This window comes from Labrus bergylta, chromosome 10 (genome assembly GCF_963930695.1).
Source record: "Labrus bergylta chromosome 10, fLabBer1.1, whole genome shotgun sequence".
In the NCBI taxonomy this organism is placed as follows: domain Eukaryota; kingdom Metazoa; phylum Chordata; class Actinopteri; order Labriformes; family Labridae; genus Labrus; species Labrus bergylta.
The window spans coordinates 23,837,590-23,964,126 of record NC_089204.1 but is presented as its reverse complement, the minus strand read 5'-3'; the positions used below and the strand labels follow the sequence as shown (position 1 = coordinate 23,964,126).

The 126,537-nt window shown below is 39.8% G+C and overlaps 6 protein-coding genes across 10 annotated transcripts; 5 read left to right on the top strand and 1 right to left on the bottom strand.

Moving 5' to 3' along the window:
- Nucleotides 1-68,268: 68,268 nt before the first annotated feature.
- avpi1 (arginine vasopressin induced 1) lies at nt 68,269-73,878 on the bottom strand. The gene is made up of 4 exons (XM_020648120.2): nt 73,738-73,878; nt 72,429-72,801; nt 70,011-70,366; nt 68,269-69,901 (listed from the first exon to the last, which is right to left on the bottom strand). The coding sequence occupies exons 3-4, from the start codon at nt 70,361-70,363 to the stop codon at nt 69,670-69,672; spliced, it is 585 nt and encodes a 194-aa protein (XP_020503776.2). The 5' UTR covers nt 70,364-70,366; nt 72,429-72,801; nt 73,738-73,878; the 3' UTR covers nt 68,269-69,669.
- marveld1 (MARVEL domain containing 1) lies at nt 73,466-75,676 on the top strand. The gene has a single exon (XM_020648121.3). The coding sequence runs from the start codon at nt 73,753-73,755 to the stop codon at nt 74,251-74,253; it is 501 nt and encodes a 166-aa protein (XP_020503777.1). The 5' UTR covers nt 73,466-73,752; the 3' UTR covers nt 74,254-75,676.
- A 6,419-nt stretch (nt 75,677-82,095) lies between these two features.
- LOC109994669 (phosphoglycerate mutase 1) lies at nt 82,096-86,201 on the top strand. The gene is made up of 4 exons (XM_020648116.3): nt 82,096-82,369; nt 83,282-83,556; nt 84,544-84,724; nt 84,814-86,201. The coding sequence occupies exons 1-4, from the start codon at nt 82,231-82,233 to the stop codon at nt 84,981-84,983; spliced, it is 765 nt and encodes a 254-aa protein (XP_020503772.1). The 5' UTR covers nt 82,096-82,230; the 3' UTR covers nt 84,984-86,201.
- A 1,097-nt stretch (nt 86,202-87,298) lies between these two features.
- slf2 (SMC5-SMC6 complex localization factor 2) lies at nt 87,299-98,539 on the top strand. Of its 2 annotated transcripts, none has more exons than XM_065959579.1 (20): nt 87,299-87,633; nt 88,317-88,351; nt 89,551-89,714; nt 90,008-90,053; nt 90,747-92,734; nt 92,878-92,960; nt 93,054-93,167; nt 93,281-93,448; nt 93,896-94,001; nt 94,101-94,188; nt 94,275-94,416; nt 94,532-94,619; nt 94,760-94,936; nt 96,018-96,112; nt 96,195-96,282; nt 96,382-96,489; nt 96,680-96,757; nt 96,899-96,985; nt 97,207-97,275; nt 97,390-98,539. In XM_065959579.1, the coding sequence occupies exons 1-20, from the start codon at nt 87,599-87,601 to the stop codon at nt 97,774-97,776; spliced, it is 4,146 nt and encodes a 1,381-aa protein (XP_065815651.1). In that variant the 5' UTR covers nt 87,299-87,598; the 3' UTR covers nt 97,777-98,539. The 2 variants fall into 2 exon arrangements, with proteins under 2 accessions (XP_065815651.1, XP_065815652.1); XM_065959580.1 differs by having other exon boundaries at nt 87,303-87,633; nt 88,015-88,351.
- A 498-nt stretch (nt 98,540-99,037) lies between these two features.
- On the top strand, nt 99,038-111,662 carry washc2c (WASH complex subunit 2C). Of its 3 annotated transcripts, XM_020648101.3 has the most exons (31): nt 99,038-99,196; nt 101,119-101,262; nt 101,447-101,611; nt 101,773-101,841; nt 102,013-102,186; nt 102,312-102,405; nt 102,491-102,552; nt 102,660-102,716; nt 102,808-102,909; nt 102,996-103,080; nt 103,232-103,291; nt 103,403-103,524; nt 103,987-104,077; nt 104,194-104,247; nt 104,336-104,518; nt 104,608-104,762; nt 104,869-104,979; nt 105,546-105,638; nt 105,733-105,834; nt 105,932-106,039; nt 106,134-106,303; nt 106,438-106,555; nt 106,849-107,286; nt 107,828-107,956; nt 108,104-108,205; nt 108,331-108,405; nt 108,679-108,738; nt 109,216-109,434; nt 109,936-110,625; nt 110,713-110,884; nt 110,970-111,662. In XM_020648101.3, exons 2-31 carry the CDS (start codon nt 101,119-101,121, stop codon nt 111,113-111,115), a joined length of 4,350 nt encoding a protein of 1,449 aa, XP_020503757.2. In that variant the 5' UTR covers nt 99,038-99,196; the 3' UTR covers nt 111,116-111,662. The 3 variants fall into 3 exon arrangements, with proteins under 3 accessions (XP_020503757.2, XP_065815663.1, XP_020503758.2); XM_065959591.1 differs by lacking the exon at nt 103,232-103,291; XM_020648102.3 differs by lacking the exon at nt 108,679-108,738.
- A 1,209-nt stretch (nt 111,663-112,871) lies between these two features.
- Nucleotides 112,872-126,335, top strand: zfand4 (zinc finger, AN1-type domain 4). 2 transcript variants are annotated; one of them, XM_020648109.3, is made up of 10 exons: nt 112,872-113,199; nt 115,038-115,352; nt 116,990-117,065; nt 118,138-118,205; nt 118,338-118,524; nt 118,833-118,983; nt 119,190-120,422; nt 121,165-121,219; nt 124,342-124,459; nt 125,241-126,335. In XM_020648109.3, the coding sequence occupies exons 2-10, from the start codon at nt 115,169-115,171 to the stop codon at nt 125,374-125,376; spliced, it is 2,208 nt and encodes a 735-aa protein (XP_020503765.2). In that variant the 5' UTR covers nt 112,872-113,199; nt 115,038-115,168; the 3' UTR covers nt 125,377-126,335. The 2 variants fall into 2 exon arrangements, with proteins under 2 accessions (XP_020503765.2, XP_020503764.2); XM_020648108.3 differs by having other exon boundaries at nt 112,872-113,205.
- The last annotated feature ends 202 nt before the right edge of the window (nt 126,336-126,537 follow it).

Here is a 126,537-nt window from a genome sequence, read left to right as displayed (position 1 = left end):
GGCTATTCTTTTGTACACAAAATAAACACAAGATACTTATCAGCATAGCAACGTTTTTTTTTTATTTATTTCATTTTTAACATTGACCTTACTTAGAAAAATTATTAAAAAGAACATTTAACATCCATTAAACTTGGTTTCTGTTCACAGTATTATTGTTACCTGAATTATCTTTTGACAACTCAAGTCAGATCACAATTAATAGTGTTGAAAATTGGGGAAAATAAATACAGTACAACTGACTGTTATATGAAAAGCTGCATCATTTCAATAACAGTATTTGTTACCAAACCAATGGTGTTACAAAAGGGCTACGCACAAACTCAGAACTGCAGTTTCCTCCAGTTACTGAACACAGCATTTAAGTGTGCAACTACAGACCACAGCAGGTACTTAAGTTACAAACGATAAATGATTGTTTCTGTTTGCTGTCACCTGTAACCACCAGCTGACACCTGCATGACACTGATACGGCTAGATCAAACAGAAAAGTTGCATTTCCACAGACCACATGTGGGCCAAACGATGGCCTGAATGGAGCCTCAACAGCATCCGGAGCTGCTGTCGGATCTCACATAGAGATCTTTTTTTTTTTTTAAATACTACAGTAGTAGAATGAAATTTATCGAATTTCCCTCTGGGATTAATAAAGTATTTCTGATTCTGAAAGTTCTGATAGTTAAGACAGAGTTGTTACGGTGGCCGCCTTAATGCTGCAGGAAACACTTCATAAGGCCCTTACACACTGCCATTTGAAGGCAGGATACTTACACCACGTTATGCTTGCATGCAATGTATAACACGCGGTTGCAGAATGGTGGGGTGAATTCATTACGCCCATGATCAGCCAATGGAGGTGTTTACAGAGGAGTCATGGAACCGGCGAAGGGGAATAGCACTGCGTCTGTGTAACACGGGTCTGAGTGTGTATGAATGTGAAGCTCTCGCTCTGCCTCTCGTGCTACCCTAAAGCGGTTATGCAATTTGAATATACACAGGGGGACACCAATATAATGCCATGACAGATGCAAATGAAAAGTTAAAGGCGTATGACGGCAGGACTTTGTTAAGGTGCTATTGCAAAGCCAAAATCTGTTAAGAGCCATAGACAACACAGTTGAATCAAACAATAAAAAAGGTGCTACGAATAACAAATAGCTTTTTTTTTTCCTATTTCTACATTTTTTAACAATTCTGTTGCAAGACAGAGCTACATCTGCCATAAGTTTATCAGTCGGACTCGATGGGATATCAATAAATAGCTTTAAATCTAGCCAACAAATTATGACTGACAGAAAGAAAATGGGAAAACTTCATGCAGCCAAACAGACAATATCTTAATCTACAATGGTATTTGAGTTAAAAAAAAAAATACACTTACTAATAGTTACGTCACCATTTTTCTTTAGCATATAAAAATATAGGTGCATTGCAACGTCAGAAGACATTATTGCGTTTAAATCTAATTTAATGTAAAGCATTAATGAAGTTAAGCAGGCAGAAAATAACTGCATCAGGATCATCTTGAAGCAGCTCAGCAGGTGACAATGATTGATTGTCACATCATCCATTTGCTTCACAGTAATTAATCAGAGAAGCCAATTACAATATTAGAAAGTAAAAAAAACACCTTTATAGTTGTTGCAAGGAGGAAAGAGGTAAAATATGATCTGGTTATACTATAATAATTCATATTTTATTAACAATTTTATTGGACTTCTGTGCAGACACTTTAACTGTCAGTGCTTTTGGCAGAAAATATAATGCGGACGCCATTTTCAAATTACCTTGCACATATCTTTTGAATGACAATAAGACAAAAAAAACACAATAACCTGACCATGTTGAGTAGCTATAATGTATAGCCGACATAAAAATATAATCTCTGTTTTTATGGCAACTGCTGCTGGCTTTCCTCGCCATCATAAACCTACAGCACAGGTTCAATTCTCATTTAGTCTAAGCAGGAGATAGATATTCTTGTTCTTGTCGGAAGTGTCTCTCACACACAGACTCACACATCCACTTACTCACTTAATGATATAGACATTCACCATGGTGACAACTCATCATTAATTCATACAGAGAAGCAGTCATCACATGGAAAGTGAATAAGGTAGAGGTGTGATCTGAATTGCGTGTGTGGGTGTGTTTCTGGGAACCTTGGATGTGATGATTGCAGATTTAAAAAAAAAAAAAAGAAGAAACACAGAGCATTTGTTCGGATCCAGCAATTAGCTTCAAAGCTTAGTTTTCTCCACATAAATTTCCATGGTAGCATTGCAGTTCCCGGCTAGATGAGTAAAGAGAGAGGTGGAAAGTTTAGGATGCGCTCAGAGCACCAAAACATAAACACACATATGAATTCCTAAGAATCTTGTTGAAATAAATGAGCAAAACAACCTGCCAACTCCCAACATGAGCACAGCTAGACTGAACTGCAAGAAATACCTACAATGGAGTAAAATGTTTAGCATTTCTCGTTCCTCAAACCAAGCTTGTTATCTACAAAGACCAGTACAGTAGATTTGTAAGAGAGATAAAAGAGAGAGAGAAAAGAGAGAGAGAAAAGAGAAAACGACAGGAGGGAGAGGAAATCAGTACAATGGGAGATGCTATGCACTGCTAATAGCCTTCTATAGCCAACAGGAGATGAGTTTAATAAAACATTACAGCTGCTATTATGTCATTTCCACTGTGCTATCCAACCTCTATGTACCATAAGTCAGTGAGTGTGAGAATACTATGCCACCACTCCTTTTTCGCCCACAGTGGGGTGTGTTATCTTGGCTCATCTATATTCATGACCCCTATCACTGTAACCCTGTGTTCTTCTGGGATGTTTCTGCAAAGTTCATCTCTCCACTGAAGCTGCAGACCACAGCTCGGCTCCTTGAACTTCTTCATTTGAAATGTTAGCATGGCTCTGCATCGCTGAGGAGTTCACATTGAATTAGCGGTCGTATTTGATTGTGTAATCGTTGCACGCCACTTGAAGAAGTATCAGTGACTCACAGTAATGATACCCAGAAAACCAGTAGATTGGATGTTATAGTTTCCTCTAGGTGACCCTGTACAGCTGAATCTGTATGACAAGCATTTGTCGAAATGTCAAGATGGAGATACGTCTTCAGCTGACATTTAAAGGACATGTTGGGCCAAGGGGTCACACAGGGCTCAACAGAAGGCAGTGGAGAGTTGTTTTCACTACTGTACAGCACTGTTTCTGTATGAGAGCAAATCAGTTGTAAACAATGACTCACCCCCTATGAAAAGCAGGATGAGCTTTCAGGGGAGCAACAACATTAGCTGTTGAAAATTCTGAACTTCTCATTGATTCAATTGTACTTTCATTTACAATAACACTGCCTGCCTGATGGAAAAGGTTACACAGATAGTGGAGGTGTAGAGAGGGGGATGTTCATTTATGAAAACCTCTTACAATAATCACAAAGAACGAGGACTTGTTGTTTGGTTAAATATTTAAAAAAGCAATTCAACTTGCACATTTGAAAAAAAAAAAAAAAAAAACACCATTCCCCGGCCTCCCTCACCTCACCTGTCACATGTTGTGTGCGCATGCTCCTAACTGGCTGTTGCCGTCACCAGTGGAGATGTGACCCCGGACAGCCCGGCAGTTACAGATTTCCACTCCGTCGCTCTGCTCCGTGCAGCAGGCTGTTCATTGTCAGAGCCTGTCAGAGCCTCCCTGTCAAAAAACATTGTCGCCATCACAATCCTCAGCCCCACAGCCCGTGCTGGCATTTTAGACAGTGGATCATAGGCTGGTGGATGACACTAGCAGCCAGATACAGCACGCAGCCCCAAATGCAACAGCATCAACACCAAAGTAAGCACTGCTGGGATAATTTTTGAAGATGAGATTTTTGATAGCAGTAATGTAACATCTCCAGGGACATACCTCACCTAATTGATGTGGTCTTGCAGGCTGACCTTAGACCTTACATACATTAACTGACCTTTTAAAGGTCAGGGCAGCTGAACCAGGTGAGCTAACCAATCCATGCAGAAGATGAAAAGGACAGTTCTGGATCACTTCTGACACAGATTGGATATTGTGAAATAATCCAAGTTTGCACATTCATTGGGTTGAGTAAAATATTTGGCTGACAGTTTTTTAAAATTGCAGTTCAAAGTTACTTTTGAATTTAATGGAAGCCTTTTCTATATATAGAAAAACAAGCTGTATTGACCACAGCACCAGTTTGAGTTTAATGCTTATATCCGCATGTTAACTTGATGTAAAGTGCCGGTACATATAATATTTATAATGATGACCATATCTGTTTAGCATGCCGAGGGCCTGTGTTCACAGGCAGCACCCACAACCTCAGTTTCAAAACGCTTCTCACCAGAGGTCATTGTTGTTCTGATTCCCTCAGTAATGAACGTTAGGTGTGTTTTAGACAGCTCCATGCTCTTAAGATTTTGTTTATTCAAGGAAATATCACCAAGAAAACATAAAGTGTCCAATACAGCAGGCACACACACTGACTGCCCAGTGTGAGCTGGTTAGACCATCGACAAACCAACAACATCTTTAAATTTACTATCTGAAGATGAACTGAACTCTCCTGATCATAATATTCTAACAAAATCGGGTCCCCAAGATCTAAATCCCTTCATATCCAGACACATTACATCCACAGAACTGTTCAAAAAACTCGTTAGAACAACAATGTTTTGTTTTTTTTCAGGGGATTATCCTCATAAGTAATCCACTGGGCGTCAATTGTTTTAACATTTCACAGCAAGCATTTCAATAGTTCAGTTATCTATGTCTGGACCAAAGTGGTGGAGCAACAGTCCAATAAATATTACAAGGAGGTTACGTTATTCCTTTGTTTCTCTATATCTTTAGCATTACAGTAAAACACTGGATGTTATTTACAATTAATTTCCACTTTGTTTAAATTGTAGTTTCAACATAGACAGGTTTATCGAAAAGCAGGAAAATTCAAGATTTGTTTTTTAAGCAAACAAAAAGAACAATTTAATCCTTATTGGTAAAATTCTTTGAAAAATTTTACTTGGAATGGTTGTTTACTTCAAAGAGTATTTCAAATGCACAACAAATGTCTCATTTTGGGCTGTTGATTACAAAAATTGCACATTAACTTCCTAACATGACCCTATATACGTATACCAAATGTAAATTACAAAATAGGTCAACAAATAACGTACTTTGATAACAATATCCATTTTAACAAAAAATCTTGAAATAAAATGTCTGAGTGAACACATTTAAATAGCAAATAGGCCTTCAGGTGTAAATGATAACAGTAACACTAATACTAGGGCAAACAATGATATATAGGTTTGTGAGTTTGGCTAACAAACTCCTCGCAGGCTAGCATCCTGTGCTGCACGTCGTATAGCACGTGGCCCTGTTTGAATTATTATATGAAAGTTTATTCTTACTCAGGCGAAGAACAACCTTACAGTAGTTTAATTTCAAACTGTACTACATAGAAGAGAAGTCACCTTTGTCCCATTTTCCAACTCACTGGTTTACATTCTGGGCATCAGGGCATGGCTGCCGGGTTTACAGCTCTTACTAGTTGCAGTTTGCAGCTGTGTTAGTTTGAATTTCTATATTAATACTATCCAATAGTGATTTTATCAGAAGACTAAGTTTTCTGGTGCATGCTAGCATGGATAGCACCTTTTAATCATATAATCAACTTTTTGTGAATACATCTCCCCCATTAAAAATACTGATTAATTCTTCATGAAACGTAGTGGAAGTGTGTAGCAGGCATACATTTATAGAGGCTGCACTTGCACATTTGCATATCATAGAAGACCAGTATGCAAATCTGAGCGCACTAAAAGTTAACCTTGTTTTAAGATAAAGAAAACAAGGCTGTAGCTCCAGTGAAGCAGACTTATTGTTTTGGCTTCTGCTATAATCCAAATCTGTCCCTTTTTGTTTTTTAAAGAAGAAAGCTTTGCCAAGTGCTAAACACTCCTCCTGTAAAAAGCTTTTCCCTGTTTCTGCTCCCCAGCTAGCCAGAGAGGCTTTAATTAAAACTCTGATACGACACATTCACTCTTTAAGCCCCTGAATGCACCAGCGTACACTAAGAGGGGAGTGCTTGTGTGTGTGCATATGTGTGTGTGTCTGAATACTTTAGTGCACATACAGGTGTTTTATTGCATATCCAAGTATTATGTAAATTTTGAATCTGCGTGTACATTTGCCAGAGTGTGCGTTTGTGCAGAGATTTATGTGAGTATCGTGGCAAACAGCACTTGCAATTTGCTTGCTCCCTAAAAAATTCATTACTTGATGCATGCTCCATCTAAAATCTATTTCACCATCTGGAGACTTTCATGACAAATCAATCTTGTTCTTTCTTAGGAAAGGTCATTCAATTTCAATAAAAACAGGAAGTCGCAAACTGCAAGTTACAAAACGAGTAATGAAATCTCCTGTCAACCAAAAATCTATTAACCTGATGTAGCGGCTGCTTTGCTGCATGTTGTGGCTGCCACATCCTGGCTTACACTATTCAAAATGGTTTGAATGTAGGTATGCTACAGGGATGTCCCACAATACCTACAATCCTCTAAACTAGGCTATATATAAACTGGGGCAGTGAGGCAGCTTTTGGCCTCATACTGTATGTATCTGGGCCTCCACTCAGGAGGACAGACAGAGTAATAATTCTGTCTCTAGGCTGACGGCTACATCTGATGGTTCCCCCCAGTGACTGCTGTCATTTTAGCATCTTGCTTCCAGCCTGCAGAGTGCAGCCCAAAGCTGGAAAGTTAATCTGTAAGCCACCATGCACACGCACACACACATATGCATGCTTGCATGAACACACTGTCTAATGCTGAAATTAGGTTGTCAAAGCTAACAGGCTGCTAGTCAGGTGTCCTGTCTCACTGTCAACTCGCTATCCCTCCATGTAATGAATGAAGAATCAATAAGCAGCATTCCTGAAGCCACATGTGTCAGGTAAAGTCTAACCTGTCTCATAAAATTCAAAGTCAGGCTAGAAAAGAGCAGCTTCTGGGTGTTTCTACTTTGATTGACAGGTGTTTGTTTACTCTACACTCTTCAGCTCCATTAAGTTTATACGTCGCTGTCTAAATTTAGATCTCCTTCACATTAACTGACAAGATGGCAGAAAGACTGTGTAACTAATCCAGATAACAGTACACAATATTGTTTAGAATTTGCAGCGTTAGGCCATTAATGTCCATCCGTCCAATCATCAATTCATTTTGTATGCCGCTTTCCTCATTTGAGGTCGCATGAGGCTAGGGCCGATCTGAGCTGTCATTGGGTGAGAGGCGTGGTAAACAGACATACAAAAATGACACAAAAAAAACAGCACCACGAAGGTTATGTAGGGCAGACCTATCCGAGTGAGTCTATCCATATCGATGGACTTTACATCTTACATCTAAAATGTATAAATTCAGGAATGGAGAAGTCTTTATCCGGTGTTTGCATTGTACTGTAATAGAATATAATAATAATAATAATAATAATAATAATATCAACACGCACATCAACAATGCTGCAGACGTATTACTTGTCAAAATCTACATTTTTATCCATGAGTTATATGCCACAGTAAATTCATTGTCAAGATGACAAAAATGCATATACTTTATATTTCTGCTGATGTATAGCCACAGACTGATTTTACCTGTTGAGGGGACAGGCTGTGTAGGTCATCATATTTCAACTTGGTCCTGCAAGCTCATATGTCAGCAAGTATTTGTTCCCTTCCTTCTACTCCTGCACACATGAGCTCTCTGTTCAGGTTGCTCTATTTCTTCAAAACACTAGTCTAGGGGCTAATACTTTCTCTCTCTCTGTAGAACATGACTTTGGCCACATAAACAAGTGGGAGCAAGAGACGAAGAGTGCTTCAAAAAAATATATATATATACTTACTCATTGTTATGTTACAAAAAGTAGGTAAAAGACCTTACTTATTGCTATGTTACAAAGATCCGTATATATATCTGTATTTTAAATAATATAAAACTTGTGAAAAATAATATAATAATATAAAACTTGTGAAAAACAAAAACAAAGACATTAAAAAAATATGAGTTTGCATGACAGTAACTTGTTTTGAGGTAGTGAACGGAATTTTGTAGCAGCACGCATATATCTTTTTAAAAAAGTACACACTAAGTGCTAGGCAGAAACGAATGAGAATTTTCCACAAAGTAGAAAATGCTCCTGTGAATGTTTATTACCTACACATGACGTGTTGGGCCAAACCCTTCTTAACACAACATGTCACATGTGGAGGAAAGAAACATTACCGGGAGATCAACAGGTTACTGGTGCAGTTTACTTAACGGCCAGCAGTATCACTAACAAAACAGTATTTCCAAAAGTTTCATAGCCCTTTTAAAGTGAATACGTGCAATAAATGTAAGTATGTTTTTCCACAGACACAATGTTTGAGGCTTTAATTCAGTCTGATCTCTCTGGAGCTTTCTAGCCACTAAATGCAAATTTGTCTTAATCTTTTCGCTGTAAGCAGCCGCTCTATTTCCACCCTTAATTGCATCGTGGGAGAATAGTGTCAATCAACACCACAGTCAAGAGTCAATCAAAAGTGAGTATGCATACGTACATCTTTAAGAACTCTTTAATTAATTGAGTATTCGGTCTCAGTAAATACTTGTTATGTGTATGAAACTGTGACACAGCTCCAACTTTAAAACGTCTCTTATGAAACATATGGGTGATGGCAATGATGCCGTGCCAACTGTTCTATATCTAATGCGAGTGGCTCCATGGTTCAACTTAGAAACCCATACTCTAAAACAATCGTCGCGGAATTTTGAAAGAATATGGCGCTCGACCAGAACGGTAAAAACTCGTTTATTCTGGCAGGATAGTCATAGAAGATATATGAAGGCTCTACGTCACGCTCGATCTGCCTACTACTCCTCTCTAATCGAGGAAAACAAAGGCAATCCTAGATACCTTTTCAGCACTGTAGCCAGGCTGACAGAGAGTCATGGCTCCATTGAGCCTTGTATTCCTTTAGCCCTCAGCAGTAATGATTTCCTGAGCTTTTTCAACAACAAAATTCTAGATATCAGAGACAAAATTAGTAACCTCCTGCCCTTACCTGGTGCAGATACGTCTGATACGGCAGAGACAGTTCCAGGACCAGATATTAGTCTCGACTGTTTTTCTCCAATCAACCTTTCAGAGCTATATTCCATTTTTTCTGCGTCGAAACCGTCAACCTGTCTTTTAGACCCAATCCCAACCAAGATGTTTAAGGAAGTCCTTCCCTTAGTTAGCAACTCTATATTAGATATGATCAATTCGTCTTTACTGGCAGGCTATGTACCACAGGCATTTAAAGTAGCCGTAATCAAACCTCTACTTAAAAAGCCTACTCTAGATTCAGGAACTCTAGCTAACTATAGGCCTATATCCAACCTTCCTTTTATCTCGAAGATCCTGGAGAAAGTGGTAGCTAATCAGCTATGTGACTTTCTCCATGACAACAGTTTATTTGAGGAGTTTCAGTCAGGATTTAGAGTCCACCATAGCACTGAGACTGCAGTAGTTAAAGTTACAAACAATCTACTTCTAGCTTCAGACAGGGGACTTCTCTCTGTGCTCGTCTTGTTTGATCTTAGTGCTGCTTTTGACACCATTGACCATCAGATCCTGTTGTACAGACTGGAGCATTTACTTGGAATTACAGGGACTGCTTTAAGTTGGTTTGAATCCTACTTATCAGACCGATCTCAGCTTGAACATGTTAATGATGATTCCTCTATGCACACCAAAGTTTGCCATGGAGTCCCACAAGGTTCAGTGCTTGGACCAATTCTCTTTACATTATATAGGCTTCCTCTGGGAAATATTATGAGGAAACACTCCATACAGTTTCATTGTTATGCAGATGATACTCAGCTTTATGTATCAATGAAGCCCGATGGCACCAGTCAGTTATGTCAGCTAGAAACGTGCCTTAAGGACGTTAGGACCTGAATGACCAGAAATGTTTTTGCTACTTAACTCAGACAAGACTGAAGTTATTGTGCTAGGCCCTAAAAACCTCAGAGAGACTTTTTCTAGTGATTTGACTGTCCTTAGTGACATCAGCCTGGCATCTAGCACCACTGTTAGGAATCTAGGAGTTCTATTTGATCAAGATATGTCTTTTAGCTCTCACATCAGGCAAGTTTCAAGAACAGCCTATTTTCACCTTTGTAATATATCCAAGATCAGGAATATCCTGTCGCAAAATGATGCAGAAAAACTAGTTCATGCATTTGTTACCTCCAGATTGGATTATTGTAACTCTCTTTTGTCAGGGTGCTCTGGCAAGTCTCTAAAGACTCTTCAACTAGTCCAGAACGCTGCAGCTCGTGTACTGACCAGAACTAGGAAAAGGGACCACATTACTCCTGTCTTGGCTTCTCTGCACTGGCTCCCTATACAGTCTAGAATAGAATTCAAGATCCTTCTTCTCACTTACAAAGCTCTAAATGGCCAGGCACCATCTTATCTTAAGGAGCTACTAGTGCCGTACTGTCCCACGAGAACATTATGGTCCCGGAGTGCAGGCCCGCTGGTGGTACCTACAGTCTCTAAGTGTACTATGGGGGGTAAAGCCTTCAGTTATCGGGCTCCTCTCCTCTGGAATCGTCTTCCAGCCGGGGTCCAGGAGGCAGACACAGTCTGTATTTTTAAGAATAGACTTAAAACTTTCCTTTTTGATAAATCTTATAGTTAGGGCCGGTACTGGTGTAGACCAGCTCTTAGTTATGCTGCTATAGGCTTAGACTACCGGGGGAACTGGCACCTTGAGCTCCTCTCTCTCTCTCTCTCTCTCTCTCTCTCTCTGTGCACATACAGTACATCATATTACTGCATGTATCTATCTGTAAATTTCAGTCACTAACCACCTACTTTCCTGGGAGCTCTTGAGCTCTCTTAGGCTCCTCAAGATTGTTGGTTGACGGCCTGTGAAGGCTGTTTCGTCATGAGCCGGGGATCCGGCCGAAGATTTTTGCCTTTTAATAAGGCAGTTTTTTTTTTACCACTGTAACTTTTGTTGCTTTGCTAAAGTGCTCATGATGGATAGGCCGGATCTTTGTAACATAGCAATAAGTAAGGTCTTTTACCTACTTTTTGTAACATAACAATGAGTATGGTCTTTTACCTACTTTTTGTAACATAACAATGAGTAAGGTCTTTTACCTGCTCTTTTGTAACATAACAATGAGTATGGTCTTTTACCTACTTTTTGTAACATAACAATGAGTAAGGTCTTTTACCTGCTCTTTTGTAACATAACAATGAGTAAGGTCTTTTACCTGCTCTTTTGTAACATAACAATGAGTAAGGTCTTCTACCTGCTCTTTTGTAATGTTAACAGACAAAGAGTAAGGTATTTTACCTGCTTTTTGTAAAGTGTCTTGAGATAACACTTGTTGTGAGTTGACGCTATTCAAATAAAATTGAATTGAATTGAAATTGAATTGAATTGAATTAATGCAAATGATGCAGATGTTACATCTACCTCATGTACTTAATGAAGGCTACATCTGCTCAGCTCACACCTGTCTGGATGTGGTGGCTTTGCTCTAAATTGTGCAAGATGTCAGACAAATCGGACAAAAACTGTGTCTCGAGCTGAAACACCACTAAAATCGCACTTTCAATTAGGGGTTGCAGCTGAGCAGAAAATTACCTTACAGTCATGATCACAGAGCAAATAAAAGGTGTGCACAGCTACATTCACAGGGCACCAGCTTAATAAGCAGTATGTGTACATGAGAAACAGAGAGAGCAGGGGTATGGTGGATAGAGAATGAGGAGTTTTATATAGCTTAACTTCTGTGTATTAAATATTTTTAATAGTGTGTATTAAAAAAGGGCCACAAAGGTAAACATTGTTGAGAGAGAGATATATATATATATATATATATATATATATATATATATATATAACGGCTATGATTGTCATTCAATACATCTGACTTAACCAATAGGTTTTTCATCAATGACTCCATCAGTTAAAAGTGTGGGAGATGAAATATTAACATTTCAGTGAAAGTGTGGGTGTCACAACACCCACGGGTGCGCGTCTGTCCTTTGTGCTAACATCTTGTACTCTTACTCAACGCCAGCAGCAACAATGAAAGCATTCTCTGGAGCACACTGTAATGGGTTCATAACAAATTACGTTAATTAAATCATTTGTGACACCCTCTACTATATGGTTCATGTATTTAAAGGTCTTAAAAGTTGCATGAAATGAATAATTCATCATTGAAATGGATGAACACAACTCATCCTTTAATGTTACACGGCCCTTTTCCTCTCTTAAGCAAAATATCGACGTGAATTGGCCTTAATCAGCTAATGTTGTAAGTGAACTGGATGAGATGGGTATTATGCAGAGCCGTTTGAACACTATAACGCACTTAGCCTTCATTAGAGGAGGAAAAGGTGGAGAAGTGACTGCACAGCAAGCAGGCTCATCTTTGGTGCTTATAAATGTAAAAGGGCCCAGAGAGTTAACTGGGCTGAGCTCCCCACAAGAAGAGATGTATAATCTTTTAGGTCACAAAGCAGAGGGTGGCTGTCATCACGATCACTGTGGGATGAAAAAACACTGCAAGGGTTTGAAGAGACTGCTAATATATCTCAGATCCCAGGGCTGGATGATGTCATTTCGAAAAATCTGCTAGCTGTTGGGACGTCCATGTGAAAGCTGCTGACAGTTTGCACATGCGAGTCCAAAGCATCACTTTGTGTCAAACCAACAAATACAAATTTAAAGTGCTAATTCAGTATATTTAAATGTTTTCCTTGCCTTAAAAAGTCAAGAAGAACACACTGTACATAAACACCCCCCCTTGACAGATGCCCTGTTCCTTAGTAGGGCAGTCGCGGTGTAAGAATTCTGACACATAGATCCAAGTTGGTTCAATAGCGTGGTATGTGGTATTATTGCACCACCACTTTTTTAATATCTGGCCACAATATTTAGCACAATTCATTTATCAGATCCGTTAAGTCGTCAAGGACACATCAATCATGGGATTGAACCCCTCACCTTCTGGTTAGTAGACGACCGACTCTACCAACTGAGCCACTTCCGTCCCAGATGAGTAAGGCACTTTCGGTTGGTGCCTATTTGCTGAGTGTGTCTGTAGCCTCATCTGTAGAGTGCCTTTTTTTGTAGCCATGAATGACAGAGATTTGGCCTCTCCTGTTGATGCTCAGAGACTGAAATTTAAGAACTCAGCCCAAACAAAGCCTGACAACGACCCACTATCAATCTCTACTCAAAGCGAGTTTTACTTCCTTCACCTAAGCTGACCTGAACCTTCCTAGTTTTCCCGATCAGAGCTTGTTTTGCTGGCCGTTTCAGATTCAGACTCTATAAAGCTTAGCTTATAGTGCAAATCCCAGCCCTGATTGATTTTCAGCTTGCAAGCAACAGAGAGAGCGAGGGACCCGCGTCAGCTGACCTCTCCTGTTGATGCTCAGAGAAAGAAGTGTGTTCAAAGTGTTCTGTGCCAGTTTAGGCAATTTTCACATTAAGTAAGTACTAAGCTTGTTGATATGTATTCTGGAGCCAAATTGTACTTTAGAGGTTGTTTTATGAACTGTCGTAGTGATAACTGTTACTGCCTTGATGGTGCTTTATTTCAGCACTAGGCGCTGTGAAGTGTCTGCTGCTGCTCACACACTGTTCTGTCACTGATCATCATGGCGTTGCTGATAAGAAAATATATAAATATATATTTTAAAAACACAATTAAAATAATCTTGCGGCCACTATTCGCTGGGTAAGACCTCAAATTAGATGCGTTTCCTTGTTTCACAGGGATCTTTTTGGAGCAGATTTGACAAATTGGATATAAATTTGCTGGTTCTCCTTTTTCCCACAAGGCTGATGGCAGAAATCTTCCCAAATAGGGTAAAGTTACATTCGATTAAGGTACCACTGCAGTTGCCATTGTTTACATCTGAACATGAGGTGGGCTGAGGTGACTTCATGTGCAATTGTGGCGGTTGCCTCCATGCTCCGCGGTTGGCTTGATTATACTGCAGTTATTTATTTTTGCAGTAAGTGCAACAGCCTTATTTCTGAGCACAAAGATGCTTAGAGAATTAATGTGAAAACATCAGCTTATCCAGTCATCTTGGCTCCCTCACTGTACAAAGCTGTAACAAGGTCAATCTGACCTTCAACAGCAGCTGCAGTAACATCAAAGTTGAACTGAATCTCATGTGTGGCTGATTTTTAAATCCTCTTGTAAGACAATAAAGTATTAATGCAATTTCTCATTATCATTAGTATTATTACAGTAGTAAAACAGCTCATTAACGACAGCATGTTTATGTGATTACATCCTCTTTCCAGAGCACAAAGGACTAATTGCGAGCATCTTTTGCCAATCAGGCCTTTCATTTAAAGATAACGGTTTGCCAACAAGCAGTAAACAGATGCATTCATCTGAAAAATAAATGAGAGGCTTGTTACCCTGGTTTTTGAATGTGGCTCAATCTAAAAATCTGCATTTAACAACTCAATCACAAACACAGCCTCAGTCAACTTCCAAGTCACCGATTGCTTAAGATTCTGAGCACGCTGTTGTGGGAAATTGCATCACAACCGCATTTATAAGACAGGTGACAGTGAGGCAGACGGATGGACGGGGACGGCAGAGGAACTGTTACTGATTGGACTGGTTACCCTGTGGGTGCAAACAGCAGCAGAGAGTGAGCATGAGAAGGGAGAGTATGTTTTTGCATTTCGGTTTCAGCCACACACAGGTTTTCTATTAGATGACAGATGACACGCTTCACACCCTGCACGCCGCAGATATCACTCAGCACAGCTTTTACCTTCCTTTCCCTCCCTTCTCCTTTCTGCTTCCTCTACCTCTCCTCTCCATCTGGATACTGCCTGTCCCAATTTCACTCCCTGCACACCACAGGCACCTCCCCTCTGAATAAATCCATACATTGTCCATTTCTGTATCGGTCGTCTTCTTTCCTTTCAAGCACTGACGTATGTTAATGAAGTCAATCCGATTGTTTCCATCAGGGAAGCAGTATTACTTTCGCAAAGCTAATTTTACCTTCAGTCACACAGCAGATGCCTGTCTTCTTGCATTTTGTGTGTAGGCTTGTGTAAGTAAAGACACGGACAGGGAGTGTGTGTGTTTGGATGCGTTTCTCCTCCCTGCGACGCATTACCAGCAGTTTGGCAAAAATTAGCCATAATCATATTAGCCGCTCTCCCCCCCTCGCCTGCCGCGGGCATAAATGTGGGACAGAATTTGCAATGATCTCTTCCTCAGTTATCTAACGTCTGTGATCAACTCTCCTGACAATGACAGCAGCTTAAGTGTCGACAAAGAACACTCTTTCAGGATGTGAATGTGCTGATAAAGACACTAACAGCACTGCCAGCATCTGAAATCTCAGACGTGATGACCTTGTGGCGGCTCGTGTCACTGTCACTAGCCGCAGAGTAATGACATGAACCAGGTGTCAGAGGTTAGCAGTGAGACAGCGGCTTTAGCTCACAATGCTGCCATGCAACGCTAAGACTGAAGCCCCCCCAGGGATAATGTGGCCCCGAGAAAGAGGGTGTTACATATTTCCCCCTCGCTCAAAAGTCACTAACACATCCACATTGCATACCACTGTCTCACCATGGTCCTTCATCCAGTGGCCTTGGCGTGTTTAGACATGACTAAAGCCATTCACTATGTGCTACAGATTTTAAAAGCACTAACACTCTCCATATTTATCTCCCCCTGACAATGACCTTGCTGCGCTGTCTCCAAACTGTCTCCACCCTTTACATCTGAATGCCAGCACTGTCAATCAAACAGCCTTCTCAACTCCCTGCGGCGCTACCTCAGGGACTTTTCTAATGAGGTGCATGATGGTATTATGGGACAAAAGTCTGCCGGTGAGGCTGTTTCATATAGGGGAAGTCATGACCATGACAAAATACAGACAGTTAAATTCGTTTTAGTTAAGCTGTTCAGTATACAACAACAAAAACTTATAAATCAAAATAGCATTATGTTGAAAGGGATGCAACCTGAGCATTTTCCTGTAGGCTACATTTAAGCATCAAGACAATGCATGCCTCAATCAATATCTTATGAAACAGTAACATGTTTATTTTTCTGCAAAAGACATTTTTTATTCAACAAAAGGTTGTCAGGTGTTTAAAGTTGGAAAAATGGAAGAAGCTGTATCAGAAATTGGCCTAAATAAGATACAGTGTAAAATCCCAGTCTGCTTTAAAATCAGCTCTACAGTCACGTTTCGGTCATTCATCAATATCCAGCCCTGCACACTGTAGGTAAACACTTACTTGGCTGTACTATACAAAGTTTAATTTGTATTCACTTTGTCTCTTTTAAGAGTGTATTTCCGCTGCCAAAATTGTTTGGAGAACTTGGCAAAAGTGAGTGCTTTTGGATTTGCAGCAAAAAAAACAGTGAGACAGTTGTGCCAGCTGTTTTCTGTCCAGGCAAACAGAAGAACAAGCTTCCCCGGGAATTACTGGTCACACTGGTATTATCACACACACGTACACAAACACACAAACACACACACACACACACACACACACACACACACACACACACACACACACACACACACACACACACACACACACACACACACACACACACACACACACACACACACACACACACACACACACACACACACACACACACACACACACACACACACACACACACACACACACACACACACACACCTTTCCCTCACAGCAAAGTCTGAGACAATCAAAGAGGATTTACCGTTCCCCTGTCAAACCTGCTTCCAATTCTTTGGATGTTTTTTCACACAAACACACACAAGGCTCACACACACATGCATGCACACACCAGGTTCTCTCTCACACACATACACGAGGTTCAAACACACACACCTTATATACGCAGAATGCTGCAACTTCTTACTTGGACAAAACTGCAGTTAGTTGGTCCTGTAAATGGATCATTTATCCATGTTTCTTATAGACTGCTATATAATGAGGATTTTTTTTTGTCAACCAGCTTATTCACCCCCTGCTGGGCATAAGAAAATGTTTTGGTTGAAGGAACTTTCACATTGCACTTACTTTCCAAACCCTGGGGCTACATCCTGTTCTCATTAATAGTCTACTTTGTTTTTTTTTTTTCAGTATAAATATTAATTTAAAAAAAAAACAAGCTAAAAGGAATACATTAAAGGATGTATACATCTTAAATTTTGCACCGCAAACAAATTGTAAACAATCTAGTTAGAATAGACAGAGTACAAAAAAGTCCAGTAATTGCAAGCAATAAGATTGGTTGTAAACAATAATCCTTGAAATACTTCAAATTAGGTTATCACAGCCTTGTTATCTGGTACACAGTCCGCAGTCCATCTTCAAAACATAAAACCCTTTCTTTCTAAACCTGAATGCTTCCGTTGCTGGTGCTCTCTACCATTGTACGGCAGTATACTCTGCAGGTGGTCGATCAAACATTTAATTTTCCACCAGTGCTGACAAAGGCCTCTCACCAAGACAAGCCACTTTTATCGACTGGCGTCCAGTGGGCCTCTGCAGCTATTATAGCAGCAATGAGTGACTGGCCCAGTCAATAGACTTTCTATTAGTGGACTGCTCCCACAGTCCCATGAATGCACACACAGTGAGAGTGAGAGAGAAGGGAAGAGAGACCTGGGATCTGTATTAAGGTCAGGGAAGGAGCAGCAAACCCCCTTAGGGAAATATCTTGTGTGGGCGCGGGTGTGTTAGAGGGAGGACCAGGAGTAGATCAATAAGAGGAATAAATAGACAAAGACACAAGGCTTAGATATCAAAGATGTACAGATGAAAACTCCTTAATACAAAGACATATCTCTGCTGATCACACAAACATTGAGTAAAGGGTACATTTTTTTAATACTGGAGATTTCCAACATGGTAACAACTAACGTTGGCTTTTATATATAGCTCACAGCATGTGAATGTGATGGCAAAGCTTCAGTGACCTTGATCCCACCTGCCCGAGGCAAATTTAGACGGATCTCGATGAGCAGTGAGGTGCTCATGCTGCTCCGCTCTAACAGAGGGAGTAATAGCCAAGGCAAACACCGTCATTCATCTTTTAGTATCTCACATAACACCGACTATCATTAATGATGCTACACCGCTTAAACAGAGGAAAATTAATCTGACAGAGCGTGAGCTGCAGGGAGAGAGAGAGAGAGAGAGAGAGAGAGAGAGAGAGAGAGAGAGAGAAAAACTTTGACTCAAGATGTTCCAAGTTTTCTTTCTACAATTAGGCAGCATGTTGAGATGTTGGTAAACTCAAATTGAGTGTTCTTTAGAATCAATTTGATACAAAAGGTACTTGAGTACATTACTTGAGTATTTCCTTTCAGGTTTTTTATACTTCCACCTGTCTAAATGTACATGTTAATGGTTTCACTTCTATACGCCAGTAGCATTTACAATGCCAGACTTAAACCTGTACTGGAGTCATGTTTTTAATAAAGAAAAGGATCTCATAATATTCCAATTTGCAGAAGGCAAAGTCAGTGGAAAGGACTATTTAAATTATGTCATGCCTTACTTTATTAGTTTGAATATTTGTAAAGACACTGTGTAAATCCTTGTTTTCTACGGTGAGATCACTTATTTTTCTGAGTCCAGTATACCTTTTCTAGCAGCATACTGTAGATAATTCAACTTGGCTGTCAAATGATGAAACCACAGGTGTTACTGATAACATTACACATGGGTCTGTTGTTCTACTCAGTGAGTCATGCGTGACGGTACAGCAGGGACACCACCACATCCAAAAAGCTAAAGCAGCAGCATGAAATTCAGCCATTGTTTTTATCATTACATTTAACTGTTTTTCCTACTGTGACATGCAAGACTGTTACTGACTGTATAGGGCTTACTGTTTTTAAACAACAACAATCAAGCTGAACAGTCTTTATTGTATGTTAATCTCTGTTATTTTGTAAATTATTTCTGCTGTGACTTTTTGTTAAAATAAAATATGAGCAGTTTTTACTGAAAAACAATGTACAGTTCATATTATATTGGACTCAATTCACATGCTCCTTTGGGCTTCTCTACCAGAAATGTTGACTATGTGAGTATTTTGTTTGTAAGATCACATAAAGGGTATAAAGAATAAAAAGTCCACTGGATGACCACACTAAACGGGGAGGCAGTGTAGCCAAATCTTTTGATAAATATATGTGAATAATATTCTCTAAAAGAGCCTTGAATAGTAATATGCAATCTGAGCTGAGACTTAAAATAGATAGCTAAATGATTAATTGGAAAAGCAGTAACTCGTGACTAAAAACTGGCAACACCCAGGGAAACAAACTAGACGAGAGCATCTGCAGACACACAAATAGGCTGAATCACTGTGAAGCTGCCGTGTCTTTAAAGCCTTTTGATCTTTCCGTATTCAAGACAGATGACCACAGTCTGACCAACGCTTTCAGTCAGTAGATAAAAAATCCCATAAGCCTAAAATACAAACACGAAGAAACAGACTGTTGCATTTCAGCCTCTCTTTGCTCCTTCTGTGCCTCTGATGTAATGCTTACAGAGAAATGAGGACAGGGAGATGTGTCACGAAAACAATTTGACAAAAAAAGCCCATTTCCTATTTTTCTATACTTAGAATCTGCTCTTTAGTGTGCGCAAAATTCACCCTATTACTAAAAATGGAAGCGACGCAACATCCTTGTTGTTGATGTAATTACAATGAATATGCATTTACATTCAGAGGCCATGTATGTCATTTCTACATAATCGGAGGGGGCAGCAGCGTGGCAAAGCACAGGGACAAAATAAACAGGAGAAAAATTAGGAAAGACGCAACGGAAAAAAGCTTTCACTTTCAATCGAATAAGTTGTGACAGTCACAGAGAGCTACACGGAGATAGTAGAGCTGCACACAGGACTATTATCAAATGAAGAAGTCTCCCAAAAAACAATCTAGCCCTCTCATGAAAAGCATGTCTAGACGCCTTTTGTATAAATATTTTTTTTGTAAAATATGAAACATTTGAAGAAATGTAATGGATAGTTCCCACTTAGGAAAAGACTGAAATTTGAGAAAGTAGAACAAAATGGGTGTGGAGTCTTGAAAGTCCTCTGCTTTTGGTTTCAAAAGACACATTTTGAAGGGTTAAGTTTGTGTTTTTGCTTTTAAGTCTTTGTCAAAAAGAGACAGATAATCCACATTTGTGCAGTTCTGTAGAAAAGTGGAGCTTTGATATTTAACAAAAATAGACTCACGCTACTGTCAGTCAAAGCAAACAAAACCTATTTTTTTCTAAGCATTTTTAATAGGTACCCCCTAAGAACTCATACAAAAGGAATGTATGAAATATGAAGTTCACTACTTAAGTCTTTTTCAGTGGAAAAGGTGTTTTATTTACTGTGCATCTTGACAGACCCAACCAATGATCCTTTCTAATGAAAGGTGTCAGTTGAGATGGTTTGGGGATCTGATGAGGACATCTATCAGATAACTCCATCTGGAGGGGAATCCCTGGGATAAGTCTCCGTAGTTGACCCAGGAAAAACATGAGGTATCAAAATGTCTTCTTTTTTTAACCCTGGGAACACCTTGGGATCCTCCACAAAGAATTAGAGGTCTGAAATGGCGAGAGAGACATCTGGCTCAGCCCTCTTAACCTGCTATCACCATGACCTGGACTGTCATGACTGATAATTAGCTGCATATGTGCAAGCCTATAGTCATGCTCTAGTTCAAATCAGTGAATGAATTGGTAAACCTGTTTAAGGCAAAACCAGACATCACAAAAAGCCTGGTCAAAAAGTTTGGACCCCTGACTGGTTAGATATGAAGCACAGACTGTATACAAGAAGATGACTAAATACATTTGGCATATCCCAGTGGTTTGTGGACTACCATTTCAGCTTTGAGTTGACATTTCGGCAGTAGCCATTTTGGGGTTTTGTAGTCAGTGGGGGGACCATCACAATGAGTGGCTGGTAGATTTTTTGAATCCACCAGTCCCGAGTGGCAGGCAGGAAGGCGAGAAAGTTAATTTCCAAACCTGTGTAGGTTTGAAAATGCCCTCAGTAGTCTTTGTGCCCAGCATCTAGTGGGTTTTAGTGCAACAGGATTTGGCTTAATCATGAGGCTGAGGGTAAAGTTACCAGCTGGCTAACACCGCCACGCTTAGGATGATAAACGAGTGCTTCTATTGCAAATTCATACATGACATGAAACTGCTCCAGATCAAAGGTTAAACCTGTCGTTGTTGGTTGTGCACATCAAGGGAGAATATTTATTTTTTTTATGTTTTTTTTTTTCCAATGTGAACCTCGACACAAATCTCTTTAAATATTTTCCATAAGAGCCTGGATTAACTCTGGTCTCAGAGGGGTAAATACAGCATTGGTAATCTACTGAGGAGTTTAGTATTTATTCAGCTAATCACAATAGTGCCAGTTGGCCCGCTAATGCTCAGAGATTTAGAGGGAGAAAGCTACATGGAAATGAGAACACAGCTGGATACCTCGCCACCTAACACTGTAGACGAGTTATTGTGAGAGGGGAAGGATGAAGATGACTGATGAATACAATTTTGTCCTCAAGGCTTTGTTCATTCAAGTTGAATTACTCAAACACTGACTGGTGTTATGACAGGGAAACACATACCCAAATGGTGATGGCAGGTACACACTAGAATGAAAACAATACTTGTCTAAATGATGTGATTGAAGACATAAAACATTAAAATTTAGATGGATTTCAAGCACTCATTCGCAAGAATAATTCACAAACACAATGAAGCTATAGATGCAGGACTAAAAGAGGATTATTGTGTTGTCACTGTATGCACCAGCATCCTATAGATAAAAAAAGTGGCCAAATTCCCAATCTCTTTCTCCCTTTGTTACTCACTGCACAACACTTTCATTCCCCAGTCTCTGACTTACTAACAGTAGTATTTCTTTTCAAGTTCCTGCAGGCAAAATGCATTAGCAGCCAGCAACCTTGTGACAGCTTAATCATGCGTATAAAGCTGTGACAGATTCAAATTAGAGGGACAAGTCCGATACATTGACATCACAGGCCTTTCAACATGTCAGTTCTTTGTGCTTCATTAACACGGGCACCTTAACACATAAACATTATAGGTGTGCACCCCTCAGTTATTCTCTGTGTGCACAAGGTTTTCTGAGATTCCAAGGACATTTAACCCTCGTCCTTTCATTGCTATCTGGTTTGGATCATTTGGCATTAAGGTTGGCGTGGAAAGTACAGGTTATTATGAAATTAATGGATTGGATCAGGGTTTTCTGACCAGTGTGCTATGGCAGAGTTATGTTAACTCAAACACACTGAGGAAAAATTAGAACAAAAAAAAGGTGAAAATTGACTTTAAATAAGATGAAGTTTCATCAGTATTTCTTGTCAGTGCCCCTTGGGCTGCTAAGTTTCCAATTCTCTTGCTAGCGCAATGTCATCTCATGGCACACCTCATCACTTTCTCCTTTAAGCTTAATGCAAGGTAGAACAAGTCTTTTAGATTTTTTTTTTGCAGCGTCATCATTTCATGTGCAAAGTCAGCGTGTGGAAATAATGCAGAGTAGGATGGTTTTTAGAATCAAATGATATGATCTAATTTTGGACCATTTTTGGTTATGCGGTAAAATAATGCCCAGCCATTGCAGACAGTGAAATTCAGCATCACTGCAACATGCTTCATCATAAACTTTGAGCAATAGTTTCTGAACAAAGGCAGAACGTGCTTGTTTTTACAGGACAAAAAAAAAAAAAAACTGAGTGCACTACAGTGCAAATTGTAGCAGGGCAGCAGAACTTGACCATATGCTTAAAAATCTGTTTTCTCTGCAAGTAAGTATTGTCCAGTATCTGCAGGATAAACATTAAAGCATTATCTTTTGATTTGGCACAACTCTAAACGGCAATGACAGGCTGCCTAAAAGCTGTGGGGAGAAGGACTCGCCCTCCAGTCTGTTTCTGTCTGTCTCAGCTTATCCTCACACTCTGATGATGCCTTCTTAACGGCATGTTTGATGTGTTTCCACACACATATATGACATCAGTTCAACGTTGCAGTTTAACATTTTAGCACTAATAATTTTAGTTTTTTCTGCTATTTACAGGGAAACTAAAATGCTCCAGTAGTGTTAATCAAAATATTTTCTGGGTTCTCATAGAAATGTCCTGATGCAATATGTCCTGATTATGAAATGCATTCTTTAACTTGAGTATTTGCAGATCAAAGTACCTCTTTGATACCAGAGCGAAAACACCCCTTGCTGACAAATATCTAGCTTTGCCTATACACTACTCTCGACACTAGCAATGTACAGTTGTTGTTTGTTATCAAATGAGGCGTTTCCTGAAAAATATTTATCTGAGTATTTCTGTCATCTATACATATAAATGGAAATCACATTGAATTGTGAGGTTCTTGACAATACCCAGCCCTATAGCATAAGCATACCATATAAAAACTCTGTGTTACATGGTGCAGGACAAATATAAGCTTGAGTGCACATTGAAGAACCAGAAAGCTCTTTTCTGAGCAAAGCTGTGTTCATGGCACAATTTACAACAGTGACAGCAGTTTCCTGTACTGCTATTTATTATAAAACCCAACTCAGCAGCTAAGATTCTCTCTCATTATTGCACACAGAGGCTGTTGTGCCCTGTTCAGGGAAGGTTGAGGGTAATTGTTGTGGGTGTGGGGGTAATCCTTGTGCTTTTCCGGCAATTTCCAAAACCTGATTGGTTTGGCAAAGAGATAGAGACACAGTGAGGGACTGTGTGCAAGTCTGTAAGTGCAGACGAGAAAGAGAGACGGGGAGAAGGAGACAGAAGGATGGGAGAAGGATGAAGCATAGGCTGCAGAAGAAAGAGAGAGAGATTCTAAGGCTGGGATAATGGAAGGGTTAGCCATCAGCCAGATGGAAAGGGGAGAGAAGAAAAAGAAAGATATGAACAGGAAGAGTGAGCATGTGCTATACATGCACATGCAGTGCATGTGAAGTGTGTATCTGTGCTCGCTTGCCCGCACTAGTGTGTGTGCAGCAGACTGAGTAAGCCTCCCTTTATTTGCTGTAAGGATTAAGAGGACAGCTTCAACACATGCACATTCTCAGGCTTAGCGCAGTGCCAGACTCCAAGGCTCACACAACTGGGGGGTGGTGGAAAATATGCATACAGGCACACGGTTACAAACTTGATGAGCACATTCAACAACTCTTGTTGAAGGCTCCACTACAGGATTGCAGGTATAGACAAAGACAGTTTAATTTACATAACGGAACGCTTTGAAGGCCAAGACATACTGTTGACACATCAAGAAGGCTGTGATGTGATTTGCCTTTGTGTCCTGCAGACTTTTCTTATCTCCAATTTTTAAATTGGGAGCTATTAAAGTTACTCACATCATTTCTGATAGTCTCAGTGTTTGCCTGAGGTAGAGCTCCTGCAAGAGAAAGCTGATCCCAGTTTGGTCACACAGGTCAAACACTATCATACCAATTCCCCAGGTTTGAGTAGCTGCTAATCTCAGCTGGCTTGGGACTGGATTAACCAATTAAAAAACCCTGACCCCTGAAATGACCCACTCAGCACCCAACACAGAGGCACATACGACAGCTACCGAGAGAGATAAAAAGACCAGGATGGGTTTTTTGTGAAACAGGTAGATATTGGAGAGGTTTCCAGTAATTACTTTAAGCACAGTGTTGGTGATGAACTTGGCGATATTTCACCTAAATGTATTTCATTTCTTTTTCATTTCATTTGTCGTAATTTCTTTATCAGTCATTACTTTAGACTCTCTCTGGTTAAAGTACAGCATATTGGCCCAAACTTCATTTTCAATTTTTCCATCGCTGCCATTGCCTGCAGCACGGTTAACAATCCACCAGATCTCCTTGCTTGTCCCTGCAGATGGTAGGCCCAAAAGGTTGAGCTCGGCCAGGCCAATGGATAAGAGTCTGGCTGAGATCAACGTCAATTACCCCCCCCCTCCCAGATTCCAGGGTGGTGTCACTGGGGTTTAGATTATTAGTAAATAACGGTAAATAAAAAAAGCATCTGCAACAATGGGCAGATTCAATTTGTAGGCAATAATGTTGGGGGAAAAAAAATTGGTATTGGACTGATGGACAAAGTTATAGGCTACAGAAAATCCTAACAGATTGTATAACTCTTTGCAAATGTTTATAATCAAGGGAATACTTAATTGATACGGGAAGTCATAATGGAATAATCAAGAAGAACGGTGTACATTTTGGTGCAAAACTTTTTTTTTTTGCTTACAGAATATGGAAAGACAAGAAAAGAAAATACATTAACAACATCCAGGCTGATTGTGGCTATCATCTGATACTTGAACTTGGATATGAAAGGCAAATATTTCTATGTTCATACCTTGTGAATACATGCTTTAAAAAACTGATCACAGGTGAAAGCTGCTCATGTCAAGTTTCTTAAAGCCTGTACTTTGTTTTAACACTAACATTGCAGACATCAGCCGATAAAGAAACACTGTATACCATATGATCACTTCCAGGGTGTACATGAAAGTATTTAAACATCTAGAAACTTGTGTTTTATTAAAGAGTATTCGTTCAACTTATTCATCAGCACAATTTCCAAGTTCCATCTCTTCTTGTTCATTATTTCCCATTGCGTAAGTAGGCAGCGTCAGTCATCCGTCCCCTCGCTGATTTGATCAGAGGAAATTGTTTTCATTTTAATAATCAAAAACCAATTTCAGAAGGCTTCCAGCAGATTCACTGCGATGCTGCTTCATGCCTTCACACTGCACTGATGTTTGTTTACTGCACTCACTTCACAGTGCAGAGACTCACCCCAGAAAACTCTGTCAGTCAGTCAGTAAGAGAGAGAGATACTCATCCTCCTCACAGAAACAAACTCATGCCCCTGACCTACATATGACTAATTTGGCATTGCAGCAACTTGTTTACCTAAAATAAAACACAGATTGGGCCTTTAGGCTCGTACATATAAACAATATCACTGTTTGTTTAAACCTTTTTGAATACAACTGCTTTATACTTGTGTATCTCTGTATACAGAGTTATACTATTTCACTTGTATTGCCGAATGCTTATTCTACCAGGTAGTAGTAGAGTCCTGTATCATTGATGGAAAGGTAGAGATGTGTACTGCTTAGTCTGCCAACAGATCAGGAATAATTGTGTGTATTTGTAAAAAAAAATATGTGCAAAATGTGGATAGAGTAGTATCTTTCAAATTATAATATATTCTGATTCTTATTTCCATTTTACTCCTCACACATGCAAAGTTCAACGCCCACACATTGTACACTCAGCCCACGTATTCAAATACAAATTAGAAGTCACTAGGTAGAGCGCTGCCAACGCTGAACAATTCTCCAACACAGCATCCAAAACAACTCCTGTGTGCTCATTGTTTGACTTTCTGACTTAACACTGGACTTATTAGAAATTTGCTCGAAAAGCAGCACCATATTTAGTAATGTCTGTGAAAATGATAACCGTGTAATAGCAGACATTGCAGAAATCTGTGTTACAAATAAAACAATGGGGTGAAAATGTATGCATTGCATTTGTGAGTATGAAAAGAAACTGAACTATGAGAGTGTATGCAGTGTATACATTTCTTTAAGACTAGGGCCAGAGTGATGCAAGCAGAGTGTAAGTTTCCTTCACCTCAAAGGATCATGCTGGCTTCTGGTCCCACACCTTCTTGCATCAAAGACGAGTCAAGGAGAATAGACGCATGAAAGGATATGGCCTGGAGCCAGGCAGAAAGAAGACACCTAAAAACAGACACCTTTTCTCCGGTGGATAGTTTTACCTCAATGTTGTGAAAAATGCTAATTTTAGAAACAGCGAGTACCTACAGTTTCATTTTATTGGTAAAATCGTACAAATGTGGATGCCCTGTGCACAGCACTGTCAGTATTTATATCTTGTGATGGCAGGGAACATCATCTTGAAAATGAGGAGACGCACCACACACAAGAAAAAGAAATTACTTCTTCTTTTTATTCAATTATATTCTCAAAAAAACAACGCGTCAAAAAAAAACAACGCGTTCATCAGGTTTGTAAAATACAAGACAATGCCCAGGTGTTTTTTTTACAGGGTGCATCTGCACTCAATCCAATCAACAGCATTTCGGTTTCATTTTATTGTCAAATCAACGTAATCCCAGTTTGATAATCCTTGAAGATAAAGATTTTCCTCAACTGTTTTTTGAAGAGCAGCTTAAGTATGAGAATAAAAAGGTGAAACAAACAGAATATTTGATTCAAGAGCAGACAAATAAAGAGAATTCTTCTCAAGTTTTTCCTGATAGGATTTTGCACCTTTTTTATTTGTAGTACTGCAGTGAACAAAGCTGCAGGATTTATTTTTTTTCAACCCCTGGTCACGACCGGATTATTCCTTCCAAAAATACTTGTGCCATTTCTCCCTGACTTTCACTGAAGGTCAAACTGCTAAGAAATGCGTTTCGGTCACCTTAAAAGCCCAAAATACAGACCAGAGTTATTGTGTCTCTATTTTTAGGGTCAGTGCTTTTATGAGCACAGGTTTTTGGCCCGGAGATAAAGAGAAGCAGTTGGTGGATGGTGAACAAAGGAACAGGAGAACAAATGAATGGAGAAGCTGAATAATTTAATTTGGAGAGGAGAAAATGTCATCTCAATTAGACCGTGAGATGAACCAGGAACCTCACACACACTGAATGGTATGTTCTGAGAAACAGAGGTGACCTGAGTCTGAGGGATGGATGAAGCATAAAGAGAGAAGAGAAGAGAGACAGAAAAAGCCATCTGCCTCTTGCATTATAGTGCATTAGGAAGCGCAGACTGGCTCCAGGAGAGGAGTGCTGTAGATAAAACAAATCTCACACACTCATCACTCTCTGCAGAGCCCCTTGTCCAATATGACAAAGACACACGCAAAACCACACAAATGTACACAGACACACACCTTGAGAGACTGATAAAAGCATGTCTAGCCCTCCAGCAGTAAGCCCCTATTTGACAGCTCGGAAAACCACATTTACACCATCACAGCCTCTCTCCACCTCTCTCTTTTCCTTCCTGGCTTGCAGAGCTCTGTGCAGTATATTTAGTTAGAGGGATGAGAGGAGCAGCAGAGGACGAATTCTCTGATTAATGCAACTTTCATCCCTACTCTAATCCCTGATTCGCGCACCTGTCAAAACAGGAGCTTTAACATGCATTTTCTGAGGGCCTCCACTTGAATCACAAACGGGAGGCGCATAAAGGCCACAGCATACTTTTTGACCACGATGAGGGGTTGAACACCAGAAGACATAAGCCTGATATTAGAGGCTTTGTAAAATGGAGAAGCGGATAGCATATATACATATTCTGGGTTCAATCCAGATGTTCCCACAAGCCGTTTCCCCCTCTGATCTTTTTAACCTGTGGCATCATCACAACACATGGGGCAATTCTCACTTTGTGCATAAGTATTGATGCCTTTATTTCAAGGAGTTCTCGCTTCATACATTAACCCCAGGGGGTTTAGTGTGCAGAACCCTATGTAAGCATGGGGCAAATCCTTGGCTTGGGGGCAGATTAGTGGCAGGTGACGTTGTCAGCCTGGCACAATAAATCTTAGGTGTTCACGACCCAGCTGGCATATGTCTGTAAGTCATATCAGCTTCAGCCTAGCACCAGATTTAGTCTGTCAGCCATGAGTGAATCATTGCCTGGCACCGCAACAAGCAACAGTGACGACCGATCTGCTTTGCTGCCCTCCCCCCCCCCCCCCCCCCCCCATGAACCCTCATGTTTGACAGAGCACAAGGGAAGAACGCCAACACACAGAGGAGGTAGACTAAATAAACTACATATTTTCTGTAAATACAGTTATTTTGAGATTTCTACAGGTAATGAATATCTCAAAAGGTCAGGTGAATGAAAATGCAAACGCTTTCTTAGCAGTACCTTAAGCACCCTAATATCTGGAAGATGTATACTAATGTTAAAAAGCTTAATTTATGGTGCCATGGTGAATAAGTGGTCTGATACACACAGGGCTATAACCACAACCTTTCATTTATCATCAGTCTGCCCTTGGTGTTAAGAGTTCATTTTTGTTCTTACAAATATGACTTGCCCAGAAATATAACATCTTCTAACTAAATGAACAGTCCAGAGTGGCAACTTTTTTTATTGAAAAAACCCCAGATGTTTTCTGCTGTGTGTTTTGTGTACGTACTGTTTTTTGGTGGGTATCGTCTGTTGGGTGGCTTCTAGTAGTGAAACCAATCACACTTCATCCATGGTCCATTCGGATCAGCGCCCAAGATTCAGGCCACACCTGATCTGCGGATCAATGGAAAATTTATCAACACGCCCATAATACAAACTCCAGCTAAATCCCTGAGTCTTTTTTTAATTTATCTGGGACATTTACACAGAAACAGCTTTGTCCTATCTCCGGTCACTCTCACATCGTCAGCCATCATGCAGGGATCTGCTGATTTCAAAAGTCTTTATACTCAGATTGAAAAGCACCTTCTACATAAAGATGACGTTCAGGTTTATCTAACTTTTAGTTCAATCTGTATCCACTAGTGGATACGGTGCTGTGAAAAGGAATTTCCCCATGGGGACAATAAAGTCTAAATGAAAATGAGGGTCGGCCAATTTAGCCACAACAATCTGCAAATCTGGGGCAGAGAGATCACTGTGAAAGAGGGCTCATACAGCCAACGATCATCCAACTGCCAAAGTGCAAGCACCCCTTCTAACAATGAGCCACAGAGAAACCTCAACGGTGTGCAGCCAACAGAATGAAACGGTGGAAGTCTTTGCACAAATAATCAAATACAGCCGTGAAAGTAAGTGGCACAAATGCCCTACAGCTGCTGTTACGCAATATCTGGATGACAAGATGGTTCCATTAAGCTTATTTATAAAACAGGATAAATCAAGTAATCACTGCAGGAGATTTATTTTTTTTACTGCAGCAGCTCTAGATAGATACCACATAGCAACATCCCAGGGCCTGCTTTACAAAAGTTGCAGCCAATGATTGAACTGACAGACCGACAGATACGACCCCGAAGAGAGCGATGCAGCTTAAGGATGGATTAAAAGTGCAGAGATTTATTTTTTTTGCACTTCCCGTTAAACATTTCTGCAGTTATAAAATAAAAGCCAATAGACAATAGCTAATAGAGCTGCAACTGTTGTTCGAGTACCGCGCCAAGATGTGAGACAAAAACTCATTCATTATTCGTAAAAAGCCAGAAGTGATATTCATATTGCATGCGAGGGATAATTAACAGAATGGTCTCATTTCAAGAAGGATTAGAAAAAAAGTTAAACACCAACTTTATAAAACTTGTGTTCTTTTTTTCTCCCCTGATTATGAGCTACAGAGTTTCTAAAGTGGGTGTCTTAAAACGTGTGAGGTGTTTCTCATGGAGGGGTGCAAAGGAGAGAGGGGGGTTGATTTCACGACTAAAAACAAGCCCCCGGGCCTCTCCAGATGCATCATCTGAATAAATCAGTCCTTTTAATCAATAAGTCATCCACCCTCTGTGAAGAGTACTGCAGCTTCACAATCATCCAAATAAATACACAACACATCCACATACATGCTGCTTGCAAATAAACATATTCAAACTCGTGAGAGAGAGAGAGAAACAGAGAACTGCAAGCTGTTTTTGTTTTGTTTCTTTTTCTACATCCTCCGAGATGAAACAAGCTTCTATTCACGTGAGGGAAACTGTGGATATGGAGGTGTTTTGTCATTGGTACTGATTTTCTCAAGAGGATTTTAGTTCTTACCAAGGTTTGCAGGTAGATAAATAATCTTCTCTGTTAATCCAGGCTTGAAATAGAAATGTTCAGACTCAGTCAAAAATGGCTGTTACTATTCATGTACAGCCTTTACACATTTTTCCATGAGCTGATTAAAAGCTCTTTACACTAAAGGGAGAAGGTGAAAACAGTGGTGTTTTCATTTATTTAAGATGATTAAAACTCTGAGATTTTACCTGAAATGAGTCCCAAGTGTTCTCAGTCAATATCCACAATAAGTGAATAGAGGTTCATTACACAGCACTAACTGAATGTTTTAAATGCAGAACATTTCATTAAGGGATTGTTAGCAGAAAGAAATGTATGCATCATGCATTTATGCACTTTAGGAATACATATTGATTAAAAAAAACCACAATTAAAAGACCTATACATTAAAGCAGGGATGCACAATATTGGTTAAAGTGATAACCACAAATATTTCCATCAATATTAGGAACACTATTATTCATTCATTTTATACACCATTTTTTGAGGTTTATTTTAAAAATCATATACACCTTGCCACTCACTCGTTGCCAGGGCTGGACTGGGACAAAAAAAAAATCTACACCGGCCCCTAACTCTCCAAACATGACCCAGCTCCACTGTTAAACAATATCCATACTTAAGCAAAAAACTATGTTAGAATGATTAAGAAAAAAAGGATGTACTGTTCAGTCCTCATCAATCCTCATCTGAGAATGAATTACTTCATATTTTAGCACAGCTTTTGTAAGTACCCTATAATGTTAACAATTAAGCTGAGTTTCTCTCATCAAACTGTTTTTTCTGTGCTTGTATTTTGTATTGTATACTGATTAACATAAAGGGTACTTTATTTCCTGTTTAGTTTCAAAAAATCCTTTTATTTTGAAAGGGAAATATTGACTTAGACTAAATATAATACCCAAATAATCAATTACAGTACCTTCTAGTATTTGTTAAATAATAATATGTGCATTATTTGTAGTGGTGTTATGGATCTCAAATCCCACAGTTCTTAAACGCTGCCTTCTTTTCACTGAGACTCTGCACAGGGATATGGCGGTAGTATTCATTATAGGCCTTTCTAGTTTTTCCGATCAGAGCTGGTTCTGCTGGCAGGATTCAGACTCTCTTAAAGCTTGGATTTTAGTTAAAAAAAAAAAAAAAATCCCAAGTCAGTTGACCTCTCCTACTGATTTGGTTGATTTCACACTAGGAACCCGGGCCCGCATCTGAGTACACTTGACCCCGAGGTCTGGTTTATTTGATCTGTGTGAACACAAACGTACCATACTCACACCGTATTTGAGTACTGGGCCCGAGTCCTCCTTGGTCTCAGGCACATTTGTGGAGAAGTGAACGCAACTGTGCTCAAACAAGGCAGTGGAAGCGCTGACGTAATTCTAAACAGCGCGGTGAGCTAAAATGGGTTAACTAACTCAGATCAGCTGTTCTGAAACCCAAAACTTTCTCACTCCAACTGTCCTAATAAGTACTGACAGTTTTACTGTGACCCAGCATGCTCAATGGCTGAACACTGAAACTGGAGCTAAAGGGAATTCAGCAATCATCAATTTTTATGTTGACACCTGTGCTCTTCCTGCTGTGGGATGTCAAAAAGGTCTTCTAAAGAAGCCTGTTTGACTGACAGTTGCCACAGCCGCAGGCAGGATTTCCAAATTAACACCAAAATAAACCAGACCAAGCTGTAAACATGCCAAGAGTTATAAAATTATAAGTTATTCAGCTTTGGTACAAATATATTTATGGCTGTTTTATATTTATATTCAATATTAGATTTTCTGAGTATTTGGTTATTCTGTTTATAATCCAATTATTTAAAGCAGCACAGGTCTTTTTTTTTTTTTTTGCAAATTATTCATTAGCAGAGAAGCAGAGCGGGGTTTCTGGCACAACTTAACCAACTACCAAGGTGAATGAAAGTTGAATGCCTTCGTAGGACAAAAGACAAAATTGATCTAAATACAATATATGACCGCCTCGTTTTGGCTTGTGGTTTTTAACAGGTTCAATTAGTTATAACCTCCTTTTACACTGTTCATATGTTTTTTAAGGTCTTCTCTCTCAAATCCAGTACATCATACAGCAAATGTGTTTTTTCACTACACTGTCTTAGACAACATTTACTTCCTCTTCCCTCCGTCCTCAGCCATTGTGATAGCTAACCCTGAAGTCAACACCAATAAATCTAAATGAATACATGGCGGTTGTAGTGAGTCTAAATCATTGTTTACATACTGATGTGAGTGAATGGTGTGTAAAGCCTTCATTCATTGTCTTTTGAGCAGTCTTTTGCAGTGTTTGTTTCACATGTTCATTTCACAAAGATCTGAATATGATTTATTGGCCAGTAAAAATGACCAGTCTATAATTCCTGGAGCTATGGTATCCCAATCAATTCAATAATAAAAGCAGTTTTAAGACATCATGAAGTATAGGATCAATGCAGCTGTTGTCCTTGATATAAACTAGGGCTGTCATTTTTCCAATAAAACTACTCCGAACAAATGTAGAACATAACATGGTAATGTCTACAAACCCACTGGAACCCATTAAAATCTGAAAGACAGTCCATTTTGAATATCGAACAGTTCACAGTTCAAATGTGAAATTTCTCCCAAACTTTGCATAAATGTTTGAATTTAGATTAAGAATTGACAGCCCTAATGGTCACTGACATGGTACCGTAATGCAGTTTCATTGACTATCTTAACTACTACTACTACCGTTTTTTAAATCAAATTTAGCAGCAGCTTACATTAGTAATTGTAAATGGTTTCCCAGCCCTCTTATCATCTGTGACTTATCATCTGGTGTTTTTGTGTTTCCCAGGAACACAAGAGGCAAAATGTAACCCAACTTTAAACTGAATCAAATCATATATGACTTTGAGAAATGTATTTTTTTTTTTTATGAAAGTACATTGCTCAAAAACGGTCAAAATCAATCTTCCCCTCTTTGTGTATGAAAGCTTCTTTTCAGCTGATATTTCTCCCTGAAACTGTTCGTCACTGATCCACCGGTTGAACCACTTGAAAAGCACTTATAGTCCCTCATGTAGCATCACCCTATAATGCAGCAGCTCAGTGACTTCAAAGCGTTTTTTTTTTTTTTTTTTTGCATTTCATTCACCTTGAGTTTGTCAGCTGGGACGTTGCCAGTCTTTTCTGCTTTCTGCCATAGAGATATTTCCAGCCGTGCTGAAGTGACAGCTGCCGGAGGAGCACCGGAATGAAAAGAACAGAGGGAGAGTGAAACGACAAAAGACCGACAGTTTCAAAGAAGGGGAGGAAGAAGATGAGCTTTTTTGCCGACTGCTTTTTAGGTTCAAAGAGTCAACAGGTGCAACGAGAGAACAGTGATCTTGAATAAGGGCGCAGACACCACAGAAATGTGAATGCAGACTTGGTCAAGATGACAACTATATTATTTTCCCATATTCATCTCTCTCTCTCTCTCTAGTGCTGAAAAATAGCATTCTATAGTCATGAATATTTCATTTTCAGACTTCTGAGAAAGAGAAGTGTGCCGTTTGTACTTCTGCTGCTCTGCATACTAACGAGGAGCTTTTCCCTTTTTCTGGAAAAAAAAAAAAAAAAAAAAAACGCTCTTGTGAAGTAAATGGATGTGATGAGGAATGAGGATTAGGGATGGAGTAATGGAGAGGAGGCAGGGGAGCCTCATCAGTGAAATCAAATTTGCGCTCCGTACCGCTGATTGAACAACTTTGCAGCATTAATCTCACTTTATTGTAAAGGTAGCCCTGAGTAAAGGCCCAAGCTGGTTTGTAGGAAAGAGTGCTTTTAGATGGAAACTCACACCTCGTAAATCTCTGCAGCTAGGAACAGTCTTTAGGCTTCGATTGGGGTCATGCCCTCTCTCTGTTGTGCACAAGGACACGGCTCTCACTGTTCCTTCTTTGAGACAGCCATGCTAAAAAAAATAAAAAATTAGGAGGAGTTTTGACTCAAAAAAAGAAAACGAAAATATTCCAAACTTTGAAATGAACAACATCAACTATAATAGAAGATGATTGGGCATTTACTGTCTATCCTGCCAGGTAATCAAAAATACTTTAAAAGCACCTTGCTGTTGCCCATGTAATTTAGCAACATTCTCACGTTGGGTTCAATCATTGCTATGGGCTATGTTATTCACAACAAGCCTACTTTGAACTTCCATTGGGATCAATAAAGTGTCTGTCCGTCCCGTCTGTCCATCTGTAGACGTTTGTCCCAGGGCCTGAAATTATAGCACCGGACCAATGCGGGTAGATTTTGCATTTGGTGACTTAATTTCACAGGGCCAGTCGGCACATGGCCGGTAAATGTTTGTAAACAACAGTCATGTGTATAAACTATGCTGAGTATTAAGAGCGTTTGATGTAAGTGCAGCTGCTGTCTGCATGACGGAGCATCGTTGGGGCATGTTGAGACACACAAACTTACATTGCTGCACAACAAACAAACAGCAGAACATCAGCCACCACGCACACCTCTTTAATTTTAGTGCAAACGGTCAGTTTGACTTTTCTCTGTTCACTCCCACCGTGTCTGCATCCATCAGCAATCAGTAACATAACGATTGTGATGTTATCCCACAGCCTGCTGCAGTCTGTAAGCTCTCTACACAGACTCTGTTTAAACAGCCCTGCATTAGAAACAGTGAAGATATACTGCACGCTGAACACATGCTCCACTTCAGGAGAAGTCATAGATACACACACGTCCAATAATGAACTCTTAATTATTTATCATTGCCAAAGCTAAATCGAGAAAAAAAAGCTAGTTTTTGTGGATTAAAGCAAATGCATTCTTCAGAGATGGATTTTTGTTTTGAGTTTAGGTGTAATGCAGTGATGGCTCAAGAGGGTAGCAGGGGTGTCCGATGGGCACTACTACCTTTAAAAAAAATAAAATAATAATAATAATAACGGCAGGGCTATTTTATACATTTCTCAATTTCCTGCTCTGATAAAATGATCCAATCCATTGGTATCTGCAATCTCCAAAATTGTTATTTTAAAGATCAGTAATCTGGTTTTCACAATTGGTGCATCTCTAAAGACAGCATACACAACACAACTCCTCAGCTATGGGACAATATCAATCAGCTTGTGTCGACATTTCTGTGTGCGTAGACAGAAACTCAGAGTGCTCAAATCCCTGTTTACCTTTTAAAATGTTTTTTTTTTTTTTTTTTTTTTCCTTTAGCCAGTTTTCCTTTAGTGGGCGTTGAGAATGATGTCTGAGCTGTCTAAAGACACATCTCTCTGCAGCCTCATTCTCTGTTGCAGGCCATAAAGACAGGACGTTAAGATTTGTTTTTTTAGTGCCCAAGTGATTTGTTGTGGTTTTAAAAACACTATCAATGAGGGAGCTCAAAACTGCTGCAGCTTTATGGAAAATTTCGACAACTCATTTCTCATTTTGCATTGAGCAGTGTGAGAAGAAAAATAGAACCAGTTGCACTGACTTTTTACAAAGCCTACCATGCAACGAGAGAAAGGCTACTTAATAAGGCAGCAAAAATAATCTCACTCTGGAAAAATCCTTGTTGAAGAGTAACTCCAAGTTTCCAAATAGTCTGTCAGTTCTGAGCACTACGGCGCCGTTCGCTGCCACTCTATAGTCAATGCTCCTGTTTCCACATCACCTGTCTGTCTCCGGACAAGCCAGCAGTGCAAGTCCACTCTGCTCGATTTCAAATACTCACTGGCCCTTTGCGAATAGCCACAGTTCAGTATGCAGTACGTACTTTTCAATAGGGAGTTTCAGTATACTGAACTTTCGTGGTCATTCAGTATGCATTTTTTGGGTCCACCTCAGTATACTGAACATTTCAGTATGGATACTAACTTCCGGGTTTCACGCAGTATGGATCGGATGCGTGCTTTCGGGAAATGAATTGTATTTTACCACCCACAATGCTGTGCGAAATTAAACGTAAATCATCACTTCACATGCGCCTCCAAATCAAAACAAACGAGCGTGGATTAATTTAATCTTAATTTAAAGTCCCGACTGAAATCGCTACTTTTAGGAAACAACAAAAAAATGTAACAAATGTAGACATTATTATAAAACCTTTTCCCTCTATTTAAATAATGAATTCATTTAAATGTGTCTTTATTGGTTTGTTTTACTTTATATTCTGTGTATTACTGTCTTTCATTTGTACTGTCCTTTATGTACTGTATGTTATTTAATCTGTCTTTTACTTGTGATATTGTTTTTTTTGTTTACCTGACTGTATATGCACATTACTCTTCTTGAATAAAGTTAAACAAATTTTTTTTTAAAACAGGTGAATGCGGCCGGCTCGGGTAACGTAAATGACGCCAAGTAGGAACAAATATCTGCCTACTGTGCGCGCCTACTGAAAAGTAGGTACTAAACAGTATACAGCACAGATAGTAGGTACGGTCTACTGCCTACTGACAGATTGAGTAGGTACTTGGAAATTCGGATGCAGCCACTGAGTCTATTTTGGACAGAGCCCGCTGCAAGCTGAACAGCGTAAACCCTGACAGGAAGTCAGACCAGGAAACACACTAAGTATGCGATCAATTTCATAATAAAACTCAATAAATAGACTCCCGATTGCATGTTCCATCAGTGAATCAACATTACGTAAAAAAAAAAACTGACCCAGAAACGGACCCAGTTGGGCAGGAAGCGCACCGTTTGACAGAGGCGCTAACAACACAGCACTGACAAACTACAGTATGTGGAAATTGCAGGTAAGGATATTTAAAGACAAATAAAAAGTACAAACAAAACCCTAAGAATGAATTATTCAGATGTAAGCATATGCTAAACTCAGACATTTTAATAACATAAAAGAGTTAAGAGTTTCAAAGGCTGTTGTTAGAGGGGCAGCTTGAATTTCAGCTTTCACCCACACCTTTTGCTTTGCAATTTATTCGATGTGCTTACTTTGATCTCTACCTTTTTACCTCATATTTATTGCTTTAGAAAAACACAGGTTCAAAGGAAGAACCATTTAACATTCAATCTGAGAGGAGGCAACAGAGGGCACACAGAGTATTTTCAATAATCGCAGAAAAACAGCTTCACTTATTATTATTTTTAAATTGTTTATGTCAGGTTTGAGGCCTCCACCTGCAGCTGAGATAAATACATTTGGTCAAAACGTTATCACTCCTGACAGGCCTGTGCTCACCTCAGGTCACCTTTGCTTTCAGAAACCTTCCCAACTGAGTATCCCAGATTACCTATCTGCATAATTTTGGAGAGTCCAAGTGTTGGATCCAGGGCTGGGAATGAGGCCTTTACTACATCAAGTGCTTATGAGCCATCATCAAACACCAAGCATTGTTGCATATTATTTGGTATAGATTCAATCTGACCATGTTCAAATATGCATGTTTTAAGTTTGCAACAAGTTAGCATTAGTGGTTTTTGAAGGGCAAACCAACAAAGTTAACTAAATTAATGCTCTGCAACATATGAAATGTAAACATGCGTTATCATAAAACAATTACCAGGCTCTTCGATTGACGATTTAAGAAACAAAGAACATGTGAGATAGAGAAAAGGTGATAATAACAGATCTCTTTACCTCATTTGCTACCAGTGTTCATCAATGCTTGTTGTGATTTCACCAGGGCAGCGCCTCATGAAAATGATGACTAGAGATTTGCTGCCATCAAGGAGAAGGAGAAGGAGAAGGAGACATACAGCTACCATCATGGCAAATAGTTACAAAATAGAAGCTACTAAGAGATGAGACAATGTATAAAGTACATTTGGTGAAATTAAGGGCCGATCTACAAAGAGCCAGCAAGGCAGCTATAACAGACCCATGGGCAGCAATTAGTACTTATGTGACACTTCCTATGTTTTTCAGAACTGTAAGTTTCAGGCCACTGTCCTACAGAACAGACCCACAGTTTTGATGACCGCAGACTAATTAAATAATACTTTCCCACCTCAAAGCAAAATCAAAATAGTGTTGTTGAATAAAGTTAGTATTGGGTTCATGACAACATTAGTAACACGGTGATGGCAAACCAGCATCTTCTTTCCATCACTTGAATATGTAATGCGATGCTCAAATATGTAAAACATTTTTTAAAATGTCCTGGTCTATATTTTTTTATTTACCAAAATTCATTAATGATGTCCTTTCATCTTTCATTTTTAATAGATATACAAGACCTAGCTTTTTTTTCTCGGCACACTGCGTGCAACCTGTCCATCTCATTTCAGGGATATTAAGAGTGTCATTCATAAAACATCCAAGGACATCCCCGTTGCTGCAGTATGTTAATGTGAGTGTGTATGTGTGTCAAGGAGAAGACCAGCATGGTGCTGCTGAGGCCTAAATATGTCTCTAACTCTTAATTAAACCCTGGACTCCAGTGGCCCTAACTTATTAAAGACCCGGAGTATGTAGCAAACCCACATTCACTCTCACACACACACACACACACACACACACACACACAGACATGTACTTACACATTTCTTACAACATTCCACCTTTAGCTACTATGATTTAATGCATCTTAATATTTCACCTTCAGCTGCTGCTTAGTGACCCACTTGCAGAGAAATAAATTATTTCCTGGACTCTTTTTCGCATTCACTTAAACGTACTCAAGGAGATTTTGCAGGATGGCTGCAAAGTGGAGTTAACAGTTTTAAAAATAGTTTTTAATGGAATTTGTGCGCTATTAACTGACAGTATACACACAGCAAGGAAAGTGGCAGAGAAGTTAATAAAAATAAAAAAAGAGAACAGCTTTGCAGAATATGGAACAACCTTTCGAGCTAGTGTAGGCAACTCTGGAGAAACCAGCAAGAGTGAGCTAGATTTTCAAAGTATACGATGGGGATAAAAAAAACAGCTTAATTGCTTTAGGCCTCCCTAAAAAAACTACTTACCCAAAACCCATGAACAAGCACTGCCTCACAACTACCGAAAGACAAGACCAAGAAAAAAAAGGTTTGAGAGAGGAAGGTAGAACACTGTAGTAAATGCTATGCACCTACCCTTTCCTCAATTCTTGTGCGACCAGCCTACTACCTTTGGCTATATGTCTGCCCAGCCTTGTGGAAGACTCCAGTCATGCGCAATGAGTAAAGAGTAAATGCAGTTAAGAAGAGAGTAAGGCCACCAATGCCTTCATGCAGTCTGATCATATTACAGGCCTGTGACAAGCTCAATTCTTTCTCTGTTTTTGTAGAAGCATTTCATTTATTGATTGCATCTGGGATAAAGAAGAGCACTTGTTCCAATATGACATGAAATGCCTAAAAATACAGTTCCTACCAGCTTTAACCTGAATACATTTACAAAATATATTCAGAGGGAAATGGAATGCCTCATGGATTATGAGTTTGACGGCCTGAATTTTTCGAACGCACAAGTGCTGTGACTGCACGCAAAATATTAAATTCCCACAAGTCTGGCACTCATAATACAGGAGAATGCTGTTCAAATTAACATCATGATTTTGCAAAGTCCATATTAAAACAGCAAACGTTGGCATGGTTGTGTGCAGACGGAGACAGGCCATGAGACGCTACATCAGCATGAGCACCATATGTCTGGATCACTTGTGCAACAACTCACTTTCTCCCTCTACCCAGCACACATATTTCAAGAAGGTACAGTGAAGAGAGGAGGTTGCATGTGTGTGTGTGTGTGTGTGAACAATCTACAAAGTCGCACCGGTATATAAGGCGCAGTCTGTTTTTAAGGTTCTCCCTGCATGACCATTTCCATTGTGTTCAGGAAAGTCCATATCATGCACTTTCTAGTACCATCTGTTTTCACCGTGTGGAGTTTGAACTCCCACACAGCCGGGCTCGAGGTTGAGAGCTCAGCTACAGGAATGGGAGCGTAAAAAAAATCTACGCCATGGTGTAGAATTAGGCGAACCACTTCAAAACAGGCAAACGAATGCAAAAGCTTAATTTGCTTTTCCACAAGTCTTACTTTAATATTTACACATCCATGCGATACCACTATCTTTTATCAAATTGAATGTTGCTGAAGTAAATATCTATAAAGTATTCAAACATAACCATAACTCATCAGAGACGGTTTTAATTTACCTCCTAAATCCAGTTACAGGAAACACACAAGATGTGTCTTTTGCTGTACAATAAATCAATTAGCTCTCTGGTGTAACAGCGAGCATGTCACAGTATCAACATTCCCACCAGGAAAACATCAATAATGATTCAAATATGATGGATTGCAAATATTCAAAACACTGATTCCCACATGATTCATCCTTGGTGTGCTTCTTGTCTCTCTCTAACTGCTGCAGAAATCATGAAAAAAAAATGCAGAAAAAGCTCTGGTTTCTGGTTAAATTTTTAAATGCTGGCAAAACAGGAGTAGGAGCCATTAAATATTTGGCTCATCTCGCCATATTTTGACTGCAGCGGTTCTGGGATGAAGTGAGAAGGGGAGGGAGAGGTAGAAGAAGAGCCTTGCTTTAAAAACAGAGATCATAAAATGTAGCACTGTAATTCAAAAGCAAACATTTTAACTGCAGGAGAAAATTACTTGCAGACACACACTGCTTGTATTATTATGCATTGTTAAATTAGCCTTAAAAGTACTCTGCTAAATTGTACAGTTATTTAAATTTTTTAACATTAACCTTTATCTAAACAGGAGGAAAAAAAAGTTTTAAATCTCTTTTTCAAAAATGTTCTGGCCAAAACAGGCAGCAGAAACAGAGCTTCACACGAACAGCAGCCAGCAATACATACACGTACAATAATGAGACATCATTACAAACATCAAAAGACACAAAATAACACATTTAAGCAACTTATTAAGGACGAGACAAAACCTCTGGTACGGATGAGACATCAAATTACTTTTCTAACAAAATTAAAGCCCATTAAATTCTAAAAATCATTTTCTGACACTGAAAAGAACACAACACTAAATCGGCCACTCACCATAACAGTGAAACTCACCGTTTCAGTGGAAACATAAATAAAAAGCCTAACTTAACAACACTGAGAGAAAATATTTACCATTCATCTTTTTAATCAGCATTTGCAATTTGTGAAAAGTTTTCATCTGTGCAATAAGCTTTTAGATTTTAAAGAACTTCACAGATGCACAAAAACACAAAATCAAGCTTCTCTGGCCTTTTCAAGCTGCTGTTTTTATCTTTGATGTCCTAAATAGCCTTATAGGACGTGAAACAACACCTGGTCCGGATAAGACATTCATGCTGTTTGCCAAAAAAAACTCACATATAAGCAAGAAAACATTCCTGTAATTCTAGATAAGTACTATATATGTATGCTAAGCTTCACTCTGGCAGTTCTACTCGGAGTGTAATTAGTCAAATTAAATTCAGCTGCAGGGAAACATCAAAGCAAACATCCTTTATGCGCACCAGTAAATCCATCACCATACATCTGTCACAACAAAATGCACTTTCCATCCTAATCCATTGCACTTACACATCAGTCCAACTTGTATTACACTGACACTTGAAAATACACACAAACTACCAATTAGCAAACATCACAGAGACTTTTGCATCATAAACCAGCAAAACACAGAGTAACAGAAGCAGCTGTCTTACCTGACACAAGGTGTTGGCTTGGTTGGTTGATTCTTTCATTAAAGCAGCAGAGCCAACGTCGACAGCTCCAGTTTTTGATTAAAGTTAAGCTCATTCCTGCTAACTGTTTATATTTTTGCACTTCTCCGTCAACTTCCTCCTTTCTTTTTATTTGTGTTTGTCGTCTTTTTTACGGTCGTTGTCTTTGTTTCTACTGTAGTTTTTAGTAAACATTCAGAGGCTCTTGTCCTCTCGCACACCTTTCGTCACGTGACAGCGGCACATAAACAGGTGTTTAATCATAACATCAGTAATGACCCCTTTCAATTTTCCGCATGGGTTAAATGACAAACTGGGAGAGAAGTAGAATGAAGCCATTGTTCATTGTATTATTAGCAAATGCACGTTTTCTACTTTGAAAAATCAACATGTCAGGCATTAAAAAATCATAGGCTACTCATCAGCCTTCAGAAAACAAACATAACACACTTTATGATCCATTATATCTCTCTGACGTGCAGCAGCTTGTGTGTTATGAAGAGGTGCATTACATTCTATGGAGGCACATTAAGCCTCTTTTTTTATTTATAACAGGGCCCCAGTAGACATCTTCACTAAGCAGCAGGCACTGGTGTAATTAGTGACATAAATGATCGCTGCATTTTAATTGAGTGAGCCTCTTTCAAGATCCTGTTATTGCTGACATGACTGTAAGTTGGACACACGGATTCAAGCAATTAAAGCAGAATATGTGCATTTTCTTCTATGACAAGTGAAAGTAGCCTAACTGCCTCAGTGAGATTTAGAAAAATATATATTCAAAATGAACGGTAGCCTATTGCAAAAGCTTATTATACGTTTGAGCTTTTATCCTGGATACTAATGCAAAGGTACTTAAAATCACCCATTCACTTTTTCAGCAGTATAGGCTATAATGTCAATGAAATTGCATATGATTTCAAAGTCAGCCCTTCAACCTCCTCTAATGTAGTAGCAATATTGTGTCGTTTTTCTATTCTCTTTTCATTATGTAGGCTATGTTGTTTGTTTAATGTACCATCTTGTTTAAATGTACCACACTGTGAATGAAATTGTCAAGGCCTGAGCCTAAAGGCCACAAGTGTCCTTGTGTTTCTACAATGTTCCCACTGCCTTGTGTTTCTTGTTGTCGCGCTCTGTTTGTCTCTGGGTGTTTCTATCCTCAGTTCTTCTCACCTGCTCTACCTCCTGATTGGTTCAGCCAGCTCACCTGTCTCTCATCAAGTCATCAGCCTGCAGTGACTATACAATATATCCCAGTTCCTCAGCCATTCATCGTCAGATCATCCAGTCTACCTATGTGGTACTACATCAAGGCCAGTTTGAGGTTCTGTCACCAACCTGCCAGCTTCAGCTCTCCAGGATTATCAATTCAGCCACTCACCACCTGCCCACCTCCAATTAGTGCACTCACAATTATTGTCTGCAACCTCATTTATTAAAACACTAAAACTGATATACTGCATCTGTGTTCTGCATTTTCGGGTCAAAGAAAAAGATTACAGAAATGACATTTATTTGCATAAACTTTTGAATGAAAGTGGATAGTACAGAATTTTCTATCCTATTCTGTTTTATTCAATTTGCATTTGTAAAAATATATATATATATATGAAATCGCTTTACTGGCCAAAAATAGCCTTTCAAAATAAACATTGCCTCTTTATATTGACTGTTAAGATGTAAGCAGGTTTCAAATGTTTAATGGATTTAATTAGTTTTCTTTAATTATCAATAATTCAAAAGAGTAATTAGAACAGACATTTAATGAAGCTGATGTCATTATTTTGCTGGCTAAATTTAGTAGTTAGTAATTAAGTGATTTAAGGGACTAAGTAGAATTAGGGGAAAACAGTTGAGGGGAATTGTAAAAAAAAAAAAAAAAAAAAAATAGGGCACATACAGAATAATGCATAATGGAAGATAGGCCAATAAAAAATTGTTGAGATGATTATTACTTTTTCAAATAATGCATAGCTCTCAAATGGCTCATCAATAATAACTTTAGCTCATTTGAAAGGCAAACTTTAATCTCCATTTCAGGAGTAACACAAACACATTTTAGTATTCATTAAACTTCTGACAGATTTGCTGGCTCCCTGTTTATTTCCACTTTTCTCAATTTAAATTCATTCTCCCCTGATAGCGGCGAGCAGCAGGCAGAGGGAGGACAGAGGAGCATCAAAGGCGGGAGAGAAGACAGTTACGTCCACGGGGGGAATCGACAGACACCCAAAGATGAATCATCTTTGCACTGAGCATGAATTGGCCGTTTATCTCCATGTGTGTGTGGAGTGTGGAGCTTGTTTGTGTTTTTGTGTGTATGCGACTCTGTGTGTATGTGTGTGTGTGTCATGTCAGTGCTGGAGGAGACAGCAGCATTTTCCCTGTGACGAGGCCGTGCAGATTGGTGTGAAGCGAGAAGCCAGTTCAGATCTGCGTGGCAGCACTGTGTGTGTCACATTGGATCTGATGGCCCTGAGTTAAAGGGGAAACAGTGGGGCCGTCACATTTAAGAGGCCCTGTGCTCCGCTGATGATGAGCGAGGGCCGGGTTCAGCAGCACGCTCTGTCTGCCAGGACAAGCCAGAGGAATTAACCTCTGCTGCTGACCAGAACACTGTGAAAGAGACCAAAGTCACACCAAATAAAACTGTTGCAAGCTGGAAAATAAAGTTACTAAGGACATGTCTAAAAGCAGTTCTTAACACATCTATTCAACATTTTTCTGACAGTTCAAGTTAATTTAAAGTTAAAAAAATACAAAATATGATCAATTACTTGGATATTATGTGTATTTTAGAGAAGTAAGAACTATCATATCATTACAATCATTACAAAGTGCTCAACAAAGCATAAAAACTCAACAATAAAAGATACAACAATGACTAAGAAGACATCATTCTTTTTCTAAACAGCCTACTATACTAGTAGTACGTACTGATTTGGTCAAAAAGCAGTATGCAATGTGCAACATGCGAAATGCAGATAAAAAAATGCCAAGATGTCGTTCTGATCTGATTCAGAAAAAAATTGCAGTATGCATCAAACCAGTCTTCCTCGTGTACTGTTTCCCACATTTAAAGACAAATTACATCACAGCGATGCGTTGAGGTCCTTCCCATTTTGAAGGCTCCTTCAAATGTGGCCATCAAATTCGTCCTACTTTTCCCCAGCCAAAGAAGGATCCATCAAGTGCATCCTTTGTGGCCCAGCATATCCTGGGATTCATTGCACGCCAGTTCAAACAAGCTGGTGGACTCTGAAGTGGCATTTTATATGCAAATACTTGGTTTCATCCTAATCCAATAGAAAGACATTTTTTAAAGATACTTTTTGGGCTATTTTAGCCTTAATTGGACAGGACAGCCGAGGAGAGACAGGAAATGTTGGTAGAAAAGACTGAGGGATGACATGCAACAAAAGGCCGAGGTCGGATTCGAACCCACATTGAGGACTATTGTCCGCGACATTACTACTAGGCTCACCAGTGCCTCAATAGGAAGCAATATTAACGTTATTTCTAAATAAAAGGAGCTTTGAAACTAAAAGTTAACTTTTAAATAATTGGTTAAGATACGTGATGTTGGTTGTGTTTTGGCGCAGCAGATGTCAAAAGTTGCTTGGCACCAGAAGTGGAGCTTAGTCACAAAAGATTAAAGGCAGGAACAGCTGGTGACACAAACAGGAAGTCCTCTGTCGACCGGACTGTTCATTTTGGTGCAGCCTGTAGGCTAAGAAGGCTGTGAGTCCTTCACTGGCTGGGTCCTTTAAAGGATGTCTTCCATGATATTACACAGGTACAGTTTGGAAAATCCTCTGCTCCTCCTGAATCTCATCTACCTGCTTCTCTGTTTCTTGAATTGGCCAATGAAGGCAGCCCGATCACCTGTGGCAAACTCTGAAAGCAATCGAGCCGGCTGGCAGCATGTGTTTCAACTTTGTGCTTGATATACAAGTTTTATTTGTTTAAAATGCATAAGCAGCATTAATTCTTTTTTGTTTTATTTGGTTAAATTGTATCCTTTTCCTTATTCTTAGATTGACAGATACCTTTGTTAGATTTCTCTGTTCAATTGTCCTCACTGACAATCCCGCTGAGGGGGTACTAATCCTTAAAATAAATCTATCTTAAGAGAAAACAACATCCTTTTAACCAATATATTTTTCATACACAATAAGAGTGACAACTTGAAACAACTGCTTCCTTAAAACAATGAAGAAATAAAGCATGTTGGTTCAAATGTAAGAGTTAAAACAAAGCATTTCAATTAAATAAAGATATCAGGTTATACAGTCAGCAAGACAGTTTACAGGCCTGTAAAATGAGTGCTTCACCATTTTGCTGATAACCTCTCTGTACGTTCACTAAAATATCTCCTACAGATATGCTTTAAGACATGTAAGAGTATTCTGCTCTGAAAATGATTTCACTAGATTTTTTTTTTGTTGCACAGAGTCAAAAGAACTCTACAAAAAAGCGGATCCCCCTTTCCTGAAGTTATGAATATGCAACTATTTATCATTTCAAAAGTTCTGCTATATCACAAAATAGTGCATGCAAGTTACACTTTCCCATTCTAATTAAAGTTTTAAAGTACGTGCAGAGAAACTTGTGCCCTCAGGAAAATTTTGAAAACAAACTTTCAGTTTTAATATTGCACACAAACTTTTCTGCAATGCAATGCTCAAATTCCCAAGTGAAGTGACAATATGCAAAACAAAGTTCCGAGTGGAGACGGCTTTTAAGTAAAACTTTGAATTCAGCATTTTTAAAGAATTAAAGCAGATTAAAACATCAGTGTAGAATGATAGATTTGGCACACACACACATTCTTCAACTATATAAAGGGATTACGCTTTATCTTTAAACATAATTTACAATGAGGAGTCATAATTATCTATTTCAACTGACAGATTAAGAAATTTCAGCTAGACATTAAAATAAATCAGCTGAGAGATAATAAATGTACATCTGCAGTATTTATTATAGGCTCAGCAGTCAAAAGTGCAAATGTGGGAAGTTATGATGCAATTAAGTGAAAGCACACAGCTGTCAATCAAACCTCTGACAGAGAGAGAAGAACAATGGTTTGGAGTTGTTGAGAAAGGAGGAGAAAAGCTCATCAAAGAGTCATAAAGGAGGCGGAGGGAGCATGAAGGGAGCACCAGTTGTTGTGCTGACTATTCAGATCTATACCAGAGCAACAGACTGTGGGGGGCTGAAATGAGGCAATGGGCTCGGCTGCACTGCAATCGCAACCCACATGCTCCGATAGTTTTAAGACTGACATTACACACAAACACTGACTGACACATCAATGCTTCCTAATGCCTTTCCTTTCTTTTTGTGGCCACTTTTGCTTGTCATCAAACGACATCATCCATGAACATTAGCTTTGTCTGTGTCCTTCACAGTTGCACTGTTATGTAGAATCCAACCATCGAACCCTGTTGTGTTTGTTGTTGTCCTTTCCTCTGCTGCCTGCTGCCTGCTGCCTGCTGCAAACCCTCCCTGATTAAAGCAGAACCAAAGCTGTGCAGTGGAAAAGGAAAATCAAAAGCACCCATACAAGTTCTCTCTGCGCTCAACTTGGACTCCAGCAGTTCAAAGTCCATTTTTCTACACTCCGATGTCTGAAATGTTTCCAAAAGTTGTGTATAGATCTGACAGATAACATGCATCTCTGTGCTGCTCAAGTCAAGTGTTTTTTTTCCTTTCATTCTTGCAGTTTAGTCTTTTCTGGAAAGATATTTTTTTGGTGCTGCATCCAAAATGTTCAAGCTTTATTGGATATGCTTCACACATGAAGGCTGAAATACACACAGAACCTGTAGATTTGCATTAATTAAACGAGTGAAGAGTGAAAAAGAGAGACGGGTCTGCACACTAAAGTATTGAGCAACTGGTGGTTTGGTGGTTCGATCAAGGGTACCTCTGCAGTTCTCAGGAAGTCAACTAGCACCCCTTCAGGAACCATTCCCAATACCACACTTGGTCATTATCGGGACTTGAATCGACAAACACCTTGGTTCCCAAATCAAGCCCTTAAAGACTGAGCTTCTGCCTTTAATTGCAGTATTTGGTGGCTCTCAGGACTGTAGTCTGTTCATCTTTTCTTTTTTTTTTTTCTTGGTGATACGATGACAAGAGAAAAAGATGACAATGACCATGAAAAGACTAAAGATGATGTAAGATTAGTTGGGGAGTTGTGATCTCTATCTCTATCGTTCTGTCTCTACCTCTTTCTATTTTTCTCTCTCGCTAGTAAAAAAACGAAAACCAATATAAAGCTGGGAATGAATGAAGCCGGCTCCTGAGTGAGAGCTAATGAAGAAAAAAGTTAAGTATTCATGTTTGCTTGTGGACCCGTGGTGATTTGTGCTCCTGCTCGTCCATCATCTGACGACAACAGAGCCACAACACAGATGGGGGGGCGGCTTTAAATTTCCTCTTTTCCTAAAAAAAAAACTTCTTAGAAACCCCAGAGATTTAATTAATCTTCATTTCCCTCCCGCTGGTCCCTGCTGTGTCCTCTTGTCTCTCTGCGGCTTCACCTCTCTCCATCTCTGAAATGAAACCTCATGTGGAAAAACTTCCCGCTGAGTGAGTTTGACACAGTGTGCGTGTTGGTGTAAAAAAAAAAAATAACCAGCTTGCGTGCATGCATGAGCAAACCGGTGGATTCACATCACTGATGTTGTGAACATGAGCTCTACACGGGTGTGAGGGAGTCTTTAAACTCACTTCTCTGGAAGAATTACAATCCTGGATCTGATTCAAGAACCGAGCAGAACCGGAGGACTTTTTGTGCAGGGGAGAAACTGAAAAACGATGGAGGAAATTATGGGTCCTTGCTAACATAAATAGCATCTGTCGTTTGAGTGCCGGGGTTTAGTCACAACATCAATATGCAAGCAGTTATCAGAAGCTCAGCGCTTCCCATCGCATTAACTGTGAGGACAAGCACAGAGCGAGCGGACAAGATGAGCGAGGCAGACAGGAAACTGACACCTGATGTCACCCCAATTCCCGTCTTGCTTACTGACCTCTCACCTGCTCTTTTCTCACCGCCACCTGAGACTCTGAAATATCAGCCACATGTGATTTACAGTAAAACCACCCTGAATCCATCTCTCGACCTGTGGTTGCCATCTCAAGCGTCAGTGGAACCAGACTGAATAATTGAGCAGCGAACACAAGATCCATGAAAAGACTGGCTGCCAGAACGCTCCAGGGGTCTAGATGCTCCAAACAAATCTCCAGAAACTGTGAGAGAAAGTAACAAACTCATCCATATTTACTGTCTCATCAAGGGGTGTAAGATGAGGGAGACAGAGGGCTGCAGGGCTTCCATGCCTGGATGAACTCTCTGTGAAAAAGTTAGGATTTGGTTGCTGTCAATAGCTAAAGTAATGACTCGAATGTCAAGTTTGACGCTCAAACACGGCATGTGCAATTTAAAAAACCTTCAAGTTTAAGGACATCATGACAGAGGAAGGTGGAGTCAGAAATAATAAAAGCAAAAAAGGTCACTAAATATGACAGTTAACTGTTTTTGTCCATTTCTGTCCACCTCCTGCATGTCAACAAAACGATGAAGAATATACAACACATGTTTCATGACACTCAGCAATGTCTAAGTGGAAGCCACAACTCCGCAACTCATTGTCAATCAATCTCCACAGTCATTGACAGCCTCTGTGCTTACAGCCTCAATTGAGATAAATCGCAGAAAATCCCTAGGGAACAATCAAATTCAAATTAAAAAAAACTTTATTTGTCCCCTGGGGGGCAATTCAAACAAATTTAAAACGAGGGATCCCTCCTTACTTGCACACTCACTTGCACATCTTGACAATATGAGTAATCTGGTTGACCTTTTTTAATATTGATTGACCTGTTCTTGAGGGTTATGTATGTAGGAGGTCAAGAAAACAAGAATCCGAGTTGTGTGAAAGTTGTGTGAAAGAGGACACACTTCAACAGACCAAGCAGCAACCTCAGGCACTGAAAAATAAAGCCAAGAATAAAGTGATAAGAACTGCAATTCCTATTCTATCCCTCCTGCAGTAACACAGAAAACAAGTCAATACCAACAGACCCCGTTTTAAAATGAGAAACAAAAAAAAATAATAATTGTGAAGCCTGAAAAGTTTTGGTCGGTAAAGCAAGTTTCCCCATTCACGACAAGTTTATAGTCGGGGAACTAGCTGTCTGCAAGGTGTTACCTTACAAATCTAACTTGCTCTTATATAAATATATCTCAGTAATTCAGCCTGTCTTTCAGGCATTTATTTCCTATACTTCATGTTTTTTTTGTCAATATGACAGATGTACAGCAATGTCACCAAGAAAATATGTTAGAATTGGTTCAAACAATCACAATGACAATTCATTTTTAGTTGGTGAAGATCAAATGAAGTGTATTCGACAGAGTGGAACTCTGAGTTGTTTAATAAATGTTTATTTTACTCTGTTGTTGATATGTTAGTTACTGTAGGATTGAAAAGATATAAAATACGGAATGAGTTTGTTGTTTTTTTGGTGTGGGTTAAATATAATGATCTAGTTATTTAGATTGGAAGGTTTTTGCTGTTGTTGTTAACTTGGTTGATTTTTGAAGTGTATATTATTATATTGAGAAATGAAAATAAGAACAGGGTTTAAACAGAGAAAGAGGACCTTACAAGGTAAGTGCAAGGGGAGGAAGTTGAACAAGACATGACACACAAGGGGAAAGAACTCAAAAATTAAACAGGAAATACTAAAGACTAAAGTCAGGAATATTTAAAGAAAACATTCCCACAGGGGATACGGAAAAAACAAAGAAAAATAAAATGATAATGTAAAACAGGAAATACAAAACTAGACAAGATAAACTCATGACAGAAAGTTCAGTCACTGAACTCGACCTTGTTTGCATATAGTATCCTGCTTTTCCTTCTTATAATTGTAATCCTATTCAGAGGAAGAAATGGGTTGATATATCATAAAAGCTGTTGTGTCTGAAAGCCAAAGTTCTGGTATTATGTTTTAGGAAAAACTAAGACATGATAAAGTTTAAAGGCTTGGTTGTAGTCTTCTCGGGCAGACAGCATTTTGTTCACAGAATACAAAGGTACAGACTGAACCAGCATCTTACCAGACTTCATTTATATAGTCAGTTTTCATGCTGATTCACCTGCTGCAGCTACACAGCTAATTAGAAGAAAAGCCTGCAAACTGATATTAGTAGAGTGCATTGTTGTCCCCAAAGAAAGTTTGATGGCAGCTTGTTCAACAAGCAAAGGTGCAGGAAAAGAGCAGCTTTCATGTCTTTAAGTTAGCCAAGGAGGAGGCTTGAGCTAACACATCAGCTCTCCCGAGCGCTCCTGAGCTGATGTGTTTGTTGTTCAAAGTCTTCCTGGGTCGGTGTGACACAGTGGTCTTGATAGACCACTGCTGTCAGTGCTTTGTTGTATACTTTAAAACTAAGCCCTTTTCTGGATGCATGGAAACACGTTCAGAATTAAGACACAGAAAGCGGATGGTAAACTGCAGATAGGTGAGCCAAATAAATATGTATGAAAAATACAGGGTGTTCTTTTTTTCTCAAACGGGAACACATGACATGTGATGTACAGGGCAAAAAGGTCTAGGACAGTGGTTCTCAAACTATGGTACGTGTACCACCGGTGGTATGTGGGCTCCCTGTGGTGGTAAATCTCCACAATATTTAAAAAAAAAAAAAAACGTCATTTTTTTTGTCATAGGCTACTCTTATCTTATCTGTCTTGTATCTATTGGGTTGTATTTATATCAAATGTGTTTCCCCCTCCAAACTAATCTAGTTTTTGCAACAAACAACTTTAATCTGCTCAATGTATGCTCACACACAGACATGAACAACAACAGGAGAGTACGCCTCGTCTTTTGAAAAGTTCCACTCGATATTCCATTATATTTCAGTGCTGAAACAACAGCAAGCAGCTGTAGACCTACATTAACAGATATTCTGTTATTTATTGGAGTTCAGCACACAATCGGTGGCAAGCAGCTGTACATTAATATTTTTAAAACGGAGCAGGAGATGCTTCCGTTGTGATGCATTTACAAGAGTGTACGGACAGTCGCTCACCCTCTCTCTCTCGCTCTGAAGCTGATGTGATTCTGCTCTATTTTGCTGTCTTAACTATGCACAGGAGTAAAAAATGATTTTTTTTTTAAAAGGCAGTTTTGCTATGTTGAACGCAGAGACTTATAATACAGAGGCTCTGGTTGCACGGAGCATGCGGAGCGCGCGTCTGCTCGCATGCAGGAATTTTATGAATAAATGAAAAATGAAATAGAAACAGGTCAGCAATATACTTGGGCCCAGGTATCGTGTTTGTGTGGGAAACACCGGAGACTAAATATTCTCAAACAGGTTGTTGGTACAAAGTTGTCATTTTTATTGTGCTGCACTTTTTTTGATTTGGGCAAATGTCAGAGTTGTGTGGAGTTTAAGTGTCAGTTCTAGCGCTAGCCCTTGGTAGTCCTATAGTGTGGCTGCCAACAGTCAATAATAAATAATATTATGAATATATTTGCCTCCTGCGTAAAATGTGTGTAGAAATAGGCCTACAGTGTATTTTAAAGTCTACCATAATGGTGGTACTTGGAGAGGCAAATATTTTTGGAGGTGGTACGCAGTCTAAAAAGTTTGAGAACCACTGGTCTATAGTTAAACATGCAATGAGATTCATGCACTTAGAAAAGACAAAAAGTGAAAGCCTGCTGCTGCATCGTCATCAACTGTACAAAGAATAGACAGCAGAACACCTTACCCAAAGTGAAGCCAAAACATCTATAGCTCCTTCTGCTGACTGGCCACAGTATAGGTCATAAACTATGTTTACAGATAGGACATGTGTAAAACTATAAAATCTAAATGTATTATATTTTTTGTTACGCGGAGCTTGTTTTTATTTACCCAAGTGCAGAACGGAGCCGGAGGCAGGGAGCAGATGCGGAAGAGGAATTTATTAACAAATTTGAATTTTTGGTAGAGGAAAAGCTGTGGGCAGAGTATGTAGCTGAACAAGGCAGGTGAGTTTGCAGGGGTGGAAGGCTGGTTAGTTGGAGTCCAGAATTTGTGCTGATCCCAGTGGAATCCAGTTGACGCGGGAGTGGGATGGAGGCAGGAGTTGAGCATAAGTCTACGATCTGCCAGAGTGGTGGAGTTGAAGCACCGTATTTGTGTAGAGTTGATTGAAGATGGTTTGCAGCTGCAGCCTGACTCCTGCACACCTGAGCCCACTCCTGCAATCAAGAACACACACACACACACTCACACACACACACTCACACACACACACACACACACTGCTGGCTAAGATGAAGCTTAGGTCTTGAAAGTCTTCCTCATAACCAGTTTCATCATGATAGTCATCACGCCATTTTGTATTAACGATGTCTTTTTACTGATACATTTATTTTTAATTAGTTATTTAATGTTGTAAAATGGCATAAAATTAAATGATTGACAGCTCTGCTGACGAATGCAGCTCTACAGTGTGCTACAGATTAGCAAAATAAACGAGACACGTGATGAACACCAACACAAGAGTCATTGAATTTCAATAACATGAGTGTCTGCTTCAAAATGACACAAGAATCTGTTCTGCAGTGGACTGTACCACTCTGAGGCAATTTTATTGGCAGTTTAAAGTATGTTTCCGTGAGCAAAAGCGACGTGACATCAATACTGCTGCTCTTCCAGCCGATCCGTACCGCGTGGACTTTAGTTGCAAATCCACAATATGTCAGGATCTGTCATGTGGGTATTTTGACTTCATCCTGTCCAGCAGGAGGAGGCTGAGGAATATTGTCCATTTCTATATGTACAAGATTAACAAAAAGGTAAATGAAAACACTTTAACTGGTGAAAAGTTGGGAGAAGTTAGAAAGTAAAACAAAAAGTAAAAGTACGTAGAGAGAGAGAGAGAGAGGGCAAACATCTTGCCACCCATTAGCTGATATATTTGTCGACCCTGTTCCCTTCCTTCAACCTCTCTCTTTCCTCCCCATTATAAACCGCTCTGCTCTGCACTGAACCCCACCATCAAAGTTCAGCCCCCTGAGTCTAATCCACAGCCACACAGGCCCCGGAAACACACACACACAAACACACACACACTAACACACATACATATACACACAAACAAAACACACACACACACACACACACACACAGCATGAAAACCACATCAGAACACGTACACTGAGCCTCAGCCGGTTTCTTCTGAAGATTCACAGGGCTTAATGACGCACAGTCAAAACACTAAATCACGCACGCTCACACACACACACATACACACACACACAGACTAACACATCACGTCAGAGCTACTGTGTGGTACAGCTATATCTTTCAGGATAATTAGAGCAGATCTGGTATGCAGTGCCACAGTGACGGGAAGGTGTCATGACAGAGATTCAAGAGAAGGAGCGAGACATACTTATAGAGAAAGAGAGGGAGAGGGAGAGAGAGTTGATACCCAGCTTTGAAAATAAAAATTTGAAGCCACGAAGACATAGTTACTTATCTTCAGGACGAGGTATTTTAAATGATATTTTAAAGGTTTTACTCTCTTTTAGTGCATGTGTGTGTTTTCACCTTATGTGTTTGCATAAAACTTGATATTTTATTCATCATAAAAAAACAAGTTATAAAGTCTTCCCCAAAATCAAATTGTATGTTTTATATCTTTTTCACTCCTTTTGTTGTGTATAAAGAGCCTCTAAACTAAATCTCATAGTCGTGGTTACACATCGTACGGTGTTAAATCAGACATTAGAGTAAAAACATGCATGACAGACACAATGAATATACAAAATCTGCGTAACTATCTGTAGTGATTCCAGTTGGATCGAAGGCACTGGCAGAGATAAGTATGAATAATTCACTAAATCAGTGATTAGTTGTGTCCCAGGGGGTACTACAGTCTCCAGGTACACAGATTGTAGAGCAGCTCAGCTAATTAGAAAAAACTAGGACACAGAGGACAAACGTTCCCCCAACCTGAGAGAGATGTTACACCTGGACCCCTTGGGCTGCAAATAACAGCATGAAAACAACGCTCATGAGCAAGCAGAGGGTTTCACATTTAATGAGAAAGGATGGATAAATGGTTAAAATGTCAAGCTCTGTCATTTTGTGCATTTTGTGCACAAATATTGAGAAACAACGTCTTAAGAAAAAAGATCATGACTTAATCGACAGCTCCAGGATCAATATGATTTATATGTCAAACTATTACCCAGTATAGATCAATAAAAAGAAAACATCCTCAAAGGGTACCTGAGCTCATCTGGAAGCTCTGCGGGGGAGCACCAGGCAGAAATGGTTTGGGAACCAACACTTCAAATGATTAATTCATGATGCAAAGCAATGTTCACTTGATATTTCTCATACTTCCAGCATGAAGAAGAATCACTGTCAGTGACTCTGCATCTTCACTGCTGCTGGTGCCCAAGTTAGATAACTAACTTCTTTCTGGCCTTAACTTTTGGGATATTTCAGTTATTCATGAAATTGTGATTGGGGAACTTTGGATGGGCGGTCTTAAAGTGCTATGACAAAACAAACATTATTTCAACAGGAATAGATGCTTCTAAATGTACACATTTTTGAATAACAAGCATTCTGATAGGCTGAGGACATAGGCAATAACGCAGAGTTAATCAGCAGTGTTGAGTAGGTGAGTAGAGTTAGGCAGATATCACAATTTGGGCAAAATATGACTTAGGCAATTATGCTATGAGACTAACGATGTAACAATGTAGGTTGGTCTGAAACTCCTCTTCATCCTTCTCATCTTCTTTATGATCTAATAATCACAATTGAGGAATTTAACATTTTTTTGTGCTTTCATTTGCAGATACTGTGATCATCATCCACTCTCCCTCTTATCTAACTAAGACAATACTTTATTATTTATTATTTTTCACATAATTGATTATTCTCTTGACTAGAAACTTTATAGTCAGGCATGTTTATGATGTCCAAAATATACTTGTAACACACAAACTCACCATCCAATCTGAATAACACAGCAAAGGTGGCGATTACTCATGTTACTGGAACACTATAACATACAGTACATCCAAAAATAGGGGACAATTATAGTGGGGGAGGGGTGTTCAAATTGTTGCTCAGCCATTCTGTACAATGCCACTGAGTCATCTCTGCATTGTGTTTATAATAACACTAGTTATTTTATTGCGTTATAGGCAAAGAGCACATTGTTCTCTCACACTGTGTCTTTTCTGTTCTGTGAATTTGTGTGAAAAGTCTCAAGTAAACTTGCCTTTAAGTAATCAGTGTCATTCAAATAATTGTGTTCTGCTCATCTGCCGCCTACTTGTTCCTGTGTGAAAGAGGCCATCAGTCAGACACTATTGTGCTTTTTCAGGGCACTTCAAAAACATTCAATAACTGTCGAAAAAGTTTTTCTTTGTGGGTTTTGACAGACTGAATGAATCATGATTGAATTTTTCAGTCTTTCAGTGAAAGAGGGGAATCTGATTACTTTCCAGAAGCAGTGCAGTTATTGCTCGAGTTGGTCTGAAAACAATAAAGCAATTTTTGACGATAAACTCAAAATAACGGCTGCAAACCTCTTCAGGGCTTAAACAAATAGAGATGATAGACGCTGATAATAACTGCCCGCCCTCCCCCCCAATCCACTTCCATCCTCATCTCAAACTCTTCATCTCGTGCTAGAGTCCTGATATCTGAGGCTTATAATTGATTGATGCAACTCACCAAGAGCTACAGAATGATATAGTAATAGTCATAATTAATGCACGGATCCATTAGGACCATCTTAAAATGCCATAACACATCATGCAAGTGCAGAAATCTGCTGCTGCTTTAAATCCGGTCCCTCCAAACGTGAAGAGTGTTGAGCAGGCACATGACTAACCGTCTTTCTGAGTGAGTTTCAAAATGACAAACATTTCCTCGAATCTCAAATCGTGATAAAACCCACAGCTGACAGCAGGCTTTCTAACAACGCTGCTCAGTTCAGCTCCAGCCCTCGTCTGCCAGTGACCACTTTTTCCTCCACATAACACATCAGACCACTCATAACCAATTATATCTCCTGCATAATATGTGACACTCTGCCAACCCAGGCAGAATTTACCGGTGTTAAAAAGACAATTTTGGCTCCAGCCACCAAATCGTCTTCCGCAGTGCGTCTCAAATGAGCTCTCTTCCTCAAAGTGACAGTGCCCGGGGGGAGCTGTGTTCAGACATATTTGCGTTGGTAGCGTTTGAATTAGCCCCTTTGAAGAGAGTAATGCGGATTCAAGCTGATGGGGAGGGAAACGACGGCGAAGGTGCAGGGTTTTATCCACCGCACGCGTTCTTTGTGTCTTCGCATCTGCTCAGGGAAGTTCTGGGGGCTTCGGGGGCCTTTTTTCTATTAAGGATCGCATTCGTTTTTAGCCCTCCGTCACGTCCTCCCCGGGAGCGTCAGCCTGACTTCAAAGGTGTCGGTGAAAACTGTCTTCGCAAATTCTATTCCTGGGCCTCCATCCTTTCAAGTGCTGCCTTAGCATGCCACACAAAACACTTACGCACACACATTTGTCGCTTTTAATTTCATATGAAATATAGATTCAACATTATTAATTAAGGGATCATGCATCACTTGATGTCCATCACCAGGATTTTATGCAAGACTTGGAAGGAAATATACAGCTGGCTTCAGCAGCGTATTGTCAAGGCTGATAGTAATGTATTCATTGGGCAACATCATAGGACTCGTCAATGATATTGATTAGTTTTTACAGTATCAAGTAGCATCAAACATCAAACATCAAACACAGTGATGATGATACATTACAGCAAGCAAGCTTCTATGCATTTAATGTTATGGGGAAGGCACAGTAGGCTTAAGAATGTCAAGGCTCGGTGTGTTAAAACAAGGAGAGGTGGACCCAAGTGCAGAGTAAACTAAAAGTATTTAATCGTCAAACAAAAAGGCCAAAGGCAAACTTACTTCCAAGATTCAACAAAAAACACAGGGATCAAAAAAACAGGGAGCCACAGAGGCACACAAGCAAAAACTGACACACCAACAAACAACATACAAACAACAATGAACTGACACAGATGGGAAGAAACACAGAGACTAAATAGACACAGGGGTAATCAAACACAGGTGAGACTAATGACACAGGTGAAGACAATGAGGGAAATCACAATGGAGGGAAACACACAGAGGAAGGAATGAACACAAGACAAGAAACACTGAGGACAACTGCAAAATAAATACATGAAACACTGAAGACACACAGAACTCAAGAATGAACAAAACACACTAGAACGTAAAGAAACACTAAACACTGAAAATACAAAACTAAATAATATCAAATCATGACACAGAAGGCATGCCATGGATGCAAAATTAGCAATAATCACCCCTGGGTGCAGGATAAGACATCAAAACAAAATGGCAAATTCTTAACAACCAGGTAACAATCGATGCAACATGCAAACAGCTGTTCATTTCACGGGAATTTTAAAGGACAAGGTTTGGGACTTTGAATATATAGCATCGCTTAGCATACATCTAAGAACTGCATGCTAACATACGCACCACAACCATGCTAACACGCTATTAGCTAGTTTGGCATATGAGCATGCTAATATTAGCTTCGTGACACAAAATAATTAACACAGGTCAGGCTAATGGGAATATCTTTAGTTTGCAGAATACAAATAGGATAAGAAGCGGGACAAAGGACAATTTGATCTCATGACAAGTTAATGCAACTGCAAGGAACATCCAGTTTGTGTTGATTTTGGCACCCCCCTGTGGACAACGTTGTCGTGCACCTACTATTTGTTTATACGCCTAGTTCATTCCATATAGAAACAACAAGCTCCACACAGCTGAGATCAAGGGGCAACCATTGAAGCCACAAACAAAGCCTAAACACTGACTTCTTTTATTTCATATTTTTGTTGCCTCGTTCAAGACTTGCCTGCAGTGTGTGTTAGTTTTGTCCCTGTAAGCTCCTACAGAGGCACATTCAAGAGCTGTAACTCCAGGGTGCACTACAGACGGATTATAGAATGACAATGATTTCATTCATGTTTCTCCTCTTTTTTCTCTCTCCCTCAAATGTTCATCCTTGATTATTGTACTTATTACTTTGATGTTTAGAGCAGGATGGCGCTTATATGAAGTGCTGGACAACTATCTGATGTATTGTTTCCATTCTGTGCCTGGTGGTGTATGGAAATACACGCATTGTATGGAGAACAAGAACAAAATGAAATAGAAAATTCTCTGAGGGAATGCTTTTGATGTTTTCTGTTCTTTTTATTTTTTAAATAAAAAGATATTGCAGAGAAAGAAGCGATAGAAATGAGCCACCCCACTATATCACTTGCGTCTGCCAGTATAAGCACTTTCCATTTTAACTATTCAGCAACACTTTTCTCTCTGAAAAATACCTAAATCATCACAACCCCTGAACCACTGCAGAGCTGTCTTTTTGCTCACTACAAGAGTTCATGTTTATGTTTGGGTGAAGTTGTTTCACTTTGTGGTTACGTCTGTATGCAGGCCTCAGCATATGTGAGAGATTCCCTTTTCTGCTGAAATGTTACAGCAACTCAGTGAGGTTTTGTAGCTGTAACATACATTAAAACCTGACAGACCACTGTCCTGTCCTGTGCCCTGACACATGCCCAGGTACTATCATTCCCCAAAGGATATAAAAACAGAGATTGAGTATAAAACTGGACTCCCTTTGATAGCATGAGGGAGTTAGCTGCATCATTCCACGTCTGTGCACCCATGCATGTTGCTGCATGCGTGCAGGCACCAGGCACCTACCCTGCATACAAGGAAGTGTGTGATATGTCCAGGGTCTGTTTTGAACTGAATTATTCAGATGTGCTTTCCCTCTTATTTCCGACCCAGTGGTACATGTTAATGTGAAATTAGTCCCACTTTACCCTGCTGATCTTTATGTGCACATGCTGCTATTACACATCACACTCAACCAGCCCCTGCAACCAGAGCACTGAATAAATCAAGTTTGCATGGAATCAAGTTGTGTGAGTCAAATGGCATGTGAGTTTTCTTCCGGTGTTCTTGATGCAATTTGCACTGATTTCCTAATGATGCTGCGTTGGCAATGTTTGCACACATGCAGTGAAGTATATTAAGTAACCACTACTTCATGCCTGGAATAACTACAACACAAAAACAAACAGAAAGAAATGTAGAGTGCATTTAGCTAAAACAACTCAGCTAAGCACACAGCACTGCTATTTTACTGGGACTCTTAATGTTTAATCATAATTAAATAACTTAAGCACAGTATGAGCCTGAGCCTCTTCTTAAAACTTGTTTTAACACGAAGGAGTAAGGCTCATTTGATTGAAGGTTTGTTCTGCTATTATCCAGCCTGAGCAGTGGCAACAATAATGCCAAAAGAAATGATTCCCTCTTTTGTGCTCTCTAAACTTGTAGCAGGAATTTATCCAAAACAATTCTAATTACAAGCTTAGCTGTTCATCCCAATGTCTTTATGTTTTGTAAGGTTGCCTTTGATTACCAATACATTTAGTATTGGAGACACTGTATTACTGTGCAACAAAATCGTATGATGCGGGGCTCTGGCAGCGCAGTGGTTAGTGGCGCGCCCCAAGCGAGCGGCCCAGGTTCGAATCCAACCTGTGGCTCCTCTTACTGCATGTCATTACCTACTCTCTCTCCGTGATTTCCAACTCTATCCACTGTCCTATCTCTCCACTAAAGGCACAAAAAGCCCAAAAATAATTCTTTAAACATTTTTTTTTTTTTTTATCGTATACGATGCAAAACAATATAATATGGTACGGTATGGTAGATACGATACGAGAGGAGAAAGAAAAGACACAATTCCATGCGATGTGATACGATACGATTCAATATGATACAAGAAAGAAAAGATACGATAAGATTCACATTATTGTACCAGAAGGGACATTTGAATTATACACACATTAATGTCTCCTGGTCTTCATATTTCTGATAAATACATGACAATTATCAATCAATCAATCCAAACTGGTATAGCGCCAATTCATAACAAATGTTATCTCAAGACACTTTACAAAAACGCAGGTAAAAACCTCTTTGTTATATTATTTACAAAAACATTTATCTCCCATGAGCACAGAACTAATCAACAGTTACAGTGACAACCATCAACATGTAAACAGATCAACACACACCATGACCACCACACATTTCATATACTTCTTTTTAACTTTTCTTTGTCTTTTAAATAGATTTTTTGTCACAATAAGTCTTTAAATGTGCATTAATGAGAGTTTTAATGACCTATGTCCACTTAAATGTGTTACAGTTCAAAAAGGTAAAGTTAATAATCTATGGATAATCTCCTAAATGTAACATTCAGAGAAAAGTTTTCATTATATAGTAATGCAGATTTCACCCTAAAATGGAAGTGTGTGAGGTTAAATGTTATCAACCTTATGTGATCTGCTTTTTTAAATTATTTTCATCATACTTAGATGGATACTTATTATAATTTATAAACAAGGGAGCAGGATAGAAAAACTGTAGTGAAATATTCAACATCGATTTTGCTATTCTATGATCTGGAAACAAAAGGCTTGTACTGTAACAAAAAGGAACACCATAATCCTTAATGCGGGTTCAGGAATAGGACAGAGAACAAAGCAGCAGCTCAACTCATCTGACACGCGAGCCAACCTACTAAGGTAAAAGGAGGCTGCTTTTAAAAACCCCTTCCTGCCTTGCCTCTGTGACCGGTTCAGGCTGCTGGTGTGGGCAATGCAACGTAATATGATGTGATGTGAAGTTTGGCTCTACGTGTTTTTCCCCAGCCCGGAACAGTCCTGAAGGCAGCAAAGCATGAAGGCAGGCGAAAAGGTCTCAGATATGGAAAGCAGTTTGACCTTGTGCGTACAGATTGAAAGCACAAGGGTCGACGTCAATTATATATCAAAGAGATTTTTCATTTCACGACCTGTGCTACTTTTCATTCTTGTTGCAGTTTCAGGAAAATGATCTTTCTCCGGCAACAATAAAGAAGGTTTCATTTCTTAAGAGCTTTTTTTGTTGTTGTACTTGAGTGCCTTTAAATTGAGTAAACTGTGAAGGTTAAGGCCCTAGCTCAGCAGGACACATTGTTGAATCATGTTTGATGTTGTGCGTTCACCTCAAAGGGCGGCAAGGAGGAAGCTGCCATGTTTGGAGACTGCAGAAGCAAGCCAGCCAGAGCCTGGGCTGTACAGTACTGAGAATAAGAACAAAGCACTCAATGACACAGAGGAAGGAATAACAATGAGTGCCGTGCCGCAGTGTTATGTGATTCTACCGTGTACAAAGGCACAGTGGTTGTGGTTTTGTGTGTGTGTGTGTGTGTGTGTGTGTGTGTGTGTGTGTGTGTGTGTGAGGGTTTGGGATTATGATCAGAGCATGAGGAGCATGTACTGTATATATCATTTCACTAATTACTGCTCCGTGCACTAATTACAATGCAGCAGGGACACGTTTCAACTCTCAGATCCATGCTTATGTAAAATCTCTGTATGACTTTCGTTGTCAATCACACACACACACACACACACCTACAAACACATGCACATGCACATGCACACACACACACACACACGAAAGAGAGAAAAAAAAAGCATGTTCTTCTTCTCCCTGTCTTCCCTTTGAAAATCCAATCTGCTCCCAGTGCTCTCCACACAGCTGTCACTCCTCGCTTTCTTCTCCCTCTTTCGCCCTCGCCTTGACTCATCCTTGCCAAAATGTCTGGAAAGCTATACCAAAAATAAGACAAGCGTATTCTGCATCAGAGGATATGTTTTTTTCTGAAAGAAAATCATAAAAAAAATGTTTTGTAGTCCCTCAGATTGAAAATTATTTGGTTGATTTATGGGACAGGCTGATGTGTAAATCCAATTTATGACTGCAGATTTCATCAAGATGCCAAGAAGATACAAACTTGAAGGTTGGCTTTGGATTTTTCAGGGATAAACTATAAACCATGCAGCCAGCCTTCTGTACATTTTGCATATTTTATTCCAAAGAAGCTTTGCTGACCAGAGAAACTGGGTTACATATGTCATAACAAACTTCATGAAAGTGGAAGGAACACTTCTAAGCTCACAAGTTTCTGGACAGCTCAGCATGCTAATGAGAAGACAGCACGGAAGCATACATCTCACTGCATAAACTGAAGGAAAAAATCATTTATAACTCGCCTAATCTCCCTGTATTAATAGCTGTGAACCAAAAAAGACAAAGCAGCAACTTTATTTGGTTTATTTTTACCTACCTTGGTCCTAAAATGACAATTTCACACTACAAAGCGCTGAATAATAAGTGCCAGAAATAAATGCCTTTTCAAAAAATGTTCCACAGAAAACGTCTACCTCTGTCATTTTCATTAACTACTAAATTGGGCTCATAGTTTTGGAGGCAAAAAGACATTCATTTGTATGCACATAACTTTAAAAAACTGCTTAGATGTGCATGTTGCCTGAGAGGCAACAATGTGGCACAAAGGAATCTCAGTTTGCCACCACATTGCCGCTGTGTTAAGAACTATAATTGCTACAAGTACAGAGGACCGCCGGACTAGATTTATTCTGCAGCTCTGTTCAAACTTAACCTAGATTTAAGTTTATGTCAAACTCAGTGTGATTCAGTGGGAGGTTTCTATTTGATTCTATATTCCAAAAAAATAAAGCGACTATTACCAAGCACAAACTTGAGATAGTTTTATGGTGTAGTACTGTAATCCATCATTAGCTGTTCAGGTTAAACTTGCCTCCCTCTTTGTCATCAATCCATTTCCATCCACTAAGGTCTTTTGCAAAGTTTTTGGTTGAAATCCCCGTCTGACAGGGACTTTCTATGTGGAATTTGCATGTTGACCCCTTGCATGCGTGGGTTCTCTCTCAGACCAAAGAGATGCTTGTTGGGATAACTGGATGTAGGTGTGAATGTGAAGTGTGACTGTTTGTTTGTCTCTGTTTGTCAGCCCTGTGACTGACCGGCGACCAGTCCAGAGTGTACCCTGCCACTAGCCAAATGACAGCTGGGATCAGCTCCAGCTCACCGCGACCTCCAACGGGACAATCAGTACAGATAAATGGATGAATGGATGGAAGGTCTCTTGTCTTTCCAATCTGTAAAACATCTACTGAATGAAATCACAATATGACCTCATTATATCATCAGACATTGAGGAAATGTTCTTTGTTGAAGTGCTGGCTTCACTGACAACAATGCAGCAGCCGTTTTTCCTCCTTTTTAGTTTTGATTATGGTCTGGATTGGTCTGTATTTGTTTTGACCACAGAAGGTAGAAGGCAAACACGTCAACACGGTAAACCAACAGGTGTTGAAGCGATGGTAGGGTCAAGCTGACTGGTTCAGATAGAACTGATTCTTCCAGACCTAAAAAGCCTCATTTCCAAGTAAGCTCCCCAACCAGAAACATGGAAAAAGTAGGACAAATATTGGAGATGCTTTTGAAAAATGGAGAGAGGTTAGAATGCAGAAAGGTGACAAGATGGATGCAGAGCTGGACAAACACAAAGCTCTCTCCAATGTTTTGACTTTAGACTGAAGTACAAATTGTAAACACTGCGTGTCAGAGTTACATATTGCTATTTTAACCTTTCCTCTATATGCCCTTTCCCCTGCTACACACCTGCCAGCCTTTTTTTTTAACCAGTTTGTCATCATCTTATTTACCATAAATTGCACATGTTTGGCTGTAATGATTTGTGCTTGGGTCCTACGTTACTGCCTGCACTATCAATTGTGACAAAGGAGCAGCTGGCTCAAGAGGAAAGTCCTATGGGTCAGGTTTTCACTAATCCAAGATCCTTGATAGGAGTGCTAAAGAGTCATTTTTCAATTGTCCCCTTATCCAATAATAGGTTTGATTTCCCTATTTTTCCATGGTAACTGAGGCAAAGGAACCTGATCACCATGAAATATCAGCAGAAGACACATTCAGATCCTGAATTTGAATAAAAGCACAGGTATTTTCAAATAGATAACTTTGGCCCATATGGTTTTTTTTCTAGGCTGCGTAAACATACTTAAATGAAAATGATAGATATGACAAAGGAGACACCGGACGAAGAGTGTCCCCTAAAATACTTAGGTGTTATCAGCAAAAAGCACTGAAAAAACCTTCGCTCTCCTGCAGAAGAATGGCCCCTGTGACTGACAGGTGATCGGACTGATGTCATTGGGATTATACCATTAAATGGAGCGACCATAGACTGTAAATATTACAGGGAGCGATGTTTGCAAGCTATATCAGACATGCGACTGGAGATGTACGATTACACACTTCACATGAGTCCTTCTCCACAATCACCTGACAAACACGTCCTCCAATTTGGTTGGTCTATTTAAGCTGAAAAATGTCCAGAGTCTCCGTCTGCTCTGTCAGTGCCACTGCTACTCTGCATCGATACTGCGCTCATATACTTTCTGCCCCACCACCGCCCCAGCATCCACCTGCAGGCTCCAACTAGAGTTGTTTAAGATATTATCAAAGCATGTCAAATAAATCTGTAAGGTGTGATGAGGTATAGACTAAAAACTTAAACTATGTCCTGCAGCTGCAGTAAAACATTAGCCGTCTGACTGAACTCTGTATAGATTCCTGTGATACAACACTGAGCACTTTATTTTAGCATTTGTTTTAGCTGGTCAAGATGGAGCCAATTTATTTTATTTACTTTATACACAGCTCTGTAGTTTAGTCGAGGGGTGGCGTCTTGATTCATGGGTAAGAAAAGAAAAGAAGAAAAAAACTGCTATATATGTATTTACTTTTTAAATATTAGATAATTTAACTGCTTTCAGTCTCAAACAGCTCTTCAAAAGGAAACCCAGAAAGGACTCATAATCCCTCTAAGGAGGAACTCCTAACAATTCACAGACACAAGAAAACTAGAAAATCTGATCACAGAAATTCACTCCATGTAAACACAGCCCCTTTGGTGTCATCTAAAAAGAAAAACCTTTTCAAACTTTGTAAATGGTTGGTTTATGATGAAATACTTTACCTGCCAAATAATTGTAGAGGAGAGAGAAATATTTCCAATTTAAGCCCAATAATGAAATATCAAAATATAGACATGCTGCAGAAGATATACTCTCCACTACTGACCATAAAAAACGAGCTCAGGCACGCACAGTCGATGGACAATATTATTGCTGGATCATCACTCCACATCTCATCTGCAGTCATGAGCTTTATGGAGAGTATGAAACGTTGCGATAACCCATATAGACTGTAAAATGATTTTTTTTCTGTGCAATAAGCTTATTGTACACAACAAGCTGAGAAATCAGCACATTGAGGATTACCTTAAACTGCTGCTTTCTCTGCATTGAAGGAGACGACAGGCGTTTTCGGCACTTTATGAAAAAAAATGCCCTCGAATGCCTGAGTGAAATGTCGCACCAGGCAGCTTGGGGACACCCAGAAAGGACTTCATCCTCCAGGTGAACTGTAATTCTGTTGGCATCCCACAGGAATTGCTGGAGGAAAGCGATGGGGAGGACGACATCTGGTGGATTCAGAGTAATCCCAGTCACAATATTCAATGTTTTGTGTTATTTTAAGATGAAGCCCTTCCTGTGTTTTTTATGTACTCAGTGGTGATCCCATGTTTCTGACTGGGCTGTGAGAAAACCTGTTAGAAAGATTGATAAAATAATGTTTATGTTGCATGTCGAAACCATTCACTACTTGAGAGAGCTGTGTTGAAAAAAGAGCATTTGCAATGACAGACTGATTTTTAATCCAATCCGTTTTTCTGTGATTGCATGAAACTTGCCTGAGAAGTTGGACATTTGCATTAGAGATGAAAACTCATAAGCTATCACTCAGTATATATGGTATATCTGGCTGAAATGACAAGTTAAACATGACAAGCAAAGATCAACATTAGTAACTATTTGTGTTTTATAACGAGTCTGCCCTTTAAGCATATACACAAACATACCCTGAATTTTTAAAGTTTTCTGTGGCCAAGTCTGTGCCATGCATGACAAGTACGAATGTCCTGGCTCATTTTTGTGGCCCTCTCTTCCAAAATTAAACCTTGTGTGCCATCTAGTGGCTGCATATCGACTCACATGATGGTGTTAGTCCTAGACTTGACCACTAGAGGGCAGCATTTGTGAAAGAAGCAGCAGGATTCATCTCTGTTTGAGGCTATAACAGCTTTTTCACTAAAGGCTCTGTGATTAAACTCACCAGCACAGCGTGCATAGGGAAACAAAATATGTAATAGCTTTATATATATATATATATATATATATATATATATATATATATTCATCCAACAAATGCTCATTAGTTGTCCCTTAGCGAGGCAGTTAACATCCAACTGGTTCAGTACAGCTGCTAAGTGATAGATTGTGGCTGAAAGCTGTAGATTCTGGGGGTGAATGTGCATAAACTGTAAATACATATTGCAGGGCAACAATGAAAATAATGTTTATCTAAGGTGTATATTGCTTTATGTCGTTATAAAAAGTGTGTTTCTTTTACCTGCACATTTATTTTCTCATTATATTCTCTTTAGATAAGTGTCATTGATTCAAAATGGTCATCAAATAAAATACCGGTACAAAGAGACTCTTTATTACAAGAGATCTAAAAATTACACATCAAACAGTGTGGTGAAAAACAAGCTCATAAAGTTTCCAGCATTCTGATAACATGGGTAACAGTTACTCATAGGCAGTGGGCTTTCACACTGTTGCCTCACATATTTGAATGAGAAGTGTTTACTTTCCTGCAGTTTCCTCCAGGCAGATTCGACCATGTGACTCTTCGCTTTCAATAACAACAAACCAGTGACCCGCAGAAACATGTGAATCATTACATTTGAGTCAAAGCCTCCGACAGTACATTTTACAGTACATCACCTAACACAGACACTATTGCATTTTTACTACATACATCCTGGATGAAGCCCTACAACACTTTATTTGAACTGAACTACTTAAGGCTAATAAACATACATGGCGTCACGTATATCATTAATGGCTTCCCGTGGCTATAACAGCTGACTCCTGCATCACTGTCCAGTATTAACAGTATACAAGCCGAGTGTGATTGTGAGCGGTAGGATGTGTTTAAGGTCAACACATAAGGCAGTTATTGAGAGGCAACCACAATGTTGAGTGCCTTGCATAATTATTTATCCCCCTGTAAGGCTTCCATGTGTTATCATGTGATTCCAACTGATACTTAAACAGAATGTATTGGTGTTTTCATGGAATGAACCAACAAAAAACATCTATAGCTGTTTTCACAAATGCACAAAACTCCTGAAAATGTACTGAATAAATTCACCACAACTTGTTACTTCAAGCCCCTTTAGTAAAATGTCTGCAGGGTGAGCCTTTGTATGAGCAAGCAAGATAGGTGGTGGGGGTAAAATAATTTCTAATAAAAAATATGGGGGGGGTTTCCTGAGGTAAGATGTGACTTATAGAATAGCTCAGACTTGCTGCAGTAAATACAAGGGGGGCTGGCAGGAAAAACTCTGCGTTAAGAATGTGGCTGTTTGCGTTCACACATAGGCTACAGCTCCTCATGGAAATATTTTTCAGAAGGACTTTTCTGCACGTGTGAAAGCCACGTGTGATCTTGTTTTTTAATCAAAACAACCAATACGTCTATTTAAATTTGAGTTGGTAACACAGGTTAATGCTGATGCAAGGTATTGTAAAGCTTTGATCTACCAGGAGCTACTCAGAGGTTTGTGCAGCCTTTGCTGTCAAGTAGATGCTGGAGAGGTGTCTCCCAGCATCTGATTAGAGCCCTCAGGCCTAGTCTGTTGTGCTCTTTCAACCCAAAATACAGTTTCACTTATAACTGTAAAGGTGTTGCTTGAACTGAGAATTCAGCCTAAGGTTAAGTTTCTGAACACATCTGGGCATCTTTCAGGAGAGTCTCACAGATTGTGCACACTCAGACTTTGCTAGTTTCCTTCTACAAAGAGATGTCAGAGGTCAGTGGAGTATTCTGTGGAGGTATCTCTCTGGGTTGTTCTCTCCACCTCTCTTCAGTCCTGATACGGCTCTTACTGGTCTCTCAGACGTCCCTGCAGGGCCCTGAGTCTCAGTATCTCTCCCTGTAGTCCCTAAAGAGGTATGTCGGTGAGGCTCTGGACTGCTGCCCGCCTCAGAATCGTTCTCCTCTGCGGCATCCTTCCCCTGGCTGCTTGGCGAGCTCTCCCCGATCCTGAACATGAAGATTTGTGTTCAAAACATGGATACCATCTGATAAAAAAGGTCATTGTTTATTGTTGTGAATGTAAATGTAATCAAATCATGTTGACAGATTTTCGTACTTGAGGTGATGGAAGGCTCGTAGCCAGTGGGATCCCAGTACTTCTCTCCCGTTACTCCTCAGTCCTCTCCTGTGACTCCGGGCCCTCAGTCCTATCAGGGCCTGAGCCAGTTCTGCCTCGTCTCCGTGGCCCCACACCACCTGGGCCCTCTGCTCGGCGTCCTGGTCGCCCGCCGCCCTGAACAGTCTCTGGAGCTGCCACAGATTCACGTTGCTGAAAATGTTCCCCGAGCCGGCCTTCCTGCTCCTCCTGTCAGCAAGCCGCCACAGCGAGGAGGGGCCCGCCACCAGGGAGGCAGGAGGAGGCGAGGCAGGTCCGGTATCCATCCGGAGAAACACTGGAAGAGGTGGCATACACTGTGGAGAAATCAGGCAGAGATTCGTCTCATTATGCTTCTAAAAGAAACATATTATTATGATACGGATAGTTCAAATTCCCGGTGCTATTTAACTGTATATCAACACATAATGCCTCTTGACCAATTAAATCCCTTTGGTGTTTAACTTTCTGCTTTATTGAGCAATATAACAAGAGAAGGAGTGTCAGAAGGGATGTGATTCTGTCATAGTTTCGATCTGCAGAGTCCCAAGAAACGCCTCTTTCATGAACACCGACGCACTTTGTATTGACAGGACTGTTGATGATGACGATGATTATGATTATGATGATATTGAGGATGGTGTTGTTGTTGGTTAGAATATTCATTAAGCTGTCAATACTGTCAACTCTGCAAATTTTGATGGAGAAATCTGAGTAAGATCCAGGAGGGCGATAGACTACAATAAATAAACCTGGATGAAAGGTTTTCCATATTGATTGAGAAGTTTCTTTTTTTTTAAATAAGCATAATTTAGTTCTGGTCCAAGGTTGATTAGACACTCAAACACCTCGGCCAGTGTCTCAGTGTACACAACTATAATAATGACTGGGAGGAGTGGATTCATTCTAAGATACTCATCCTCAAACAGCCAGGTTTCAGATAGACAAAGTTAATCAACATGATTATCTGTTATCAGATCATTAACTGTTTATTATATCCATGTCTCCTTCAAACTGGTTACATGTACACATGCGGAGTGAGAAATATTTTCCTCTTTATTTCAGACTTTTGTGATGTGTTTATTGTGAACACTTGCATTGTGATAACATTATGATTTATTGTGCAGCCCTAGTTAAAGGTCACGGTGCTTATGTACTGAAGGAACAGCCACAGAATACCTCTTATCCAATCAGATCGCTCGGTCAGAAATAACTGCTGCATAACCGACAACAATCAGAGCACAACATCTTGAGTAAACTAAAGCGACGTCATAACACTTTAAACATGACACCAACAGCCAGCTTCAGCTCCTCTGCTCTGATTCTTTAATCCTTCTTTAGGAAGTGAGTGCCTTAAAGCCCATTAAAGTGCAGATGGCCACTACTCCCATATGTTTTTAAGTGGGACAGTAACAGGTTGGGATGAACTCAGGAGCCACTAAGATCACCTGCATGTGTGTCAGCAGCCTCTCAATTCAAACGACCTTCTTTCAGTGAGAAAAAAAATAATCTGAAGGTCTGTTTACTGGATTTGTTTAGAGCTTTTAATGGCAGATGGTGTCACAGAGGAAGACCTGGAGTTCAAATCATTTCATCAAACCAAGGTTTCTTCAATCAGTCTTTGAATAAATGTGACAGGTTATAATCTTGGAAAAACAACGAGAAGAGAAATCAAAATAGACTATATCACAATGTCTGCAATCTAGAGAAACTAAACAACCTAAGTTTTTTTTTGTTGTTGCTTGTATCTTGTATATATTAGATCTATGTTTCCAACCAAGCAACCACATAATCATCTTAAACGCCTACTTTTTATTTAAATCCCATCATCTTAGGGGTCCGTTAGAGTTCAACTTAGTGAACAATACACCGAGGGGGGAAACCCTGAATACATTTTATGATCCATTATTTACATGACTCTGTGCAAATCTCATAAACTGCCAGTAGGTTATTTGAGGACAGGACTGAAGTTTTTCCTATTTTAAATAATCAATGTGTGACTCGACCCTACATAGACACCACTTACACAACCACAGACCTATTTTGTTGCATTAGAAGTAGGTTACCATTGACTAGGCTTCTCCATTGTCGCCCTCTCACTGGTTTGTTGTCAGTCTGGTGACATTTTGCTGTTTGCATAACATAACACTGCTGCAGAACCAGAGCTTCTATTATATAAAAACCTCTCCCAGCATAAAGATGTATAAATCATCTTTGGATTATTCTTGGTCCTTTAATTAGGGACACAAAAAAAACGACTGGGCTTCTTTCAGTGCTGCCTCTGCTCTATGCTGTTGTTCATTTGGTTGTGGCTGAAGAAGGCAGTAAACCAGGAATCCCGTGAGAGTCATGTGAGGAATGAAAGGACAATGTGCTTACCAGAAGATTTACGGAGATGTTCAGGACTCTGTCGCTCCTACTGCATCTGTCTCGGCGTCGCTCCTTTTCCAAATGAGAGCTTCCCACAATGGCTGAATGTACGCAGGGGGAAAGAAAGTCTTGTTTATCCAGCCTTACCTGCAGCTCATTTCTGTCCTTGAGCCGCCTGTCAATCAAAAATCAGTGTCGTGAATGGACCAATGAGAACAGAGAGGTCGTCTTTCTCCTCCTCCCGGGGCTGGGATAGAGCTTTATGTCGACCAATCGCTTGTTTAAGAGAGGGACACGGGAGGTGGACACGCCCCCTTGGCCACGTAGGGTGTGCGCGCTGAAATCCATTGACGTCAATGAGGCTGGCTGGCACGAGAGGCGTCTGTCAATTATAAGAGAGGGAGGTAACATGTGAGCATCCTGCACTGAAACACGCACACAGGATGACGCAGTATGAGCTCCTCGACATCAATATTGACAGAACTGTAACTTACAAGAAAAAGTGTGAGTAGGCCTAGTTCAAGTTTAACATAGGCTAGCCTATTCAAAACAGGGGAATCATATTTATAGAAAAAGAGGAAGTTATTGGGTAAACTTTGGGAGTCAAAACAGATGGTGTTCCTATGGTAAAAGCAAAAAAACAAACAAAGCAGTTGCCTATATAAAAAGAGACCATGGACTTCTCCAAAAAGTGACATCACACAATAAAAAACATAAACAAAATGCAAACTCTGTCTGCACTCTCTTTACCTTTTGTATCCTACATTATGACGTTCAAAGGCTTTAAAAAAAAAATTGCTTACTTGTAAAATAAAAATCCAGTTCTCATTCTGAAGTTTTAGACCTTTGAACAAATCTGACTTCATCCCAATTCTGTCTGAAATCTGTCAGAAGAAAGGTCACACAGCCCCGGGGGAATGTCCTGCATGGGGAAACTCATCAGAAGACTGGATGAATGGCCATGCATGAATCCCGCAGGACATGGTAGGAGGAGGAGGAGGAGGCTTTGAGTTACGGGCCGCCCCCTCTCCATCACCCAGCCCCCCCAAACACAAACGCTACATTGACCAGAGGAAACGGAAAAGACGAAACATACAAGAAGCTTTTGCATTTCAAAACCCCGGGGCTGTAGAAAGAACAGAGAGTTCCTTTTTTTTTTTTTAAACCTAACCTTTTCCACTTTTGGCTTCATCCTTACACCACTTTACCCGGACTTCCTCTCCCGTTATTTCCACGCTTTAACTCACTTCTACCCAGCTGTTTGCAGCTGGCACAAAGCATCCGCCCTGTTTGGGGGAAAAAGGTGACCGATAGTTACCGGAGGCGGAGAGAGATGTCACCCCAACCTCCACAGACGCCGCAGGTGAGGAAGAATATCCTGAAGTTCCTCAAGACTTTCCTGGGAATCATCCGGATCCTGCAGATTGTTTTCGGAGCCGGACTTTGGGTCACCATCGCCGCCAACAAATACGAAGGATCCATTCACTTCGTCCTGTTCGTCGCGGTCCTCTTCTGGCTCCTCACCCTCGCTCTATTCTTCCTCACCCTCCTGGATAAGCAGGACTTGGTGCCAGTGCTGGGAGGGGAGCGCTGGTTGTGCACCAACTTGGCGCACGACGTGGCCGCCGCCGCGCTCTACGTGCCGGCCATCGGGGTCATGATCTACAAGACGGATCGCTACTCGTACTGCAACCTGGAGCAGTACGAGCACCCGTGTCTGTACAAGGTCTACCTGACGGCCGCCGTGTTCGCCTGCCTCTGCTGCCTGGCTTACCTGCTGTCTGTTATTTATGACGCGTGCAGGAAGTGTCGGGGAGAACAGACGGTCATCTGATGGGACTGATGGCTACAGGGAGGGTTTGATGAGGGTGTGTGTGGGGGGGGGGGGGGTTATCCACAGCAATATGATGAATAGTTAACTTCACTGTAATTTAACTCAACATGCTTTTCTCTATTATCTCCAGCATTTAACTTTGATGAATGATACAAACCCATTCGCCATCACTCTGTGGCCTTACAGTCAGCCTATCCAAAGAGATGCTGACATGAAAATGCCAAAGCAGAACCTTTTATTTTCCCAGAATGGCTACTTTGATTAGAAATTGTACATGTACTGCAAATAACTGAACCAACTTTAAAGGTAGGAGTGCCTTGTGTTTGCCGGGTGTTATTTTAAGTCATGCCTCCCAGAAAATGAATGTAACATCCTTTGTAATAAGCATTATGATCGTCCTAATGCACCAAAAGTATAATATAGACTACACGATGTTGACAGTATTCAACTTCTTTAGATGTTTGTTTGTAATCCAATACTGGCCTCACTATCTACATCCAATACAGCCTCAAATGCAGAATCTGGTATCAGACAGTATGCAGCTAAATGCACCAACCATAATGTATTAGCAAAATCCATGTGAATTTTCATGCAATGATACAAAAATGTGTGCAATTCTTGCAAAGAGCGAATTATTCCGACACCATTTTTGAATTTTTACATTTGGCTGGTATCAGAAGGGTACTAGGTATGGACTTAATGTAAAGTCAATATCAGAACAAGTATTGAAAGATCTATTTTGTGTTGACATTGAGATAGCAAAGCAGATCCTAGTTCAGTGGCCTAAAACTATTAAGGATAGGAATCTAATTGGAATTGTGTTAGGAGGAGTATTAAGGATATTTATAAAGGCATAAGTGACATGTGTTTGTCTAAATGTCTCGATGAAGTCATGTCTCAGTCCCTTAATGGGTTTTCTAATAGTTTAGCATAACCTCCCTTAACAAAAAGCTTTAGAATATCTACGTGGACTTTTTATAATGTGCTAAAGCATATCAAATGTAAAGTTTACACCACACTGCTCCCTTAAAATCATTTTATACTTTTGTGTTGGTAACTATCTGTATTAAAAGTTTCACAGGATCAGGGTTTTTTTTTTCTTTTACAAGGGGTTCTTTTTTTCATCACCTTTTTTAAAGTATATATTTTTATGTATTTACATGTTTTTCTAACTATACTGAAAATCTACCAAAGCGTGATGGTCTACAACACTTCACGGTGTTATTCTGTCTGGCTAAAAAAAAGTTTGCAAAAAAAAGTTTTATCAGTGCCTTCTGTCAAAGTGCTGTTTACATTTAGAAGGTTGTTTGGATTGTTTTGATTGGTGCTACAACGTGTATGCTGAACAAACATAAACCTTTGAGTGTCCATTATGTCAAACCGAAGAGCAAAAACATGCAAGAATAAAGACCAGAAAGTGAAAGGTTGTGGCATGTTTCTTTAGTTTTGATCATGTGTTGGTACTAAAGTCTACTGGAGGAAAATGTTTATCGGATGGTTTGTTTCTATGAGTTAAAACAAACTGAGACGAAGAGCTTGGCTGCGTGCGCTCATTGTGCTTTTGGTGGCTTTCTGTAAATGAAACCCAGATTTAGAGGGACTAATGACTTGAGCCCTCAGGAACTTCCTGTTGGGAGATAAAAGCCTCGGCCAATCAGCAGGGATCATTTATATACTACGCTTCTTGACCACATGAAAGACAGAGATCCTCAGACCTATCTGTGTCTATTAAAGACAACGGGCGAGTCACCGTGCTCACACACGCACAGACAATGTGTATGCATGTGCTTTGTGATAGAAAGTGTTTATTGCATTGTGTTGTCATCGTACTGTTAGAAAAAACAAAAGTGTGTGTGTGTGTGTGATCTGGAAAGAGGCTTGCTCTTACCGGAACAGTCCGTTGGGGGGCTCTGGAGGTGGGCTGATGTTCAGCCAATGAAAACGAAGCCAAGCAGTGGAAGATGATTCAGTGTCGTCTGTCTGAGCCAGTGCTCAGTTCTCAAGAAAATTTATTGTTGCTTAAATACAGTGTGAAAACAAGAAAAGAACCATTACTATGTGTGAAGAGCTGTGTAATTCTCTGATAAATTTTTGTTTATGCTTTGCACACTTGTTGCTGGCATGGAACAAGCATTACTCATCCACATGTTTCTCCCTTTCTCTCATGCATGCTTCCAGAATGAATGTGATGAGTTCATCTTGGAAAGGAGCACCAAACGACAAAAGTTGCATTGACACATGGCGAGATTCTGAAGGAAGAAAAACACAAAATTGCAGGGAAGAGAAGGTAAAGGCAGAAACAACACACAAATGAAATCAGTTAATATATAAAGAGAGAAGCATCACAGCGTCCTTGTTTTATGTTGTGCAAAGAGACCTAGAGACTTCCACAGGAAGACAGGAGCAGCTCAATACAAGCAGGTAAATATCTTAACCTTATTAGTATTTAATACCAGCCTTTAAAAGTGTTTATTCTTCCTATTCATTTGACTGATTTCATTAATTGTGTCTCGCATTAATAATTGCCCCGCTCTAAACAGGCTTACAAAAAAATAAATTCACCATCCTCTAGCTTCTTTCTAAGCTTGATCCAAAGGCCGCTCGCCCAGAGCCCCAAAGCTTCGCTCAGGGGGCACGTGCATCAACCACCAGGCCACTAGCACCCCTGCTACTTTTGTCCCTTACATATATAAGTAATGTTTTCTGACAAATACAAATTCTCCTTTATTTAAAATGTCAAATGTGCAACTTCCAAAAAGTCTTCAAAAGGCTGTTTTGGCAGTATGCTTTTTTTTTTCACCCTGTCTGACACCTACCCTCCGGCAGGGCTGACAGACATATCAAACAGCTGCATAGAAATAATCAATCTTCTCTTTGAACAATGTGTTTGCTTTTTTAGGTCATGCAGAGGCATCTGCATTCATTTCAGTCTGTTTCATCACCATGAAAAATCTTTTTTTTAGATTAAGTAGCCTAAATTATTTCACATACTTTTCATTTCATATTATTTTTCTAATTGTTTCAGGAATCCATCCCACGTTGCCCTAAGCAGCCAAAGTAGGAGCAAATGTAAAGCTAAAATAAAGTGAACAGCTAGGTGTTGTTAATTCGACTTTATTTCTTTGAATCCCTGATAGAACAACAGCTCAATAGATCCTCTGGTAATCACAACAACAAAACTGCAGGTTGTAAGAGTTTAGCGTGCAAGGGGACATCTGTGATGGGGAAGCACAGGAGTGGAAGGGTTAATGTCAACCAGCTGCAGCACTGTGATATAAATCTAGCACTTCTAAAGGAGGGAAAAAAGGAGCCCCCCCTAACCCTCTCCCCTTCTGAGATTTCCACAGAAGCGATGTCCTGTCCACGTGTCGACTCCTGTGGAAACAAACTGTTGTATACAACCAACACAAAAGAGGCCTGTGGGCTGCATAAACAACGCTCCGACTCCACGGTTCAGTCTGATATTGTGATCTACTATAGTGACTCATTTAAGCTTCAGATGACTCAAAACCTCAACGTATGAGGACATTTAAGGCCAGAAAAGGATTCCCCACATTTACCCTGAGAGTTCTGTTAAACATACATCGTACATTTCTTTAATCCTGAAACATAACATCCATGTCCAAACCAGAAACTCTTTCAATCACAGGTAATCACTTGAGTATGTTACCTCCTGACATCATAAGAAGTGTTTGGGCACCACAACTGAGAATGTTGTAATTTGTTCCAGCTACAAAAAGTGTAGAGAAAGCTCAGAACTTTATATAAAGACGTAAAGAGCCAGCAGCTTCTCTGGAGTGCCAACTGTGTGATATTTCTTTTGGCAACTCAACCAAAGAGACATTTCCTGTATGCGCTTTCCCACCCGTCTGCAAGACACCAACGGGTCCAATAGTCATGGTTACCCTTCCAAATGGTTCCCTTTGGCTGTCCCTGAATGCAGCGTCATGCATACTGATGCCATGCGTCTCAAGTAAAGAACAGACACTCTGTCAAAAAAACTGACTTCTGAAATCTAAATAGATAATGATTACATAACTATGACTCATGGCTTTAATTTAAATCACTGGTAAGATTTGTGTATTAACAAGGCACGAATGTCTCAGAGTAAAAAAAATCAAAAGAAATCTGAAAATGCATCTTGAATCCCGACAAAATTAAATGCACAAGTCTTTTAATCCTACAACACTTGCTGCTTCCAGATTTGTCAGTATTTTGAATGCATTAGTTAGATTGATTCTTTACTGACACAGAGGGAAATTCAGGGTTATTTTAAGAGGTTGACTTCCATTGCAACCAATTTTTTTCCACCTCTCTTGAAATGTAGGTGCTTCTCTAAAATCCACAGAATGTGCAAACGTGCTTTCTGACACTCAGAACATCGTATTATGAATCTTCAGCAGTCTGACTCAGCTGACTCAGTAAAATAAATACAATTAAGTAATTTCTAATGTTACATCAGAGGTTCGTTCAAGACTTCCTCTTATTTTTACTTTCTGTTCCCCGTAGCTCAGAAAAGACAGTCAGGAAGAAAGAAAAAAACGCAAAAACTAAACCAACAAAACTTGGTAATGTCAGTGTGGTTTTTAAGATGGACTTTCAAAAAGCTAAATTATTATTTTTAAAAGTGTTTTGATTTTTTATTTCTGCTCAGCCTTTTTCAGGGGGAAATTTAAACATTTAAGAAATACCTACACTTGCCCATCTAAAACTCACTTTGTTTATTTACAGAGCACAGTGCTTGTGACCATTGCAGCAGTCTTGTATTAGATTTTCTTTGCTGACCAGATCCTGGTGTTACAGAGCTTTATTGAACCAGGTGTGTAAACTAGGTTGGTTATAACCTACTCAGCAGCTGGACTGGAAAAGATCTTTCCTCCGCACCCAAAGTCTGTGTGGGTAATTCCCAGGGGAAGTGCTCCATCCTGCCCATATGTGTCTGCCTCTGCCTCCCTCCCCTCCTCTCCTGTCTCGGTTTCTGAGTCTACATGTAGGCACATGAAACATGAAAACACAGACATGCACGTAGCAGCAGCAGCAGCACCGTGTTAACCACACTTTTATCAAATCCTGCTGAAGTGCACATTCCACTGCAGAGGAGAGGGAGAGAGGGGTTGAGAAAACAGATGGAGACAGATAGAACAAGTGAATGAGCAGAAGAAGAGCAAAAGATGTGCAGAGATGTCTTACGTAAAGAGCCAGGCAGGAATCTGAGACTGGATAATTCCTGTGTGTGAGAGGCATGAATCAGCACACTGATCCAAACCTTTAAAGTCTGTCTCTGACACTCGCCAGTTTAAAGTTTCTAACATGGTAACTGGGGTTTCTGATTCCACATCTGTTGCGGCAGCTTTTGCCCACACAATGCGTCTGAATGGGGCTCAGTGTTCGTTTGTTGCGTGAGGGCAACAGCAGCTATGGTGGGAAATGAGGCTATTTATAGAGCATTGACATGCCACTGCCTCCTTTACTGTGCAAAACTGAAGCCAAAGAACAGAGAGAGTGAGAGAGACAGGGAGGGAAAGACTGGACGGATAATTTCACTAATTTCCTGTCTGACATTTTATTGGCTCTTCGGCATGTTCTAGAAAATTACGTTAGCAACACCTCCGTCATTCGTCACCTGTGATTTTAACTGCACTAAAACAGAATCTCAAAGACAGGGAAGGAGGTTATGGTTAATTTTTCCTGGGACTAAAATCAAATCTGGGACTCTTTTAAAAAGGAAAACACTTTTCAAACACAACATCTTGGAGCAGTGTAAGCAAAATGACACATTCAGAAGTACAACATGCATATGAGCAAACAGAAGCAGCATATCAGACAGCTGTTATTTACACTGAATATTTAGAAGCAACTTTGTCTATTATTTAAACCATAATCATTCTGAACATAAAAATCAAAGTGTCTAAGACAATGCAATGAGTTATTGTGTATATAAATGGTGAATTTGTATTTTCATACCTAGTTAGAGAATCAAGCATGTTGGTAGAAACTGAACGTGTCCTTTCTTTAGTTGATCTGATCACCAATCCCTAAATATTTTAATTCTATTACTCTATTCTATTCTATAACATTTCACCTTGAGTCATTTCCTACATCTTTTCTGACTAATCAAGATTGTACCAATGTTTCAATCTTGCCCACTAGGAGGTGTCCTAGAGCTTCAGATTGTTTCTCCTATTTGCCCCCTTAACACGTCCACTGGTAGAGGCTGTTATAAACGATATGGTGTCTAACCTCTTGAATGAGATTGATAAAAAGATGGTAACAGTATTTTTGCATCAATGGCACAATATCTGTTGGTTGTTTTTGTTCAAGGAGTAAAACTGTAAAGTGTCCTTCTAATGGTTTGATGTAGTAATTTGCTAGACATCGAGAGATGTGGATCGTGATTTATCCTTTAGACTCAAGGTTCACAACTGTTGGGTCACAAGTGTGTGCCTAGAAAAAATGTGTCAAGAAGTCTGTGAAACGCTTTTAAAACATGTGTTGTAACGTCTGAGGTTCAAACTGCACAATGTGTCATTAAACTAAAGAAAAACTAATTTATCAGACGCTTGGGTCACGGTTTCTCATTACGGAGTTGGTGGTGGGCTCTGGGGCTAAACCAGTAAAAGAACCGCTGCTTTAGCATCTAAACATAGACCACTAGAACAACAGCATATATTTTTTTACCCCACATTATGTTGCAAGTCTTATGTTGGATGAAGGCAGTGGCCCAAATTATAAGTTAGGAATAACACAGTCTATGTTTCTATTCAGCAGGATTTAGTCATAGCATATCAGGCAGAAACAACTTGTAGTGCTAGACAAAGTAATATAGCACTACTGGCCAATATTGAGCAAAAGATACGTTAACAGAACCGAGATAATAAATCTGACTTTGTGAGAGGCAAATAAATGCTCCAAAGATAAACTGTCAACCTTCAACAATCAGAAATTGGAGTTCACACCAAGGCCACGCCAAGAGACATTTTCCTGAACTCATTGTGCTCTTAGAGGCTCTGGCACGGTTGATTTGTTTGTTTGTTTTCCTAATTTTCCTTATTCAGCTATCCTTGTGACTCGCAAGAATGAATCGTAGTCTAGTTGAATAAAGCAAAACCTCCAGTTTGGTCTATTTTTAATCAAACCACAGCTGAAAAATGAATAATCATGCTTAAATTCATTCTGTTTTTGTTTGGGTATCTGCACCCTATATGTAGCCTATAATGTGACTACAAGTTTGACTGTTGTGTCTCCAAGTAGGTACACAGAAATAGTGTAGCACCAGTTTGAAGAGTATCTATTCTTCCATTACGCCTGGCCCAAGTTTTATGTAAAATAAAATAGCCTGTACATATGTTCAAAAATTGAAAAAATAGAGGATAGAGGAAATAGAGAGATAGACAGACAGACAGACAGACAGACAGACAGACAGACAGATTCAAGATTCAAGATTCAAGATTTGTATTTGTCACATGCTCATACAGATGTGCAGTGAAATGTAAAGACTGTTCCGCAAGGCCATGCAATAACACTCAAATTACTAAAACACATATATACAGTAAAATAGAACATAATGTAAAATTTAAAAAATAATTATTTGAATATACAAAATATAAAATAATGTAAACAGTGTTAAGTGTCAGTGTGTAAAGTGTCCAGATAGATAGATAGATAGATAGAAAGGCTAACAGACAGAAGACAAAAAGTCAATAAAGTACAATGTACAGTGTAAAGGTCGTACCGTCCCCGCCGATGACGCCCACCTCTACCATTGGTCGAGAACTAAAGACACGGAGTTCGCTGGAATCTCATTGGTTGGGAAAACCCGGATGCAGTAGAGTAACCAATCCACTGGATAAAAGTCGGTACCGGTTTGACAGCAACAGTGTGGACTCTGTGTTCTTCCGTTGAGAGGGAACCCCTCAACTAAAACATCCTCTGCAAAACTTCATTTCGGTTACTTTACTTTACAGTTTTTAAATAAATATGGCTGCTTACAAGCTGGTGCTGATTCGCCACGGAGAGAGCAGCTGGAACCAGGAGAATCGGTTCTGCGGCTGGTTTGATGCAGATCTGAGCGAAACCGGAGTTAAAGAGGCGAAGAGAGGTGGACAAGCCCTGAAAGGTGAGAAATGTTGTGTTATTGCTGTTTCCACCATCCAATGCTGTTATTTCTCTGAATACTGTTACGGTTGCATAACCCACTCTCCGTGTCAGACGACGGAGCTCCCCCAGGTCGGGAACATATGGACGGTGGATGGCAAACGTGCAGAATTGATGCCTTTATACGTGGCTGCACGGCTACAGCGTTTGAAGGGCCACAGAGGAAGCCAGTTTGTGCATAAAAACATATATGAACTTCATTTGTTATTTAATCCTATTTGTATGACCTCAGATCTGAAGAACAATAGAGTGGTGCATTTTGGATCAGGTTTGTTTCATGGACCAATTTGTCTGTCAAACTTTTTTACAGCAAGACAATTGGTGGAAGAAATCAAATATAAGCCATGTACACCAAGAGACAAAAGAACCAGACTATAGTTAGACCTGCAACCCCATGTGCATTAATCAGTAGAAAGTGAATTAGCACCTAATTTGCTTCTAAAATAATATCTGTTATTTTACCATTTCATAAAGTTCTTCAGTTTCAGATGCTTGAATCTGATCATTTGTTGTTTTTCTTTATCACGTGGTACAGTAACTTGAAAGTCTTAAGACGTTGGCCTGTTAGTCATGCAAAACAAGTATAGCCTACTAAATGTAATTATTATTATTTTTTTTTTTAACATTTCATAAACTATATCATCAGTTTTAACTTTTTAATGTTCAATCTTTAACACAGAAACTACTTGTTAGCTTAATTAAAAACAGTTTTTATTTGTAGCATGAATTAACACCATGTAAATTCAGCTTCATTTACTATATTATTTTCTATTTATATACGTATCATATGATAATAATATTTATATTTAATTCTAATGCAACAGGTGCTGGCTTGTCAGTCAGTCAGTCAGTTATGTGTCTTTTACTTTCACAGATGCCGACTTTGAGTTTGATATATGCTACACCTCTGTGCTGAAGCGGGCCACCAGGACACTGTGGCTGGTCCTGGACAGCATCGACCAGATGTGGGTGCCGGTTCATCGGACCTGGCGTCTGAATGAGCGTCACTACGGAGGCCTGACTGGGCTAAACAAGGCAGAGACGGCAGCCAAGCACGGAGAGGCTCAGGTGAAGATCTGGAGGCGTTCTTTTGACATCCCTCCTCCCCAAATGGGCCCAGATCATGACTACTACACTATCATCAGCAAGGTGAGATATGATATCAACAGCAGGGAGACTTCACCACAGAGCTTTGTTGGTCTTGGTAAAAAAAAAAAAAAAAAAAAGTCTGGTTGAAACATGTGATAAAGTAACTGCACAGACAGAGGCATAACAAAGAGGAGGCATGACTTGAACTGAGTGATATCAGCAGGAATGACCGGAGTGTTAGGAGTGAACATATTGAACTGAAGGTCAGATGTGTAAAACTTTTTGTTCACAGCACAGTTATCTTCAGTGTCCAAATGTTTGTTTCACACAATACAACTGTGCTAGTGTTATTTAAATCCAAAATGCACACTGGGAAAATAGTCCTCTTGTATTTGGTATCATGTGCCCCAATGTTATTACCTAATAGTATGTCCAAGGTGAGTTAATATATGACGGGCTAGAATGAGGTCTGCTAGCTTTAAGTTCAAAGTTCAGTCAATGTGGAAACAAGCTCATCCGAAGTGTGCACAGACAGAGATATCCACATTTCAGATGTGTTTATTCCATGCCTGTAAATAACATAAATCATGGGAAAAAATGTTTCTTAAATATTAAACTCTTGATGTAGGCGGCCACTTAAATACACCTGACATTTGTACTTTGCTTTAAGGCATTTTAGGCTCATTATGTAATTTTTATTTTTTTGCATTGCACCTCCCCAACATCAGTGCCAATTCCAACCTAAATGGGAGGGACAATAACACAAAGAAGAGAGATTCATTGTGAAATCCTTTAGTGCACATCATGAACAACAGATATTAATTTGACAAAAATGCCATTAAAGATGTAAAACGGAGACATATAAAGGAGAGGTTACTGGAACTTGGACATGAAGAAGCTTTCCCCCAAAGTTTGTATTGTTTTTTTGGGATTTCATTTTGTTTAGTTAATTGTTTTCGGTGTTTCTGAAATGTTGCTGTCTTTTGACCTACAGTGCGCCACCGTTTAAATTCTATGTTTAATACACTGAGATGATCTTTTCTGCAGGATCGTCGTTACGCTGACCTGACGGAGGACCAGCTTCCTTCCTGTGAGAGCCTTAAGGACACCATCGCAAGGGCGCTGCCCTTCTGGAACGAGGAGATCGCCCCGCAGATCAAAAAGGGAAAGAGGGTGCTCATCGCCGCCCATGGAAACAGTCTGAGGGGGATTGTTAAGCACCTTGAGGGTGTGTGATAAGTGTTTACATACAGAGTTACCTTGCAAACAATGCTTCTCATCACTGACAAAGCTGTTTGTGTGTTCCTCCACCTGCAGGAATGTCAGATGAAGCCATCATGGAGTTGAACCTACCAACAGGCATCCCCATCCTCTACGAGCTCGACAAGAACCTGAAGCCCTTGAAGGCGATGCAGTTCCTTGGAGATGAGGAGACTGTACGCAAAGCCATGGAGGCCGTGGCTGCTCAGGGAAAGGCCAAGAAGTAACGCTATGGAAAACATTTCTCTGTATAAGACAGTTAAGGTTGCTCTAACAACTGTCCTCAGATCAGTGTTTTCCACAAGACCATAACTTATTTGAGATTCTGAACTTGATGAGTACAATGTAGATTGTTGTCAATGGCAACCTAACTCTCTTTGCAAAGTAAAGGGATAATAGATTGCAAACAGTTGGAATATATTAAGACCAGGTGAGCTCTCAAGAGATTTTAAAACAACCCATGCTGAAGAAATAAAGGTAGCATTTTAATTAGAAATGTTTTTCTTTTATTTTTTGTACTTAAATATCCAAGTAATGGTTATTTTTTTTTATAAAAAATACCAGTAGTTTCCATTCATTTTCTTTTTAAGTCAAAAGTCCTTAGCCATGTTGTCCTTGACTGGCATGTTGCATGTCATAAAAGATTGTAAGAAAGCAAATAACAGAGTCAGGAGTCATACGTATATTGGCCGTCAGTGTTTTCACTGTCAATTGTACAAAGGGGAAGAAAGGCTAAAGACTTGACTCATCCAGCTGTAGCCTGTATGCCTATACTGATACTCATTTTCAAATATACTGAAGAAGTTGTACCTATATTTGTTTTATCATACTGACTTCTGCCAGCTCAAGGTTTTATAAGAAACGTTTTGACGTCAAGGGGACCACTGTAAAGGGTGAACAACTTGTTCCTCTTTAAGTCAATTATTTGAAGCATTCCAGTATTCATTTTGTAATCTCTTGAGAGCAGTAAATTGGGCTTAAAACAGCTTGACAGTCCCTTTCTCTTACCAGTGATGTTTGTGCAGTGTGTTTGAATGTTATATTGATGTCTGTGTTGTGTTTGACGATCCGTGTTCGTGTCTTTGTATTTCAACTTAAGTAACACTGCCAAACATTGCATTAATATCAGTATTGCACTGTAAAAGGAATAAATACATTTGGATTTGGAGTGTAATCCTACAATTTCACAATACCACTGTGACAGATAATTAACAGCAGATATAATGTCTGATCATTATCTTCAAAAGTTAGTTTGACTTCCAGTCTTTGCCTCTTTGTGTAATAGTGTGTATGTGCCTTTCAGTGCAATTCTTAACAGCTCACCTCACATTGCAATGAACAAGCAGTGGTGGTTTTGGAAAACAAACCTTGGTCTCTCCTCTGTGTTGGTTAAATGTACCCTGAAAGCCCTGATGTAATAAATGCACATCTATGTATAAATCAAACGAGTTTGCATCTATTTTTTCTTGAATTAGGACAGCACACCAGAATCAATATATCAGCAAAGTAAATATGAGGTCGTGCATGAGAAACTAACTCCCGCTGCCTGAACAGAGCAAAAAACATTGTAAAGGACAGCTCACACCCCGGCTCGACATGTTGCCCTCTGGCAGACGCTACAGGTCTGTCAGAGCACGGACAAACAGACTCAAGGACATCTTCTTCCCCAGAGCCATAACCACACTGAACCTGGACATGCGTTGACCGTTCCACCCTCACCACACATACTGTGCAATATTTATTTTATATTTCTGCAATATTTTACATTTCATACTGTGCAATACTTATTTTATATTTCTGCAATATTTTACATTTCATACTGTGCAATACTTATTTTATATTTCTGCAATATTTTACATTTCATACTGTGCAATATCTATTTTATATTTCTGCAATATTTTACATGTCATACTGTGCAATACATATTTTATATTTCTGCAATATTTTACATCTCATACTGCAATATTTATTTGATATTTCTGCAATATTTTACATTTCATACTGTGCAATACTTATTTTATATTTCTGCAATATTTTACATTTCATACTGTGCAATACTTATTTTATATTTCGGCAATATTTTACATCTCATACTGTGCAATACTTATTTTATATTTCTGCAATATTTTACATTTCATACTGTGCAATATTTATTTTATATTTCTGCAATATTTTACATTTCATACTGTGCAATACTTATTTTATATTTCTGCAATATCTATTTATATTCTGTTAAGCTACTACCTGTAAATAACTCCTTCCATACATTGCCCATCTTACCTGAATGAGAGTTCCTTTTTTTTTTTTCTTCTTCTTTTGTTGTTTTTAGCTGTGGATGCTTGTGTGTGTGTGCACTTTAAGGTGAAGCCAAATAATTTCGTTGTACAATTGTATAAAGACAATAAAGACATTCTATTCTATTCTAAAGGGTTTATATTAGTGTACATTCACATTTTTGACTAGTTGCTCACACACAAAAAAACGCATAACCTAAGTTTGACCTACATGGCTTTCCATAGTAAACAGACACTAGTCTCCTAGTTTCAGAGGAAGTGTCCTCCGCTTGTCGATTTTTTGTGCAGCTGTTTACTTCTAGTGAGCTAAACATTTGTCAACAGCAAACTCACCTTCCGCTTATCAGTTGACTCCGTGGTTGCCAAGCAACACGGGAAAGGGCAACACGGACTCCAAGTTCCATGATGCAACCCGTGTCATGTTGGACGCTTCTGCAGCGGCGGCAGGCGGGAGAAGACCAGTTTGATAAGAAATTATTCGGTAGCTGTGAACCCGAATTAGTCGACGTCCGTTGTTATAAAAAAAAAACACTTGCACAATCCTCACAATGAGAAGAACAACAGAGAATCAAGGAAACACTCGGTAAGAGGACGTTTGTTTTGCTGTCCATTGTTAAGTGCGCTAGCGAGCTAACAGATAGCTTCACAGTGAACTTCCTGGAAGAAAACAAAAAAAACAAACGACCTGCTAACGTTCAGTTTTATTTCACAGCAAGGGAGGCTCATTTATCTTAAAAACTCGTAGCTATGGGTTACTTAATAACACAGTCATGTGGTTGATAGGATGGAAACTCGTCCCCTCCTTTATGTCTATTTCCTGTCTTACTTCTGTAAGGTAGCATTTTATTTACTCGTGCTAGCAGAGGGGCCGCTAACGTCTATGACTTTGTTTACTCTACCCTGCCTGCCTGGCTGTGTTTTTGGGTTGTGCTTAACTTTATGTTAAACTTTATGTGTTAAACAGGAAGAATAGACATAGCTGCAGGTCAACGTAAAGCCACCCACATCCTTCACAGACTGGACCCTTGTTGTCATGTTGTTCCTTCACGTTGCATGCTGTGATTGGAAGACAACCACACTAACAGGTGTATTCCTGTCCTGGTGGACACCTAGACTCGTGCTAGGTGTCTGCTCTGCAAAACTCATGTCCTTCACCCTCGGGTTTTAAAACTAGAGCATTTAGTTGCTATAGTTTCGCCTTTGAAACATCACTGAATTACTTTTCTTGTCGACACTGATCTGTTTCTCCTCTGCGCTTTCTTGCAGAACACTTGCAGATTATTACTCCCCGAGAGCTAAAGGTGGGTCAGTTCATTTTTCTATAATGGTGCACCTTGATTTAGTGTGTAGTAAGTGCTTGAAAAAAACGCTTTTTTAGAAGGTGTTGAAAGAAAGGTAGTTATTATATTTCATATTTGGAAAACCTGTCCAAAAATGCACATGTGTTCAGTCTAAATCCTGCTGCTCCCTGCACAAAGGCTATGACTCATAATGTTCAGTTTTTGCTAAAGCTGTTGAGATGTGATCATTGAATTTAGTTGTAGCTTTGGAGGCAAGCGTTCGTTTTGATTTTTGAAATAGGCCACATGTACAGTGTAAGAGTTTAATATTGCTTATATTCTCCTCCTGCCTTTGTTGCTAATGTTGTCGAGGCGTATATTTGACTTGTTAAGGAGTTGTATTTGGATTGGCAACAAGTCAAGTGTTACAGCTGATTATGCACCCAATTGCATATCACCACATTGGTTTACAAAGTAAGAGAAAAGCATGAAAAGCTCATCTGTAAAGGATCAGAAAATGTGTAACTTTGTCAATATACTTCAACGGGCATTGTTCTGATTTGTAATATATTATGGTCATTTTTATAATCATACCATGTCTTGATACTTGCACTCTCACAAACAACACTTTGTTTGAACATCTTGAAACTTAGTAGACGTAGAACAGTTTGTTCATGTGCCTGCAGCCATACACTCAGAGTCGACACATTTATCTCATTTTAACCCTTCATGTATTTGAGTTTCAAATGTTGTTAGTTGGAAAAATCTTGTTCTCTTAGTCAGTTTATTGAAAGAAATTGTCAACACCTACACCAGAGGCTTCTATTAAGATTCAAAAACAACATAAAACAGTACATTTTGAGGTGAGATTAATTAAATATGTGTTAGTAACTCTACTCATACCTACTTAAAGAGAGATTCAGCATCCAAATCTGCTTTTTTGTGCAGGTATATGTAAACATACCAAGAATTTGATTACAGTTTTATAACACTGTCAGTGTGCATACACAGCCAAAACTTTACATTTATACTGTTTTTTTTGCAAGGAGAAATTAATGCATAAAAGGGTTCAGGCAAATGTATGTGCTTGTGCCACCATTTAAATCTAGACGTGGCAAATAGTGAATTCAGTAACACACAGGTACAACTGGAGCATTGAATTGTACCAAATATATAAGGTGACTAAAGACGTTTTTTCACCAATGTTCTTTGTGTTTTAGGAAAGGACTTCACACTCCAGCAGCGCTTCCCATCCCATTTCACATCTTTTGCCCAGGAGAGTCCAATGAAACCCTCACAGGTCCCTAATCGACTTCCTCACCCGGCACCCAGGGGAATGTTTTCACGTCAAAAACCTGAGTTGTACCCAGTATCCCCTTGCCCGGTAACTTTTGTAATATCTTATGAAATGAAACATTAAGTTCTAGTTGGATGACCGTCCATATGCTTATGTTTACTGAAAACTCTGATAATATAATTAAAACAGAAATGATCCGTTATTACTCTGATATTAAGCTGTTGAATCTCATCATCTAATGCCATAAAATGTTGATCTAGGAAAGACAACTGAAATTCAAGAACGCTTAGGAGGATAAGATACAGTACATTATTGTTGTTGTTGTTGTTGTTGTTGTTGTTTAAAAAAACTCTCAACTAAGTGGCTCTTTTTTGTTTTAGGACCAACGACATAAACGAACATCTTCAACTGAAAAATGTATTCCAGGTAAAATGATGAGAAAGCAATATTACTGTTATTATTATTTACATTTATAACGGCGCATTCTGTTAGTTAGTAAGTTTTTAGAAAAAAATTGTAAATTTAAAAACATACTTTTTTGAAGGTGCCTGCTTCTGTTTTTCAATTGTTGTTGTCAATGAGGAGAGTGTGCAGGAGCAGGTGGCCACCTGGAGAACAGGTGCAGCGCCCAGCATCCTTATTCTGAGTATGGATCATGTTGTGTACCCAAATCCGCCTTGTTTTGAGTCTGATTGGAGCCCTGATAGCGGGGCTGTCATTATGAAGCTCATCACCCAGACATAGTGGGAGGTCAAGCATGGTCTGTTTAATGCTCATGATGAAGGGGAGGGGAAAGATCTCAAATATATAACATACAGTAAAAAGCAACTGAGCAGTTTCGGTCTTATAGTGACAGTTGTCAAAGGACTGTTGTCATAGAGACAACAAGCATGTGCAGCACTTGAATTCTCAGCGCACAAGCATTCCCGAGCGCACAGCCAGCGCTTTTCTGCCTGTAAAAAAACTTCCAGGTGGACACAAGCACTTACACTTTTTATTAAAAAATGATCTTTTTGTCATCATAGCAGATTGCAGTTGGCCAAAGACGTTCGATGACGACAGTTAATTCAGAATATTTGTAAAAGAAAATTGATTTTCTTTGTACTTTTCTGTCTCCAGCAGTGGACTTGAACAGCTCTTCCCTGAAGAGGAGGAGGGAGTCTGAGGACTGTGTTGACAGTGCTGTGAATCTGGGCTGTGAAAACTCTTGCAAAGCACAGACACCAAGGCCAACTGCTGGCAACTCACTGAGGACTTCTCTTGTGTCTGTGCCATCATCAAGGCAATCTTTATTTCCTGAACAGTCACTTAAAACTACAGACAACCATCCTCGAAAGGAATCTGTATGGGGCCAATCATCTTCACTCAGACCTACCCAGTGTTCTTACCCATCGCTGTCACTTGTTCCTTGTACAAAGAAAAAATACCCAATGGGAGCAAAGCAAGCCTATGTAGAGCATACTCAGAACCATACTCTGAGGCTAAAAGATGTATATGTACCTTCAAGGCAAATTGAAGAAAATTTAACCCGAAGAAGAGAGGAAATCAATAAATCGGATAAATCTAGCTCTTCGTTTTCCCCTGGAGTTCCGCAGAAAGACAATGGTTCTTTTCGCTCGGGGATCCACCACTCTGGTCATTCTCACTGTAGTTCCTCGATCCTGCCGGTCAAGAACCCGGACAGAGGTCATAAGCTGGAGGAGAATAGAAAGTTGGGTAGCGTCACTCCCAAGCCAGCCTCAAAACCAAATTCAGATTCTCTGAGTAGTGTCGCAGTGAAACGGCGCAAAACTACCCACTCAAGAAGACCTGTTGCAATCCCAAATGATATAGATGACCTTTTCACCCCTGATCCTATGACATATGTTGTTAGCCCTTCCCATAAAGTTTCAAAGCAAAATATAGATGGGGGAGCGATCAAATCCCCGGCCCCAATGATTTGTTGTTCTGGATCCTTGCGTCGCGAAATTCAGAAGGTCAAAATAACTGATTCTCCTCATGCAGGCGACCCAAACCCCTCCTCAAAGGCTCCAGGTCACCCACTATCCTTTTTGCCAACTGTAACTTTGATGCGAGTTAATCTTGAAAACCTTAGACCCCCTCACAGTAAAGACACTGAACTCAAAAACGATCACATTACGTTTTCAAGCAGGCAGCCTGAGGAGGAAAGTGGTAAAGATAATGAGAAACGCACAACCTACCACTCCAACAATGTGAGAGCATGCACTTTAGAGACGGACCCCGCTGCCTCTGGACATACTTCTACACATCCTTGTGTTCAGTCCCCACTGCTGGAAAGGCAGGCAAGTGGAGAGGGGAGCCAGCAGGTGAATGATGTGCATCCTGTAGATGTGGCGCTAGACCTGGACCTGAGCTTGGCATTAGACATGGATCTACCTCAGAGCTCCCAAAGCAGTGAAGAGGAAAAGCTGCTTTCTCCGCAGGAGATGATGGAGCGCGCAACCATGCCTCCAGATACCCCCGAGAAGGGAGTGTTCTCAGAGCCAGTTTCTGGATCCTTGTGTCGCGAAATTCAGAACGTCAAAATAACTGGTTCTCCTCATGCAGGCGTCACAAACCCCTCCTCACAGGTTCCAGGTCACCCACTATCCTTTTTGCCAACTGTAACTTTGATGCGAGTTAATCTTGAAAACCTTAGACCCCCTCACAGTAAAGACACTGAACTCAAAAACGATCACATTATGTTTTCAAGCAGGCAGCCTGAGGAGGAAAGTGGTAAAGATAATGAGAAACGCACAACCTACCACTCCAACAATGTGAGAGCATGCACTTTAGAGACGGACCCCGCTGCCTCTGGACATACTTCTACACATCCTTGTGTCCAGTCCCCACTGCTGGAAAGGCAGGCAAGTGGAGAGGGGAGCCAGCAGGTGAATGATGTGCATCCTGTAGATGTGGAGCTAGACCTGGACCTGAGCTTGGCGTTAGACATGGATCTAACTCAGAGCTCCCAAAGCAGTGAAGAGGAGCAGCTGCTTTCTCTGCAGGAGATGATGGAGCGTGCAAGCAAGCCTCCAGATACCCCCGAGAAGGGAGTGTTCTCAGAGCCTGGTACGCCTGGACCTCGCAGCTGCAAGCTAAAAACAGTAAGCTCCACATGGTTGTTTACATGGCTCACAGATCTCTGTATGTATGACATTGGATTCATCGAGGTGAAGGACCTGTTAAACTCGACTTCAAACTTTGTGTCTCTGTTTGCACTTTAAATATCTGTTTTGTTTTTCCACAGCAGGCAGTGCCATCCTACACAAAGTCAGGCAACTACAAGAACAGTCTTGACCAGATGCTGAAAGAAATTAGCACCAACAAAAGGTATGATGTTAAGACAATGAATAATATTTCCTAATCTTGTCAGAGCTAGAGTAGTTGCAGATACAAGGTGTAAACTTTCTCCATACTCTTTAGATCAAAAGAGATTGAGACACAGCTTCTGACTGCATGCAAAGAGGACCTGTTGAAAATAGCTGAATATGAGGAGGCTGAGGAGAGCCGGGAGGAGGGGATCACCACTGAACACCAGTAAGACATGCAGAAGCACTCTGACACATTGTACCGTGCCGCTACAACAATGTCCTTCACAGTTATTATCTGAAGTCGTCATTTTTGTGTTTAATTTTTTTTGTGTTTTCCAGGGAGTTTCTGCAGCGCTTCTCGTTGATGTCCAGTGCAATCAGGGAGGTGCCTCCAGGAGAAATGGTGTTCAAGCTGGAGAAATTTGGCCAGATCTTCAACCAGAACACGCTGCAGCTCAGAAAATGCATGCTAAATCCAGAGGGGGCCGCTCAGAAAACACTTCTTTGGTGAGTTTTTTTTTGCCATGAAAAGGGTGGATTGAATTGGCATTGATATTTATTTTTCCAAAAGCCTCAATTCTTGTTAGTTTTTGTCTTCCTGCCGTTTTTAATCATCGGCCATGTATAGATATTAATGTCGTCCATGAAACGTTTCAAGCAGAAAACTTGCTGTGGTTTATTTGCCCCTTGAATAATCTTGGAACTTCAATGAAGGATAATTTTTCTCCCTTTTATTTTATATTGGGGGATGCATTTAACACTGAAGCATATATTGAGCTTTATGTTTTTTTATTTACTGTAAAGACCTTTGAGCTTACCTCTATTCAAATATGTTAACAAATAAAATACAATTGAATTGAGTAAGCCAGGGTGTATTGTTTTAGTTTTTTTCTTCTTTAATATCCAATTCCTCATATCTTTCTTTCCCTCTGCTGTTTCCCTGCTCTCTACCAGGTCCAGCCCTGCTCAACTGAGATTACATGTAAATAGTGGATTGTTCCAGGAAGCTTACGCTTGTCATTTGCCCTGTCCAACTCAGGTTACACGTTTTCTCTTCAAGGTAGGCTTCACACTCACCTGTAAAATGCCTTTAAGGATTTTTTTCAAAATATCCACGCTTGGCTCCAATTCTGTGTTCTATGTCGTTCTCTGCTTTCAGATGATGTCAGTCCATAATGAGAGGATGTTGTCTGAAAATATACTGCAGACCCTTTGTGACATAGCCAGCACCGCTGCTTATCAAATTGGTACATTCCTTTTTTTCTCCTACAAGTTATATGTTTATCCAAACAACTGCTGAGTTGTTTTTTAACATGCTTTTATGCTTCCTCAGTTAAAAACGGAAGCCAGACGTTTGAAGTGTGGGTGCCCAGTTTGGCTGATGTGGCACTGGTCCTGATGAACATGGGAGCTTCCTTTGTTACCCTCTTTCCTTTTGAAAATCTGCAGCCTCCATTCACTGAGGGAGATTTGCTGTAAGTAACCTCTCCATTGGTTTTATCATTGCTTATTTACAGAGTTTAGTGTGTTAGCTTAGCGTTGTTCATTATATTTTATTCTATGTAGTTGATTATTTGTGTGTTTCTATAGGGAGAATGTCTACATCAAAGCAGAGAGTCTGTCCAGTAGCGAGGAACAGAGCACTTTCCCTGAACACAACTGCGTCAACGTCCTGAAGGTGAGACACAAAAGAAAACAGATGTCTGATAGGAACAGTTGGCCAGCATTTCTTCAAGGAAGACAGTTTGTCAAATACAGCATAAAAGTCAAAATTCATTCATTCCTTTCTTATTGTTTCTCCTGTGGTATCATGTGTAGTACCTGTCGTACTGCATGGGCCTCTGTCCACGGGCCTACAGCGACGATGAGCTGCTGCTGTTACTTACAATGTTGGAAAAGGTGGGGCTGGACACACAGCTCATCCTCCAGTACACGTGTGAGATGTATTCTCTGCAGCACAAAATGGTCAACAACTTCAGGGACTGGAACGCCATGGTAAGTTGATGTGTGCAATATTATGTAATTTATTAGCTAAAACAACAAGTCCTATGTACATGAGTTCAGTTATGAGGTTGAGAGCAAGTTTCTTTAAGAAAAAGGCTGTTCTTTTTTTTTTAATGTATGCTGTTACATGTCAAATAGGGTTGTCACAATACCAGATTTTTAAACTTCTAAACAATGCTGGAAAAAAAAAAACAATATTGATACCTGTTTTGATACCACAGCAACAAAAATACAGTCCTAGGCACCATATACTGGGTATTCCTTGTTTGTAAAGTTAAAGCTACATTCTTTAAAATCCCCAATTAATGAAAAATACATTTTCCAAGTTGTAATCCAGGATCCGTGTGATAAATTGTATCTGAGTATTTCTATATCAAAAAACAATTTTCTCTATGTAAAAAGTTCCAAATGTCTAATGACTCATCACTCACTCATGGGCGTTTACAAAGGTTCTAGTGTCTGTCCTCGGAGTCCGACATAACTAGCTGGGTGAAACAGACGCTTGGCAGTGACAACAGTTGGAGTGCATTCTGTGTGAACGTTCATGTTGCACGGTGACACAGCTAATTACCAAAAGAATCAGGCAAACTCCTGCACACTGTCTAAATTGCACACATACCTTGTCAAAGTTTTGGTCGACGGTGATCTCTCTTTTACTTGCAGCTGCTTTTTGGCAAAAGATATGACTGCAGATTGGAAGTATTTAAAAAGCTTTGTCAGAGTTTGATTCTTTCAATAATTGAGATACCTGAGATTGTGGTTTAAAACACTTTGTAATGAATTGTGTTGAACAGTGTCGAAGTACTGGAAATACTGAAAACCCTTCATGTTAAATCGTAAAGTATTATCTAAAGTGACTTAAAATGCGACATACTGTGGCCCACTGGGAAGACAGATCTATTAGCAATTTGCTTGGAATCATTTATTTATGCAGAAGAAGTGTATCACAACATCATGATCATCCATACACAGAAATCTGAAAATTAGATGACAGTAATGGAACTGCATTGGCCGAACTGTGTATGAACTCTGTCCTTTTAACTGGATTGAATCATTTATGATCTGTTTCTAGATGCCAAGAATCTGTTTGGCTCTCACTGATCTGACGGATGACCACCACAACATGTGCCTGCTTGTTCGAATGCTTCCTGACAACACTCGTGGAAAGTAAGTCCTTTTTATCTCTCTCAGATCTTCCCTCTACTTGACTCCTATCATTTTTATAAACAGTTCACATTTGTTTCAAAAGGCAACTGCGTCGCCATCTGAGCCTGTCAATGATCTCCAAACTGTTGGATGGAGATTGTACTTACACACCTACAGGGGAAGAGATTCAGGTAAAAATCAGTATGTAACCTAAAGTAGATAGTAGGTAATAAATGTTATTATTATAAATGGCCTCACTAATCTTAAATCCTCTCCTCACACTGTGCCAGCTCTCTGAACTGAGGCGCTTCCTGCCCCGCATGCAGCCCTCGACCCTGCTTCGAAACCTGCAGAGGAGTCAGAGGGAAAAGGAGGACATGGCCACCCTGGACCAACAGGTGAATACATGCTTGATGCCTAAAACTGCAAACTTTGGCTTGTTTTCATGTGTTGCTTTCCTATTATGAGTTATTAATTTAACCTTTTCATAACAGTATTAATTGGACAGCATGTTTTTGTGAGATGATGACACATGATTTTCTTGTTATTCTGATACAAGTTTCTCGTTTTTTTTATTGGATATTTCAGTCATACTACCTCTGCTATAGCCTTCTGACCTTGGCAAACGAAGTTTCCAACTTTCAGATCTTCCCAGCTCATCAAAAGGTAAGGCTGAATTTCTTTCCCTTTTTTGCCTGGTCTAAAGTGATTAGTCAGCTTGTTTTGGTTTTATTGTTTGTAGATTGTTTCATCCTTTTAAGGAGGAGAGGTGTGTTATTGTTACCTTGAATCTTTCTTTGCAACCAGGAGCACCTGCTGAATCTGTGCTCTGAGCTGGAAATGCATGTGAAGTGTGACATCAGAGAGAGCGAGAAATGTCTGTACCGAAGCAAGGTGAGTGTGATTTCAAACAGAAGTTCAGCGATTTCTGTGTATCCGTTTGTATTCTGATGAAGATGTAGTGTAAAACATTCCTACATCTTTAAGATTTAAGATATTACAGTTTGACATTCTAAAAGCTTTTAATTGTACACCTCAGTTTTTTGATTACCCTGAAGAAAATGTAGGAAACTAGAGGCAGTTGGTTATGTTTTATCTACCTTCTCCCCCTCCAGGTGAAGGACCTGGTGGCCAGGATCTACACCAAGTGGCAGATACTTCTTCAGAAGACAAGGCCTCTACATGTACAGTACCAATACACTATTATAATATTTGCACTATTCTTTTCACCAAAACATAAAATCATTTGTCAAAAATGTTATAACTTTGATTTTCACTTCTGTATTTTCCTCCTGCAGGGTAAGTTGTATGATTTCTGGCAGCCTTCGTCCGTGGATATTTTGACAAGCTCCCAAGAAGATCAGGAGGTGAGCAGCAGTGATGAAGGAGAGGAGGATGAAGAGAAGGAAACCAGGGAAGAGAACGAGGTCGAGGTAATGGCCGATGAAGATGAGAAGGAAAAGGGAGACGATGAGCCAAACAAGACAGGGGGAGACACAGAGCGTCTTTTGCATAACAAGGAAACGTCGGAGATGGAGGTTCATGTAAACACAGAGTCTGAAGTAATGGAAGAACATGAAGATGCCGAAAACAAACAGCGTACTGAGTTTGAAGCTGGAAATGACATTGAAACAAAAGAGAGTCCTCAGAATAACCGGACGGAGGCAGGTGATTTAATGTCATAGAGATTTGTATTTGTTCTCAGGGCTTTGTTAGCTATTGCCTTAATGTTTAAGCTCAATTTGCACTGTAAGCTAATCAATTACCTCCGACGTTGATTGTCAACACAAATATTGTGTATTAAGAAATAAAAACATTTAGGAAGAGATCCCCAAATTTGTAAATGGCCAAGGCCTCGTCTTCTTTTTGCTTAGTGCTGCTCAAGAAATAAAATCTTGATTCATTGTCTTTAAAAAAAAAAGTCCTATTTAATGTACTTCTGGAGTGTGCAATTTGTTAAACTTGTGTTTGTATGTGTTTTATTGTTGTGTTCTACCACCTAAGTTTATTTGTTAAAATGTAGTCCATCCCGAAAATTACTTCATTTTTATTTTATCCTAACCAATAAGTGAACTTTTAACTGTATATACGCTGCATATAATCCTGGAGAGGAAATATGCCCAAGTATATACACTATATAACCAAATGATGTTTACCTTCTCCTCTGGTGCACTTGTTTTTCTGTTTTTACATGAAGCTGTGTCAGGAAGAATAGCTGCCTTTGGTACTTCTAACCACAATGTTATGCAATTTTTAAATTCTGCTTCTACTTTGTAAATAATTTCCATACAAATGTCTACTTTTTTGTCGATTAAGTGTTTCATTTCAAATGTGTGTTGTGTTGAATTTGTGTTCTCTTTTGGAAGATGTTTTTTTTTAAGGAAGAATAAACTTTTTTTTGTATTGTGTTTGTTGCTAGATAGAGAAAATAAACAGTTTACATGTCAACCTCAAGTTTTGCATTGCATTTATGAAGCATGTCGGCAAAATATATGCTGCTTACACCATTATTTGCAATATTTATAACATCCACAACTTAGATTATCCTTGGAAGAATTATTAGTTGAATTTAAAGTGCATTTAACTAAGACATTCAGGCTGGATCAGAGCAACCAATCAGGGTTGGTTTTCACATAACTAGCCAATCACAGCCAGTCTTGGGAGGAGAACGTGGGGGTTACAGTGTTACATATTCATTTTACTTACTGCCACTTTTTAATACTCTCCATCTGAGCAATAAACCAACGAAATGTTGTTCTTATGGCCACATTAACTGCTATGCTTTATACGTTGTACAGTTATAACCATGCTTTACTTTTTCAGGTGTGACACTTAATGTAAATACCGAGTAAAAAATAACCTTTGCTTCGGTGTATTTGGTCCGGCTCACAGACTGTAAATATTCCGCGTTGCACTCCACCCCACTTTCACACGGTTGCTAGGCAACGGTAGTCAGGTGACTGTCTGCAGACAGAACATGGCTGACCTGTCAGAAGACCAATGAGGAAAAGGCCAAATTTAGCATAATCGATCTTGTTTTTTTTAAACGCCGTACTGACCACCGTTGACCGTCGTGGACAGCAATTAACCAGAGGGACACAGAAGGTGAGTATTCAGAGCGCTTGAATTTGTATTTAACACAAACTGTGTTGGTCGGAACAGCGGGAGCTAATGTTGGAGTCGGCTAGCTGAGCACGCTAGTTAGCTGCTAGCCAAACAGTCCCTTCGCTTTCTCCTGCAGAAGTCTCATGAATGTGAAAACTCGCAGGGCGAAATAGGATTTAGGCAACTTTTGTGTGACCGCAACAAGTTGTCTTATGCAATTAGGAACGTTATTAGCGACGAACGCGTTTGCTGTGGTGTAAGTGTGTTATTGACTTATGAGTTGAGAAGATATCGTTACAAGTGTTGGAATTTATCTTCAGCGGAGTCCTACGTCAGTATGCACACGCAGACCCCCTTTTAGGAGCAAATCAGAGGATCAGCACTTGGTATTGTATTATAATGTGTTAGTTTTTGCTCTGAGGACACAGAATCTGGCTCACTGACACATCACAAAACCACAGAGAGATTTAAACCTTTGAACAGGAAGCAGTCTTTCACATCGATTGTTTAGTTAGTGGGAGGCATGAGCCCTGATTCTGTGGAGAAATGCCAAAGTCCTGTAACAGACTCTGCGACAGCTATTGTTCAAGTTGTGTTCGAGCTAGATACAGGGTCAAAGCATGACTCAAAGCTTAGGAGAAAGCTTCCAGGTTTATTTTTTTTTAACAGTTGCAGTGTTTTACTCTTTGCAACAGAGTTTTTCAAGTTTTTTTTTTGTGGAATCAAAAGTGTGGAATACATTACAAGTAATTCCTATGTATATCTTTTGGAGATTCATTGTCTTTGTACCAACTCCTTTACTTATTTCTAGACAATTTTGGAGTTATACTTTGTTTGTTTTTTTTAGTCTTTGGTAATGTGTACAACACAGCCCAGTATTCTACAATTCAGTCAGCAGACGCTTTTATCCAAAGCGACGTACATTAGAGAGTAAGTACAACACAAGCAAGGATCTATAAAAAAAGGGAACAATGTCAGTAAGAGCAAACGATCAGCTTTGAGTCTGATTGGACACACAGGTGCTGACAGGAAGTGACCAGAGGCAAAGCACAACATTGAGGGCAGTTCTTGAGAGCTCTAATCAGTATAGAAACCATCTTATAAGTCGTCGTTATCAAACAAAAACCATCGTCACAACCATCATCATCAATGATATCGAAACCATCATCATTAAGTTAGTAGGTATTCATGAAAGAGCTGGGTCTTTAGCTTTTTCTTAAAGGTGCAGAGGGACTCTGCAGATCGAATGGAGTTTGGAAGTTCATTCCACCACCGGGGGGCGACAGAGGAGAAGAAGAGTCTAGTCAGCGTCTTAGGACCCTGTTGTGAAGGTTGGATCAGACGCCTTTCATTGGCAGAGCGTAGTGTGCGGGAGGGAGTGTAGACCTGGATGAGAGAGTTAAAGTAAGGAGGAGCCGTTTTTGTCGCTGTTTTGTAAGCGAGCAGGAGAGTTTTAAATTTGATGCGAGCAGTAACTGGGAGCCGGTGTAAGGAGATGAACAGCAGAGTGACATGCGCTCTTTTAGGAAGGTTGAAGATCAGTTGTGCTGCTGCATTTTGTATCATTTGCAGAGGTTTGATAGTGCATGTAGGAAGACCTGCCAGTAGAGAGTTGCAATAATCGATGCGTGATATCACAAGCGCCTGTACCAGGAGCTGTGTAGCGTGTATAATATGCCAATATATATTTACTTAAAAATATTTCATCCACCAAGCTTTAAAATGTACACACTCTCTCCTGTTATGTGAAGCAAGTGAGACTAGTTTCAACATATAAATTAAACAGATATACTGGATATTGTTGTGAAAGAAGAAAAACAAGTTTGAATTTCCCCCTCATAATGTGTTAATGATATCTGTTTTAAAGCTTTTTTTTGAATTGTTGATATTGTTAGTAGTAACAACTCATTATCTGATTGCAGATGAGCGAGTTTCCGGAGGGAATAGCAAATGGCCCGAGCAGGAGTAAACACTTGCAGAAAGATGCTCAAATTTGGGAGAGGCCGTGGACTCTTGAAGAGATGCGGCAGAGCAGTGCCAACTGGTCCCTGGCATCCGACTCTGGGGTAAGCCAGAAAATTCTTCCCATGCTCTGTAAAAAGAAATCTGATTATTGTCACTATCTTTTCTCTTGAAGTCTGATTATTGATTTAAGTGTAACCACAGTTGAAATGCAGTTTGTTCTGCTACGCTGTATGGACGTAACTAACTGAACAGTTGTTGCTGTGTTTTGTTTTTCTTTCTTTACAGCTCTTCCTCTTCCTCCAAGACTTCTCCCATAGAATGCTCTCAAAGACTCATGAGATTGAAAAGCAGTTGGACAGTCTGATCCGTGACACCAAGGCCACAGACAGCTGCTTGCACTCTGTCTTTAACGACTTCCTCATGCTTTCCAATACACAGTTTATAGAAAATGTAATGTTTATATTTGAACGTTTTTTTTTCTTCTGCTTGTTATATGTAAACTCTGACAAATTAGTATACTTTGGTCTAGTTATCGAACCAAAACTGTTGCACGGCTTGTTGTAGTTAAAAGTAGGTAAAAAATGGTCATCTGACTTTGTGTTCTGTTTCAGAGAGTGTATGATGAAGAGGTGGAAGATGCTGTTTCCAAGACAGAAGCTTTTGAGAAGCAGCCTGAGCAGGTATGAATAATTCATCCATCCAACTTCTAAGCTTTGCTGGCATAGATGAGAACTTTTACCAGCCAATGTAAAACTGTATAATGCTGTTCAGGGTTATTATATCATGGCCCTGTATACTTTATCCACAAGTCTTGTAGTGTCTCTTAAAAGGCCTTTATATTTCTCCCGAAGGAGAAAACTCGAGAGCAGAAAGAGGCAGAGTTGATCCCTAAGATGCAGGAAGCTGTGAACTACGGTTTGAGCGTCTTGGAGTCAGCCTTTGAGCATCTGGACATCAAAGCAGGAAACTCTGACTCAGAGGATGAGGACCTCACAGACAGAGTGGAGGCTATCCTGGAGCCAAAGGTGGGCTTTTATCTTGAAACTAATTTAGGATTACTGCAGTGACTCTAAAGATGCATTTAATGATGCTGATTTGCATTACTGTACTTTAGCCTACACTGTTTATTTTCTTTCACCTTTGTCTTTAGGATCTTTATGTAGACAGGCCACTTCCATATCTGATCGGTTCCCAGGCCTTCATGGAACAAGAGGATGTAGGACTTGGTGACCTCTCAAGTGATGGTAAGATGGTCATGATGCCTTCTACAGGCACTGATACTTTATAGTGTTAGCTTTTTTCTTCATATGTGAATGATTTTCTTTTCAGAGATGTCAGTGGACAGTGACAGAGACAGTGTCATTGAGAGTGAAGAAGGAAAAGAAGCCGTTGTAAGAAACTTTTTTCCTTTCTGTTCACTGTTTTTCAAGGTTTTTAAATATGCATGTTGCCAGGACTCATAAACACACCTTATTGTTTTGATGTATGTATTTCACAGCAATCAGATGATGACTTTATTCAGGAGGAGGATGAGGATCACAATAATTTCAAGAAGGTAAGCTTGCTGCACGCTCACCACCACATAATGGATGTAAAACACACGGCTATATAATGTTCTAATATCCACCCACACTTGCCTCACTTAGAAGCCATCCATGTTGAGTTATGATGATGATGATGAAGACGAGGACGACGAGGATTCTGACATATTTGGAGAATCAGATAGGGATGATGACGAGGACTCAAAGGTAAAGCATTTCTCGAGTAGTTAAGAGATGACATCCTTCAGGTATGTCGCTACGTCACAGTGATGTTATTTTCCCGTCACGTTCAGAACACAGGCCCATCGTCTTTTGCTGACGAGCTAGCCGCCCGAATCAAAGGCGAACCAATTAAGAAACCAGAAGGAGATCGTGCATGTAAGTCACATTCAGATAACTCAATGAGTAGCATATCATCTCACTTTTGAATTCACATCACATCTTTTCTGCCATCACACTTCATATATTATTTATGTAATGAGTGTCATGTTTGCATGTGCATGCTCATGGGTTTTGTGTTTCTTGAAAGCAATAACATCTAAGAAGAAGACTAAAGGCAGAAAGGAAACAAAGCCTGTAAAGCCTCAGGGTAGGGCCGTCATCTATCACCAAATCCAAACATTCAAACAGTTTTAGTTTCGTTTTGCTTGAGTCATTGCATAAGTCTGTGACCTGACTATGTTTATATTCATCGAAACAGCTGAAGAGGACAGTGATGACATATTCAAGCCACCAAAGATGGATGAAGACGACCTGTCGCCATTTGGAGGGAAAAGCGGCCTCTTCAGTGGAGGGAAGGGTCTGTTTGACGACGATGACGAGGTACAGCACACTAATAGTACAATTTCAGTGCCTTTTTATAATGCTATAAACAGCTGTAGACATTCTTATGTTGAATGCTGGACCAACACAGCACTCATTAGTGATTGTATTTACAGGGGGTCTCTCCCCCCCCAGGGCATCAGGTTTGCAGAGATGGGCTGTTTTACAAAGCAAGAACAAATTAACGATTTGTAATTAAGTTTTTTCCCATCGTTGCTGTGCACAAATAATTTTTTTAATGATTAACGGCCTGTTTCATATTGACGCCTGTTCCGAATAAAGGCAGGGTCATTTTATAGACTGATGTAAATAAAAGACCAGGCTATAAATGGAAGTTTTATGTAAGAGTTCAAGTCCACATTAGATTTTGGGCAGTTATTTAATTGGTGCTGTGCACAAATTTCCCCCACGGGGGATCAATAAAGTTTATCTTTATCTTTATCTTTGTGTTCTGTTGTTCAGGGTGATCTATTCTCTGATGCACCAAAACCTCCTGTGTCTGAAGAGAAGAAAGCTCAAAATGAAAGCGTGAAAACCACAATCCAAGCGGCAGGTAAGACAGCCTTTCTGGTTCAATATGCAGAAATTCATCTATATGAAGATGGTTTCAAAGTTTTAGAAACGATCTTGACAAGCACATTGCCACATAACTGTTCTTTTCCATCCAAGAATCTGACAAACCCGCAAAGAAGATTCCAGCTGGTGCCGTTTCAATTTTCCCAGGTAGTAGGATTTGCTCGTATGACAGTTCATATCATTTGCTTGTCTTATTCACTATTCTGAACTAAACCAAATGACTTTCTCTCTTCAGATAACAGCCTGTTCAGTTCAGCAAACAACTCTGATTCAGTGGAGAGCAAGGAAAACGGAACTGCACCCAGACAGCTTCCTACAGCAGCTGGTGTTGTGGGAGGAGGTGGAGGTCTGTTTGATGATGAGGAGGAAGAGGATGATGACTTCTTCAGTGGTAAAAGCTTGAAGAAACCTGACCCTGGTAAGTGTCTGAGAATTCACACTTAAGTTTTGCCACACTATAAGTTCCTCGTGGGCCTGTGAGCTGATTATTTCCATCTTCTTTTTCAGCTGGACAGGAGAAACCAAAACCCAAGAAAGCTATTGACCTTTTCGATGAAGACGATGAGGATGGGGATATTTTCAGTGAGAAGAACAGTGTGCCAGCTCCTGCTCAAAACAAGAAGGAGGCAGTGGAAGAGCCAATTAAACATCCTGAGAAAAAGGTGAAGTTCAACACGCGTGTTAATAGAGTTTGTTTCTAGCATATGACCACAAAGTGTGATTGTTGTTAATGATGAATTTATCTTTTATTTGTTGTCCTTTCTGTAGCTGCCAGCTGGGGCCATCTCCATGTTCGGTCCTGGAACTAAAAATTTGCTCATAGAGGGCCTGAAAAAACGCCAGCAGTCAACCAGCGAGGAATCTGAGAAATCTGAGGAGGTCTGAATAGAGCGTTGTCTAACAATATACTCCAGATAAAAATCACATTTGTGTGTTTTCGCAAGCCAAATTGGAGGTATTTCCACCAAAAAAAGAGTCTGTTAAGCTTCAATAACCAGTGTGCACAGGCTGTATAGGCTATATTGATTGAAGATTTGGTACTGCCTTGTATTGCACTATCAACTAGTTGCAGGCCACACTGTGTTTTCAGTCTTTATTCTTCAGCGTTATACAAGTCTACTTTTTCTTTTGAGGTCCTACAATGACTCGAGAAAAAAAAAATGATTTTCAGGCATGGGAGCCATTGAATGACCAGACCTAGCTGCTGAAAGTATATTGATGTTTGCTCAGAGTGCCGTCTTTGAGTGCAGTTAAGGAAAATGCCAAATTCAATTTAGTTTTGAGTGAACTGCTGGCCTTTACGTCTGATGACACAGTTCAATTCCCTTCACTCTATGCCAGTATTTTCTTTAAAAAAACAAACTTAAGCCCCCTACTCTATGAAAGATGTTCTAATTCATAAACCTGTTTATATTGAGTTTCCATTTTGGTGTTGTGCATTTCAGAACGGTGCGGCTCCAGATGCTGTTAAGCCTGCTGTCAAGCCTGCTCAGAAACCTCAGACTAGAGGCCTTTTCTCTGATGATGAAGACACACTGGTGGGGCTCTCAATCTTTACTGCAAAAAAATAATGTGATTAATAAAGTGTCAGTATTTTTTTAATTACACTGCGTATATATTTCTCTTCCATAGGGATTTCCAACCATCACTAAGAGCCAGTCTATGCCTGAACCTACAAGCCAGAACAAAACCAGCAAAGCCCCTCTGTCATTATTCGACGAAGAGGAGGAAGAGGTGAAATCATTTGACTTACTTACATTTGCCACACTGGCAAAACTGAGTTCCGGTGTGCTGTGAGTACAGTGTGATAATCTGGTCCTTCCACTTGCAGGATTTGTTTGCATCTGCAGCTAAATCTAAACCAAAACCCAATCAAGCTAAAGCCTCCACACCGCAGCCCAACAAGGCTTTATCCAGCTCCCTCTTCAGTGATGATGAGGTATGCAAGGAGGAACTGCTGCTTACTTTATATATAAAGTTCTAAGAAAAAAGAAAAATATGATAGATAATGTTGCTGAATGTTTGAATGGCAGGACCAATGGCTAAGTTCCAAAAGTAGCCCAGAGAAGTCAGAGGTCAAGTCGGGAGGGATGAAGCCCAGTGCCAGTGCCCCCTCCAGCCTCCCTAGTGCCAAAATGTCTCACAAAAGCAGCCTGTTTGATGACGATGATGATGACCTGTTCGCTCCAACAAAAGAGTCGAGGTATTTACTTTTTCAATACACAAGAAAAATACCTTTCATCAAATTTCACAGCAAAGGGGGCCCTTTCCCCCCCCCCTGACTTTGTGCTGCCCTGAATTCTGATCCATCCTCTTATTCTTCTGCTCCTCAAACAGTCAGAAGAAGCCTCAGAGAGTTGCTCTCTTGTTTGAAGATGAGGGCGATGAAGATAAAGGATCTCTTTTTGGCATCAAACCTGCCGTCAACACAAACAGTGCAGCCCCAGCCTCTAAAGTGAGTGTGCTAACTTATTAATGGTGTTTTATTATTTTGAAAAACAATGTTGTTTTGAAGTTTTCCTCCAGTGGGCTTTGAAAGAGTTTCTTTTTTAACCTCAGCTAGTCGGAGAATTGTCTGGAAACTGTTATAAGTTATAAGTTAATACAAAAATGAGAACAGAAGTGTGCTCTCTAAGTTTGTCAGAGAATAGAAGCGTATCAAATTTGGGTTGGTAAATGTTTTACACCATTTAATTTGCAAAAGTGCCCAGGCTTAGATTTAATTATCGTAATGCCTGTATCTTTCAGCCACCTGCTTTGGCCGATCAGTCGTCCTCCTTGATGGAGAAATCAGAGGAGGTTGCAGTGTCTAGAACGGACGACAAGCCCGACAAGCCTTCAGAGGAAGAGAAACCGGCAGCAAAGACCCCTGAGCTGATCCCGTCATCGTCGCCCTCGCCGCACAGCAACGAAAGTAAAAAGAAACCTGCGGGAGCAGTCAGTCTTTTTGGTGGAATCGATATTTTTGGGAGCACGCAGACGAAGAGCCCGTTGGATGAAAATGACCAGGATGATGGCTTATTCACTAAGGATAGCCCACCAATGAGTGTAAAGAAGGAGGAGAAGAAAGAAGAAAAAGTCAAAAGTAACACCGTCAGTCTGTTTGATGATGAGGAAGTAGATGATTCAGATTGGAATGATTCGATTTTCACGCCCAGTAAACCCACAGCAAAAAACGCAGTAAAGGTTTGTATAGCAGTTTTTTCACACATGCATGAAATTATAAAAAATATCCTGACATTTTTAGGTTTAGCTGTATGTGGGAACCAAACGGCTTCACTCAGACTTTTACTAAACATCTGAGTGAGCAGATGTGTGAACGCAGCAGGTAATATTCAGTCAAATTCATCGTGAGCGAGCCAACAGGCGGAGGTCATGACAGTTATATCACACTGTCAGTGTATGACCAGTGTGATCTTCTCGCATGCAATGAAGCAGCTTCATACTCTTCTGCTTGCAAGTATTGCAAGTTCTTTTCCACTCGTTCATTGATACTGTAAATGTTTCCCACTACACGTACCATTGATATAAAGGCAAAGTGTCTGGCTCTGTCGCTGCATTCACCGTATGGGATTCCTGCAAAATCTTTTTTTTTCAACGTTAAGTCTTGCCTCCTGAGAACCCCACCCCCCACCACCAGAATGCATCTGTGAAAGCAGCGAATGATTTACCATTAACCTCCAGAATAGTGAGATGAATTGATTTGGTTGCATATTTTTCTTCCCAGTCTACAGAGGAGCGACCACAAACTAAGAGCACCGGTGTGTTCCAGGATGAGGAGCTGCTGTTCAGTCACACGCAGCAGAAGGACAACGACCCAGATGTCGACCTCTTTGCCACCTCAGGAAAAGCTGCAGTTAGTTGATCAGACTTATCTTATCAGCTCCAACATCTGCTTCTTTTCTCTGTGCTAGTCGATTGATTCACTCAGCTGCTCACTGTGTTAAAACGCATACATGTTCCAATCAAGAGTAAGGACACATGACTGTGTTTTACTTTTTAGAGCTCCAAGCCCAGCTCAGTGAAGCCAGCAGCCCAGAGTCTGTTTTCAGATGAAGATGAGGAAGACCTCTTTGGCTCCATCAAGCCCAAAACTCCCCCTCCAGTAAACGTTTAATTACTTTTGTAGTTATTAAGACTTAAGCTGGATTCCCACATAACTCAGCCCAGAAATGCAGGTCAGTTGGAGAATTTTTATCCCTCTGTTTTCCTTTTTTCTTTGTTATTCAGAAAGTAGCTGAGAAGCCGAGTAAACCTACTGACAAAGTACCACTAGCAAGTCAAGAATCTGTAGCAGAGATTAAGGTGAGTTCATTGTTCACATGGTGTAGCTCCAGTACTTGCATCCAATTTTTGTTTTTGCTTTTTTTGGAGAAATGAATCAACATGTGTCGCCATATGGTTTTCTATTTAAGGTTTATTTGTGATTCTGTTGTCAGATTAGTGTAGTTGTTGGTTCTTTTGTGATTGATAAATGAACCACATACATGAAAGCCTGTTAAAAAATGTTTCTGTTATAACAAAAGAAATGGCTTCATTGTTTGAAGTTCCTGAACCTGCTGTAATCTGACCACACAGAAAGCCGCACCAAGTGTTGTAAAACCTAAAGATTCCTCATCAAGGATTGGGAAACTTCAAGTAATCATTTTTGTTTATTTTAATTAGAATTCTTAATTTTTCACTCTGATTCCTTCCAAGGAAGGACTTCTTTGTTTCCCCTTAAATAGTTTCTTCTCTCTGGGCTTCGTCATATTTCTCACTGAAATCTTGGCTTTGATACAGCCGCATGACTACTGAAATGAAGATTATCATTGTTGCTTTGATTTTCTCCATTCTTTGATTTTCTCCATACTGAAGAGCTTGCTCACTTCATCTCTCAGTTTCATAAGATGTAACTACAGCTTGCTCTTGACTCGTTTCCGTCAACAGTCCTGGCTTTACTTCCCTCTGAATGATCTGCTGCTTGGAACAACTCTCAGACAGAGTGGCTTTAAATCTTCTGTGCTGAGGCTTTCAAATTTACAAAGGCTGTATTTTTACAGTTTAAAAATCTTTGACAGTGCTCAGGATCCCTGGTGTCCCTTATTTAACAATTGTATCTGATCCTTTATTCAGGCCAATCTGATGATCAACCCTGCTGCGTTGCTGCCTGGTGCAATCCCCACTTTGCCAGGGAGTGCCTTCCCTGGCATAGGCCCCAGTTCTTCCTCTGGGGTGTCCAGCTCCAGCCTGAGTCCCAGCCCTGTCACGACTCCTGTATCCAAGGCTAGCAGTGAGGTAGCAGTGAGCTTTGACTGCCCAGTCCAGGCTACAACCCTGCAGAGTGCACACAAGGTAGGTTTTGGGTCCTTGAGTGTAATATCTGTTGTCTAGAAGTGCATGTTTCTTTAACTATAGCTTTGATTTCTCCCATGATATCCCTAAAAACATATATATATATATATATATATATATATATAAAGCTCAACTACAACTACCTGTTGTTGATTACGACCAGATATACAACACACATTACACTCATTCTCAAGTCTCTGCTCTGGAAAGTTGTTTGCTTTGACTCAATTTAAATTTGATTGTATGGTTTATAATAGTCTTTGTCCTATTTTATTATTAGATGTGCCTTCAGCCCATGAACTCTCAGGTCTTTTAGTGACATTTTTATTAAACTCCAAAAATATCAGACAATGTAGAAGCCTGTTTCCTTCCCTTTGGTTGCACCTAGGACCTTTTTTTTTCTTTGAAAAGCATGTTTTGTTTCAACAACTAAACAGTGTTACACAAAAAAGTCATTCTGATTGATTACCTGATTGTGATTTCAAATCATCTGTCCTGTAGAGTCGTGCCAAAGGTCCTGCACAGCGGAGACCCCAGTCCAGAGCAGCTAGGCAGCAAGAAGCCCACAAATCTGTGGTATATGAAGAACAGACCCAGACTCAAAACATTTCTGTCTCTAACCCAAGTCCGTCTGGTTTAGTCTTACCTTCACCAGACAAGGCAGGTCAGACACATGCCAGTCCCACACCACCTAACTCAGCTGCACCTACAGCTTTGCCCACCTCCTCAAATTCCCAGCATTCTCTCCCTGAAACCTCCCCAAGACCTTTTGCACTGACACTGCCAGTATCCACAAATGATGGAAAGAAAGACTCTAGTAAAGATGGCAACAGTACCAAGGTGCTGCCTTTATCCGACGAGGATGACCTTTTTGGCTCGGACAGTCTGTTTGGGGTCCCAAACACATCCTCCACTAAACAAACTACCAAGACACCTCTGGCCAGTAGCGATGTGGGACTGAAGAAAGACATGGACAAAAGCACACTCCCGTCCATTTTTGATGACAGCACCAACGACCTTTTCCAAAAGGTTAAGCCAAAGTCAACGACTAAGACCGCAATGGCCTCGTCCTTTTTGGAAGAAGACGACGATGAGGACATCTTTGGAGTGAGCAACCGCTCCACGCCCTCTTCCACTAATAGTAAAGACATCAACGACAGCAGCACTTTTTTGAAGCAGGACATTTTCAAGGTACTTTTTATTCTACATTGATGGAAGAACATTTAAGGTTTCCTGTTCCTTAAGTTTTCTTCATTGTTATTTTTTTTTCTCCCTCAGGATGAAGTAGCCATCGTGCCTAAAGCTGACAAGAAGCACAAAGAGAAGACCATTGATGCCAGCTTGTTTGACGACAACATTGACATTTTTGCGGACCTGACGGACTCGTTAAAGCCAAAACAGAAGTCCAAGACAAAGGGAGAGACCAAGTCGATATTTGATGACGACATGGGTAAGCAACAATAAAACACATGCAGTTGTAGTCTTTTAATGTAGGTGTTTGTCACATATTGTGTCCATCTTTCTCCTCTTTAAAGATGACATCTTCTCACCAAGCGCAGTAAAAACAGTCACAAAGGCTCCAAACAAATCAAAGAAGACGCCGCCGTCTCAGGAGAGCATTGCAGCAGCTGATTCAAGCAACATCTTCGATGATCCACTAAACGCTCTTGGTGGGAACTGATTGCGTCTGAGTAGCCAGATTTGTAAAATTGTGAATTAAATCTTTTGTCATGTGGATGGCTGAACGATTGGAGATCGGATATACACTGTTGATAGAGTATTTATTCATATGAATTCATATAAATACTGTGGCATATTTTTTTCCAGATAAAGTCTCAAATGAAAATAATTTCAGTCATCTTCCAACAACACTTCCAAAATCATCTCTGCATCACATCATATTATGTAACAGTTAATGTGTACTGTTAATCTTTATTATACATGATAGCACTTTATAAGCATACCATATGCTTAGCCTCAAAGCCTGCAGAAATTAACAGTAAATTGTTGTTTATTTTGAAAATGTTTATTGTTTGGCTTTTCCATGTTGAGATTCCATGTCTTTGAGTTTGTGCCATATCATGGTTATGAGAAATCAATGTGTTTACTTAATGTCTTAGGCATTTTGACCATGTTTTTATTAATAGAAAGTTCATCAATTTCTTAACTTTGGCTGTGATATAAAGGAAATTCATTTTTAATAACTAAAAGAAACATATTTTATGCTATCTGAAATGTGTGTCATTATTTCATATGCACTTGTTTTCATGTTTTGTTCCTGTCAAGACTAAAATAATGATCAGTGATTTGAACAGGAATTCCAATCCAAAGATATGAAACTCAACAGTTATAGAAGCTGCTCAACTTTTCATAAATTATTGAACAAAAATTGCAGATAAAAATTCTATAATCTGGGGTGCTGGATAGCCTTGTGGTTATGACACGTGCCCCGTGTACAGAGGCTTTATTCCTCAGAGTAGCGATCGTGGGTATGAATCCGACCTCTGCCCTTTGTTGCATGTCATCCCCCACTCTCTTATCCAAACATTCCCTGTCTCTGTTCAGCTGCACTATCCAATAAAGGCTAAAATAGCACACACACACACACACACACACACACACACACACACACACACACACACACACACACACACACACACACACATATGAGCTATAAAGTCATAATTATGAGATAAAGCTGAAATTATGAGATATAAAGTCATGAGATAAAAAGTCATGAGATATAAAGTCAAAATTATGAGCTATAAAGTCATAATTATGAGATAAGTCAAAATTATAAGCTATAAAGTTGAAATGATGAGATAAAAAGTCAAAAGTATGAGATATAAAGTTGAAATAATGAAAAAAGTCAAAACTATGTGATATAAAGTCATAATGAGATAAAAAGTCAAAATAATGAGAAAAAGTTGAAATTATGAGATAAAAAGTCAAAATTATGAGACATAAAGTCAAAATTATGAGATAAAAAGTTGAAATAATGAGATAAAAAGTCAAAAGTATGAGATAAAAAGTTGAAATGATGAGATAAAAAGTCAAAATTATGAGATATAAAGTTGAAATAATGAGATAAAAAGTCAAAAGTATGAGATAAAAAGTTGAAATGATGAGATAAAAAGTTGAAATGATGAGATAAAAAGTCAAAATTATGAGATATAAAGTCAAAATTATGAGATATAAAGTCGAAATTATGAGATTTAAAGTCATAATGAGATAAAAAGTCAAAATAATGAAATTATGAGACTTTATTCTTTTTATTTTTATTTTTTTTACTGGCGGAAATGGGCTTCCATACATTAAAGTAGCTCCTTGAAAGTCTACCGAAGACTCTTGAGATCGCCGTTGCCCCGCCCACATAATTCTCCCTCACCGCTGATTGGTTCGATTGTCCATCAGTCAAACGAATTCACAAAAGTGTCGTTTGACAGGTACGAGGATGTCGCAAACAAGGGCACCACGGCCACCGTCTGCGATGGACCGTCTTGTGTGTTTTGTTTAGTTTTTTGTTTTTTTTAGGGATTTAACGTGATGAAATGCGTCTTATATTTAAACTTAACGGTAAACTCGTCGGCTACGCAGGACGGGAACAGACTAAAAAAAAAAAATCATTTTAAATGTAGCCTAGCAGCCTGCTAGCCGTTCACCCGAAAAAGGAAGTCATTGTTTGAGTTGTAGGCTAACATGGCAACCGAAGCTAATGCTAGCAGCGTTGGGTAGATCAGCTTCACGACCGTATTATTGCAGAAGGTACTGGTAGGTAATCTTTATCAGTAATATACTGACGTCATCTAATGTTTTGAATTACCTTGGCATAATTGTGATGTTTATTTTACGCTTATGTGACCTTTCCTTGCTAACATTAGCCCGTTTGCATCTCCATTCATCACTGTTGTCAGGCAGCTAGTTAACCTAGCCTCTTCGTGTCTTTATGCTGAACTAACACATCCTTCTGCTGAATGGATGCGACCAACCATATTTATATATACATATATTTATAGGTTAAAAGTTTCTATTGCTAGTCTGTACCTTAACTTGACGATATAGCTGTTTTTCTTCAGACAATGGTTGGTTATGGCACCTGTGAGGTCTTTAAATGGGTTTATCTCAGGCCTCTCATTGTAGAGACATCAACCAGCAAGTGGTATGAGAGGTAACTTTATATCACCTGCCAGGTACAATAGAAGAAACCTGTCTGTCTGTTTGAAAGCCCTGAGCAGCATCTTGTGAAAAGGGGGTGGAATATACTCTGAGAAATCAAATACAAGCCTAGTTCATCTCATATTTCTGTGACCTAAGAACAGCAAGTTGAACTTAAATGACCTCAAAAACATGAGTATGCATGTACCCAGAACACACAAAATCTGAGCACATAACTGTAGAGCAGGGACGGGCAACTTTGGTCACTGCAAGGGGCCACATTCATTTAATTCTCACTGCCAGGGGGCCAATTTGTAGAATACAAAAAACGATTACAGTCGCTTATGTCTCAAATTTATTTCAACATATACCAGTGAGCAAATACTATTATGGACATATTTCTGGTTTTCACTATTTCATGGCAGATTTTGTCATGTTTTTCTTTATGTTTCCAATTAATTGATATGTCAAAATTGACCTGAGGGCCACGTTGAGGGTTGATGGGGGCCGCATGTCGCCGGTTGCCCACCCCTGCTGTAGAGTCTTGAAAAGTCTTTCACACTAACACACAGAAAAGGTTAAGACTCTAAAACATTGAACAGTGTTTTATTGTCACACAAACACCTTTTTTTTAAATTCTTTTTTTGGTAAATTATACCTTGTTTAATTTGATTGACCTATTCTTGTCCCTAAAAAAAAAAAGAAAATCACTAGACACTGTCCATTTTGCATCTTACATTTATGCCAGTCTGCCATATAATATTAAATTGCCGGTGTGTCAGGTGACATAAGAGGCTTTTAGTCAAAGGCTGTGGTCAGGCATAGGACACCTCATAATAGCAACAGGCTTACGTGGCACACCTGATCTTTCAGAGTTTTGGCCAAGGACTTGAGTACTGCTCTGAATGTTTAATGAAGGTTTGTGCATGTCTGCTGTCACTTATACATGCACTTCAAAACAATTGTGTCTGAAGCTAAAAAAAAATAAAAAAAAACTACATGGTGGTCTCAGTTTTACCTGTGTGTTACTTTGTTTGTCCTGTTTGTGGCATTACACATTTCTGTTAAGGGGTGTACAACTCCAATGTAATTCTGTTATCATGTGCCGATATCCTACTGTCATAATGGAATTAAATATAAAGTGTATATCTCATCGAAATAGAGGGTTTCTTACCCATAAAGATATTTCAAAGTAATCAAGTAGAAACCTGGGAGTGATTGAATGGTTGCTCGGTTAGTGCATGCATGTGTATCAAATAATCCCTTGCCTAATCAAGGCTGGTATTGTATACTTTGTGAATGCCAAGATTTCTTACTCGTATAAAAATGTTGTGCATAGCGAATATCACAATCACAAAAAAGTATGGACCAAAGTGAAGCACGTTAACTTTGGATTGCAGGGTCTTAAGCTAATCAAACCTTCTAAAACATTGTGTGTCTGTTGACAGCTTATGTGGATCCTGCATAATGTGCGACGGTCGTGAAGCCAGTGAGCAGTGCCTGTCCCTCTCTCCCTCATCGTGGGCTGGCCCTCCAGTTTAACTATCTCCCCACGAAGTCTCTCCTCTGAGCTGCCAACATGACCGACAGGAAGGAGCCCCCCTTTTTCAACGACGACAGTGTTGGAGCCTTTCAATATAAGCTCCCGTTCTATGACACTATGGAGCTCTTCATAGAGACACTGACAGGGACCTGTTTTGAGCTACGTGTGCTGCCCTTTGAGGCTGTCATTTCAGTCAAGGCGAAGATCCAGAGGCTTGAAGGTACAGAGCTCATTTACATGTAGTTTGCATGGTTAGCTTGCCATACAGGAAGAGTGTCCAACTATAACTTAGGCAGTCTATTACACTAAATGTGATAAAGCCAATTAAGTTATTTGATAGGCTGGTACGGTAAGAGGACAGTGCAGCTACATTTTTATTTACATCGTGTCATTTGATTTAACTCTTGTTTAGTATATTCACTCTCCAGAGTTGTACTGCTTTGTATTCAACTTCCCTGTGGAGTCATTTTTACACAACTTATTCTTCTTATCAAATTTTTTTTTTAGACAAGAGACAATTACCAGGCTTAATGTGCTTGAAGAAAAAAAAAGCCTAAATCAAAAAAAGCATTCTCACACATTTACAGCACTTAAACTAACTAACAGATATTTTTATGTTCCATGTTATCGAAAAATGACTTAAAAGCCCACTCTTCTAACCCAATCAGAGAGAGACCACTGCCCAAATTGCACAAATACATTGGCATCCGTTTGGTACTAAAAGTTGCCATCGTACATGTGAAAATGTTAAATTAAAATCAGTTTTTATTTGAAGTTAAATTGGTTGTCTGTTGGTGCAACAACCGTTTCCAATCCATTGTAGGTTTTCCTGATGAGAAATTCAAAGTTGAAGCACTACAGAACTTAGAAGTCATGTGTAACTGCACATGAAGTCATGTGTAACTGCACATGCAAAATTATATGAAAAGGTCAGGCCACTTTGTAAAATGCAACAGTCCCACATTACAAGTCTATTTATCAACACATCTTTGAACACACTTGTTGCCTCTCAAGTAAAGCAGCGTGGGTATTGAAAATAAAAAACCTATCAAGAGCTTAGTTAAGGATTTTAGAATTTAGATTGTGTTGGAATTAATTTAAATAACCCAACAAGTATGGTAATAGTCACTTACTCGAAGTGACTCAATTTCTTTCCTTTTATTTCCTTGTATTTGGTCCTCCTTAAGGTGGCTTTTTTGTAGATAAAGATGATTTTCATAGAATACTTTATTTTCCACTTCAGTTTTGGTCAAAAAGATCTCTCTGTGCTTCATGTGTGAGGAGGTGTGTCTGAGAGCCTGCGTCATAGTGATGGAGCAATACCACTTCGCTCTGAAACGAGTCCACTGCTCACTCACTAACACTGGCTCACCTCCAGCATCATGTGGGCTCAGAGAGATGCCTGACTACGCACACACTCCCTCTATACCAAGCAGAAAGTCTAGAGAGCCTTTCAATTTACTAGCTGTCATCCCTCAACTGGAGTCTTGTTATTTTGACCTCATTGCAGTAATATGCATTTATATCGACTTATGATAGGCCAACCTCATGTATTTGGGGCTTTTAGCTGTAAGGGTTAGCTTTACAATACAATAGTGTGTTCAAAATGTTGCAACATGTATTTTTTACTTTCCACGATATAAGCGGTCAATGCTTGTGTTCTGTGATTTTCACCTTTTCAGCATTTACATAGTTTTGTCTTTAGGGGGCAGAAAAGAATCATCTTTGGTGCTGTTTGGATGCATTTGTTGTTAGCATTCCTTTCTTGCCTGTCCGTCAGATTAATGAAATGTGTACAGCCTTCTCAACTTCGGTTGTTTTTTCTCTTCTCCCACCCTTTACCCCCTGTCTTTAAAGGTATCCCTGTTGCCCAGCAACACCTTATCTGGAACAATCTTGAGCTGGATGATGAACATTGCCTACATGACTATGGGTATATTTTCTTTCACAACTCCCCATCAAATAATCCTTGTTAGAGCAATTACTAGCAATATGTAAAAAATATAACACAAAAAACAAGCTGTGTACAATTGGCATAAATTGTCTTTAGATTTTTTTTGTGTTGATCTTGTCTTTATTTGTTTTAACTTGTGTTACCTGAGCCTCAGATGCAAAACTAGAAATCATAGGCTCCGATCAGAGACAGTGAGTGCTGTTGTCAAAGAGGCTTCTTAATCCAGGATTTTTAAAGCCAATTAGCGCTTTTTGTGCTGTTTATGTTTGTATAAACCCATTTCAGAACAGCATCTCTTTGCTGTCTAACTTTTGTAGAGGAGCACACGGAACACCTGCAGTTCAAAACACTCAAATCAGGGATTAAATGTCTTAAAATGGGATGAAAAGTGTAATATGTATCATTTTTTGCAACAAAGGTTGGTTGAAATTTAAAACATGTGATTTAAGTTCACATAAAAGCATGGTTAGACTAAGGACAGGTGATCTGATGGTCTCCTAGCAACAAAGTAAAGAAGAAAAAGAAAAAAAGCAGCAGGCAAATGGTGGGCTTCAACAAAACAAGCAGCAGAGTGTGCTTCACATTTTTCAGCCTGCCACGAGCAGTGTTTCTGATCAGAACCATACTGGTCATATTAAGAGAGCTCGCCCCTATTCTCATGTCAGTTTATGAAATGCAGAGCCAACAGTGCTCTGCTGGCTGCAGATGGGGGTATTGTTATGAATGCTTGTCACTTAATTTTCCACATGAACAGCCTCTGGTGAGATCTTGCCCGCCTATCACACTGCAGCACTCTTTTGAAGTTGTAGAAGCAGAGGAGTAGAGCAGGCAATGAAACATCTGTTCACATTAAGCAAATGTTCAAATGGATCTCCCAGCATATGGATCGGCGTGCTGTTTACTTTAGATCAGAGCCACAGAAGTAAAGCTTTTTACTCTTAATGTAAATATGATGACCACTTATTTTCTTCTCTCCCTTTAGACTTGCATCCACATGAGTTGTAATAATGTTGACTTATTCTGCTCTATTGATCTGTGTTTGTGTTTGCAGCATTGCAGAGGGCTGTACTTTAAAACTGATCTTGGCTATGAGGGCCGGCCCAATTAACACCAGGAGAGGTGAGGAAAGAAAAAAGAACTGTACATGCTCATGATAACCGGACAGCTGTAAGTTGTCACTGCATTAAACTTCATTACTTTTTATATTGGGTAATTAAAATATACTGCTATCCTCCTTCATTCTTATGTCAGTAACACTGGAGGATCCCATCAAAGATGTGGCTGACCTGATGGAGAGCACAAAAGAGGAGGGCTCAGAAAAAACCCTGTCTAACAAGCAGGTCACATTTGTGGTCTATCGTGAGGGCGACCAGCTGAACTTCTTCCGGGTTGTTGACAGAGGAGATGGCACCCTGACTCCTCTGTCTGAATCTCTGAGGTTTTAATTTATTTTAAATTTATACAATAATGTATTTGTTGCCCATCCAAATTCTGTACCTAGTTATCTAAATGGAAATGTACCATTAGTTTAATTACATTGGTGTGGTGTAATTATATAATGATTTAGCCAGTTGAGTACTTAACATTGTTTATTCATTGGTTATGTATTGTTGTGAGGCTTATTTCATGACCATTGCAGCAACGAGTGTTTGAGAGTGAGCAAAGCCTGTGAAGAGGCTGCCATTAAGCAGACAGCTTGGCATGATCAGTAAAGGGAAGTGTGTTTCTGTCTCTCATCTTTTCTAGTGGTGGTTCGCTGTACAATGTGTGTGCAGAGGAGGAAGAGGAAGCAGCGACTTCTTCGGCAGCAGCTCAGCACAGCCTTGAGAGCTCCATCACAATGAACAAAATGAAGCAACTCAAGGCTAAGATGGAGGACATGAACCTCAGCAAGAAGGTCGGAAGACTCTTGGATCACAGACACTTGTTGTACACACAATATTGTTTGTTATGCAACTTTGTTAAATGGAGTCGTGCCACTCAAAAAAACACAGTAGAAGTAGCTCAAATCAAGTAATACGATACAACAAAATATATAAAACTGAATATCTCGAAGGATACTATCTCGTAATCTGACTGTCTGTCTTTGTCTGTGTCCTTCAGCCGAAGAAGCCGACAAAGCTTAAACCAAGGCCACCCGTCAGCCCTCATCCCTGCGGTGGCTCTCTAGGACCACCCAGCACGCGACACCATCATCGCCTCTTTCGTTCGCTCGCTCAGATCAACACGCCCTGGCAGTCAAATGCACAACTACCTCCAATCCCAGATCATAAATGCATAGACCCCTTTCCCCCCTCTGCTGCTGCTGCTACTGCTTCAACCTCTGCGCACTTGTCCATCCCCAGAAGACCCCCTCCTTCTTTCTCCTCGCCTTCTTGTTATATGCTTCAGGAGGAGGAGCCATGGGAAACATCCCCCCCATTTGCAAAAATCCGGCCCCCTCCTAAAATATCCCAGTGCGACATCGGCAGCACCAGGTTAATGAGGGACTGCGTGTACCCTCAGCTCCCTCCACTGTGTATCCGGGGGACACCTGAGGCCACCTTCGACCCTGCTGAACCAGCGGAGGGGGCGGTGGGGCTGGGTTTGTTGGAGGAAGCAGCTGGGCTTTTGGTCCCGTCACAACCCGGAGCTCAGTTTGGGGAAGTATCAGACCCACTGAGTCTGGATGTGTCCACACAGCCAGAGGGAGGCTGCCAGTCCCTCGCGGTTGGGGCCCAGCGCCAGCTACCGCTCTCCCCCTCCCCCCTGAGTACTTGGACACTGGGAACTAGTGAAACTCTCACCAGCAGACCTGATAGGACTCAGCTCGGCACATCATTTCACATCTGCCCTCCCTCTCCGCTGCCCACCTCCACCTCACCATCCACTTCTACCAGACCGCTGCCTCAGCCTTTTGATTCCACTTTCTCCTGTTTACAGCCCAACCTTCAAGCACAAGTGAGACCAGGGGCTACGTCCCCTCACCCCTTCATCTCCTCATCAGTTTATCCTCCACGCTTTCGTGGTGTTAAAGTGGAGTCACCTGGCAGGAGGCCAGAGCTTATCTCCAAAAGGGAAGCAAGAGGCATCACTCAGATGGCCAACCAAGCCTGTAAGGAGCCACTGGGGTCCCTGAACAACTCTGAGCTTTTGGCTTCTCTCTCCACGAGGGCTACAGACAGCATGGATGGCCTCGAAGAGAGTCTGGGACTTTCACTGATAGTTCCTCCTGCCACAGCCTCAGGACAGGGCGGACTCGGCTCCGGGCTGCCATCCATCCAAACTAACTTGCTCCTTCAGGATGATCTCCTCAGACAAATGTCACCGTTGCACCGAGCAGCAGCCTCTTACATGGTGAGTACGGATAGATGTCAATTTTTGCTGCTGAGGCTGTATTTTTGGAATCCTTTTCAGAGCTCTATCTGTCTTGAGGTATTCATTCAAGTCATCAAACAACAAATTCAGCAAACAATGTTCACTTAAATTTGAGTAGCCAAGTTACTGCAAGAAATGTATTAATGCTAATCCAGTCCTATCGATGTACTTAAAATTAGAGAAGTGGTCTATTTGAAATTCTTCTTTCTGTAATTGTCACAGCAATATCTTGATATGACATTTGCTATTTATTTCCACATGACAAGCTAAGATCTCTTATCAGGTAAACTGATTTACCGGTGTCCTGGTGTACCAAAAACATTGAAAAGGAATTAAAATGAGTAGTTTTGAAAAACTCATCCATTGTGTTAAATACTATTTGAGATTTCATGCACAACTAATTATCATGCTTGGATCATTTTTGCGATTCAACTCATCACTCATGTGAGAGAATTATTAGTCATGATATCATAACATTATCAGGTTTGCACAGATAAGCTAATAGTTTATCCCAAACATAGAAGAAAGCACATGCACACAATGTATCAGTGAGAAGAGAAATGACCTGCACATTGCCTTCCAGTTTATCTTTTTTTTTGTTTAAATGCTGATGTTAAACTTCATGTGCCTCTAAAACTTTTACCTCTTCTTAAGATAAAGCGCTGCAATATTTTTCATTGATTTTCTGTTAAAATATTTCATATTGCTGTTATTTTCTCAGGCCACCAACACTCTTGCATCAGCTGGGGGAGTCATGACTTCATTTGGGAGAATAGGTAAGAAAGATGCACAAAAACAGGGGTTATGTTTTCAGGAAGTACTGGCATTCACAGATAATAATGCAGTGTGACAAACAATTCTGAACTATAATGCAGTTCGTCAAATAAGCAGTGGCATTCAGAGAAGACGCTGTTGTGTGAAAGCCTTCGGTGCATGTTGTAAGAGAGCTACAACAAAGCACCGCAAGGAATTTAAATATTCATTAATGCTACAACTGCAGAAGCAGCACACACAACAGAAGGCGCCAGGCTTACACACAAGAACACTCATTTATTTATGTTAACCACTGATATGCTTGGACTGTATAGACCATAGAACAAGCTGTTCTCAATTTTCTTGAATTACTTCATGAGTATCCCTGTCAGATTTTATCCACAGGCTGAGAATTTTATTGGTTAATGAAGTGTTTACTGCAAACATCATAACACAATCCAATAAACATGTATGACTTTTCTAGAAATCTCCATTTTTAAACTGCATCTTATCAGAGTTGTTCAAGAAATAGATAATGTATATATAATATTTTGGTTTGGGCTAAATATATTTGAAAGGGCTTCCAAATAATCTGTCTGAGACAGGTCTGCCGACTCTGGCGTTCATGCCTATATGAGTTTTTAAAAAGATTAATTAACTCCTGGAGCTTTTTTTTTTTGTAATCCTGTTTGAACTCACAGAGTCTGTTTATTAAGAATGAACTATGAAATGTTCTCATCTACATAGTACTTAATTCAGATTTCTTTCTCCCACGGCAGTAATTACAACTCTTGTTCTCTTTGCTGTTTGTGTTTGCTGGATTTACACACCTACACTTTGGCAGTTTCTCCTTTTCTTCCATTTAGACGCCCTAAAGTGCTGTGACGTTTATGAGGGAAGACTCAGAAAATATTTTCTCTATTTTCTGTGGGGTTCATGTGTGGACTCTGAAGGGGCCACTCAAAGACAGTCATTTCAGAGTCCACTCTGTTATTGTCCTGACCGTGTTGTTATTTTGAGTAGTGACTCATCCCTCCACTGTGAGGTTGCGTGAACACTTGATGTCTGTCTATATTTGACAGCATTCATGGTTTTCTTAACCAGGACATGCATAACTTTAGTTTAAAAGCATCCTAAAAGCATGACTCACTACCATCATGTTAAACTGTAAGTATTGTGTTGGCCACTCCTAAGTAGTTGTAGTCATATTTGGCCCTCAATGGCCTCCTGAGTACTTTGTTTATAAGCTGTTTTTCTGATTTCTGCGGTTTAATCAAAACAGAACTGAACTTTGCTCTTTCTGGTCACAAAGAAACTGAAAGCACAGAATTTGTTTGCACAGTTTGTGATGCATCTCAGTATTTTGTCTGTGCTGCTAAGCACGGGTTCTCAATATGATGTTTGCACAGCGTGTAGGTAAATACAAGCGTTCCTAATTAATCTACAAAAGTCTACATCAGAGGAAACCAATACCCGTTTAGGTAACTCTTTATTTTAACAGCCAACAGTTTTCCTAAGAAACCCCAGAGGTTTCTGGGAAGGAACTAAGTAATGTGTTACCTATTATAGGGGAAATAGAAACGGTGTTTAGTTTGAGAGGTTTTCAATTTTAAATGATTGATAAATTACTCATAAGTTTAGCATTTTTCCATGTAGAAATGTTTCCCAGTTTCATCGAGTTCCTCAAAGTTCTCTCAAAGAATATTTTCCTGTGAAATAAATCACATTTGAATTGGTCTGAGATGTAGAACTGCTCTCAACAGAAACCCGTTGTTCTCCACGTACATCAGCGTTCACAAACATCTCGATGTGCTCCACCTTCCGCTTTCATTGGTGACTGATCTGCAGAGCAACATAAACAAAACAGATTCAGCTTTTTCTCTCTCTGTGCTCCATGTCTCTGCAATGCTGCTGTGCACATAAATCATCCCTATACAGATCCTTAAATAAACTCTAGTTGGCATAATGCCTAATAAGATGCCATTCAGTTAGAAGTATAGAAAAGGAAAATCTGAAATCTGCCTTGGTCTGAGTATAACTGAACCCTGCATGGTCTGTAGGGTAGGATTATCACCAGTTGACATAAACCTCTGCTCCCTGACTTATGTTTTGTACATTTTAGTTCAGATGGCAACACCTGAACTTTCCTGAAGAGGACACGTATAACTGACAACATCTTCACTGTACTACTGTTTACCTAGTAATAGATTTTAAGTCCTGGCAGTTTTTTTAAGATAGTTTTATCATTGAGGGTATATTTTATTTTTATATCTTAGAATACCTATAATGAAAACCCTCTCCCTGTGTGTGTTACAAATGGTTATGTAATAATGACAAAACAAAGTAAACAGGTGAATACTGATACTCTAGTCATGTCCAGATCTTTAATGTGTATAGCGTTTTGTGTTTATGTATCACTGCAGGAGTCTTCACTTTTGGCAGTTGTTAATCAGGCAGCTGGGGTGTGGTCAGACCTAAAATACCTTAGAGTACTGAACTCAGACGGCTGGAAATGAATCCATTCGTGACTCTGTTAAATATAAGCACGATGTTCCAATTTAAACGAGACAAGAAGACATTTCTACTGTGTGAACACTTGGAATCTTATCATCCACTGGCAAGCGTGGATATTTATGATTAGACTGTGGAAGAAGCACAAGAAAAGTCTTACTGTACAAAATCCTCCAACTTGTTTTTTTTTTTACCTTTTGTTAAAGAAATGATATAAATATAATAAAGACACACTTTTGTCCGGTTGGTTCTTAGGAATGATTAAATAATCAGGCTCTGACCTGCATGTTTTATATCTAAGTGCATCACAGTCATTTCCTTTCTTTGTCTTAGTTTCTTTCGATCATAGGAAATGGCTCTAACAAGCAGTTATGAAAGATTCCTGATGACCTCTCACCATTTTTCACATGTTTTTTAGTTTTTAGTTTTGTTTCTAGTTTACAACTTCTTGGAGGACTTAACAGACAATCTTTATATTACTGTTATGCAACATTTATAACTCGGCTTATGTTTTTGCATTCCAATTGACTTAAAACTGTAATACCAAAGCAAACTTTTTGTTTTCACTGCATTGTAAATAACCCCACACTAGCTTGTGTAAAATCAATAAAAATGTTGTTTCCTCTGCTCTCAGGCACACCAACATACCACCTACCTCCAGTCAAAGCTCCCAAAGGCAGCAAGAAGAAGAGCTCAAAGCACTGCTTCCTCTGCGGCAGGAAGACTGGCCTGGCCACCAGCTACGAGTGCAGGTACAAGTGCCTCCAGCGTTTCCAGCTGTGCTCACTCTCTCTCTCACCTGCTGCCTGACTCCTAATGATATCTCTTCCTTTTTGTCATTCCTTTCCTGAAAGCACACCTTTTAGTAGAAATTGGTCTTTTCACAGCTCATCATTTTGTGTCTCAGCACCTCTCCAGTGAAAACACGTCGCTTTTCGCTGCTTGTCTGCCACAAATGATTAACGTTGTCAAAGTTTCTCCCACCAACATCAATCTGGATCACGCCTCTGTCTCTTGAGGCCTTGTCCAGCGTGCACACACTCAATCTGATGCAACAGTGTGTAACTATAATCTCTCAACACACCAGCCCCTTGAAGTAGTGGAACCATTAAAGCAGAGGCCCCCGACTGTGTTCAAAAGACTTCAGTGATACCAGTTTCGTCAAATGGCAAAGATCTGTGATTAAATGACTCATATAATTTACTCAATATCGCTCTTACTAAATTAAATAATTTGGACATCTGCTCTTTTGGCTAATGGTTTGATAAACATAGAAAGATTGAAGCACAAAAAGGGAGGCTTTCAGTCTGAGTAAATGTCCCTACAGAGGAGTTAAAAGGAGAAGAAGGTATTGTGACATTCTCACTCAGCTGGATAGCTCGAAGGTGAAGCAGAGTTTGTTTTTGTCATACTGAAACTGAAAGTTTTCATCTACTTACAGGCAAGGTCTCTTGAGGAACAAGCTCTAAGTAAAGTCACATTTCAAGGCTTTGTTTTGGCATACATACTAACATTTTTTTTTAAATCTTTCAGGTGTGGTCACAACTTCTGTGCCACCCACCGATACGCAGAGACACACGACTGCACATTTGACTACAAGAGTGCCGGGCGTCGATTTCTGCAAGAAAGCAACCCTCTTATCAGTGCTCCCAAGCTGCCTAAGATCTGAACCCTACACCGCTCACCTCTGTGAAGGGACAGCCTGGAGAACCACAGGTTTGAATTGACTGAATGGTAGAATTTCTGCAATGTGACTTTTCTAGCTGAAAGAAGGAACTTATTCACCACTGTGTGCTCTTTTTTAAAATCTGCCAAGTTTGCTTAAAATTCCAATAAGATATTCTGAAAAAGCCAAGTGTGAACAAACAAGAGACGACTGAAAAAGGCACAGAGTTTCTTCTCACCTTTTGTCAATGTGAAGATGTTTATCTTGTTTTAATCCGTTACCTTTTTGTTTTCCTTTCGCCTAAAAACAAAAAGACCCTCTGCATGTATGTAGGTAGGTTTTGCAAAATATATCTGCTGCATGTTCAGACATCTTTTTTTAATTTTTTCAGCCTGTTTTTTTATTTCCCTTCAAAAGGACTGCTTGTGACATTTCATTGGACAAGTCTTTGACAGATGCACTTTAGAACTATCATATTTATACATTTGACTGTCTTTATTGTGTGGGGATCGGGGGAAGGATACTTATATTTCTATGTTTGTCTTATGAAGTGTTTATGCTGTTGTCGTCATGATTTTTTTTAAATAGTCTTTCTTACATGGGCACATACCAATTGACAACACTAATGAAGAACAATACACCCACCACATATTCATGAAATACTTAATATTTATTAATAAATACTACTTATTTAAATTCAAGGTTGGTTTTGAAATAGCAAGTATGCAACGTGTTTAGGTATGAATGTCAGTTTTAATGTGTATCCTATGAAGTAAACTGTATTAGGAATTTTGGGGAGGGGAGGGTAATGGTATTTATGATGTGTCTTTAAATACGTTGGTTGCCATAAAAAAAAAAAAAAATTTGTAAGTCTTTTTTATTGCTCAGCTGTTGCAAAAAAAACGTAAAATGCTGTTCTAGTATCTACAAGGGTTTGATCTAATAAAGTTTCTTTCCGAACATCTCAGACTTGTTTTATATGTTTATACCCAACACCTGTATGATAACAGTTCCTGTCCACTGATTATTGTGACTGCAGTAATTTCCTTTTTCTCCACCGTGCTCTCAATTCTTGCTGTTCCTCATTATTTGCCCACTTGATGTTTGAGCTCTCCTGCGGCGCTCCTCTAATAGTTCTCGTATTTCTGTGAAGTAAATGAGAAA

What these genes read in the sequence shown, in the direction of transcription:
- LOC109994669 (XM_020648116.3), top strand. Translation starts at nt 82,231, where the DNA reads ATGGCTGCTTACAAGCTGGTGCTGATTCGCCACGGAGAGAGCAGCTGG. An exon ending in AGGTGGACAAGCCCTGAAAG is followed by an intron (nt 82,370 to 83,281) that starts GTGAGAAATGTT and finishes TTACTTTCACAG; the next exon opens with ATGCCGACTTTGAGTTTGAT. An exon ending in ACTACACTATCATCAGCAAG is followed by an intron (nt 83,557 to 84,543) that starts GTGAGATATGAT and finishes TCTTTTCTGCAG; the next exon opens with GATCGTCGTTACGCTGACCT.
- washc2c (XM_020648101.3), top strand. Translation starts at nt 101,119, where the DNA reads ATGAGCGAGTTTCCGGAGGGAATAGCAAATGGCCCGAGCAGGAGTAAA. An exon ending in CCACCTCAGGAAAAGCTGCA is followed by an intron (nt 107,957 to 108,103) that starts GTTAGTTGATCA and finishes TTTACTTTTTAG; the next exon opens with AGCTCCAAGCCCAGCTCAGT. An exon ending in GATATTTGATGACGACATGG is followed by an intron (nt 110,885 to 110,969) that starts GTAAGCAACAAT and finishes TCCTCTTTAAAG; the next exon opens with ATGACATCTTCTCACCAAGC.
- marveld1 (XM_020648121.3), top strand. Translation starts at nt 73,753, where the DNA reads ATGTCACCCCAACCTCCACAGACGCCGCAGGTGAGGAAGAATATCCTG.
- zfand4 (XM_020648109.3), top strand. Translation starts at nt 115,169, where the DNA reads ATGACCGACAGGAAGGAGCCCCCCTTTTTCAACGACGACAGTGTTGGA. An exon ending in GAAGATCCAGAGGCTTGAAG is followed by an intron (nt 115,353 to 116,989) that starts GTACAGAGCTCA and finishes CTGTCTTTAAAG; the next exon opens with GTATCCCTGTTGCCCAGCAA. An exon ending in CCTCTGTCTGAATCTCTGAG is followed by an intron (nt 118,525 to 118,832) that starts GTTTTAATTTAT and finishes CATCTTTTCTAG; the next exon opens with TGGTGGTTCGCTGTACAATG.
- slf2 (XM_065959579.1), top strand. Translation starts at nt 87,599, where the DNA reads ATGAGAAGAACAACAGAGAATCAAGGAAACACTCG. An exon ending in GCTCAGAAAACACTTCTTTG is followed by an intron (nt 93,449 to 93,895) that starts GTGAGTTTTTTT and finishes GCTCTCTACCAG; the next exon opens with GTCCAGCCCTGCTCAACTGA. An exon ending in TCAGGGACTGGAACGCCATG is followed by an intron (nt 94,937 to 96,017) that starts GTAAGTTGATGT and finishes ATCTGTTTCTAG; the next exon opens with ATGCCAAGAATCTGTTTGGC.
- avpi1 (XM_020648120.2), bottom strand. Translation starts at nt 70,363, where the DNA reads ATGCCACCTCTTCCAGTGTTTCTCCGGATGGATACCGGACCTGCCTCG. An exon ending in CGAGCCTTCCATCACCTCAA is followed by an intron (nt 69,902 to 70,010) that starts GTACGAAAATCT and finishes CTTCATGTTCAG; the next exon opens with GATCGGGGAGAGCTCGCCAA.